Source organism: Bos grunniens, chromosome 3, assembly GCF_055505025.1.
Source record: "Bos grunniens cultivar Pamir isolate PY7600 chromosome 3, Bosgru_T2T1.0, whole genome shotgun sequence".
Taxonomy (NCBI): Eukaryota; Metazoa; Chordata; class Mammalia; order Artiodactyla; family Bovidae; genus Bos; species Bos grunniens.
The window spans coordinates 61,737,501-61,861,376 of record NC_141167.1 but is presented as its reverse complement, the minus strand read 5'-3'; the positions used below and the strand labels follow the sequence as shown (position 1 = coordinate 61,861,376).

At 40.8% G+C, this 123,876-nt stretch overlaps 2 protein-coding genes, 1 long non-coding RNA gene and 1 pseudogene across 7 annotated transcripts; 3 read left to right on the top strand and 1 right to left on the bottom strand.

Annotated features, from left to right (window-relative positions):
• The first annotated feature begins 2,897 nt into the window (after positions 1 to 2,897).
• Positions 2,898 to 101,830, top strand: LOC147375683 (uricase). Of its 2 annotated transcripts, none has more exons than XM_086390799.1 (8): positions 2,898 to 3,161; positions 78,994 to 79,212; positions 81,085 to 81,201; positions 81,302 to 81,380; positions 94,611 to 94,797; positions 96,618 to 96,741; positions 98,812 to 98,895; positions 100,849 to 101,830. In XM_086390799.1, the coding sequence occupies exons 1-8, from the start codon at positions 3,096 to 3,098 to the stop codon at positions 100,921 to 100,923; spliced, it is 951 nt and encodes a 316-aa protein (XP_086246925.1). In that variant the 5' UTR covers positions 2,898 to 3,095; the 3' UTR covers positions 100,924 to 101,830. The 2 variants fall into 2 exon arrangements, with proteins under 2 accessions (XP_086246925.1, XP_086246924.1); XM_086390798.1 differs by lacking the exon at positions 2,898 to 3,161 and adding an exon at positions 65,935 to 66,147.
• On the top strand, positions 4,276 to 7,169 carry LOC147375686 (uncharacterized). Its single transcript, XR_015160352.1, has 2 exons — positions 4,276 to 5,410; positions 6,599 to 7,169. It is a non-coding gene; the product is annotated as an uncharacterized LOC147375686 (long non-coding RNA).
• On the top strand, positions 18,542 to 19,426 carry LOC147375685 (mitochondrial transcription rescue factor 1 pseudogene; annotated as a pseudogene).
• On the bottom strand, positions 47,135 to 65,344 carry DNASE2B (deoxyribonuclease 2 beta). 4 transcript variants are annotated; one of them, XM_086390800.1, is made up of 6 exons: positions 64,980 to 65,344; positions 60,349 to 60,526; positions 55,810 to 55,891; positions 52,958 to 53,119; positions 51,445 to 51,642; positions 47,135 to 47,753 (listed from the first exon to the last, which is right to left on the bottom strand). In XM_086390800.1, the coding sequence occupies exons 1-6, from the start codon at positions 65,090 to 65,092 to the stop codon at positions 47,413 to 47,415; spliced, it is 1,074 nt and encodes a 357-aa protein (XP_086246926.1). In that variant the 5' UTR covers positions 65,093 to 65,344; the 3' UTR covers positions 47,135 to 47,412. The 4 variants fall into 4 exon arrangements, with proteins under 4 accessions (XP_086246926.1, XP_086246927.1, XP_086246928.1 ...); XM_086390801.1 differs by having other exon boundaries at positions 51,445 to 51,588; XM_086390802.1 differs by having other exon boundaries at positions 52,958 to 53,053; positions 64,980 to 65,199.
• Positions 101,831 to 123,876: the final 22,046 nt, after the last annotated feature.

Sequence of the window (123,876 nt, the reverse complement as noted above, 5' to 3'; positions counted from 1 at the left end):
ACCTGACGGACTTTATCTGAAAATTTTGTACTTAGGTTGTTGTGCTCTCCCAGCTGAGACACAGCAGGCAGCCTTTGATCTCTGGGTCTCGCTGCTGCACTAGTATTCTGGTAGGACATGAGCTACTTTGCTTTCAGAATCTGCAAGCCTCCGCCTCTCTCTCTCTTCTCCCCTCAGCCGCCAACCTAGATCAGAGGGAATCTATTTATGACAGTCTTCTTCCCTTTTTATTTTTAGCCAAGACACTTTTTCGATGTTCAGCAAGAAACATACGTCCCCTTTACAAAACCACTGTGTTCTCTTAAGATCCTGGAAGAATGATGAAAATGATTTGCTGCCATCTTCCACTTTCTGTCTTGTCCCAAAACTACTTGGAGGCAATAAATGTATCATTTCTATGTGCCTGAATTGGGAAGCAAGTTTTTTTTTGTTGTTGTAGTGATTACAATTTACTTTTATTTGTATTCCTAGTGCCTCACTCTGCAGATAATCTGCAAAGATTGAGGGGGCGAGTGGAATATTATTAGAAAAAGAATAAGAGTTGTCATTACAAGAATCAGACCAGAGATGCAAAACTGTCTTAGATGCTACAAAGATGGGAAGTCTCCCAAGTCCAGGCTCATGAGAAGCCTTGTAGTTTGACTTCTCCCCCCGAGCTCCGCTTGACCCTGAAGATCTTCCTCATGGCATTTTTCACCTCACTGTTCCTCAGCGTGTAGATCAGAGGATTCAGCAAAGGTGGTTTTACGATGTCAAAGAGGATGACGAGTTTGTCAGCAGCCAGGGTGGTGGAGGGTCGAATGTACATGAACATGGCGGGCACCAGGACCAGAAGCACAGTGATGATATGTAAGCTGCACGTGGACAGAGCCTTGCGCCGGCTCTCAGAAGACCGGCTTCTCAGTTTCAGTAGAATGACCACATAGGAAATTATAAGGATGATGAAGGACACTAAGAAAGAAAAATAAAAAGACACAGAGGAGGAAAAGAAAGGCAATTAACACTTCAAATATTCCAGTAGCTTAATAATAAAAATAATGGTGTGTATGCTGTCGCTTCAGTTGTGTCCAACTCTTTGCGACACTATGGACTGTAGCTCACCAGGCTCCTCTGTCCATGGGATTCTCCAAGCAAGAATACTGGAGTGAGTTGCCATGCCCTCCTCCAGGGGATCTTCCCCACCCAGGGATGGAACCCGTGTCTCATGTCTCCTGCATTAGCAGATGGGTTCTTTACCAGTAGCCCTACCTGGGAAGCCCCTGGTGGTTATCTTTCAAGATATCTTCATTAGCATTCTTTTTTTTTCTGTTTGTGTATTTTGTTTCATTTTATACTTTACTCATGGATGGAGGGTGTACATTTATTATAAGATGTATCAGGTTGTTTTCCTGGGTACATAGTGGCCCTTTTAAGTCCCTGTAATGCCAGCAATGATTATGCCTATTTTACAAGATGAACAATTTTCATGCATTTTGAAATGCGAAATCATCTGAAACAGCTCTGGAAAGCCACACTTCTTGGGTTTCCAAGAATGTATGGACAACAACCCATCCATCTTAAACACTGGATTTCGGTCACTGGCGAGGTGTTGTTTAGTCATCTCTTTCATTCACACCTTCTGGCATTCAATGCTTCCTATTATGCTTTTATGTAATATCAAATCCAGATGGTGGAATATATGGAGGTGCAGCAAATGACTGTGCATGTTTGAACATGTTTCATGACTGGACTTTATAATGGTGGACTTTCTTTCCTAAGTCTTCATTTCTGCCATGTTCTGTGATCATTTTTACCAGGTTATAAAGACATCCTTATAGAGCTAGGGCTTAAGAGAGGTAAATGTTTCAGTCTCTAATTCTGGTCACACTCTCATTCTCTCTTCTCATATCATCCCTTTCTAACCACAGAACCTCGGAGCTTAGCAGTATGGAGAAGATGGAGACAAAGAAAAAGGAAAAGGCCCCAAAGGGAGAAAAGCCATGAAAGAAAACTGGAGAAAAGAATGAAAACTTGAAAGAGAAGAAGAAGAGAACCGATACTCAAAATATTTTGAAAGTTTTAAAAAGCAAAAGATTAGAATTAGTTAACAACCGTGTTTACAAGTGTTGCTTATGCTTCCTCTCCTCATTTTACATCTGCTTCCTGCCCCTGCCCCCACCCCATTTATCTCCCCCTCCCCAAGTCTTTCTGATACAAGATACTTCACAAAAATAATACTAGTTTTGTACATGTTCTTTCAATATATGTATTTTATATCTATTGCTCATCATTACTTGGGTTCCTCTAATTTAATAAGAACTGCTTCTAACTACTTAATCATTACTGGTAATGAAGTTGTCCTTCTTGTGAGGGACTGCCTGAGAGGATGATCCAGGGAGCAAATCAGATTTGAACCTACCTCTTAATTCTCTCCTCAGGATGGAAGCAACTTGTACTCTAGACCTCATCAAGTTGTTTTATATTCTTGTTCATGTTTATATTTTGGGGTTTTTTTTAAAGGATTTTTTTTAAACCTGCATATCCTTGGTATTATTTGAAAACTATTGTTTGACTTCAGCTCTTTTCTTGGATATGAATATAGCCAATAGTAATATTTATGATACTTTGTACAAGAGTGAGGGCAAATAAAATCTAGTTCATTCCTTTTATTATAGGTTTGCCTTCTAAGGAGAAACTACCCTGAGATGAAGGTAGCATTATTTTTGGTAGCAAATATTATGTGCTTTGGTATTTTTTTTTTAACTTTTCCTGATGTAATAATAAACCTCTTTCATTCAGTAAGCTTAGGAGGGTAAAGGGAGAGATAGCTTCATCCAATGATGGTCTTTCTTTGGAGATTTGTTTTAATAATTACCTAGGCTTTGTTGTCTATGTTGCCCTGTTTGTTAACATTCCTTGATGGTAGAAGTGGTTTCCGTCATAAGCTTTTATCCTCATAACTTTACTTCCCAGAGGTAAAGGACCTGCTCTGTGCCTGACTACATTATGAAACACTTGAGTTTGTCTGACCCATCCCTCCTCTGGCTGCACCACCCAGGACACTATGAAAATTAAGATGCCACCGACTGGAGGTCAGCAGTAAACCACTGGTTCAGATGAACTTAATCAACATGGAACCCCAAAGTCCAGGCTGTGGAAGGTCATCTCTGAACCTCCTTGAAGTAAGTTTTCGACCAGGTTGTTACTTATCTTAGTGCTGGTCTTTGAGATTCACTGGATTTTTTAAAAAACTGATGCTTGTAGAAGGAGGTAGGACTTCACTGGATGAGGGTGATCATTACCAGGTTCTATTTTCTTTTCTGTTTATAAGGACCTCTTTTTCCTTTGTTGCTATTTTATGCTCAGTGTCTTGGGAGAAATACTTCTTAGGAATTGTTTCTATTTTATTTTATAGCAGTTTAGACAAACCTAAAGAGAGAGTTGAACGGGAATGAGATGAAATTCAAGGATCAATTTATAAAATATATATGTATATATTTTTTAATCTTAGGTTTTATATAGCTCACAGCCCATCTCTAAACTGGGCTTCCTAGGTGGCACAGTGGCAAAGAATCTGCCTGCCAATGCAGGAGATGAGGGTTTGATCCCTGGGTCTGGAAGATCCCCTGAAGGAGGAAATGGCAACCCACTCCAGTATTCTTACATGAAAAATACCATGGACAGAGGAGCCCTCCATGGGGTTTCAAAGAGTCAGACATGACTGAGCAACTGAGCACATCTTTATGCTCTAATTCACCTAATTCTCACAGGCTACCCCCAGTATTATTTATCATTCACTGATTCAACAAACATCTAGGGAGAGATTTCAAATAGAATATAAGTTCCATGACAGGAATTTAGTTTATTCACTGCTATATCCATAGCACCCGAAATAGTGCCTGGCACATCAGAGATACTCATAAATATTTATTGATGAATGAATAAATAAATGAATATTAGTGCAACTTAAAAAAAAAGTTCATTTTAGAGTAAGGGATATACTAAGTATATTGGATCTGGGGTTGTAAACGGCATAAAGCCACATCATTAAGAAAAGAACCCCTTGGAAGACTTGAGGCACGTAAGTGTCAGAGGAGATATGTTCCTTTATGTTCAGAGTGGGCAGTTATTTTGTTTTCCAGATTGCTTATACCTCAAAAGGGGGAAGCAGTTAATTTCATTTTTTCATTTTCACTCTTGTCTAGATGGTAAAAAGATTCTGATCTATGAAAACAATGAATTGGCTTTGTAAGTCTTTTCTGTGTCCATTTAGTGCCTATCTCTGTGGAATTCCAGGGTGTCCACCAGATGGTTGTATGAAGCTTTACAGCTCACCACAGAGGCTGTGAGCAGAGCCAGCCCCTGGTGCAGACAGCATGTACTTCTGCGCACAGCTTCTTCACCAGTGCCAGCTGACTCTCACCAGAGTTTCCATTTTTGAGTTTTCTATTTACAACAGTATTTCTGTATCCTTCTAAAGGTCAGCAGTAAAGAAAAAGAGAATTGAAGATGGGGACCTGGGATGTTGCTGGAGGACTTGGCTGGCACCCTCTATCACCCAATTTCTTTCCTGTATGCCTAGTTCAGAACATCGTCTTTTTTTTTTTTTCTTTTCCTTTTCTAGCAGCAAAGTCAAAGTGGGAGCCAACTGAAGATTTTGTTGTGGGCACTCTCAGGTAGAAAGGTACCATCTCTTTCCTTTTGTAGTCACGGCAGCAGGTTTTCTGAGGGTATGCTGTGTCTGCTGTGGTGAGACCAGAGATTCTGTCTGAAGACTTTGCTATTATACTGTGCTATAAACAGCACATAACACAGTTTTTTTTTATGTCTCAAGTGAAGTGTTATGAAATTTCATTTTATAAGAACCTTAAGTCCTACACATAAATCTCTCTCCAGTCAGTGAGGCCTAATATTTTTTGTTTGTTTTTTTCCCTGTGACTCACTCTGAGTTCATCCAAGGTGAGTATTTTTCTTCGGTCGTGTTACGCAGCATGTGGGATCTTCGTTCCCTGGTCAGGGATCAAACCCATGTCCCCTACTTTGAAAGCATGGTGTGTTAACCACAGGACCACCAGGGAAGTCCAAAGGTGAGTATTTCTAAACCAGCTGGTTAGAAAGGACACAGTGGTGGCATTGGGTAAAGCCCAAACTGTGAATCAGTAGCTCAGTTCTAGACTGGACTTTGTTGCTGACCAGCTGAATCAAGACCCTGTGCCTCATTTTTTTTTTTTTGGTTTATAAACTGAAGGAATTGCACAAAATAAACAGTAGCAGTACTTTCAGCTGTAATATTGTTTGGTCTCTCCTCTCCACCTTTTTGAATAATGGAATATAAAACAGTGGACACAACTGTAGCATCAGTTCAGTCCAAGCGAAGACTGAGCTAAATAAAATCTAAACAACCTACCAAGTCCTTAGAGGAGGGAACTAGGTGAGCATAGAAAAGTCAAGTTACTTGCCTAAGCCAACAACTAATTAAAAGCAGAAACCTAACATTTTTTTTCAATCATGAATTTTTTTTTCTCAGAAAAATTTCCCCTTATTTTGTGATGGTGGTGGTGGTAGTCATGGTGGTGGCTGTGGAAGAAACAGAAGTTTTCACAAAAAGTGGAACTTCTATTTCTGCTGAGATGGCACTGCCCATTTTGATATTCCCTGTATAGCTCTTGCCAAAATACTGGTGGCTCTTGTGCAGAAGGATGTGTTCATTGCTTTAACTCCTAGAGAAAAAGACTACCCATTCCTTAAGAAACTAGCACCTTTCTTTGATTTCTTTTTCTTCTGACCACTTTTAAAATCATGCTTATTGTTCAAATAGTAAAGGAGGATAGAAAAATCTGTTCAGACTGTCAAGAAGTAGGAGTTCCAGTCTAGCCTCTGCCTAGGCTTTTGGAAAATCTGATGGCTGAGTAGCATAAACTAGCGTGAAAATAGTAACACTCTGCTGTACACACTGTTTCCTGCTCTGGAAAGAGTGCTGTTTACGTATGAACTCATCACGCTGCCAGAAGCCAGCTCTTCTTGACTTCTCTCTTTGAACACCGTCCCTATTCTCCGTGTTACTCACATTTCCAACTTGAGTCATCTTTAACTCCCTCCCTTTCTCTGATACATTGGAACAGTTGCTGAACTCCATGGATTCCTTCTTTGCAGTATGTCTTACATAAGTTTTCTCATTCCTATTTTTCACGTATGTCACATGAAGTCATGTTTTGTGAGCAGTTTGGAACACAGGTTTGGAGTCAGGTAAAACTGGTTTGAGTCCTAACCCTGATACTTACTACCTATGTGTCATTGCTTAATCTCTCCAACTCTTAATTACCTTATCTGTAAAATGGGAATCATAATTTTATTGGCTTCACAGATTTGTTGTGAAAATTAAATGACCGAATATGTGTAAAATACTCAAAAGAGGGCCTGTTGAATAGGTATTCAGCACATTTGGTTGTCGGTCAGTCGCCCAGTCATGTCTGTCTCTGTGTGACTCCAATGACTTCAGCATGCCAGGCTTCCCTGTCCTTCAGTAGCTCTCAGAATTTGCTCAAACTCATGTCCATTGAGTTGGTAATGCCATCCAACCATCTCATCCTCTGTTGCCCCCTTTTCCTCTTGCCCTTAGTCTTTCCCAGCATCCGGGTCTTTTCTAATGAATTGGCTCTTCGCATCAGATGGCCAAAGTATTGGAGCTTCAGCTTCAGCATCCACCCTTCCAATGAATATTTGGGATTGATTTCCTTTAGGACTGACTGGTTTGATCTTCTTGCTGTCCAAGGGACTCTCAAGGTCTTCTCCAGCATCGCAATTGAAAAGCATCAATTCTTCAGCGTTTAGCCTTTTTTATGGTCCAGCTCTCATATCCATACATGATTATTGGAAAAACCATACTTTGACTATATGGAGCTTTGTTGGCAAAGTAATGTCTGTGCTTTTTAATGTGCTGTCTAGGTTTGTCATTGCTTTTCTTTTAAGAAGCAAGCGTCTTTTAATTTCTTGGCTGCCGTCAACATCTGCAGTGATTTTGGAGCTCAAGAAAATAAAATCTGTCACTGTTTCCATTGTTTTCCCATCTACTATTATGAAGTTTATATTATTTAATGTTAATATTTTAAATTAATGATACATAATAATTTAATATGAATTTTTGGTAAATAAAAACCTATGCTATTTTCTTATATTTACTACTTTATAAACATGCTCTGTATTCATTTCTTTGGGCTTGTGGTTCCTTCCACCTAGAATGCAGGGTGGTGTAATGGAAAGAGTACTTGTAGCCCAAAGAGAGTAATAGGTTTTATATACTTATGTGCCAGCTTAGACCTAGTAGTAGTTACGTGGAGTACTTTTTAAATACTCTGGGGCTTTGTATGGTTTCAGTGAGAAGTCATCTAATTTTTCTCCCATGGGCCTTAGAAGGAGAAGTAGAGACATATCTTCATATTTTTGCCACAGTGAAGAAGTATTCATTTATAAGAATCACAGTGCTTTCATAATAAAAATACATATTTTGGGGTGAAAGAAAGTTTCTTAATACTGAGGTTACAGAAAAGAATTTTCTGGCCATTCACTTTATTGCATTTTATAGCATTCTTCTGATTGCTTTATAAACTAGAATTCATTTATTTCTCATTTATATATAGCATGTTAATACAGTGTTTTCTGAGGTAGATAGTATTACTGTCCTCATCTCCTTTTTTGCAAAGGCATAGGGAAGTCAACTAACTTGCTTGAGGTCAGGTGGTTAATAAATAGAAAGGCTGGGATTTGAAACGTGGTCAATCTAGTTCCAAAGTCTATGCTTTTGGCCATTATACTAAATATAACTCTTGATCCTTGGGTTACTTTTTAAGTAAATCTATTTTAATTAAAAAAAAAGGATAACAATGCAATTTGAATAAATTTAATTCTATACTTTCAGACAATTCTGTGTATGTGTGCTCGGTCATGTCTGACTCTGTGACCCCATGGACTGTAGCCTGCCAGGCTGGTCTGTCCATGGAATTTTCCAGGCAAGAATACTGGAGTGGGTTGTCATTTCCTTCTCTAGGGGTTCTTTCCCACCCAGGGATCGAACCTGTGTCTCTTGTGTCTCCTGCCTTGGCAGGTGGATTCTTTACTGTTAGTGCTATCTGGGAAGTCTGACAAGTCTATGAAGGCCCAAATCACTTTTCAAATACGTATTTCTCTGAAGATTGGCTTGATCCAATAATAAAATTAAGAGTATATTGAGCAGTGGAACAAACCACTGGTTACAGAACCCTAGGGTTGCACAGAAGTTTTCCTGGGATCTGCAGGTTGCTAAGTGATGAGCATAAAAGTGGCTCTGGGCCTCCATTTTCATTTCAACCAGTGTAGCCTTGTTTTATCTGTTTAAAAATTGGGATCCTAAATAAGATTTTTTGAAGAACGAGCTTTGGGTTTTAAAAAGTGAAAAAAATCACTAATCAAGGGAAATAAATGGATAGCATATTTAGTCAAGAACACATGTTTAAACTCTCTTCACTCATATATAATAGAAAAAAAAAATCGTATCTGGCCTCAATGGATTTTATAGTATTTTGAATGTTCAACTTAAAAAAATCCTACTTCTTATCCTGAGATTGGAAGTGTTTCCTATAATTTGCTTTCCATTAAGTTCAAACACATATCAAATGTCAAACAATAATCAGTATCAAGGCTGCAAAGAACAAAGAACTTTATTTGGGATCTTAAGATTTGCAGTTCAGGAGATACAGATTTGGTAAAACAAGAGTGTTCCTGGAAAGTGAGTCAGGGGCTTATAAGGCACAAGCCATAAAATGGTTAAAATTGTCCGGCAGGAATTATGATTAACTATGACACAAGAAAGGAAGTATTTGTCCTTAATGGATGGATAAGCTGTCATGACTTATTTTAGGGTAAGGGTCAAATAAGTATTTTGAGTTTCTGGATCATTGGGAAGATGTTCTGGATGCCTATGTTGAGACAATAGTGATTGAAGCTCTGATTTCATCTGGGCTGTAAGTGCATGCGTGCTAAGTCACTTCAGTCCTGTCTGACTCTGGCCTGCCAAGCTCCTCTGTCCATGGGATTCTCCAGGCAAAAATACTGGAGTGGGTTGCTATGCCCTTCTCCAGGGGATCTTCCCGACAGCAATCGAACCTGTGTCTCCTGCAACTCCTGCATTGCAGGATGATTCTTTACTGCTGAGCCACTAGGGAAAGCCCCATCTGGGCTGAGACATATGTCAGTCACTCTTCCTTGATGGCCTCCCACCTCTATTTTAAATAGCTCTGTTGGCAATACCGATGCCATTTTGATTTTCCTGTTACACAATGTTGGCTTGGAAGGGAGGGGGAACTGAAAAAAAGATAAGCAACAGCTGGAAGAATGCTCCTTGGATCTACTTAGAATACAATGAAGGCCCTGAACATGCCCTCTTATTCTCTAGGACCCACTTGTGAAAATGCAGATTATTGGGTCACCCAGAGTTCTGGATTAGACTTTTAGAAGTATGCTTCCAAAATATCATCTGTCTTAAGGAAAAGTACAGTTCTACCAGCAACCAGTTTTTCCCTATTATAGGAAGCAGGACTCTGATACTAATGATTCAAAATTTTGAGTGAATAGTTTATTTGGCCTGGGAATGCACAGCATTCCTAACCTAATTTCCCTTCCTAATTATGATTTGCTTTAGGTGAGTGGCATTTAAAATGACTTTCCCTTGAGAGGCACTCATCGGGGGGGGACAGGCTGTCGATTTGAGAGAATGCTGATAGCATGAGAAAGTCAGCCTGGTATTAACATTCCTTGTGGAAAATCAACCAAATAGTAAGCCACGTAGGGAATAATTGAGAGTTGATTTTACAAGGAAAACTCATGACTCTAGTTGACTTTTTATTTAATTCAGCTGTAACTCTAATCTCCATGGCATACCTTGTCAATGTTCTTATCTCTAAGAGTGAATTAATAAGACACTGATAGAGCAGGAGAAGGGAAATCCTCAGTCCTCACCACTGGCACAGCCAACAAAGCCCCGGATGCCTGCAGGCCTACTTTAAATGAAGTAAGATTTCAATTTCTGCTGAAACAAGTTATAGAATTCTAAAGCTATAGAATTTAAATGGTTACCTTTTTTATTTAAAGTTACCTTTTAAAATCATTCCTGGGCTTCCCTGGTGACTCAGTGGTAAAGAATCCGCCTGCCAATGAAGGAGACACGGGTTCCATCCCTGATCCGGTGGATCCCACGTGCCACAGAGCAACTAAGCCTGTGAACCACAAGTACTGAGCCTATGCTCTAGAGCCAGAGCTGCAACTACCGTAGCCCACAAGCCCTAGAGCCCGTGCTCCACAACAAGAGAAGCCACCACAATGAGAAGCCTGTGAATCACAACTAGAGAGTAGGCCCTGCTCGCTGCAACTAGAGAAAAGGCAGCGCAGCAACAAAGACCCAGCACAGCCAAATATAAATAAATAATAAAAAATAAAATAGGTAAGCAACAAGGATTTATTGTATAACCCAGATGGTCAATACAGAAATCAGGTTGATTATATTATTTGTAGTCAAAGATGGAGAAGCTCTATGCAGTCAGCAAAAACAAGTCCAGGAGCTGACTATGGCTCAGATCATGAACTCCTTATTGTCAGATTAGACTTAAATTGAAGAAAGTATGGAAAACCACTAGACCATTCAGTTCAGTTCAGTTCAGTTGCTCAGTTGTCTCCAGCTCTTTGCAACTCCATGAACTGCAGCACTCCAGGCCTCCCTGTCCATGACCAACTCCTGGAGCCTACCCAAACTCATGTCCATTGAGTCGGTGATACCATCCAACCAGCTCATCCTCTGTCATCCCCTTCTCCTCCTGCCCTCACTCTTTCCCAGCATCAGGGACTTTTCCAATGAGTCAGCTCTTCGCGTCAGCTGGCCAAAGTATTGGAGTTTCAGCTTCAATATCAGTACTTCCAATGAACATCCGGGACTGATCTCCTTTAGGATGGACTGGTTGGATCTCCTTGCAGTCCAAGGGACTCTCAAGAGTCTTCTCCAACACTACAGTTCAAAAGCATCAATTCTTCGGTGCTCAGCTTTCTTTATAGTCCAACTTTCACATACATACATGACTACTGGATAAACCATAGCTTTGACTAGATGGACATTTGTTGGCAAAGTAATGTCTCTGCTTTTTAATATGCTGTCTAGGTTGATCATAACCTTCCTTCCAAGGAGTAGCATCTTTTAATTTCATGGCTGCAGTCACCATCTGCAGTGATTTTGGAGCCCCCCAAAATAAAGTCTGTCACTGTTTCCACTGTTTCCCTATCTATTTCTCATGAAGTGATCGGACTGGATGCCATGATCTTCGTTTTCTGAATGTTGAGCTTTAAGCCAATTTTTCACTTTCATTAAGAGGCTCTTTAGTTCTTCTTCACTTTCTGCCATAAGGGTGGTGTCATCTGCATATCTGAGGTTATTGATATTTCTCCCAGAAATCTTGATTCCAGCTTGTGCTTCTTCCAGTCCAGCATTTCTCATGATGTACTCTGCATATAAGTTAAATAAGCAGGGTGACAATATTTAGCCTTGACATACTCCTTTTCCTATTTGTAACCAGTCGGTTGTTCTATGTCCAGTTCTAACTGTTGCTTCCTGACCTGCATACAGGTTTCTGAAGAGGCAGATCAGGTGGTCTGGTATTCCTATGAACTGTATAAAAAATATCTTCACGACCCAGATAATCATGATGGTGTGATCACTCACCTAGAGCCAGATAGCCTGGAATGTGAAGTCAAGTGGGCCTTAGGAAGCATCACTATGAACAAAGCTAGTGGAGGTGATGGAATTCCAGTTGAGCTATTTCAAATCCTGAGAGATGATGCTGTGAAAGTGCTGCACTCAATATGTCAGCAAATTTGTAAAACTCAGCAGTGACCACAGGACTGGAAAAGGTCAGTTTTCATTCCAATTCCTAAGAAAGGAAATGCCAAAGAATGCTCAAACTACCTCATAATTGCACTCATCTCACACACTAGTAAAATAATGCTCAAAATTCTCCAAGCCAGGCTTCAGCAGTACGTGGGCTGTGAACTTCCAGATGTTCAAGCTGGTTTTAGAAAAGGCAGAGGAACCAGAGATCAAACTGCTAACATCTACTGGATCATCAAAAAAGCAAGAGAGTTCCAGAAAAACCTCTATTTCTGCTTTATTGACTACACCAAAGCCTTTGACTGTGTGGATCACAATAAACTGTGGAAAATTCTGAAAGAGACCATTCAGATATGACCTAAATCAAATTCCTTACGATTATACAGTGGAAGTGACAAATAGATTCAAGGGATTCGATCTGATACAGTGCCTGAAGAACTATGGATGGAGGTTCAACACATTGTAGAGGAGGCAGTGATCAAGACCATCCCCAAGAAAAAAGAAGTGCAAAAAGGCAAAACGGTTGTCTGAGGAGGGCTTACAAATCGCTGAGAAAAGAAGAGAAGCTAAAGGCAAAGGAGAGAAGGAAAGATATACCCATTTGAATGCAGAGCTCCAAAGAATAGCAAGGAGAGATAAGAAGGCCTTCCTCAGTGATCAGTGCAAAGAAACAGAGGAAAACAATAGAATGGGAAAGACTAGAGATCTCTTCAAGACAATTAGAGATACCAAGGGAACATTTCATGCAAAGATGGGCACAACAGAAGCAGAAGATATTAAGAAGAGGTGGCAAGAATACACAGAAGAACTATACAAAAAAGATCTTCACAACAGATAATCATGATGGTGTGATCACTCGTCTAGAGCCCAACATCCTGGAATGTGAATTCAAGTGGGCTTTAGGAAGCATCGCTATGAACAAAGCTAGTGGAGGTGATGGAATTCCAGTTGTTGATGCTGGAATCCTAAAAGATGATGCTGTGAAAGTGCTGCACTCAATATGTCAGCAAATTTGGAAAACTCAGCAGTGACCACAGGACTGGAAAAGGTCAGTTTTCATTCCAATTCCTAAGAAAGGCAATGCCAAAGAATGCTCAAACTGCCTCACAATTGCACTCATCTCAGAAGCTAGCCAAGTAATCCTCAAAATTCTCCAAGCCAGGCTTCAGTAGTCTGTGAACCATGAACTTCCAGATATTCAAGCTGGATTTAGAAAAGGCAGAGGAACCCGAGATCAAATTGCCAACATCTGTTGGATCATTGAAAAAGCAAGAGAGTTCCAGAAAAACATCTACTTCTGTTTCACTGACTCCACCTAAAGCCTTGGACTGTGTGGATCACAACAAAGTATGGAAAATTCTGAAAGAGATGGGAATTCCAGACCACCTTACCTGCCTCCTGAGAAGTCTGTTAGCAGGTCAAGAAGCAACATTAGGGCCTGATGTGGAACAACAAATTGGTTCCAAATTGGGAAAGGGGTACATCAAGGCTGTATATTGTCAACTTGCTTATTTAACTTATATGCAGAGTACATCATGAGAAATGCAGGGCTGGATGAAGCACAAGCTGGAATCAAGATTGCCAGCTGCTGCTGCTGCTGCTAAATCGCTTCAGTCGTGTCCGACTCTGTGCGACCCCATGGTCTGCAGCCTACCAGGCTCCTCTGTCCATGGGATTTTCCAGGCAAGAGTACTGGAGTGGGGTGCCACTGCCTTCTCCGCAAGATTGCCAGGAGAAATATCAATAACCTCAGATCTGCAGATGACACCCCTCCTTATGGCAGAAAGTGAAGAAGAACTAAAGAGCCTCTTGATAAAAGTGAAAGAGGAGAGTGAAAAAGTTGGCTTAAAACTCAACATTCAGAAAACTAAGATCATGGTATCCAGTCCCATCACTTCATGGCAAACAGGTGGGGAAACAATGGAAACAGTGAGAGACTTTTTTTTGGGGGGGGGGCCTCCAAAATCACTGGAGATGGTGATTACAGCCATGAAATTAAAAGACGCTTACTCCTTGGAAGGAAAGTTATGACCAACCGAGAGAGTATATTAAAGAGCAGAGACATTACTTTGTCGGCAAAGGTCCATCTAGTCAAAGCTATGGTTTTTCCAGTAGTCATGTATATATGTGAAAGTTGGACTATAAGGAAAGCTGAGCACCGAAGAATTGATGCTTTTGAACTGTGGTGTTGGAGAAGACTCTTGAGAGTCCCTTGGACTGCAAGGAGATCCAACCAGTCCATCCTAAAGGAAATCAGTCCTGAATATTCATTGACAGTACTGATATTGAAGCTAAAACTCCAATACTTTGGCAGCTAATGTGAAGAACTGACTCACTGGAAAAGACCCTGATGCTGGGAAAGATTGAAGGCAGGAGGAGAAGGGGTTGACAGAGGATGAGATGCTTGGATGGCATCACTGACTCAATGGACATGAGTTTGAGTAAGCCCCAGGAGTTGGTGATGGACAAGGAAGCCTGGCGTGCTGCAGTCCATGGGGTTGCAACGAGTAGGACACGATTGAGCAACTGAACTGAAGAAACATATGTATTGTATAACAAAGGGAACTATGTTGTAATATCTTGTAATAACCTATAGTGGAAAATTATCTGAAAATCTATACATATATGGCTAAATCACTTTACTGCACACCTGAAATTAACACAATACTGTAAATCAACTAAACTTCAATAAAATTTTTAAAATTAATTTATTTTTTACTGAAGGATAATTGTTTTACAGGATTTTTTTTTTAATTAAATAATTAAAAAATTTTTAAAGAGCATTCTTGAAAGAAAGTCTTCCTATGGAAGGCAAAGTCCTGGTCTGAAACAAGGTTGTATTTGAAAGAATATTCAAACAGAGCACCTTCCAGTGGAGTTTTATAAATGCATCTGTTTTGGTTTTTTTGCAACCTTAGTTCAAATGTAGTGAGTTTTGGAGAAATTGGACCAGTAGTTAAATGGAGAATTATGCTGGCTCTTTCCATAGTAGTTTTGGTATCTGATTATGATTCACAGCCCTGACTTCAGCTAATGATGTGGCATCCTTTGTCTTTCTGAGCAACACTGCCTCCTTGTGTAATGAGAATGACCTTCTAACCCATTAATCTGTATAATTTTAAATATATTTTTTCGTTTGAATTTATTTATTTTTCTTTCTTTGGCTGCACCATTTGGAACCTGTGTCCCCTGCATTGGGAGTATGCGGTCTTAACCACTGGACTGCCAGGGAAGCCCCTTGTTTGAATTTAGTCTCTTAAACAACCCCAACCAGAGAGGGTGCCTCACTGAAGAAGTATCTTTGTGCCCACATTTGATAATTTCCACTGATAAGGTCAACTGTCTTGTTTTCAGGGACTGTTTGCCCAATTTGGTATTATTTTGGTCTTTGATATTTTTTACTGTTACTTCTAATCCCTCTCATTATCACTTTAAAGTGGTAGAAAGCAATAGAAAAGTGAATGAAATACAAAACAGTATTTTTGCTACTTATTACATTGTCTTGTAAAGTTTTTGTTGGAGGAAAGATAGAAAAGGTAAAATCATCCACTAATCAGAGATTCAATTATACAGATATTCTAACTTGATCAAAAACAGTTGATCCAAAGTAGTAAAGCCTGATGCATTTAAGTTACATATTTTCTCACCATTTCCTACTTAATCTTGGTTCAGGAGATTGGTGCTATTTGGCTCCATGCAATTCATCCAACAAATACCTATGTGCATCTGTTGCTGCTGCTGCTGCTGCTGCTAAGTTGCTGCTGCTAAGTTGCGACCCTAAAGATGGCAGCCCACCAGGCTCCTCCGTCCCTGGGATTCTCCAGGGAAGAACACTGGAGTGGGTTGCCAGTTCCTTCTCCAATGCATGAAAGTGAAAAGTGAAAGTGAAGGCGCTCAGTCGTGCCCAACTCTCAGGGACCCCATGCACTGTAGCCCACCAGGCTCCTCTGTCTATGGGATTTTCCAGGCAAGAGTGCTGGAGTGGGTTGCCAGTTCCTTCTCTGGTGCATCTGTTAGGAACACTCTTTTTCAGATGCTGGAGAACAAAATAGAGAAAAACCTTGCCCTCATGGAGCTTATCTTCTAGTGAGGAAACAGATAAGAGAGATACTAATATACAGTTAACCCTTGAACAACATGGGTTTGAACTGCATGGATCCACTCTTATTTGGATTTTTTTCATTAGTAAATACTATTGTACTACAGGATTGATGGTTGGTTGAATCTGCAGATATAGAGGTTATATGTGTTACATATAGAGAAATTATGTGTTACACACTGATTTTTGACTGCACAGAGGGTTGGTGCCCCAACCCCTTTGTTTTTTGAAGGGCTCACAGTCTATTATTTTAGATGGTGGTAAGTGCTAAGGACAAAAAATAAAACAGAGAAAGGGGGTAGTGAACATCCAGAGTGAGGAGTGATATTACAGTGTTAGCTAGGGTGCCAGGGGAGGCCTTACTGAGGAAGTGATATTAGAGTGAGGTGAGGGGAAGAGCAGACCATGCCACGAGGATATTTGGGAGAGGAATGTTCCGTGCACAGCTAACAGCAAGTACAAAGGTCCTGAGAAGGGAATGTGTGCCTGGCTTATTTGAGTGACAGCAAGAAGGCCAGCATGGCTGGAGCTGAGTGAACAAGCAGCAGAGTCATAGAAGATGAGACCAGACAGAATCTTATAGCCTTTGCAAGGATTTGGGATTTTAGGCCATTGTGAAGTTTTGAGCAGAGAAGTGAGATATTTTGACTTATTTTTTAACAGAATAGAATGCAGACAGATTAGAGTGAAAGTAGAATATATGACTAGAAGACTGGATTTTGACTTTGTAATCTACCCGCCCCCATTTTGGGCACCAAAATCTGTTACCAGAAGGTGTGTGTAGGGGGAATCCAGCTGCTAGCCGCTCAGAAGCCAATAAACAGGCCAGGTTGGTGGAAAGGAAAGTTTGCTTTGTTTCAGATGCCAGCAGCTGGGAAGGGGAGGGTGGTAGACATCTGTCCAGAGGCCAACTACCCCCACTAACAAGCAGGAGGTGAGAGCTCTTAAAGACAGAGTGGGGTTGGGGGGAGGTTGCATGCAGAAACAACATAATCACCTCTAACAGTCATCGTCAACTGGTCATCCGTGGTCCGACTAGCATCATCTTGTTTGTTTTAGGTACGGTTAATCTTTAGCTCCGGGGTGCACTTGTTCCCAGTTCTTTGTGGTCAGTTCTTGGAATTGTGGCAGCTCAAGTCCAGGGTCCAGTCTGGTCATCATGTAGCTAACTTCTCCACCTGCTGTTTTGGTATCTATAAGACAGCTCACAGGATATGGCTCAGAATATTATATCCATAGCCTTTGAGAAAGAACTAAAAATCCTTGACTATGCTTAATGACTACATTATTATCATTATTTAGTCTCTTTTGACTGTTTTTCTTTGTTTCAGCATTTCCCACTTCTCTGATTAAACTTATTCTTTGACTAAAGTTTTCCACAGTCTAAGGCATCCAGAGGACATGGTGGAGGGGGCAAGGACCATATGGTATTGCTCCGTTTCAATGCCATCATTTATTCTGGAGTATGCATACATTCATGAATGAAGAATTCGTTAATAATGTACAGGGTACTGGTCATCATCAAGGGTTTGTTATTAATAATGAGTTACCATATAATAAAGTTGAATACTGAGTAGGGAATAATTTTTAGAATTCTCAACAGTAATCAACAAGGAAATTTTTGTTTAAACAGCAAATGAGTAGATTGCAAATATGATTTTAATTAGTATTTTATGTTCATAGAAACCTACCCCATTTTACAAAATTGTGACTTATATAGAAAGAAACTTAGGATACTTAGGGATAGTTCATTTTCTAAGAGCAACCCTTTCCTGAATGTGTTAATCTAGTCTAAACATTTTAGCTAGGAAGATCTTTTGACAAAAAACGGAATGCAAACTTGTTCTCTTTTCCTTTTTATATATAAGTACTCAGCCTTCACAGCAGTTCTGCTTCCCAGCAGTCTTGATTACATTGCAACTGTTTATGTTTTCCTAGAACTACCTTAAATGCACGGCATCACCATTGTATTGTATTGTAAAAAACGTGTATAAATTCACGTTTTTCAAAATTAATGTTTCGAAAACTTTAGCATTATGACCCAAATGCTAGTCCCTGAAAGCAGACTGTGGTTTCTGTATATACTCTGGTAGCTCAGACAATAAAGACTCTACCTGCAATCAGGAGACCTGGGTTTGATCCCTGGGTCAGGAAGATCCCCTGGAGAAGGAAATGGCAACCTACTCCCATATTCTTGCCTGGAAAATCACGTGATGGTGGAGCCTAGTGGGCTAAAGAGGTGCACACGACTGAGCGACTAACACACACACACACAGACACACACGGACACACACACACACACACAGTAAGAGCTTCACACATTTTTGAATTTGCAGAGTTGCCTTACATTACCCTTCTATTCAGGAATCATTAATTTGAGCATTAAAGGCTTTAATAGTGTTGATGGTGTTCAGCCACCACTAATGTGGCAGCTCTCAAGGATATACCTCTTGTCCTTGAAAAGATTCTGTCAGTGGCGTGAGGTAAGAGAAGCTGTCAATGATCCCATGACTTAATGCTCACGAAAATCTTTTATTATTTATTCACTCAACATATAATTATTGGACACCTATTATGTGCAAGCTGCTGTGAGAGGATTTAGATATTCAAGAATCAAAAGAAATAGCCTAGGCAAAGGGGGGCAGGGAGGGAGGAACATCCTTGATGTACAGGTAGTATGTACCATAGCTATAACTAGCTTCAAACTGCCCAGCAGCACTTTAAGAAAGTCAGATGCCTGGATTGGACTCTGCAGAGCACAACGAGGGACACCTTCACATAAAGGCTGTGTTTCCTGGAATCGACACTTGTATTTGTCTAGTGCCAAGTTAAAGGCATCAAATTATAAAACACTCCTCCGTAACATTTTCTCAGTGAGATTCCCAGGGCTTTTAATATCTCCAGAATATATTTTGCCATTTTTCCATAAAACTCAAAAGTAATAAAAGCTATAAAAAAATCCACTAAAAAGACTGCAAAAAGTAGAAGACAAAGGGCACTCTGATGAAGAGGAGGACAATAATGACATGAATGAGCTGGAAGAGGAGCCCAAGGACGACCCTAGTGAGGTCAAAGGCTATAAAGACCTGGACAAAGTAGTACAGTCTTTACAGTTTGATGTTATCCTGAAGACAGGCCTAGATACCGGGAAAGGTTAAAGTGGGAGATGCATTGGATCTTCTCATTGGAGAGGATATAGAAGTGGAAACAGAGAAAGTGATGTGGATTCTCCTGAAAAAAGTGCTGAGGGAGAAGATCAGCAATGAGAAGTACAGAGTGGTGGTACGACGGTGGAAAAAGTTACAACTGCCTAAAAAGAGTATGCTCAAATAAATGGATCGCTTGTCTCCAATAAAGCTGCTTTCTAGCGGTGCAGGAAGGGGCCAGGTTCAAAAGAATATATTTTTGTTAAAGTTCTCCCACCATCTGTGGAAGATGCCGAGCCGTTTGTGGAAGTCAGGATCCACATGGGGAGGGAGGAGGGAGGAGGGTTCAGGATGGGGAACACATGTATACCTGTGGTGGATTCATTTCGATATTTGGCAAAACTAATACAATATTGTAAAGTTTAAAAATAAAGTAAAAAAAAAAAAAATGAAGATGCTTCCCTTGGCCTGGATTTCCCTCCCAGGCTTGATTTGTTTGCATTTTGACCTCATGAGCGAGAGTGAGACGTGTGCTGAATAAGCTAAACTCAGAGACAATTTACATGATCAGCCCGCTGTTTCCCAGGTTCACTGCCTCGAGAGGCAGTGTAAAATAAGCTGGCATTGTTCTTAGAAAAAAAAGAAAAAGAAATAGCCTAGAAAATGTATGCATTATCTTCAACTAATACTTTTCTACTATTAACAACTTTACCTCTGTCCCTAAGGATTACTTTCATAAACTGAAAATAAATCTTAATCATAAAATGTACAGATATAGAATGTTACATATTCTATCTTGACCCCGTATTTGAGAATTAACTGTCTTTTTTCCTCAGGCTTAGAATAGAGAAGGATCTATTGTCCCTTATCCTTCCACTTCCCACCCATACCCAAAGTTGTTGTTGTTTCTATAATTGTATTTCTTTATTTTGGCTGTGCTGGTTCTTCACTGGTGCATGGGCTTTTTCTCTAGTTGTGACAGATGGGGGCTACTCTCTAGTTAGAGTGTGCGGGCTTCTCATTGCGGGGATTTCTCTTGTGGAGTGCGGTCTGTAGGGTGCGTGGGCTTCAGTAGCCGTGGCATGTGGCCTTAATGGTTGCTGCTCACAGGCTCTAGAGCACAGAATCAGTAGCTGTGGTTCACGGACTTAGTTGCTCTACAGTATGTGAGATCTTCCCGATTTAGGGATCGAACCCTTATCTCCTGCACTGGCAGGCAGATTCTTTACCATTGAGCCACCAGGGAAGCCCACGCCCAAAGTTCTTAAATATTTATTTTGTCTTCTCTGATCATAGTTGCTGATTCCCTCTGATTAGCCAAGCTTGTTTGTTTGACACAGACTCAGTATTCATGCCTTTAAGGAATTTCCCTGTCAATTCTAGGATGGATTACCACCTGTGCTCCCTCAGTTATGTTTCCCTGGATACCAGAAAAAAACGTTCAAGCTCTTTGCTGAAGCTGTATTTAGGGCCAGTCTTATTAAAGCATGGATTTTACTAGGTGCTCAAAGCCTTGTTTGAGGCCCTTCTCCACTGCAGCCCCTCAAGGCCCCGTGATGTCCCTTGGCTACTGGTGCCTCAGGGTCACTTGAGAGGTCTCCTTCCTCCCGAGAGCAATCTCAACCTCTCCTAACCTTTCCTTCTTCAGTCCTTCATCTAGAATTTTATAGGAACAATTTTTGAGCAAACAAATAAATCCTCATGGATCTCATCAAACCACAGTAAATCACAACATTCTACCTTTGGGGTAGCTGCACTGTAGATTTATAACCAGAGTATATTTTTGGAACTAGAGAGAACCTTAGGCTTTTCTGGTTTTGTTTGTTTGCTTTTTTAGTACTCATGATCTTTGCTTAAAAGAAACCTTATTTAGAAATCCAGCATATAAAACAAGTGAGAGTAGAGCTGTGCTAGATGGAGGTGTAATGGGTCCCCACATGTTCTAATTTCTCACTCTCCACAGCCGCAGAGCCCCCAGAGACACGGTAGAAACACTCTCCCACAGAGACCTCTGCAAACCGCCTGATTTGCTAGATGTAGATTGCCCAAGAGCTTCATTTTGTGTACTTCCTCCTGCCTTTTGGAGGTCTGATCTCTGCTCTCATAAACTTGAGGCTGTTATTTACCTGCCCCCAACCTGGAGAATCCCAAGGATGGCAGAGCCTGGTGGGCTGCTGTCTATGAGGTCGCACAGAGTCAGACACGACTGAAGTGACTTAGCAGCAGCAGCAGCAGCAACCTGCCTGGAGGCTAACAACACTTCACTGTGGTGAATGTCACGAGGCTTGTTTTGATGGATAAGGGTCGTGGAAACTATTCCAAGAGCCAGCATACAAGGGCTAAGTTTTCTTTTATTACAGCATTACACTCTTAAAAATATTGTAACAAAAATAAAGACTTGTGAAAATGTTCTCCTTTCCAGTGAGTGTGGTGAGAAAACACTAGCGTCTGCAAAGACACAAAACAATTCTCATTCTCCCTTCAGCTTTTGACGGGCAAAATCCAGTTGAATTGCCCTTCATATCAATAGTCTGTGTCCCCAGAGAAATCTAAGCCCATTTCCATTACTTTAATGAAAGTGGAGGGAGGCTTGGCACCAGGCTGATAGCAGTGATCATATATTGGAAAAGTCCATGTTAGAGAACACATTGTTTTCTTTACTTGGCCCACAGGACAATTTAGGACAGATAGAAGATAATCAGGAAGCTTGATGTAGGCAACTTAATTTAGTTTAGGCTTCCGATTTAAAAATAAAACCCCCATGTTTAATGGTGAGGGAAGCGGAGGGAAGTAAATAGAAGGCTCCTTTGTTTTTTATTCCCGGTAATTAAATTTTGCCATCACAATAGACCACACCCTTCTGCAGAGGCAATGGGACATAGAGGAAAGTATGGGAGCTTTCAAGTCTTTCTTTTTTTTTTTGTCATTAATCTATACTTTTTCCCCATTCCCTCCCTCCTCTCCTTCTTTTATTCCCTTCCTTCCTTCTTCTCTTGACAGTAGTTTTTGTCTCCTAAAATGTGCTCGGTGTTGCTAGCTGCTGGGGTCACAACACTAAATTACACAGTATGGTGCTTCGGGAGAATTCCTGTTCCATCTTTGCCATTTACTGACTAAATGACTTTTGCCAAATCACTTAATATCACTGAGCCTCAGTTTTCTCTTTTAGAAAATGGGAGCAATAGTAGCTCCACACAGAGTAGCAACAATGAAATAATTAAATGAGATAGCATGTGTAAGTTACCTCCACAGAGTGCCTGGCACAGAGTAGGGGCTTAAAAAATGGGAACCTCTTATAGATTCCCATCTTTATAGTCATTATAATCTGATTCAGGTTCATCTTTCCACATCTTATAAGGAATTCTCTGAGGGTTTTGGCATCTGGCTCTTCATTTCATTCTGCCTCAGTCAGCAATTCATAGGCCAGCAATGAATGGCTCCATCCCAGAGATTCTGAATTTTCAAAACCCCTTCCATACTCCAGCTTCTGTCCTTCAAACTCTCTCTCCAAGTTCAGTCTCCCACTAAATGGGATTTTCAATTCTTTTGACATCCCTGGTTTCTGGATCTCATCTCAGCTTCCCAGACTGTCAACCTTCCACCCTCCATCCCATCCCTTTTGCCCACGGCTTCATTTCCTTCCACATTCTTCCTGCACACCACAGCCAAACTCTTTGCTGCAGGCTCACCAGGATATTACTTATTGCATTGCTTGGTAATCTGTCACTTAATCAGCCCAATTACAGATTTTTTTTTTTCCTTCTTATACCTTTGGTTTACCTGTTGCTGCTGTAGAAAAGCATTCGACTGTGCCAACACTCATCTCCTTCGGTTTACATTTCCAGTCTCACTATCCTCTCAATACTGCCCAGGGATTCTTTTACAAACCTTTAGTTGGTTTGATTTCCCTTTCCTCCTACAGAACTGTTCTAGCATAAAACCTTTACTGTTCTCCTTAAGCCCTCATCTCAGTGCTGTTCTTCTGAAATCACCACCCCCACCACTATCTAGAAGTGGTGTGTACATCCTTTCTTAACCGCCCAGGTGTCCAAGAAGAACGCGTACTCTTATTCTTTTTGAAGACTCAACCTGGGCTCTTGATCCTTTCCCCTCCCAACTAGCCTGTCTGAACCAATCATTTCTCATCTGTCTCTCTCTCTTCATTGGCTCTTCATTAACCTTCAGACATGTTCAAATCAAGTCTTAGGAAGTTTCCCCTGCCCTACTCTCTCCTCAGGACACCACTGTCTTTCTCTCTCTTCTTCTTCAGTGCCAGATGTATCAGTAGTGCTGTTTATTTTCATTACTTTTACTTTTTAATCTACCATTTAAGCTGTCACTAAAATTGAGTTTGGCCTCCACCATTGTGCTCTCTTGGTGTCACCAGGGTTCTTCTAAATAGCGAAGCCAATGGTTTCTTTAAGTTCTCATCCTTCTTGACCTTTCTGGATTTTGACATTGTTGATATATTCCCTCTTGACATGTTCTCCTACTTTGGTCAATCTTATAATCATTTCTTTAGTTTTCCTCCAAAATCTATGAAGATTCTGTTTCTACTAATGGTTCCTTTTCTGCCCATTCTTTAAATGTTGGTGATGTTCTACAAGTTTTCATATTCAGCTCTTTTCTTTTTATTTATTTTCTCTGTGGATGATCTCACTGATACACGTGACTTTAACTGTGATATATAAGTTGATTTTTAAATCTATAACTCCATTTCCAAATCCTTCCCCTAAATTCTACTCTCTCTGGTAATATTAATAGCTAACTGGATAGGTTGTACACCCTTCAAATTCAGTGGAGCTTACCTGCCCCTCCATAATTTGATCACCCAATCTCTGCCACTTTTCAGCTCAATGTTAGATGCTTTCAGTAATTTCCATGCTGAAAAAAAATTAGGATCTTTATAGAATTCTCTTTCTTTCCCTCTCTTCTCCGTTACAAGTAACTAGTAATTTTCAAAAATCACTACCTAATATTACAAGCAATTTCTTACCCCTGGACATTTCAAAAGTTCAAATTGAACTAAAGAGTTTAAATTATAAAGGTGAAAAAAGTCTTAATCTCCAGGTTCAATCTGAGTTGAAGAGACCAAACAAAGAAATAGCCCGAAGATGTGAGAAGCCTGGAACCTAGTCAGAATTTGCCTTATGTTTCATCATATGGAACAAGAAAGGAAACCAGTGTCTTTTAAATAAATTTAAATATCTTTGGAATACAGTTTTGCAGGTAAAGTCTAAAGCTATTTATTAACAATGTCTAATTGCCCTATTTTTTGTTTGTTTGTTTTAAAACAAAAAACAAAACAAAACAAAAAATAACCTGGGCTTCTTGGTCAGCAGGGGGAGCACTGCTACTTTGCTCTGGGAAGCTTTTCACAAGGGTAACTGCTATCTTTTAATATAGACCACATCCTAGCAAGGAGGAGGAAAAAAAAAACAATGATACGATCGATACATTTGCTCCCTTGTGGTTGCAATTTTTAAAAATAGCTTTTTTTTTTTTTTTGCTTTTGTAATTCAATAGTGTTTGCTTAGGAAGGTGTCATCTTTTGTCTTTTCATCTTCTCTGTCCTGCTTTTCAGTCACTTTCTAATTAGAGAGGTGTTTATTAAGGGGACAGGGTCGAAAATGGGTCATGGAGGCCAGTGTAATAGCACTGAGTGAGTATTTAGGCTCTGTCTGTGTGACACAGAAACAAACACCCTGGTTTGCTCATTTTATTTAAATTGGTCAACACGGTGAAATAAATCAGTCGAACCAGTTTTCTGTCTAAAATGACCTTTTGCTTGAGTGAACTGATTCAAGGATATCAGTGGGACATAGTGTCCTTCTCAGACTGAGCTGGAGTGAAGCCTATCAAGCAAGGGTGGCAGCACTGTGAAAGGAGTCAGGAGACCAGGCTCTCATCTGGATTCTGCTCTGTGACTGTGGACAAAACATTTAACTTAACTCTTTGTACCTCGACTTCTTTTTTTGGGTATATATGTATATATGTAAGTATGAAGTCTATACACATATAGGAGATAAGGAGGTAAGGACAGTTCTTTCTGAAAATATTGTATTGTTTATAATAATTATTCCATTCACTGAGAATAATAATAGCTTACAGGCTGAATAAAAAACCTAGGTCTCTATTGATAATCATTTTCTTACTAAAATTCTTACTTGGTGATGAAAAGTTTGTATCTCTTATTTCCCATGCACATTTTATAAGGAAAAAATTACAGATGATGCTTTAACTAAAGCTTATAATATACATTTATCCATATTTAATAATATACCTGATGTGTGCTTAGTCGTTGTTGTGTCCGATTCTTGGCGATCCCATGGACTGTAGCCCACTAGGCCCCTCTGTTCGTGGGGATTCTCCAGGCAAGAATCCTGGAGTGGGTTGCCATGGCCTCAAAATAAACCTGATAAGACGTAATAAAACACTTTGCCACTTTTGTTCACTTTCTCCTTGTCTTATTTGTGCCCTGAATAGAAGCACAGAATCAAAATATTTTTGTAGGCATTTTGAGACAAATAATGATTAAAAAATATACATGATTCCTAATAAAGAGAAATCTAGCTCAGTATGATGAAAAGTGTACATTGTATCCACTTAGTTTCTAAAATGGCTGATTTTTTCAGTAAATCTTTCTTTTTTTCCAAATGACAACAAATAATTTAACAAGTGACATTAGGATTGTTACGTAGTGAATTTTAAGATAGCAAGTGGAATAACTTTCAGTTTTAGCAACATATTCCTCCATTTTAAATGAAGTTGAAACTAATTTGATCTGTGGCTAGTTAACTCAGTGATTCAACCTGAAGTGCTAATGAAGTCAAAGAATAAATTTAATTCCTATGAGGTTAGGTTTATACATTACTATTGCATAAACAGACACACACACATCCTTAATCCTACATTAAGGATTTGTCCTACAAATAATTAATACTGTCCAGAACTGAGACCAGACAATGAAATATCTACATAAGGTAAAACTATCATTATTAGTAAGAGGAAAGCAATTAAATTCCCTTACCCTACTTCTAAATGTTTTTGGTATAATCTTGGGACAGTTCATTCACAATTATATTTTGTGTTTATCTAGTCTTAGGAAGGGCTTCCCTGGTAGCTCAGCTGGTAAAGAATCCTCCTGCAACGCAGGAAACCCTGGTTCGATTCCTGGGTCAGGAAGATCTGCTGGGGAAGGGATAGGCTACCCACTCCATTATTAATTCAACTTCCCTGGTGGCTCAGACAGTAAAGAATCTGCCTGCAATGCAGGAGACCTGGGTTCAATTCCTGGGTTCTGAAGATCCCTTGGAGGAGGACACGGCAACCCACTTCAGTATTCTTGCCTGGAGAATCCCCATGGACAGAGAAGCATGGCATGCTACAGTCCATGGGGTTGCAAGAGTCGGACACAACCGAGTGATTAAGCACAGCACAGTGCTTAGGAAAGGTTATAGATTGAAGAATTTCAGGTATTTTAATTGAACCTAGTAGGAAAACTGATGTCATCTCAGATAAAAAGCTGAAATGCGTGAAAATTTTCCTGGACTGGGAACCAGACAATTCTGCTGAGCACTTAGACAAGTCGCTTAGCATTTTCTAGCCTCAATTTTCTCATGGAAGAAGGGAGAGAACTATATCCCAACTTTATTGCAGGAATTAAATAAGATAATGTATGTAAAGTACTTAGCATAACACTGGTGGGCTGCAGTCCATGGGATCGCTAAGAGTCGGACATGACTGAGCGACTTCATTTTCACTTTTCATTTTCATGCATTGGAGAAGGAAATGGCAACCCACTCCAGTGTTCTTGCCTGGAGAATCCCAGGGATGGGGGAGCCTGGTGGGCTGCCGTCTATGGGGTTGCACAGAGTTGGACACGACTGAAGCGACTTAGCAGCAGCAGCAGCAGGCACAGAATAAGTACTCAGTAAATAGTAGCCATTTTTAATCTTACCAATCATTATTATAACTCCTACTGAAGATGTATTATAAGAATTAAATGAATTATTTCCTGAAATGAAAATATTTTATATACCATTAAGCATTAAATTCATGTAAAATATTACTATCTCACTAGGAGAAAATGATGCTAAGAGAACTGAGATGATTTCTTTGTTCATGAATTAAAAATTCATGGCACATTACTGTGTATTGTGCACAAAATATTGAGATAGGGATCAAACAGTCTCATATGAGATTTTCTCTTCTGGGTGAGATATAGTTCACCATGGCAAGCCAACACTCCTCTGAGTACAACAACTAGGTTAACCTGGATAAGTGACAAAAATTGTATTTTAAACGCAACCAGTTGCTATGGAAGCAGTAAGGATTAGATAATCTAAGGATTAGATAAACAGAGAGAGAGTAGAGTGCTTTCTAAAGTGAATTGACACTGTCTGTTATTTGTTCCCAAAGACACTTGCTGATTCTGAGTGTGGTCAAAGGATTTGTTCAGGCAGAAAACCTCTGCTGGGGCAAAGAAAAACCAGTGAAGTTCTTAGCAAGTATAATTCAGTGATGGGAAAAATAGGAAAAAGAAGACTCAAACGTATGGCAGAGATCCCCCATAACAAGTTTGCTGAATTCAGGTACTGCACAGGAGGCTACACATCTAGGGGAAAAAATTTCAAAAGACAAAATGAAATCTACCTCCTTTAGTCTTTAAATGCTTAGGAAACAAAAGCCCTCTGAGGAAGACTTTGCCTCTAGTATCTCCTCAAGATATTGACTTAAAGTGCTGTGGAACAGGAGGCTGAAGAGCTGGGCTAGAATTTCTGAAGGGCAGATCTAGATCTCTTGTAGTCTTCCAGGGCTAAGTTGCTGAAGACTCTTAGGCTCACAATCACAAGCCCAGGAGAGCCATATGCTCAAAACAGGGTCAGATCCAAGGTAGACCAAGTCTATAAAACTACAATCAGGCCCAATGCACATCATATTCTCATGTAATGAAAGTGACCAACTCCTTATCCTCTTAGCCTAACAGAGGAAAGGGTGAGCTCTCTTTGGTAGAAGGGAACATTTGGAATCTTTATGACATCTTTATGCCTAATGTCTGGCATATAATATAAAAATAATGGACATTCAATAAGGCAATAAAATGTGGCTAATAATCAATAGAAAAGGTAGATCGTAGAAGTGGACCCATTGATTATCCAGATATTGAAATCAGCAGTCAGGAACTATAAAACAATTCAGAGCATAATGGGAGGCCAACAAAGGCACCATCAATGCAGAATGACAATCATGTATGACTGATCTATGGTTTATGGGGGAGTATCCTCAATCAAGAGCATTTATCCTGTTTCTCTCCACCTTATGAAGGTGGTGGTAAGATAAAAGGAAGAATGATCTTTGGACTGTGTAACCAGACAAGAACCTCATGTCCTGGATTGTGAGCGAGAAGAAACCTAGATTAGCAAATACAAAATTCCAAAGAAGAGTCAAAGATTACCAGCAGAAAGTTCAGGAAACAATAACTGAAGTATTAAGGTGAGAACTGAGGACTTACCTTGATCCAACATGCAACTAAAGCAGCACACAGGAACCAGGCAGGAGGCTGGCTTTGAGAGATACTAAAGGAGGTGAGAGATACTAAAGAAGCAGAATCAAGAGGAGATGGTGGTTGTTTGGATGAGTGAATGAAAGAAAGGGAAGAATCTATAGTGTCTCCAAATTTGGGTTATTGATGAGTGGTTCTTAGGTAGGGAAAACCTAAGGAAGAGGAGGTCTGAAGAGCAAGACTTGAATACGGGACATTTTAAGTGCCATCCAGGTGGAGGTGGTCACTCACTTTGGTTTACACAGTCACATGCAAATAATGGACACAAGTAAGAACTTTGCAGAAATATAGATGAAAGTGTCATCAAAGAAAGAGTGGGAGAGATTGCCCAGGGAGGATGTTTCCAATGAGACGATATCCAGAGATAGAACCCTAAGAAATGCTGACACTGAGGATTCAGACAGGAAAGGTAAAGTTGAAAGGGGACCTGGTAAGACAGAGGTAGGAAGAAAATATAGCAAAGAAGTATCACAGGGGTCTGGAGGAAAGCGTGGCTTAAGAACGGGGGTGCAGTCAACTGTGCAAATGCAAATATGCAGAAGATAAGATTGAAACTTAATAAAAATTAAGCATTGGAAAATGGCAAAGAATTTCTTAGAGAAGTGGCCACAAGATTCAGAGCTATTCTTGAAAGTTTGATTATGAAGGAAAGGAAAGGCATAGGTCAGTGCTGGGAGAGGGTGGGGTGCAGTAGGACCTAGGCAGACTTTCTTATTTTGTTTTGTTTAGGAGAGACTTGAACATGCTTATATGTTGGAGAGAAAGATCTAGTAGAGATCAAGGAGGTGGAAGTAATTAATGGCATCAGTTCCTGGAAGAAATGGCAAGACTTTATTTGATTTAAAAATAGGTGTCTAATGTCTGTATATATATATTTATATATCAGTAAGACTACATAGATAAAAGTCAATTCTCTGGATGGGATTTTAGCATAGTAATATTGAATATACCTAATATGTATATTTAAAGTTTTTTATTGGTATATATTTGATTTGCAGTGTTGTGTTACCTTCAAGTGTACAGCAAAGGGAATCAGTTATACATCTACAAATATCTACTCTTTTTTTTTTTTTTAAGATTCTTTTCCTCATATAGGCCATTACAGAGTATTGAGTAGAGTTCCCTATGATATACAGTAGATTTTTATTAGGTATCTATTTTATATATAGTAGTATGCATATGTCTTAATTCCCCAATTTATCCCTCTCCCCTCACCCCTTATCCCCTGGGAGTGTAAGATTGTTTTCTAATACAGCTGTGACTCTACTTTTGTTTCATAAATAAGTTCATGTTTTTAAAAATTGCCAATTAAAAAAAAATTCCACATATAAACTATGTCATGTGATATTTGTCTGTATCTGACATTTCACTCAGTATGACAATCTCTAGGTCCATGCACATTGCTGTAAATGGCATTATTTTTTTCTTTTTTTGGCTGAGTAATTTTCCATTGTATATATGAACCACATCTTTATCCATTCCTCATTGATGGACATTTAGGTTGCTTCCATGTCCTGGCTCTTATACTAGTGCTGCAATGAACATTGGGGTACTTGTGTCTTTTAAATTATGGTTTTCTCTGGGTATATTCCCAGGAGTGGAATTGCTGGGTCATATGGTAGTTTTAGTTTTTCAATGAACCTTCATACTGTCCTCCATAGTGGCTGTACCAATTTACATTTCCACCAACAGTGTAGGAGAGTTCCCTTTTCTCCAAATCCTCTCCAGCATTTATTATTTGTAGATTTTTCTATGATGGCCATTCTGACCATGTGAGGTGATACCTCATAGTAGCTTTTATTTGTATTTCTCTAATAATTAGTGATGTTGATCATCTTTTCATATGCTTTTTGGCCATCTGTATGTCTTCTTTGGAGAAAAGTCTATTTTTTAATTGGGTTATTTTTTTTTAATGTATAGATTGAGCTGCATGAGCTGTTTGTATATTGTAGAGATTAATCCCTTGTTGATTGCTTTGTTTGCAGTATTTTCTTCCATTCTGAGGGTTATCTTTTTGTTTTGTTTATGGTTTCCTTTGCTGTGTAAAAGCTTTTAAGCTTAATTAGATCCCATTTGCTTATTTTTGTTTTTATTTTCATTACTCTAGGAGGTGGATCAAAAATTTTTGCTGCAATTTATGTCAAAGAATGTTCTGCCTATGTTTTCCTCTAAGAGTTTTATAGTGTCCAGCCTTACATTTAAATCTTTAATCCATTTTGAGTTTATTTTTGTGTGTGGTATTAGGGAGTGTTCTCATTTCATTCTTTTACACGTAGCTGTCCTGTTTTCCCAGCATCACTTATTGAAGAGACTGTCTTTTCTCCATTGTATATTCTTGCCTCCTTTTTCATAGATTAGGTGACCATAGGTGCATGGGTTTATCTCTGGGCTTTCTATCCTGTTCCACTGGTCTATTTTCCATTTTTGCTCCTGTACCATACTGTTTTGATTACTGTAGCTTTGTAGTATAGTCTGAAGTCAGGGTGCCTTATTCCTCCAGCTCTGTTTTTCTTTCTTAAGATTGCTTTGGCTATTTGGGACCTTTTGTGTTTGCATACAAATTATAAATTTATTCTAATTCTTTGGTAATTTGATAGGGATTACATTTAAATTTGTAGATTGCCTCAAATCTGTAGTCATTTCCCCAATATCGATTCTTCCAATCCAAGAATATGGTATACCTCTCCATCTGTTTGTGTCATCTTTGATTTTTTTCATCAGTATCTTACAGTTTTCTGAGTACAGGTCTTTCTCCTCCTTAGGTAGGTTTATTTTTAAGTATTTTATTCTTTTTTGGGGATTATGCTTAATATTTTAAGTGGAAGTGCTATTAACAGCCAACATGATATAACCTGAATTTAAATGCCAACTTTAAAACTTTATTTTGGAAAGTGATTTTTCCCAAATGCTCTACTTTGCCTTCTTAAACAAAATGTTCTGAATATAATTTGACCTTATCTTGATGACTTGCTTTGAACATCAATCATTGTCCAATGCTACAATGCTGCCATGACCTCAGGAATATTTGAGGTCCTCAGGGCTCTTAGCCCAATGCTAAATGGCTCCAGACAGCTGTGCATTTGCAGTTCTTCTGTCCTCCACCCTGTCATTAGTCACTTCTCTGCTGTTTTCAGTGTGTCCTGACTCCCTGCTTCTCATATATTGCCCTCACTTTGTACATACTTGCTGAGTGAGGGCCCAAGAGCAGCTCCAGCCATACAACGTACAGACACAGACGTGGGGAACAGCTTGTTCAGCCACTCAGGTGCCCTTATGCAGAGCCCTGGCCCAAAGGGATACAGGCCTTCCTGTCTCCAGGTCTCTTCCCTGGGTTCAGGTGAGAGCTGAGGGTGCAGAAGTCTGACTTCTTGGATATAGAGATACAACTGGCAAGCCTTCAGCTTGGCTTGGCCTCTCCTTGGTCACTAGGCACTCTTCCATCTTGGAGGTGTGTACACCTGAGTCATCAGGAAGCCCTGATTAAACCCTCATTTGCATATGGTACTGCTCTAAATGAGTCATGAAATCTCACTAGTGTTCTGTTCTTGTTTTTCTGTCAATGAGGCCAGATTATTTTGTCTCTGGTAAGCTGGAGTTTAACAGCCTCCTTTTCTGTTCTTTAGGAACCATATATCCCAGAGACAGATTACCTCATAGTTAGAATCTTTGTTTAATACCCCTGGTAGGAGGTATAATTCTCTCTCTTGGACTGAGTAGCCCACCTACACACACAGATAACCACAGATGCAGAGGCAGAAGCCAGGCGGTAATTGCTGCTGCTTTCCCTGTAATTGTATCTGTACACTGACATCTGTGTTAACTGCTGGGATGATTTTGACTTTAATTCTTCCAGCTCTTTCTCTATTTCCAAATTCTCACATAGATAAGAGAATTGGTTCTTGGAGGTTCAGAATTATAAAGGAAACCAGAATATTACTCCAAAATATGCCACTGTTGCAGAAGGATTATTTTAAACTAAAGGCACCTGAAAAACAGCAAGTGTAATAGGAGTGCTCTGATCTCCCCTTTTCTTCCTAAAAGCAGGAGATAAAACTTCCATGTGAAAGATGTCATCTCCCTACCAAGAGGAAAGAAACATTCTGATCCCTGAAGTGAGGAGTTGAAGCTAAGAAAATTCTGTACAAACAGACCTGGTTAAAATGATTCCTTTCTTCCATTAGCCTCCCCATTTATTTTAGTTACTTTTCTACAATTGCCTCTAGTTGCTTAACCTAGTGTAAAAGCATTTAGGTTTTGCCACTTCTTTGGGTCTTCATTTCCTTGTGACGGCCCCATGAACTTAGAAATTTTATTATGTAAAACTTATATCACATAAAACTTGTATTATTTCCCCCCTGTTAACTCTCTCGTATCAGTTTCTTAGTCCTGGCTGGAAACTGTAAGAGGGCAGAGGTCAAGTTTCGCCTGCCTTATAATTAGCTCTGGAAAATGATAGCTTTGCCTTTGGAGGAAGTGGTCAGCATTTTCTGTTGTCCTCTCTTTTAAAATGTCTAGTAAATCTCTAGAAGCACAGGGTTGTACGGGTGTACACCAGGCATAAACCTACAGGTGGACTCACATTTTCACAGGCAGATGAGTGAGTCATGAGATGTGATGTAGTCAGGGTATTGGCAGGAGCTGCCAGTGGGCTTCTTAGCACTCAGTTACCATGACATTACTAATGGCAGGTGTTGCTATCCAGCCTTTATGCAGTGCCTATTAGGTGTACAGTGATTGTTGAATCATCAATAATGAGATCCTGGAGGCTGTAAAAGTCAGAATAGCTTTCCCTGTTTCTCTTTCTCCAAATCAATTTTCTCTCTTCTGTGTTATGTAATATGTTTTGTGGTTATGGTGGTAAAATCTACTTCCAAGTAAGAGAATAAAAAATTGAAACTGATAGAAAGCTGTTATATTTGATAAAAATGATACCTTTTTTGCATAAACAAATAAACATGTATATGTTTATGTATATGTATAAATATGTATCTATTATTCATAGATACATAGAAAAATCATTTGAAAAAATGTACATAAGGATATTAACAACAGTTTTGTATGGGTAATGACAGAAGTACTTTGAAAAGTATGAATTGGCTTTTTAGGTATAATTTGCATACAATAAATCACACCCAGGTTGAGTATACAGTTTGATGAATTTTGACAATATATAAGAATTCATAATCATTACCACCACAAAAAGTTTCTCTATGTCCACTTTAATCAATTTTATCTCCCCCACCCTCCAGGCCCAGGCAACCACTGATCTGCTTTTTCGCAGATGTACTTTGAATTATTTTCCTTTTGCTTGTCTGTATAATAGTCTTCAGTAAACATGTATCTTTTTTTAATAAAAAAAGCTATTTTAAAATTTAAAAATTATGTTAAAAACAGGAAAGGAATACAAAAAATTAGTCTATGAAATAGTTATTTCAAATTGATTCATATATTTCTCTCCATAAAATATGCACCAAAGAGTAGGATTTTCATTTTCCTGTTTTGCCTCTGAGTCTGAAGGACCTCCCTATCCATCTCCCAACCCACAATCCAGGCATTTAGCTGACCCAGAGTCACTCAGCCCAAACCTGCCCAAAGTTGGGAGCTCCCCACTCCTTTCAGATTCAATAGTCTCTAGGGCTTATAACAATCTTCTCACCCAAAATGGAAGAAAGAGAGCTAGCCCCCTTTTCCGATGTTTGTAGATACATGACATTGATGTAATTTATTGTACAGGACAATCATTCAAATTATTCTTCTTCCTTCAATCTCTTTGAAATACCTCCTGACCACTGAGTGATAATTAAATATAGTGGAAGCTTAACACAGTCCAAATATGTTAAAAAGATTGTCTTCCGTGGATAGCTCTTCTGCCAAGCCACTGGAAACATTCTGAGACTACAGGAAATGAAGAAATTGTGGTGAATGAAATAGATAGGATCTTGGGATTAGGTCAGGATGCTGCAGACCTAGGAAGCTGGTAGCTTCTCTACCTACAAAGGTTATGAAGCAGATCTGAGATTAGCTGTTGGGGTATGCAGAGTAATTCCATTAAAGCCAAAACAAATGATCAAATATTTGTTGAAGACCTGCCTGCCTAATATCCAGATACAAAATCCTCTTTGTACCATGTACACTTTGAGTGATGTAGCCCAGTAGCCCTGATAAAAACAATTTTATTTAGTTTACATTGCCTAGAGGAGTAAGGATTCAATAAACACTGATGCTTATCTTGTATAAGAACTTTACATATATTATTTTTCTTAATTGTCTCCATTTCACAGATGAGAAAGTCAAGGCTTTGAAGGCTTAAGCAAATTGGTTGAAGCTGCATAGAAAGCAGCAGAATTGGAATTTAAACCTTCAAAGCCCTGATCTCATGAAGGGCCTCATGCCTGTTTGCTCTGCAAATATGGCTGCAGCGCCCTTTAGTCTACTTATTAATCTTGTATTGAAAACACTTGCAAAAAATTCTCATGGAATTTGTAAGGCTCATGCCTGCACCTTTCTCTTCTCTGAGAGTATTTCTTATATTCATTTCCTCTTGACTCCTCAAGTGTGAGATAAAGTAAAAAATTACTGGCTTTTATTTATTCATCTGTTTGTTACTGAGAAAACATTATCACCATGGAGAAAGAGAACAATTCAAATAAATCGCATTTTCAGTTCCTTTACTGTATTTACACCTGTGTCTGTTAGACCAATTTCTTCATGGGATTGAGTAGTTGTTAGAGTGTGGTACAGACAGAGCAGTTGATTTTCCCTCAATCTCTGAATTATTAAGATTAATTAATGTAGTTAATCTTTATTATTGTTCTGATAGTTTTAAATGGAAGGTGGGGAAATTTTTTATGTGCTAAGAACTAAGTATTTTACAAGGTTATCTTATTCCTTTTATTAACATTCTTGTTTTTCAGTTTAAGAAAGTAGCTTAGAAAGGTTAAATAATTTGTAGAAGGTCATACAGCTGATAGTTGCTCGAGTTCAACAGAGCCATCTTTCAAACCCAGGCTGTGTGATTCCAGAGCTGTTGCCCTGTGTTGTTGTTGTTCAGTCGTAAGTCGTGTCTGACTTTGCAAGCCCATGGATGGCAGCACGCCAAGCTCCTCTGTCCTCTGCTATCTCCTGGAGTCTGTTACACTGTGCTACACCTCTTCCCAAAATCAACTGGGCTCTTTTAGGGTGGCATACTGAATTCATTCACATAACAAATACATTTGACATTTCTTTGGCAAAAAAATGTGGGGGAAAAACAGCAACAAAAATCAAGCAATATTATAAATAAATGAATCAAATGGAGAGAGAAGAAGAAAGGCCAGTTAACAAGGAAGAAGAAGTGAAAGGGTGTTGGGGTCAATTGAGATCTTGGTCTCTAACCAGCGCTGCCTGAAGCAGGGAGTTGTGTTGATGCTTTTAAGGAGATCTGGCAGAGAGTTACATGGCATGAACCAAGCCTATACAGTGATGAGTTATTTTAATTGTTTGGCTGGTGTGTGGCTTCTAAAAGACTTTTGTAAAGAGAAGTGTCAGGAAGGCTGGGAAGAATGAGATGAAAGGGATGGGCTTTTAAAGTGATTAATTGGAAAGGACTATATTTATTGCATAAGTGCTGGCAAGATGGATAAGAAAACTTTCTGATCCCTTTATGGTGCTGCCTCACAGAGGCCTGGTCACATGAGGTTGTAACAACTGTTCTGAATGGAGCATGGTTCTAATAAGGTCACAGTCATATAAGTCATAGGGACAGTTTACAATAGAGGACATCGTTTTCACCTGACCATGCTCACCCAGCCACCGGCAGGACAATGGATTCTGAGTGAGAGAATATGTGCAAATTCATTGCCATTGTTACACAAAGGATTCTAGATATCTTGCCAGTGTTCAGTAATAGAATCTTGTTATGGTACATAAGCAAATATTTATTGAGCACCTACTATATTTTGGGTTCCATTATGAAAATAACTATAGTTATTATTAATTTAGGCATGAAATCCTGATAGCTTTTTAAAAAAAGTCTCTCACATTAATCTTTTTGTTTCACTTGTTACTATCTTAGGTCAGGACCTCATATCTTACATCAGGATTATTGTTAGAGCCTCCTAAAATGGAATAGATTAGAAAATAATAAATTGTTTTATAGTTGAAGGGATATAATTTAGTTCAAATCAATTACAAGGCTCAGATTCTGCCAGAGATTAACATCTCTTAAATCATTGCCTTTATCATGGTCTTCACCTATCTTCTCAAGGATACTCAGGATTTTCCCACAGAGTTTAATTCATAGTTTGGCTTTAAGGTCCCACCTTGTATTGTGGCCCTACTCTATCTGTCTAGTCTCAAGTTCCCAAAGCACATCCTCTCCTTTAGATGACCCTAACTTCTTACAGTTGTCTCCCACTCATATGGTACTCAGCTCTGCCTCTGAGACTTTGTTCATGATATTTCTTTCTCCTAAAACATCTTTCCTCCCATTCCTACTGTCTAAATTCCACCATGGACATGAGTTTGAGCAAACTCTAGGAAGACAGGGAAGCCTGTCATGCTGCAGTCAATGGGGTCAAAGAGTCAGACACAACTTAGGAATTGAACAACAACAATTACATATTTGATGAAGCCTTCTTGGCTGTTCCAATCAATTACAATTATCATTTATCATCTCTCTCAAACCACTAGTGAAATTATAATGCATTCCATAAATTAGGGATTAATTATAGAACTTCAGGATTGAAAAGGTCTTTAAGACCACCCAGTTATACTTTTTAGTCTGTGTGCTAATCTCCCCTACTATAGCCTTCCCAATGAGCTTTTGCTCTTCACTCAAACATATATTCTGGCAGATCTCATCAACTTTACATTCATTCATACATTCAACCAATATTCACTGAGCACCCAATGTTCCAGGCATTGTACAAGGGGCTGGGAATTCAACAGTGAATAGGAAGCAAAAGTCCATGTACCACCATGAAGATAATATCATATAGGGATGAATGCTAAAATAAAATAGTGTTGCATTGCAAAGTGACTGGAGATGCTAACTTAGATAGGGTGCCAGAAAAGCCTTCTCATCAGAATTTACCTTAATGCTAAGGGCCTTAATGATAAAAGGCCAACCATGTACACATCTGGGGGAAAGCTTTTCAGACAGCAGGACTAGCAAGAACACGAGGCTGAGGTCGGGTTGGTGAGTTTGAGGAACAGGAAGGATGACAGTAGGTGACCTGTAATGAGTGGGTGGGAGAGCAGTGGGACAGTGGCTAGAGAGAAGCCTCGTACGGTAGACCCCATAGAGTTCACTGGCTATGGGTAAATGTTTGGACAACATGGTTTGTACTTCATTTGAGCTGAATGTGGTTCACTCTAGTTTTCATTGCTTTATCCTACCTCAGCCTCTAGATGTCATACAGAACAAGTGTAGACCCTCCTCCACAGAATAGTCTTTTATATATTTGAAGGTTTGTATCCTGTTCCCAGTGACCCTTTTTGGGGATAGACATTTCTGTTTCCTTCTGTCACAGAAGCCATCTTTATTCTGGCCCATTTCTTCGACACATCCTTCACTGTTTGTGTATATCTCATAAAGATGATACCTGGGCCACTGTCTATTTACTTACTCTTTCTAATATATGTTCGATGCATACTTCTCAGTATTATAGTATCTTCTTTTTTTCCTTTTCCAGCCAGTCACACTGCATAGTCATATTGTGTTTTCTGCCAAAGTCCGTGAATCATTTTCTGTCATCTGCTGTTAAATTATATGTTCCTTCAACCTGTTACCTCTATGATGTCATTGTGGGTTTTTGTCATTGTTAATTTTGGATTCAAGGGAAGAGACATATTTATCTTTATTATATTCAGTATTATTTAATTTAATCTATTACACCAGCCTTGGGAATAAATGTCATCATCTGCAGGATCTACTATTTTTTTTTACCTACTTGTCATATAAAAATGTAATTAACGTGTTTTCTGGATATTCACCAAAGTCATCTAAAAATGTTTATGGAACAGACCTGACAGACTCAGATTTAAGATCCTTAAGGGCAGAAACTGTCTGTCTTGTTCCTTGTTGTTCCTTTTGCTCATCACAGTGTTTGGTACAGACTATGTTTGATGGATTAAATTGGAAAAAGTGCTCAGGCTCTTTGGTATGACACCAAGAACCTCCTTTTAAATGGACATAAATTCACCTTGACTACACTTTGAATAATGTATAAATTCATCAGTCTGTATTCACATTCACCCAATGTTTTCATCTTGACCGCAGGGTATTGAGAGATATCTATTTTGTTGCTATTCAAGGATTTCCTACCTACTACAATTTTGCTGTTGCTGCTGTTTAGTCACTAAGTCGTGTCCTACTCTTTGTGACCCCATGGATTATAACCGGCCAGGCTCCTCTGTCCATGGGATTTCCTAGGCAAGACTACTTGAAGTAGGTTGCCATTTCCTTGTTCAGTGGTCTTCCCCATCCAGAGATCGAACTCACATCTCCTTCATTGGTAGGCAGATTCTTTACCACTGATCCACCTGTAACTCTTGTCCAAATGGAAATGAGGTAGTCAAAGATGCCTGACTCTTAGAGGGCTTGGTTCATTCTCACACCGGCAGATTGTCTAACTGATCATTTTCTAAGTGCTTACAATCTGGCCCTTTAAAGATTCACTGCAGGGTTATTCTGGTGATTAAATTTCAGACCATACCTTCCATCCCGTTTTGGAAATTAAAATGATATTTGCCTGTCCTCCATGTTTCTGCAAAGATCTCTGGTTTTTTAGTAGTTTTCAGCTGTAATTTATTGGGCCTGAAAACGTGAACTCAAGGTAGGGAAACTTTCTTAAAATGTACTTTCTTAAAATTACTTTGCAGAGGTCTTGATTTAGTCATCCCTGTCCATTTTTTTCCATACCTTCTCAGTTTAAATACCATTCACCTTTACTGAAAAGACAGAAATAAAAGAGACAAAGGGTTTTTTTTTTTTTTTGGTATTCATAAACTACTATTTGTTCCAGTGTATCCTGATAAAATATAAGCATAAAACTTTTTTTGTTAACCTTAGCATTTTTTGCAACAAGTAGCCTTTTTTCTTTCATGTAATTCTTTATATAGATTGATGCCATTCTTTTATTCTTTTTTCATTGGTCTTTTTCTCTTATGCTTTGTATGCAACTGTTATATATAACCTTGTGGGAAAACTGTATAATTACATTGCTTTTCCATTTCTTTCTCATAGAGAAACCACATAGTCAGAATTTCATTTTTGATAACTTCTTAACCCCTTAAACTATATCCCCTTAAAGAATCTTCTGCCGTGAATCATATTTTCTTCTGTACCTCAATCTCAGGCTTTCTAATTTTAGGCTATATTCAACTTCTGTTTTCCTGATGATCGTCCAGAGAAGTTTTCTCCTGGGACACCATTACTTTCCTTTCACCAACAAACTCCTCCTTTCTGGCTAGTTTTGGCTCAGAGTTGAAATTCCTCTAGGCATTTCATCTGCTCTTTGGGAGATGAAATTGTCTGTGTATTAAACTAAAAGTTAACCAAGAATTAACTTTAGCTGGATGAGACCCTCAGTAAATGTCTGAATATTTGAAACTACGTCATAAGTCTTTCTTATTCTATCCCATCAAGTGCTTCCTGTGAAAGTATATTTACCATGCCATGCTACAATATCAAATGTATCTCCTTTATAACCCATATTCTATGTTAGTATGTAAAACACCTGGTGTATGAGACTGTGAGACTTGTTTAGGACACAATTCTCTATTATTTTTATTGAAATGATTTGTAACACACTCATAGTCATGCTTTTTTCTGCATAATTTAGATAAGAATTGTTTGCTTGTAAGAATTAGGTACCTACTCAAATTAAACTAAATATGGGGGCTTTAATGACAGAATTGGAGAAGGCAATGGCACCCCACTCCAGTACTCTTGCTTGGAAAATCCCATGGACGGAGTAGCCTGCTAAGCTGCAGTCCATGGGGTCACTAAGAGTTGGACACGACTGAGTGACTTCACTTTCACTTTTCACTTTCCTGCATTGGAGAAGGAAATGGCAGCCCACTCCAGTGTTCTTGCCTGGAGAATCCCAGGGACGGGGGAGCCTGGTGGGCTGCTGTCTATGGGGTCACACAGAGTCGGACACGACTGAAGTGACTTAGCATAGCATAGCATAATGACAGAATATAGGAGTATGTTATAGAATATGTGACCATGGAGGATAGCTGAGCTCCACAAGTAACTCAACTAACATCTGACACTTAGGAATTGCTATCTTTCCATGCTTCTTTGATTTTGAGGTTCGTCTGTACCATTCTCCAGCTTCTGCACCCTAGCATTTGTTGGTTATATGTGCACAAGGTAAAAAATGGTGATGTTATCTGCAATGGACATGACCTTCCAGATCAAGTGTCCAATCCCCAAACTCAGTCTTGGTACCCCTGCTGTATCTCCCATATCTAATTGCCTTATAATGGCCTATAACTTATGTTCTTTGGTGTTACAAGCTCACTTGCTCCAGCCATTTGGATCTAGAGAAGAAAGATCTTTTCTTGACACCAACAAACTGGGGAAAATAGCTTTCCTAAGAAGAGGGCACAGCAGAAAAATGTCTTGGAGTTTCCATGTTAGAACTACCATCTTTTACTCTAATTGTTATTGCTATAGGTTTATTTCTAACTTTTCTTCATAATTACATTAAGTAGTTTATAGACAAACAGTCTTACACTTCTTGGAAAGATACAATCCCATCTTAGACATGGCTCTTTAATTTCATTGTTTTAAGTCATGGTTTAGAAATTTTCATTCACTAATATCTCCCATATTTTCCTCTTTCTCCCAAAGGGAATCAATTTAAAATACCTCATGTTCTCAAATATTTGTTTCCTTCCAATAATGTTATTACCCTAAAGATATGTCCCAATTGTCTCTATGGGAATCAGCTTGACTAGGTAACAATCCTGGGCACATGCTTGAGAAAAATAGCAATACTAGCTCTCCTTTGGTTTATTATAGCTGCCTCTAAGTTCCACCAAGCTACCAACACCAACATATATTCTTTCATCCCAGGGTTAGTATTTGATAGCCTTGAACTACCAGGCCTATTTAGTTCTGGCATTTTTTTTCCTTCCTCAATGAAGGTCCAGTCACATCCCATCTCTACTTCAATGAGAAACACATCCTTTCTCTGCATTTCCAGTGAACCAGCATCTTCTATTTCTTCTCTCTGTCACATTCCTATACTTTTCATTCTATGAATTCTGATTTTGATTCTCTTCTCCAATAGATTGTTCTGTTGAAATTGGTATGAAACCACTTTTCTAGAAGGTCTGGATTTACTTTTGAGAGTAAATATACTTATTGTGCATGTTTAGTTCATTTGAATTTCTTCACCTTTGCTGTCTCTTTTTCCTTTTATTCATTATTCTTTATTCACTACTCATTTTATTCATTCATACTGTTGGATCAAGTTTTTCTTACCAAGTCCAAGCTCTCTCTGCTCACCGCATGACAGGCCAATAAATCGGGAGACAAGTTGTTGGGGCAAAGAATAGTGACTTTAATCGGAAAGCTGGCAGACTGAGATGATGGCAGATTAGCATCTCAAATAAATAAATAAAAGAGCCCCATCTTTTCTCAGCCAAATTCCAGGATCCCTTTATACAGGATAGGGGGAGGGGCCCACTGTGGTGCTGACCAATGGCCAAGAGGGGCTGCTAGAGGTAGTGCCTACCCCACCCCTATTATAATTCCCCACCGTCAATGTTCATTCCACAGTCTTGTAGGAAAATGGGTGATGATCTTTCTGGTTACTTCCCACTGAACAGAGGTGATGAGGGTGTGATCATGAAATGGAAGTGATTGGCTTGTGGTCTGGAATATTCCTAAAATTTTTAGTAAGCAGTACACTTCTCTGTCTTTATTTACAACTATTTGAACCTAATGAAATTCCTTCTGTGATGAAATCTGAATCTCATCACATCTCCTCTGTGTTGAAATTTTACTCTTTTTGAAGAGAAATCTTAACCCTTCTAAGAATTCACAAATCTATTGCTCTCTAGGCCTCTCAGGAGTTGGGTCATTTTCTGATGTCAGTGGGGCTACTTTAACCCAAGTGTGATGAATCCATGGCTTTACTCTAGCTAGCTTGATGGGTGAATGTGTGATGAGTAATACCACGTGTGGTCCTACCCACCTTGCAGTCAGCTGGTGTTCAGGCCCTTGTTTTCAACAGGTTTTAAGGAGGATTCAGTCTCCAGACCAGAAAGAATATAAGACTAACTCAGTTGGATAAGCAGACCTACTGGAAACAAACTCACAAACAGAGGTTAGTATAGTGTCCAGAGTTTAACATAATTGGCAACTGTTAGATTGTTCAGAGCATTTATATATTCTCCCCCCAAGGCAGACACCTGGAATGGCCTACCATACAATATTTCAAAGGAGCTTAATTTAAGCCTGCTTCTGGGAGCCACACTGATCCATAGCAAGGCAACTGGCAAGGCCTTATCCCAAGTTAAATTCCTCTCTTGACATATTTTAGCAATGCTCCTTTTTAATGTATAATTCATTTTCTCAGTTTTTCCTGTTAATTGTGGTCTCCAGGATGAATGTAGCTTTCTATTAATTTGCAGTACTTTAGACACTTGTTGGGTTATTCTAGAAACAAACACAGGCCCATCACCTCTTTGATGGGAGTTAGGCAGTCCAAATTGGGGGATAATTTCCTTAAGGAGGACTTTAACACCTTCGGAAGCTTTTCCTGACCTGGTGGGATGCGCTTCTACCTATCCTGAAAACGTGTCCACAAATGCTAGCGGGTATCTGAAGTTTCCTGTGGCTCGAGGCATTTCAGTGAAGTCTGTATGCCAGTCCTTGGTGCACAGGCTCCTCTGTGTTGGGTCCCCATCTGGGGAGGTCTGACAGCAGTCTTTGGGTTATTTTTAGCACAAATTCTATAATTTTGAGTGACGTGTTGGATGGTCCTTTGTAGGTTAGGCCCCAGTACATACTTTTGTGTCCACATCTCTCTTAGATGTCATCTAAGGTGACATCTCTCCTAGAAAGGGTACCATTAGGAATGTGCTGCAGCACAGTGTCCAAGAGGGCCTGGGGAAGCAAAACATTCCTGTGTGCATGACAGTCCCAACCAGGAGAGATGTGAAGAAGAGTGAATCTCCACTCTTTGACCCTCTCCTTCCCTTTTCTGGATACACAGGCTGCTATTTTGACAGGTCAGTCTGTGGGAGAAGTCATGGCTTGACCGTCCCCACCTTGGCTACTTTCTTTATAGCTTGGTCAGATAACAAGTTGCCTTTTATTAAATGAGCCTTGCCCTTTTGGTGGCCCGGGAAGTGCATTATGGCCACTTGTGGGGGTTTATGGACTGCATCAAAGAGTGACAGGATTTCAGAAGCATGTTTTAAGTCTTCATTGTTTGAAATGAGGATTTCTTTCCAGATTGCTCTGTGAGCATGCACCACAGAGAAGGCACAGAGGGAGTCTGTGTATGTATTTACTTGCTTGCCTTCAGTGAGTAGTAGGGCTCTTGTCAGAGGAATGACTTCTGCCTTCTGAGCTGAGCTCCCCGGCACAGGGCTTTTGCCCCAACAGTCTTTTTAAAGATTACCACCACATACCCGGTGCACTGCCTACCTTGATCCATTAAGCTGTTTCCATTGGTGAAAAGGTCTGATAAGTGTGGTCTTTTGGAATATACTAGCTGAATGACACGTAGGCAGTCATGCTCTGGGGATTGTGCAGCATTAACTGAGACAGTGGGGCTGGATTTATGACTGAAGTGACCTGAAGCCCTACATTGGGATTGTCCAAAAGAATTTCTTGGTGCTTTCCCATTTTCCCAGAAGTCAGCCAATAGCTCCCTTTTTGTTCCAGTAAAGAAAGGACATGGTGAGAGACATACACAGTGGTGGGTTGCCCCAGGATAAACTCCTCAGCTTCCTGAAGTAACTGCTTCAGCTCAAAGGAAAGGTGGCTCCCAAATTGTGTTTCTTGCTCCAACTGCCACGTTTTGGGTTAGCTGGTGCCACTTCAGGGAATTTTGAAGAGAAGGTCCTCAGGATAAGTGGTCCTGGAAGCTGCTAGGGCCTTACATGAAAATTCTCTAACTGGGGTCAGCTGGCTTCAAACAGCAATGATCCTGGCTGACTTTACCAAAATTTATTACCAAGCTGGGGCTCAGTAACATTTTCACCCTCTTCTTTTTTAAGTTAAGATTTTGTACTTTAAAATTCCTCTTCTAATCTGATTTTGTTGGAATTATTTATGTTCAGATGCTCTCTGCAAAGCCAAAATATATATTTCAAGTCTTATATTTTTAAGTATGTAAGTTAGCTAGCAAGTATTCAAAATTCCCATAACTTATGCTTACTTCTAACAGGAAGACAAACTTCATTTTTCCCTCTGCATTCCACTGAACTAGTACCATTATGTCCCATAAATGTTGGTTAATTAAGACATCAAGATATGTATTATCCTATATCACATCATTGTTTAAAACTCATCTCTTGAAATAGAAGTTAACACCATAATAGTCTTAAAGGTCAGCTGGACCTCTGTGATACTGGAAAAGTTACTAAAACTCTGTAGGACTCACTTTCCTTGTCATTAAAATAAGGATTATAATAGTTCCTAAAGCATAGCATAGTTACAAAGATCAAGTAAGAAAAAGTGGGTTTGCTGTTTACTGCATAGTAGATGCAGTCCCTGCAACAGTAAGGAGATCCAACCAGTCAATCCTAAAGGAAATCAACCCTGAATATTCATTGGAAGGACTAATGCTGAAGCTAAACCTCCAGTACTTTGGCCACTTGATGTGAAGATCTGACTCATTGGAAAAGACCCTGATGCTGGGAAAGACAGAGGGAAGGAGAAGAAGGGGATGACAGAGGACAAGATGGCTGGATGGCATCAACGACTCAATGAATATGGGTTTGAGCAAACTCTGGGAGATAGTGAAGGACAGGGAAGCCTAGCATGCTGCAGTCCATGGGGTTGCAAAGAGTCAGACATGACTGAGTGGCTGAATAACAACAACAAAATGCTCAATAAGTGCTGCTGCTGCTGCTAAGTCGCTTCAGTCATGTCTGACTCTGTGTGACCCCATAGACAGTAGCCCACCAGGCTCCCCTGTCCCCGGGATTCTCCAGGCAAGAACACTGGAGTGGGTTGCCGTTTCCTTCTCCAATGCAGGAAAGTGAAAAGTGAAAGTGAAGTCGCTCAGTCGTGTCCGACTGCCAGCGACCCCATGGACTGCAGCCCACCAGGCTTCTCCGTCCATGGGATTTTCCAGGCAAGAGTACTGGAGTGGGATGCCATCGCCCTCTCTGAAATAAATGCTAGCTTTAGTTATTCTTATGATTACTTTTGTTAGATTGTAAGCTTCTTGAAATTAGGAACCATGTTCCAAATATTAAACAGTGAATACCTAATACAAATATATTATCTATTATTCATTTATATAACAGTTATATTTAGTAATAAGAATTCCAGAAAATGAAACACACTGGAATTAAGATTACTAGATTTAATTCTAGTTTATGTTCCACTTCTTTATTTCCCCCAAGTTGGTGGGTTGTTTTATTTCTTCCTCTTAATCTGACAATTTTTTCTTTTTGAAAAATAGTAATCATTTCTTTTCTTTTTTTTTTTTAGTAATCATTTCTAAACTTCCTTTTGTCTTTTCTCACTGCAGAGTGATTCACATTCAAATTCTACCTGTATTTTTAAGTGTTAGCTGCTCCAGGCTCTGTGCTAGGTACTTGAGCATACCTAAATATTATCTCCATTTCATAAAGAAGAAAACCAAGGCTTAGAGAGTTCAATGGAATGGCCCAAGATCATACAATTAATGGGCTTCCCTGGTGGCTCAGATGGTATAGAATCTGCCTGTAATGCAGGAGACCTGGGTTCAATCCCTGGGTTGGGAAGATCCCCTAGAGAAGAGAATGACAACCTACTCTGGTATTCTTGCCTGGAGAATTCCATGGACTGAGGAGACTGGAAGGCTACAGTCCATGGGGTCACAAAGAGTTGACATGACTGAGCAACTCACACATACTAGTTCAAGAATGACCAATTAGACTTAACCATAAACCACTGAAAAGAACTTTAGGAGGAAAATGACTAAGTAGTTTGATGTACAGAGAGATAGAAATGTCTCTTCTTCAAAAAGGGGTGAGGAGGAGAGTCAGGGAATTCTTTGTAAAGATGAAATTACTCTCGGAGATGGCCAGTCACTCCATGGACAATTGAGAGCTGACTAATCTGGAACAAAACTTTTTCCTTTCACTCCTTTCATTTTAAATATATATTTAAATATATATAAAATAAATACATATTTTATTAATTATATATATATGCATGTTTATGGCATATAAATGAAAGTAGATAAATTGACACTATTTGGAAGATAACATGGTAGGCATGGGAGAAAAACATTTTATTTGATGATATGTGGACCATAAGTACCGGGGAAGAAAATGGCAACCCATTCCAGTATTCTTGCCTGAAAAATCCCATGGACAGATGAGCCTGGTGGGCTACAGTCCATGGGGTCTCAAAGAGCTGGACATGACTGAGTGACTAAGATGATGGTGGACAATAAGTAAATTCACAGGCTTTTGATATATAAAGAATGAATCTAGTAGAAGACCCCTTATCAGTGGTGAAAATGATAACACATACGTCCTTTCACCAAGTTTAGTTACAGTTCTCATAATATAAAACTAGTCCTTGAAATGCCCGGTAAATGTGCTGATTCTGGGTACAGATGAATCCACCACTTCTGGAAGCTTGGTATGGACTCCGATTTAGGTCTCCAATACATGTCCAGCGATTTTTGGTGCCCTTGCGGGAAATACACCATTTGGCATGATCCTGATAAGAGCTGAAATAAGAGTGTCTAGATATCTTAATTGCTTTGATATTGTAGACATGGTGAGGAAGGGAGCAGTTTGAAGGAAGCTCTTGTCTCTTCCGCTGCCAGGTTTCTGTTAGCAAGTGTGTCTTCAACTGTTGAGCCATCCAGGCTGCAAAGATGTCTAGAGTTTATAAAGAGAAAAATAGTGAGGTTAATATTTATTCTTAGATAAATCCTAAAAATATCCTCAGGAAGAGAATCATCACTCATGCCTGATATGTGGATGTCACAAGCGTAATAAAAACAGCATGACTGAAAGAGTGGATGGGAGAACATTTTGTAAATGCTAAAGTGAAGTGAAAATAAAAGTAATTATCTTTATTACTAGGATGATATTGGAGCTGAAAATGTCTTCTGTTCTGCACAAACAAGGGAGCAGTATATGTTTTTGTCCTGAAAAGACCTTTGGAAAGACTAAGGCTAGAGAAGTAATCAGAGGCCAGCATCTAGAAATCTTTATAAACCATGCCAGAGTATATGAATTTTCCTGAAATCAATGTGAAACTTTTTAATACTGTATTTTATTTATTCATTGTAAATTAGTTAATTTTATTTTTGTTGCTCTGGATCTTCATTGCTGCGTGCGGGCTTTCTCTAACTGTGGAGAACAGGGGTTGCTCTCTAGCTGCAGTGCACCGGGCTTCTCACTGCAGTGCCTTTTGTTGTGGAGCACAGGCTCTAGGCTCATGGGCTTCGGTAGTTGCAGCACATGGCTCAGTAGTCGCTGCTTGCTGGCTCGTGGGCATGCAGGCTTCAGTAGTTGTGGCTCATGGCCTGTGGAGTGAGGGCTCAGTAGTTGTGGTGCAGGGGCTTAGTTGCTCTGGGGCAGGTAGAATCTTCCTAGGCCCGGGACTGACTGAACCCGTGTCCCTTGCATTGGCAGGCAGATTCTTATCCACTGTACCACCAGGGAAGTCCTCAACAGAGAATTTTTTAAAGAGTGTTAGTGGGGGGTCACAATAAACTGTGGAAAATTCTGAAAGAGATGGGAATACCAGATCACCTGACCTGCCTCTTGAGAAACCTGTATACAGGTTAGGAAGCAACAGTTAGAACTGGACATGGAACAACAGACTGGTTCCAAATAGGAAAAGAAGTACGTCAAGGCTGTATATTGTCACCCTGCTTATTTAACTTATATGCAGAGTACATCATGAGAAACGCTGGGCTGGAAGAAGCACAAGCTGGAATCAAGATTGCCAGGAGAAATATCAATAACCTCAAATATGCAGATGACACCACCTTTATGACAGAAAGTGAAGAAGAACTAAAGAGCCTCTTGATGAAAGAGAAAGAAGAAAGTGAAAAAGTTGGTTTAAAGCTCAACATTCAGAAAACGAAGATCATGGCATCCGGTCCCATCACTTCATGGCAAATAGATGGGAAAACAGTGGAAACAGTAGCTGACTTTATTTTTATGGGCTCCAAAATCACTGGAGATGGTGATTGCAGCCATGAAATTAAAAGACGCTTGCTCCTCGGAAGGAAAGTTATGACCAACCTAGACAGCATATTAAAAAGCAGAGACATTACTTTGTCAACAAAGTTCTGTCTAGTCAAGGCTATGATTTTTCCAGTAGTCATGTATGGATGTGAGAGTTGGACTGTGAAGAAAGCTGAGCACAGAAGAATTGATGCTTTTGAACTGTGGTGTTGGAGAAGACTCTTGAGAGTCCCTTGGACTGCAAGGAGATCCAACCAGTCCATCCTAAAGGAGATCAGTCCTGCATGTTCATTGGAGGGACTGATGTTGAAGCTGAAGCTCCAATACTTTGGCCACCTGATGCAAAGAACTGACTCATTGGAGAAGTCCCTGATGCTGGGAAAGATTGAGGGCAGGAGGAGAAGGGGACAACAGAGGATGAGATGGTTGGATGGCATCACCGACACAATGGACATGGGTGTGGGCGAACTCCGGGAGTTGATGATGGACAGGGAGGCCTGGTGTGCTGCAGTTCATGGAGTCCCAAATAGTTGGACACGACTGAGCAACTGAACTGAACTGATTGGGGGAATTGATAGAAACTGATTTATGATCATAAATAAACAATGTGCAGGATGAATTGAGAAGACTACATTAGATTGGAGAGAGGAAAAACATGAGGTTTTCATAATAACTGTGATAACAAGCACAAGTGTAGACTATGGCCATGACAAAGAAATAAATTGAGAGTTATTAAGGACCTGGACGGAGAAGGCAATGGCAAGCCACTCCAGTACTCTTGCCTAGAAAATCCCATGGATGGAGGAGCCTGGTAGGCTGCAGTCCATGGGGTCGCTATGAGTCGGCCGCGACTGAGCGACTTCACTTTCACTTTTCACTTTCACGCAATGTAGAAGGAGATGTCAGCCCACTCCAATGTTCTTGCCTGGAGAATCCCAGGGATGACAGAGCCTGGTGGGCTGCTGTCTATGGGGTCGCACAGAGTCAGACACGACTGAAGCAACTTAGCAGTAGCAGCAGCAGCAAGGACCTGGAACTGATTGTATTTGATGATTTGATATGGGGGGGGGCAGTGAGAAAACAGAAGGATTGAGAGTTTCCAGGTGAGTATGCAGAATATGAGAAAAGGGGTAAGATATGTGAGGGATAATGATGAGATGAGTTTGACATATTGAATTTTATGTGGCTCTGCCACTCACTGTTGAATACATCTGTCAGAACACAGGCCTTGGATGAAGATCTAGATTTGGGAGTCTCTCAAGGGCTAGCTGGAATTGCCTCAAATGCATTGTAGATGAGATAAGGATGAGTAGAAGACCATAGGGCAACCTAGTCACATAAGGAGTATGCAGAGGAAGAGGACATGGCAGAAGAGACTTAAAAGCAGGAGGAAGACCAAAAGACTGTACACTGCCAGGACTCAGGGAGGGGAAAGTTTCAGAAAGGAAACTGTTCCAACTGTGCCAAATTCTGCAGAAGCTATTTCTGTCCTATTACTTTGGGGATCTCTCATGCCTACCACAGGGCTTGACAAGTAGTAGGCATTCAATAAAATTTATTCACTATTAAAGGAAGGAAGCAAGGAAGGAAGACTGAGGTCAATTAGGGCTGTCATGGGTGACTGGGGATAGAATACAGAGAAGCAAGACTGTAGTCAAGGAGCAGTGAGCAAGTAAAGACCCTGAAGAATTTTCTCAAAATAAATTTAGAAGAAAAGAAAAAAACAGAGATATAGGGAATCTAGAATTGAGGGAGGATTTTTTTTTTTAGGAATGTTTGGGGCTCGTAGAGTAGATAGGCTAAAGTACAAGAGGGAGAAGAGATTGAGTGTAAGAATCCATGTATTCTGAGCCAGGATAGTTTCTAGGGCACAGGGGGGCACTGCTTCTGTTGGGAAGGGAGGAATCTGGTGAAAAGGAATGAAAGCAGAAATGATTGTTGAGGGTGGAGTGTGCACTTGAAGTGGTTTCTCCCTCTATTCGCTCTGTGAAGGAAAAACTGAAGACGAGTGAAGAGACAGGGAAAAGTAAAGGACTTGAGGGTAAGGAAGACTTAAAATAATTGCTTAGGGAGTGAAAGAAAAGGAAGAAAGCTTGATTCTGTGCCCAACTGAGGCTGGAGACTGAGTTTTTACTGGCCTCTAGCTAGATGGTTGTGAGTTACTTTTTTTTGGATGGATCAGCAGTCCTTCTATTCAAGTGGCTATTGTTTGAATTGATCGTTGATGTCCCCTTTCCCTTTCCTTTTTTTGTCTTTCCTCCTTTTCTATTTCTACACCCCTAAATAATCAGTATATTTGCTCTTTGCAATCCAAAGTGAGTCCAACAGCACTGTTACAACATATCGTTTTGATGATGGTCTTTCTTACCGTCAAGAAAAGAATCAGACTTGGCAAAATGGAGAAATTTTTGACCCTGGGCTGACTGAAGTGTGGCCAGGTGCCGGCCTGGGATCTCTGAGGAGCTGGATCCAGCACACAGCTGGGGAATGTGGATGAGCTCCATGCGAAAGGCTGCAGGGATGGAGCAGCTGTAAATGTTCGGGTTGTAGACCAAGAGCTGAGAGTCTGAACCAAACAGTAAAGAAAAGTTGAGATTTAAGACACAAATGGAAATGCTTGTTGGTATTTTAGATCTTGTTGTGAATTAAAAAACTGAACAGAACAAAAAAACAAAAATGAAAGTATTTCCTTCTTTAAGCCTTCAAACTTTTAATTAAAATAGTTGACACCTATTGAGCACTCCCTACTTTTTATTACATGGGTTTACTAATTTAATCATAAGAATATTACCTTATTATTGGGTAAGTTATTTTATCACAGTCCTCATTTTATAGATAAATTAATGGAGAATTTATGCCCAAAGGTATAAAACTTATAACTGAAGGAGTTGATAGTCAAGCCCAGGCAGGCTGGCCTTGGAGACCATGTGTTTTTTATCCTATGTGTAACCATACAAAAGTAGAAGACGCCCATATACTGATCATCCAGCTTCAAGAATGACCAATTCATCACCATGAACACCCAGTCTCTATGCCATTAAGCTCTATAATCTTTGCAGGAGCTCAGCTAGCTAGACTAGGGCTTAATTTGGGTAAGAGGCTCAGTGATCCTTTCCATCAGATGGAAATTTGATTAAAAAAATCATATTTGAAACCTCCTGTATTAGAACAAATCACTCTTTACTATTTAGCAGCTCCCTCAGTAAAAAATGATTGATAAAATACCATCACTACTTCTCCTCCTCATTTGTACTTTGCATTTTTCAAGTCCAAGTATTTTTGGCCACTTGAGCTTCAGATCTTAAGGGAAAGTCATCTGGTTTAGGCTCAGAAGTATCATGTTGTTGGCCTGTAAGCAACATGAGGTCTGCACAATTTAAAAAATAAGGTGGAGATCATATTAGAAAATCAGAAGATCTCTTTCTCTCTCAATTTCTCTTTCTCTCTCTCTTTTCTACTTTATATCTTCCCCTAGATTTCTGCTTCCTCTGAAAAATATGGAGATGTAGGTCTTCTTTCTCATGGAGCTGCAACATAATGGAGTGGCAGCTTTTGAGGAAAGCTAGTGGAGAGTCAACACCCCACTTTGTCAAATTCCCCACTGCCCATGCGATGTTCACTGGTGTCACCCAGTTTTGTCACCTGCCTGGCCCCTTTAGACATTTGAAACTACCACTTCTGATCAAGTTCAAAGACTTCCTTGGACCAGGAAACAAAGGTTCAGTAAGTGAGCCTGCCCAAGATCTCATCATGGCAAAACCAATATTGGAATCTAGGTATCAGGGTTTATGAATAGAGAAGCAAATGAAGTGATACATTTATTCATAATTTCCAAATCCCTTCTTAAATATTATGTCTTTTTAAAAACACTCTAATGTTACCTATTGCTTCATACTGGTTGTACTTGAAAGTTATGCACATGCCAGCTTGTCCATTTCGTCTCCCTGTGGGTGGATAATCATAGCCTTCTTCAGGAACTGGAGGAAAATGGGGAATGGAATGAATCAACCAGAACCCCTGGACTCTGTTCCACAGAAGTACACCTACCAAAGATACAGTTAATACAGATAAATTAGAAAAACAAGCCTCCTTTAAAAACAGAGTTCAAAGCTACAACATTTAAGCCTTTTAAACTTCAGGCTAATGTTTCCTTAGGCTAATAATGACAAAGATCATGTTCTTTTTCAAAGATTTAAAAACCAGTTCAGGTACACATTACATTGCCCCATTACTGATGGTAACCCAACACAAGAGGGAGCTAGCGCAGACACCCTGTGAAGAGTTAAGAGGCATTTCATGTTGAAACTACAAGGAAAATTTGTTTTGGCAGAATGCAAATTTGCTAAATTGGAGTTTGACCTCGATAGACTATATAGTCACCTGGCAAGCTTCAGATAATGTTTTTACTGCTAAGCAGCTAAGCTATTTTCAAAACCCAGCTGAAAAACATAGTTGAAAGAGAAAATATCAAATGAAAAAGTGTATTTGCAGTAATTTGTTGTGAGAAACTGATGCTCATTTATGTGCAGAAGTCACCCAATTTCACAAGTTTGAAAAAAAGGAAGCAGAAAAGGGGTGGGGGTGGGGATGAAGGAAGCCATGTCCTAAAGCATCCTGCTGCTGCTAAATAGCTTCAGTAGTGTCCAACTCTGTGTGACCCCATAGACAGCAGCCCACCAGGCTCCCCCGTCCCTTGGATTCTCCAGGCAAGAACCCTGGAGTGGGTTGCCATTTCCTTCTCCAATGCATGAAAGTGAAAAGTGAAAGTGAAGTCGCTCAGTCCTGTTCCACTCTTCATGACCCCATGGACTGCAGCCTACCAGGCTCCTCTGTAAAATCTCTGGAGCAGACAGTATGAAAGCCAGAAAGGAAGAAAACTGAAAGATTTTCAACATCTTGTGACATGGCACAAAGAACCCCGTCCAACAGGCACCTATGACTATTTCTGTGTTTGTAAATATATCAGGATAATTTGGGTATGCTAACTTGGCTTTCTGGTTTGCACATGACCATGCAGACATAAAAGTCATGCTTGCCTTAGTGTTAGAGTAGCAACCAAATGCCTGCCAGTTATTTCTTTTTCAAAGAACATACTTTAAGAAAGCACACTGTTGCTGTCTCAGTGACTGTGGAATCAATACCTGCGTCGAGATGGAAAATGTTCAAAGTTCAGCTGCCTCACAGAGCTGGATGACCTCAGGGTCTCTCTTCTGCCCAGATGAGTATGCTGTTTGTCTGAAATCCTAACTTCCTGGAACAAGTGCCACAGGATGTTGGAGCACCTGTTGGCTGGGAACTCTCCCATATGACATCAGGTTCCACTCCATTTCCAATCTTCTTTCTGAGCCCTTGTATCAACTAACAGAGTGGAGTGACAATGGTGGTGGGAGCTTGGTAAAGAAGAGTTTGCAGAATGTGGCAAATAGGACCATCAGGAGGGCAACTTAGCTAAATCAAAAGCTAAGTTGCTCGTGGCATTTGACAGCCATTACAAATTAAATTCTTAATTAGAGGTTGCAAACTGGCAGCCCACAGGCCAAGTCTAACCTACAGATACATGTTATTATGCTTGCAGATTATTTTTAAAACTTCGAATTCATTGCCAGCACTTAAAAACTGGGATTTTCCACAAACTCCTCATTTTCTCTGGAAAAAATTACATTCCCATAAGGCAAGCTGAGTGGTAATTGCTTCTTTAGACCATGAGTATACTCTCCAGTTCTCTAGTTACCTGCTGATTCAGCCCCGTTAGCTTGCTGACATCATTTTCCTGACCCTGAAGGTATTTGCTTTGGGAACCTTCTGAAAAACACTTATTGCCACGGGAAGTTATTCATGGTATATTAAGTTGAAAAAAGTTTGAAGTAATCACTAAAAAAGTTTTATAAAAATGTTTCAAAATACATATTATAGAAAAAGTAAAAAAATATTAGATGCAACTGGGGCTTCCCAGGTGGCTCAGAGGTAAAGAATCTGCCTGCAATGCAGGAGAAGCAGGTTTGATCGTTGGGTCAGGAAGATCACCTGGAGGAGAAAATGGCAACCCACTCCAGTATTCTTGCCTGGAAAATCCCATTTTCCAGGAGCCTGGTAGGATACAGTCCATAGAGTCACAAAAGAGTTAAACATGACTTAGTGACTAAACAACAAGATCAGGTGTAATTAGCTAATGAATATTAGGATTACAGATTTTTTGTTTACTATCATTTTGACTTCTTCAACAACACACATACTTATATACATAGTTTACAAATAGAAAAATATAAAAAATCCCTATAATAAAAATCATTATAATATATAATTATTAACAAACTTACTATAATATGAAAATTATTTTTAAATACTTTTTCAAAAATGTTTACTGTCTTTTAAATGGGACTAAGAAGGGTGAATTTTACTCTATGTAAATTATACTTCTATAAGTTTGACTAAAATGTGTGTACACACACACACACACAGTCTGGCTAGTATTTCCAGTAGTCAAATGCTTGTATTTCTGCTTTAAAGTATATTTTAAAAATGTTGAGAAATAAAATGGTATTTGTGTGAAGGATATTTCAAAGTCAAATTACATCATTATAAACTGTGATACAGGAATCACTCATCTTGATAACTCAGACCATTAAAAAGAAAAGCTATCTTTTTAGTGTGGAATATAAACCTACCAAAGATAGGTTGTTTTAAGAAAATGCTGACTTCCAGTAGGAAAGAGAAATAAGAGCCTTTGTCATACCTTTGGTGTGTCCATACTTTCTGCTGTAATTCACGGATTTAGGGACTCCATCATTGTATATTAGATAGGCTGTGCTGTTACTCTGCAGGAATATTTTAAGGTTATAATGGCATAAGTCCTTTACTCATAAACATTTTTTGCTCACAACATTTCTACCAGCTATCCAGCCTACGATACAGAACTTTCATTAATACACATAAGAAATCATCCATTCCCCTAATGGGCAGATTTCCCATCAGTTTGAATTCTGTGACATGCGAGGCAGGAGACAAGAAGTCCATCCTCAACTTCACAACATGTGTGACAGCCCTGTGCTCTGTATGTGTGTGTGAGGGCAATATTCCTGTTTCTCCCAGTTGTTTTGGACTCATGTTTCTGATGAAGCAACTAGTGTATAATAGAGGAGTCCTTAAATATTTGTTCAGGAAATGAAGTAGGAACAATCAGCCAAGGAGTACATCTGGGCTTTTTCCATTGATATTATAGGCACAGCGCAGAAATGGCTGTCAGGGTTTGATTTCCTCTGCCTATTTTGTGCTTTACCACTTGGTCATAGCTTCCTGTTTAATCAGAATTCCTCATTCTCTGCTTCTACTACCTCTTTGTTAGTGGAGGATTTTTTCTTCAATCTATTTCCCTGTGTCACTTCACCTTTCCAACTTGACATTTCCCTGCTTAAAAAAAAGTGGTGTAATTGAATGTGTGATATTGGATTTCCTCTGGTAAGGCAAAATGCTAGTAAATTCTCCAAACAGTTTGCCAAATCTCTGAGTCAAAATGAAGCTATTACTTTGATAGTGTCTTTTTGTCATGTTTTGGAAACTTGCTTGTATTTGTTCAGTGTCATTCCATTTCAACTGTATCATGATGCAGTGACTCTTAATGAAGCCAATACTGTCAATAGTACAAAGTCTCAGTAATATATTAATAATTAAAAGCAGGAAAGGACAGCCCATCTCTGTAAAAAAGGTCTTTGTTTTTCTCTGAGAAAAAAATAAGAGTCTCCTACAGTTGCTTCATTATTTGATTTCATCTAAAACCTTTTTTTTTTTTAAAGGCATAAGGTAGTCTGTATAGCATTTTTGGCTACTATGTTTAGGAATATTCGGGGAAATCAATTGTTTTCTTACCTGCATTTTCCGTAATTGACCACAGCTACGGTTGGTATTCGCGTTCTCCACTGGAGAGCTCTCACAATTGTTCTATGAGCCTGTGTCGAATGTGCTAACAAGGCCATTGTGCGCCTTTAGGGTACAATGTGGAGGGCCTCTGGGAAGATTTGGTGAGGAACACAATTCTCCTAATAGATGAAGTTTATCATTCTAACTAGGAGTGTAACAATCAGCTAAGATTAAATGGGATGTAACTCTAGTGAAGAGAGGCCCTTTTACAAAGGGGAAAAATCATGAACTAACAATAGGGCCTGGAGATTATCATACTAAGTGAAGTAAATCAGACAGAAAGACAAATATCATATGATATCATTTATATGCAGAATCTTAAAAAAAATGATGCAAATGAGGTTTTTTACAAAACAGACTCACAGACTTCGAGAATAAATTTATGGTACCATGGTGGGGGGGAAAGGTGGGGAGGAGGGATAGATTAGGAGTTTGGGATTGACATGTACACACTGCTATATTTAAAATAGATAACCAACAAAGACCTGCTGTTTAGCACAGGGAATTCTGCTCAGTATTCTGTAATAAACTAAATGGGAAAATAGTGTGGAAAAGAATAGATACATGTGTATATATAACTGAGTCACTTTACCGTGCACCTAAAACCAAAGCAACATTGCTAATCAACTGTGCTCCAATATAAAACAAAAATAACAAAAAAGGAATAGGCAGAAAGAGGCCTGTGCCTTTGGACATCTTTATTTCTTTAACTCCTAGTTGGATTTGACTTATTGGACTACTGGATGTTGAACAAGAAGGTTACGGTCCCCAGTCTAGCTGGGAATGTAGTCAGGCAAATATAGGCAACTGTGATATGGTCTAAGTGTTATTGTCAAGGTATATGGAAGGTTCTCATTTATTGACACAACAGTAGAAGAAGGAAAGTATTTCCCAACATAACCCCAGATATTATCTTAACTTGACATTTGAGATTTAAAACCAGTTAGTCTGATCTTGCTTTCTGCTTTCTGTTAGAAGTTCAATTCTGGGTCAGAAGACGGGAAAATTGTATCTTCATGGTCACTTCTGGCACGTATGTTCAACTTCCAAAGAACATTCAGTTTTACCTGAATATCACCCCCTATTGTTGTTATTCTTTTTTTGGCTCTAGCCAATCAAACATGGCAATCAGCCCCTCTACTGTCATTTTCTTCCAGAATCCACCACTCATGGCATTGTGTGTGAGCAGGGTTTACTGAAGCTATGAAACACTGAATGGTTTTTACATTACCAAGCTGACCTGCCTCAGTCTCCCTCCATGTTTTATCTACTTTTAAATTCCTAGCTTCCATCTACATTTTTTTTCTTCTTTTTTTTTTTTTTTGCAGAGCAGTTTAGCTCTCCTGCCCTCCTAGGCTCTGGGACTACTTTTGCACTTCCAAAGATCATTATTATAGTTTGTCAAACTAAGACCCACCCTCCCCAACCAAGATAAATGACAGAGGCTTTGCAGTGTTACTCTTTCCTTTCTCTTCTTGGGCAGTGTGAAGTGGGGAGGGGAAGAATGTGTTTATTTTTTCATTGATGGGTTATACTCCAGGTTTTCCCATTGCCAACCTTGGAAAGCAGAAGCAGCTACAGGTAGTTTTGATTTTACGTAATAATTTATTAATTCAAAACAGGCTTGTTGCTGAGACTGAAGAATTTCTAAAAGCCTCTAGGACAGTGTTTGGAACATCACATGTATTCAAATAGTTTACAAATAAGTTTTGACTTGGTAACTTGGCTCTGAAGGCTGGTGTTAATGACAGGTGAATACAGTGAAATATTTGCACACACAGAGACAGCTCTCCACACATTTCAAGTAAATGTTCAAATAGACCTGTGCACTACGGTGTCTCAGATGGTAAAGAATCTGCCTGCAGTGCAGGAGACTCAGGTTTGATCCCTGGGTCGGGAAGATCCCCTTGTGAAGGGAATGGCAACCCACTCTTGTATGCTTGCCTGGATAATCCCATGGACAGAAGAGCCTGGTGGGCTACAGTCCATGGGTTCGCAAAGAGCTGGACATGACTATGTGACTAACACTTTCAGTAGTGCTACGGTCTAACTCAGAATTCTTGTGGGAATTAAATTAGTTGACATATGTAAAGGCCCAGCACATTGTTAAGTGTTGAGTTATTTTACATTTTTACTTCTCAACAAATTGTTAGGAAATGCATAGATGAAAATGAAGTGAAGTGAAGTGAAAGTTGCTCAGCCATGTCTGACTCTTTTTGACCCCATGAGCTATAAAGTCCATGAAATTCTCTAGGCCAGAATACTGGAGTGGGTAGCCTTTCCCTTTTCCAGGGGATTTTCCCAAACCAGGGATCGAACCCAGGTCTCCTGGATTGCCGGTGGATTCTTAATCAGCTGAGCCCCAGGGAAAGCCCATAGATGAGTGTAACTGGATATTAATTATTGTTTGATTTACTTGTCATCTCTGGTTGAAAAACAGTATCTTGTCACTGAATAGCAGATGTTGCCTGGATGTTGGGAGACTGCGCACACTGAGGCACTAGGCCTATTTACCCGTGTCTCTTTGGCTGGTTAGTTCATTGCCTGATGAAGTCCAGTGTATGTGCTCAGTCGCTCAGTCATGTCTTACTCTTTGTGACACTTTGGACTGTAACCTGCCAGACTCCTCTGTCCATGGAATTTTTCAGGCAAGCATACTGGAGTGGGTTGCCATTTCCTCCTCCAGGGGATCTTCCCAATCCAGGGTTCAAACCCACATCTCCTGCATCTCCTGCATTCGCAGGCTGATTCTTTACCACTGAGCCATCGGGAAAGCCCGATGAAGTCCAGATAGCAGATTTAATCTCCATACAGGCAAGTTAGTTCCAGGGCCTTGAACTAGTTCTTAACCTAGTAACCTAGGTACAGATACTCTAACCCAGTCCTAGCTCTTAACCTACTATTTTGAAGATGATTAATTAAAAGGAAGACCAAGTGGAACCCCTTACTTTTCCCATCAAACTCATCACGCTATGGCATGAACAACCCATAACTCATGGCATATTGACCATAGATCTATATTGCATTGTAATAGGAAAGTGCTCTTCTCTCTAGTTCCCTTTAAAGGGCTAAGATAGCCAGTACTGAGAAAATTGGCAGAGTTTGGCAGCCAGAAGATTTCAATATGTAATTAGTTCAGTGATGCCATTGGACATAATGCTAAATGTATCAACAATTTGGCATTGCTGTAGAGTCTGTTGACATATCCCCTAAGGTCTTGGTTGGGTTGATTCAGATTCTGAGCTAACTTACTTCCAGCTGCTAGGATTGGGGGGTGAGCAGTTATAACTTTTTGGAAGCTTTGGAGTCTGTATAATGCATTTTATGTGATTCAAATGAATGATTAACTATAACATACCTCAGAGGCAGATGCTTCATACAGTTGTTGTAATGTCCTTCCCAAAACACTCTTGGTGGCATTCATCAGTTGCTTACTCCTACTCCAGCTTCTGGTTGTAGAGTCTAGGTACAGGTACTCTAACCCAGTCTCTCTGCTTTCCTCGTTTTGTTTTTTGGGCAACTTATAAAAGGTAAACCTAACAAAGGAAATAATTATGAATTACTAACATTTACTGAGTGTTACATTTTTTTTTTAAATTATTTATTTATTTGGAGGAAAATTGCTTTACAATGTTGCATTGATTTCTGCCATACAACAATGTGAATCAGGCATGAGTGTGTGTGTACACACACATACATTCATCACACCTTCCTCTTGAGCTCCCCTCCCCTTCTGCTATCTCATCCCTCTAGGTCATTACAGAGTGCCAGGCTGGGCTCCCTGTGTTATATAGCTGTTTCCCAGTAGCTATCTATTTTACACTGGTAGTGTATATATGTCAGTGCTACTTTCTCAATCCATCCCACCCTCTCCTTCCCCTGGTGTGTGCACAAGTCTGTTCTCTCTGTCTGTGTCTCCATTCCTTCCCTGCAAATAGGTTCCTCAGTACCATTTTCCTAGATTCCACATATGTGCCTTGATACATTTTTCTTTTTTTGACTTACTTCACTCTGCATAACAGGCTGTAGGTTCATCCACCTCACTACAAATGACTCAAGTTTGTTCCTTTTTATGATTGAGAAATATTCCATCGCATATACGTACCACATCTTCTTTATCCATTTATCTGTCAATGGACATCTATTGCTTCCATGTCCTGGCTGTTGTAAATAGTGCTGCAATGAACATTGGGGTAAATGTGTCTTTTTGAATTGTGGTTTTCTCAGGGTATATGCCCAGTAGTGGGACTGTGGGATCATATGGTAGATTTATTCCTAGATTTATTCCTAGCTTTTTAAGGACTCTCCATACTGTTCTCCATAATGGCTGTATCAGTTTACATTCCCACCAATAGTGCAGGAGGGTTCCCTTTTTTCCATAGCCTTTTCAGCATTTGTTGTTTGTAGATTTTTTGATGGCCATTCTGATTAGGGTAAGGTGATATCTCATAGTAGTTTTGATTTTCGCTTTTCTAATAATGAGTGATGTTGAGCATCTTTTTCATATGTTCATGTCTTATTTGGAGAAATGTCCAAGTATTTTGCCCATTTTTTTGATTGGGTTATTTGTTTTTCTGATATTGAGGTGTATGAGCTGCTTATGTATTTTGGAGATTAATTTCCTTGTCAGTTGCTTTGTTTGCAGTTATTTTCTCCCATTCTGAGGGCTGGACTATTTTCTTGATGGTAGCCACTGTCAAGCACTTAACTATATCATTTCACCTATATCTCACAGAAGGTCTTGAAGTTTAAGGAGAGGGATTTGCTCAAGCTTTCTGCCTCTTATATTCCACCCTTACTGTTGCTCCTTCCCAGAGAAGGAAATACAAATCTGACTGTGCATGTTCTAAAAACATTTACTGGCCTGGTGTGTGAGATCCCTGTGGTGAAAGCCCATATACATTGAACATGGCTCTGCTATTCTTTCCACGGTTGGTAAGAATGCCAAGGCCCGGGCCTGAACTAGAGAAGTCTTAGATGTGTCTCTGCTGCCTGAAGGGCTTGGCATGCACATCTCTTTGCAGCTGGCTGGCTGAATCTGAGATTTGGGTTTGGGCATCAGAGTCAGTGGAGGCTGTTTTGAGCCTCTGGCCTGAGCTATGTTCTTCAGCTCAGTTTATCGGCATACTCTGCATTGAGGATTGAGGGCTAAGACCAACCAATTAAGTAAGTGCCTTGCTTTCTTTACTATTGTCTCCTGTTTGTATGTTTCCTTTGGTTGTCTCACATGATGGAGAGGTGGTTGGACCTGCATGGTATTCAGACATTCTTGAATCATCTGGCCCAGGGTTTCTCAGTGTGCTCTATTCACATTTTGGGGCTCATTGTTCTTTGTTCTGGGGGGCTGTCCTATGAATTATAATATCCCTGGCTTCTACCTGTCAGTAGTACATATTCCCTGAGTCGTGCCAATCAAAAATGTCTACAGACATTGTCGAAAGTACCTGAAAGGTGAAATTGACTTTGTCTAGTCAAATACCCTTTAATAGCACGAACACACATTTAACCCTCAAATACTCACACTGAACCAAACATTGTAATGCATTCACTATTACCACATAGCTGCATCTCACTTTACCCAGAAAATCTTCACTTTTCACTGGGTTCTCATCAGTCTTATGCTTCTATTTATGCTCTTTCCTGCCCTGTCCAGGCTTTCTGCCTCTCAGGGCCAGGTCCTCACATGTGGCAGGAAACATGAAATTATTCTTTGATGCTGACCTCATGTTCCTCTGGCCTTTAACTCTCGCAGTAAGTTGTAGACTCAAGACTGTGCCTCCCTGTGTGCTCAGTTCAGCATTCTCTCTGACAGATACTGCTAAATAATATGTCCATTCAGTTGTGGCAAAAATAAAATTTTTGTGTTGATCACAATTTGATGGCCCACCCATGAAAGGTTTGTGAACTATCATGGCACACCAGTTAAAGACTAGTGCTTTTATAAACAATATTCCTGGGTGACCATCTCCAGTTATAATCTGAAGATTCTTGAATCTATTTCTAGCCCAAATCTCTGTGCTGAGGTCTCAATTCAGTTCAGTCACTCAGTCGTGTCCGACTCTTTGTGACTCCATGAATTGCAGCACGCCAGGCCTCCCTGTCCATCACCAACTCCCGGAGTTCACTCAAACTCATGTCCATCAAGTCGGTGATGCCATACAGCCATCTCATCCTCTGTTGTCCCCTTCTCCTCCTGCCCCCAATCCCTCCCAGCATCAGAGTCTTTTCCAATGAGTCAACTCTTCACATGAGGTGGCCAAAGTACTGGAGTTTCAGCTTTAGCATCATTCCTTCCAAAAAACACCCAGGACTGATCTCCTTTAGAATGGACTGGTTGGATCTCCAGATCTCTTGCAGTCCAAGGGACTCTCAAGAGTCTTCTCCAACACCACAGTTCAAAAGCGTCAGTTCTTCAGCGCTCAGCTTTCTTCACAGTCCAACTCTCACATCCATACATGACTACTGGAAAAACCGTAGCCTTGCTGAGGTGTAGATAAACCCAAATGCAAAGATGGTTCAGAGACCAACTCCATGTTTTTGAAACCAAGTTCATGATATTGTGCAACAAATCTATTCATTCCCTACTCTTAGGGGATACATTCACACAGTCACAGAAGCTAGCAACCTGCAAGTCTTTCTTAACATCTTTCTCTCTCCTTCTACCCTCTGCCCATCCATTACCAAGTCTTCTCAGCTGCTCTTCTGCTTTACTTCTACTTCTTTGAGTATCCAGACATTGTCTGGATACTTTTCTCACCTATTATGCTGCAGAAGTCTCGCTGGTCTCCATGACTCTGCACTGGTTCCTGGCCAATTGGCCTTCACAGTACTGCCAGTGGGCTTTCTAAAATGCAAATTTGACTTTTTCAAGTCCCTACTTGATGTCCCTCAGTAGTTCCCTTTCAAGGTCAAGTTCAGATTCAGCAGTTTAACCCATAAAGCCCTTCATGACCTGGCCCTCACTTATCTCTCTAAGCTCCCCTCTTGCCATTTCCCCATGTTCTCCTGAAGCACAAACATTACTCAACTGCTTCCAGACTCTCCCCATTGTTTATTGCCTCTGGACCTCCTCAATGCTTCTCCATTGGCCTGAGATGCCTTGACATCTCCCTTGTCTTTCTAACCAACTCAAAGTTATTCTCCAAATGTCTCCTAGAGAAGTCTTTTGGGCTCCATCCTCTCTAATGCCCCATCTATACCCTTACCACACAACTATGAGCTCCTTAAGGGTAAGAACTATACTTTATTCATATTTATATTTTCAAAACTTAGCACAGGACTGGTGTGTGCTCAGTAACTGTTTGGTGAGAGAGTGATTGAGTGCATCTGTGTCCTTCAGCCTCAACTTTACACAAAGTTTGATGCCAACCATAAAGGCAAACCTAAATACCCTAATTAAAGAGTGAGGAAGTGATCAGAGCTTTTGGAGAATCCACGACTGTAATGCAAAGCTGTGTTTCACCCCTTTGACACTTCAGGAGACCAGTGGCCTCCCACCCACCCTTAACAACTGCCTGTCCTGCCCAACAAACAAGGTTAACCAAACAGTGCTGTGTACCATCAAGCCCTCTTTCTCCTTCACATAAGTATATGCTCCACTATCAGGAAAAAGTCATCTATCTTCTCTCCTTTGTCAACTTAAAAGGATGCTGGGAGTGTTCTGTTAGGAAAACCACAAAGCAATTGAAGGAACTTGCCAAATGAGAGAAGCTGTCAGCTCTCCCACACCTCTGTGGCCACCAGCTTTGCCCTGCTAAGAGCATGAATCAGGCCCACAAGGCACTGCTCAGCTCCTTCTCAAGGGAAAACTCCCTCATTCAGAGCCTATCCCTACCTGGATACGTGGCCCATTTACACACTTTCACTTCCTTTCCTTTTATGGGGAGAGGTGGAGCAGAGATCTCCTTCAGAACACACAGTGACCCAGGTAACCACCAGTAGTTTGGCTTTCCACTGGCAGGCACCAAGCCTTACATTTCATTTACTTACCAATCCACAGCTTCACCTTCTTCATTTCTGCATGATATTTTTGTTGCCTCCAGGATTCCAAAGAGACCAAGGAAGAGCACAGTCAGCAGTGTTCCTAGAAGTCTTGCTGTCATCTTCTGTCACGTTTAGTCCATGGCACAGCAGGAAACCTTCCCCCTGGACGGTGGAGTCTGAGTTTCAAGTCTCCCTCAAACTGTTCTGGCTCTGACGTTTGGTTCCATTTACCTCTGTCATTTGCTGTCTGGGCATTTTCAGATTGGGACGCATCCTATGTAATTGTGTGATTCAGTCACAACATGCCAGCGTGATTCCTCATGCCTTTGTGCTGAATTGTTGACTGGTTTGCAAAGTCATCAAAAAGTCCTGGAGAGAAAAAAGGGATGTACAGGTAACTCTTTGGAGTGAACATCATGTGATAGGAAGTTCAGCGGACAGGAGAACTCTGTATTGATAAACAGATGTTGAATTAAATCTATTTCATGTGTTTTCCCCTTATGATTGTTTCTCTATGAAAAGAAAAGAAAGTAAAGTAAAGTCACTCAATCATGTCCGACTCTTTGCAATACCATGGGCTGTAGCCTACCAGGCTCCTCTGCCCATGGGATTTTCCAGGCAAGAATACTGGAGTGGGTTGCCATTTCCTTCTCCAGGAGATCTTCCCAACCCAGGGATTGAACCCAGGTCTCCCACATTGTAGGCAGATGCTTTACCATCTGAGCCACCAGGGAAGTCCTCTGTGAGTTTCTCTATGAGTGAGAGTAAATGTTTGTGGTTCACCCATTAAACAGAAATGACAAAATCTTATGTCTTAATAATACTTAGGATCTATCACTTGTGATACTCTCTATCTTAAGGAAATATTTCCTAAAGAGTACTTCAAAGGCTTGCTTCAGAGAAAGGGCAAATTCAGAATCGCTTTTAGCAAAGATGTTTACATATCCTCTCCACCTCCTAGTTTCAGCCACTCAGCATGGTGCTTTACTTCAAAGAGGCTTTGCTGTCCAATAGGTTACAATGCAATCAGATAAACAAATTGACAACTCTTGCTTCAGATCAAATGAAAAATGTTGCAAGCATTGGTTTTGCCCAAATTATTCTTTCTCTTGAAACTGAATCTGAAGTTGAAAACGAAGGGAAAATGGCTCATTACCATAATGACTATCAAAAGGTGAGCCCATTCTCTTTTTAGAGGAGGGAAGAAGTAGATGGGCATGTGAAAAAAATTCTTTAAGTGCCTGCTGATTTTTAATCAATTATTAAAGATGCTGTCATAATAAATAGAAGTTTACTTTATACCTGAAAATAATTATGGCTCTGATCTGTCTCTTTGATTATAGATCCAGATCAGAGTTATTTAAGGATTCAGACTAAACTGGACCCTTGCAAACTGGATCACTTTTGTGGTTGAACTGGAGTTATTCAGGATTCTCAGGAGTTCATAGGAAAGAGAGGGGTGGTTCTCCTATAACAGAATTTTGTGTGAAATGTTCTGGACCACCCGCCCATATTTTCCTGAGGTGCCTGCAAGAAGAACAGAACTGTGGGCCTTGATCCAAACCTGATAAATAAAAATCCTTCCAGTTGGGTCAGGAATCTACCTTAATTACCATGTTTTTGGTGATCTGCTGTACTTTAAACTTTGAGAATCGCTGGCCTGAGATCAAGGCTGTGCTGTATCTGGTTACCAAATTGGTAAACTGAGAAGCCTTTTTCTGACTATTTCTCCATGGGTATCATATTATTTAATGTATGTTTTTACTGCACTCAGATTAAAATGATCTCAGCAAACCCAAGCTTTTCATCAATTTTTAAAAAATTTCATAGCATGAAGTTTACTTTTCTAAGTTAAAGTGAAATAAATTTAATTTTACTCATATTTATCTTGTGATACCTTTTCGTATTATGATAATAGATGAATACACTAGGCTTAAGATTCATTAATTCATAGAAAATATAAAGAACTTGTTTTCAGTTACGTAAGCTAAAGAACTTTCGTTGAATAAGATATAAAATAATTCATTTTTTCTCCTCATTACACACTTAGCCCATGCATGCATACTTAGTCACTCAGTCGTGTCTGATTCTTTGCAATATGGTGAACTGTATGTAGCCCGCCAGGCTCCTCTGTCCTTGGCATTTTTCAAGCAAGAATCCTGGAGTGGGTTGCCATTTCCTCCTCCAGGGGATCTTCCTGACCCAGGAATCAAACCTGCATCTCTTGCATTATCCTGCATTAGCAGGCGGATTCTTTACCAACTGTTCCACCTGGGCATCCCACACACTTAGCACAGTGCATGGCAAATAGTAAGTGATCTGTAAATGATAGCTAAGAATGGCTATCATTAAAAATAAATAGTTATCATTAAAAATAAATTTTAAAAAATTTATTTTTACTTCAACCTGAGCCTTTCCTGTGACTGGGCTTTAGGATACCTGTATTAGGATGGTTTTGCTAAAGCTAATTTTATTTCAAGGTCTAGAAAAACAGGTAGGTTCTTTTCTTGGAGATGTCATTTTTAATAGGCTTTCTTATCTCTTGTTTCTGACCTGATCATGCTGGTTGTCCGTCAAGAGCCTTCATTATGCAATCACTAAGTGTCAAACAGTGCACCCCAGACACTGAGGGGATCCGGGGATTTCAACATTACCCTAAAGCCTAAATTCCAGTGTGTCCTGGGTTTTTACTAAAAACAGCAAAGTAATGTCATGGGAGGAAGCACAATGAATTTAATGGATAGACAAAACAAACTGGGCAGAATGTTTTTCACATTACCCACTTTTGAAACCCAAGAAATACAATATTATGAAAATACCACGTCTCCGTCATAATGATTAAATCTTTATCGAAGGAATAGTAGAAAACCCCTTCATTGTAACTTGGCCAAGTATAGTGAACACAGATGAGTTCTTCACTTGGCATTGGGCTTCTTATTTTACGGTTGAAAGTTTGCATTAATTCATCCAGTGATTCTAGAAAATCTGTCTTTCTTTAATTGGAGTGTAGTTGATTTACAATGGTAATTATTGCCATACAGTAAAATGATTGTTGTATATACATATTCTTTTTTAAATACTCTTTTCCATTATAATTTATCATAGGATATTGAATATAATTCTCTGTGCTATACAGTAGAGTCTAGTTGTTTATCTGTTCTATGTATAAAAGCTTACATTTGCTAACCCCACCTCCTATTCCATCCCTCCGCTCACCTCCTCCCCATGTCTGTTCTCCATGTCTTTGATTCTGTTTCATAGACAGGTTCGTTTGTGTCATATTTTAGATTCCACATATAAGTGATATCATACGATATTTGCCTTTCTCTTTCTAACTTACTTAGTAAGATAATCTCTAGTTGCAAAAAGCTCAGTCTTAATCTCTCCAAATTTTGCCCCTTTCACATTATCTCTATCATATCTTTCTAGTACATTTTTATACTATTCTTTTTCTAAAAAAAAATTTTTTTTCATCGAAGTATAGTTGATTTACAATGTTTTGTTAGTTTCAGTTGTACAACAAAGTGACTAAGATACAAAATATTGAGTATAGAGTCTCTGTGCTATACAGTAGGTCCTTGTTAGTTATCTATTTTATATATAGTAGAGTGTATATGTTACTCATAAATTCCTAATTTATCTCTTCCTCCAACCTTTCCCCTTTGGTAACAATAAGGGGATAAACAAATAACAATAAACTCTTATGTTTGTGAGTCTGTTTCTGTTTTGTAAATACATTTTATGTTTCTTTCATATGTTCGATCTCCTGTGTATCTGCTTCAATCTTTGATTCTTTATTTGGGTCAGTCTCCCAGATCAATCTCTTTGGCAAGATTAAATCATTACTTAATCTATCTCTTACAAATAACTAATTCTTTCTGTTTCAGTCTGTTTCTTAATCCACTTATTAGTGCATTTCTAGAAGCTCTGTTGGATTCTTTTTCAAATTTTCTTGGTCTTTTTTTATGGTTTTTTAATTTCTTTTTCAAGACAAGCTATCTTAATTTTCTCTTTTATTTCTGTAAAAATATTAAATACATGATTTTACATTTTGTGTCTGATAATTCCAGTATCTGAACTCTTTGCAGCTCAGACTTTGCTACCTGTTATTTCTGTGACTCTCTCTCAAGATACCTTGTTACTATGTATGCTTTTGATTTTTCATTATGAGTTCATGTTCCTTAAAGCTTTATATGTGAGAATGTGAGGATGAGATACAGTTGGGTTTGTCCATGAAGCCAACATGGTCTATGTTGGCTTCAGCACAGTGCATTCATCTTGCAAAGACTCCTGGGTATTAGACTGCTGGCTTTGTTTCTTTAGCCTCAATAACTCTTTGAGGCATGGCTTCCCTGGTGGCTCAGACGGTAAAGAATCTGCCCACAATGTGGGAGAGGTGGGTTCGATCCCTGAGTGGATAAGATCCCCTGGAAAAGGGCATGGCAACCCACTCCAGTACACTTGACTGGAGAATTCCGTGGACAAAGGAGTGTGACAGGCTACAGTCCATAGGGTCGCAAACAGTTGGACACAACTGTGCTACTTTCACCTATATACTACAACATTTTAAGTCCAACTTTAATTTTGTTCAAACTGTTAAAAAAACTATTAATATACAGAGTAAAATCTAGAATGTGACAAACTGAAAGAAAAAGTTGATATGCTTGTTGCATTGTTATTTTGATGAAATGGGCTGAGACAAGCAAAATGGCCCAGGTATTTGTAACATAAAGAATTGTTGATGAAAATGTGATTTAAAAAAAAGATAAGGAGAATAATCAGAAGAGGACCAGACAATCTGCCTGTCAGCTATGTGACTTCGGGAAACTTGCTTAACATCACTGATGTGGCTTATTTTAAAATAAATGTTCTTCCCACCAAATCACAGGGTTTTTGTGAGGAATAGATTAGATAGTGTAGGTCTTTAATGGATGGAAAATTTTTAAATATATAGAAGTGCAAGTTTCTACAATAGCATGTCCACTTCCCTCCCTCTGTTGGGATCAGAGTACTTCCTTTCTCTCCCTAATGAGTGTAGGGACTTTGATGTAGTAAGATAGAACATATTATTTTAGGGCAAATGGGCTGGGTTTTCCTCCTGCCTCTGTCACCCAATAACTGTGTGACCTTGACAAGTACTTAACCTTAAAGTCTTCCTTTGTGAAACTTGATTAAGGATATATGCTTCACAGTGTTCTGGTAAAGGGTTAGAGGAAATCATGCATGCAAATTTCCCAACATGTATCAAACCCTCACTAAATGGTTGCTACTCTTATTTTTACTTGTAAGTCTTACACATTAGGAAAGAGAAATCTTTCAGTGTATGCATTTCAGTAGAATTTCCTTCCAACTGCATGTTTGGAAATCTCCATCAATTCTTTTTATTTTATTTTTTTACAAAGTTTAAAAAATATATATTTATTTATTTATACGACTGTGTTGAGTCATAGCTGTGGCAAGAGGGATTTTTAGTTGCAGCATGTAGGATCTAGTTCCCTGACGAGGGAATGAACCTGGGCCCCCTGCACTGGGAGAGCAGAGTCTTAACCACTGGACCACCAGGGAAGTCCCTCCATCAATTCTTTGTTGTGAGATTTCTTGCCCCTAATTCTAGAGGCTCCAGAGGTCTGTTCCAGCTAAGGCTGTTGCTACCTTGGAGAGGCTGGCAAGAAGAAAATTAGCATTTCCCTTTGCATTTAGTAATGAGTCTCTCTTCCTTTGTAACAGGCAGAAGTATGAAAATAACAGAGCACTTATAAATGGAGTCTTCATTAGGTGACAGGTCGCCTTTTCTACAATAATTATGCTTATGAATTTTTACATTGTTCTTGAAACCTCTGCTCGACAAATCCCTTAGTGTTAGTCAAAACACTTTGAACATAACTCGAGGCATATCCCCCCTTGATAGTAAAAATGAGCCACTATACAACCTAAAGCAACATGACATTTTCTATGAGATATCAATATTTTTCCATCTGACATTTAGTAGATCCTAAGCAGCCAAAAAAAAAAAAAAGTTGCCTCTAGGGTTATTATTTATCATTATTGTTTTTATCATTATATATTATTAAGATCCACCAAAATGATATTAAGATGGTTCATATGAATGCTCTTTTTTTTCTCATATTAGTTCAGCATTTTTCTTGGAAGTCTTCTTGTTCACAAATGCCCAAGAAAATACCCAGGCAAAGGAAGAACCCAGGCAGAGAATTGGAAGGACTTCTCTAACACATTCCAAAGACAAGGAGGGAGGCATGTTTCCTGGCCGAGTTCTTCCATCTATCACTGCACGCTGCAACTGAATTGGTATTTATACATGAGTGATGAGTCCAAAATAGCTCGCACTTCTGTATTTCCCTCTATTATGGTGGGTAGAGATATGCTTACAAGAGCTCCTCTAATACTTGAGAGAAAATTCTAGTCATTCTAAAATTTAAATTTATAAAAATTTCCCTTGTCTTTCCTAATATTTTCGACCTCAGATCCATCCACGGGACCTTATAGACCTTAACAGACCCCAGGCTAGCAAATCCTAGACCCGTAGTGACGATCTACATCACTTTCAGTGTGACCTGGGAAAAACAGAACACTCAGTATCTCACTGCAGAAGTGAAAATGCACGAGTCATTTAAAATCTCTGAGAGTTCTCTCCAACATTACTTAGAGGCAATCAATGATTCTCTATTCCTTTATATTTCAAGACTTGTCTAAGAAAAGGGAACTTTTCTCATGCAGTGCCAAGTATAGATTTACTCCTACTGATACTTTGTCGAGAGTTCTGCTCTAGGAAATTAAGTTTTTTATAACTGTGTTCCCCCAAGCCACATAAGCCTGAGGAAGGACAATCAAAGTATGAAGGCAGAAGCAGGCTGGATCATAGCAGCAGTCTTTGAGTTTAGCCACCCTAGTTCTGGATTGACGTGCAGCCTGAGTAGTTCTCTCTAATGGTAACTGGAAGAACCCTTTGATGCAAAATACGACATACAATCATTGTTCATTAATGGTAATCATAGCTAATGTTTGTTGAACATTTATTATTTGCCAGGTACTTTTCCAAGTGTTTTATGTTGGTTTTTTTTTGGTCATATAATCCTCACAGCAATCCTGATAGATTGGTTCTAGTATTATTGATTTTACAAATGAAGAAATTTACTTCCATTCAGAGAGTTAATAGGTGGCAGAACAGGAACTCACACTTGGCCCATCGGATTCCATCCTCTCAGCTCCCCACCCACCCTGCAGATGAGAGCAGCCTTGGTATTTTCCTATCTGGTTATCTTGGATGTGGATCTCTGCCCCACACTGTGCAGTGTACACAATAGGATTCTGGCACCTACTTCTGGTTCTCAGACTACAGAACTGGGGAGGCTTCACTGAGAACAGCCTCAGTCTGGCCTGGGCTGTTATCTGTTCTGTCAGGTCCTGCTGAGGGACTCTTGAGTGTCCCACACTGTTCCTGTTCCTTCTTGCTCCAGCCTCAGATGGTTATGTCCTCTTTATTCTGACTCATTTGCTCAGTAAACATAATTACTCAGCTTTTGCTGGAGCGCCAAGGCGTAGGCAGGGGCTTTCTAAGGTTGCTGACCTCTCCTGCATGTGTCACCCACGAACCCCGGGTGGCTGTGTGGTGCTGGAGCGCTCTGTCTTGTCAGCATTGTGAACGCTTTGTGCTGTGTCACTGACTCTGTCTACCCTCAACTCTGCCCTTCCTGACCTTATTCTCCAGCCAGCTGTTCCTGTGATCTCCGTGCTATGGTGATCAGAGAGCAGAAGTTGCCTTCCCCTCTTTTCTAGGAAAAGGAACTTCCTGATGGGGGTTCTGAGCTGAAGCAGCTCTTCCTGTATTGAAATCTTAGGGGCATTTTCATGAACGAGTGAGTCCGTGTCATTACACAAGAGGTGCAGGTGATGGGGCAGCAGTCAGTCATTCCTGATACATTTATTAGGCACCTATTTATGTTCCCAAAACTCTGCTGAGCATGGGGGTTGCTATGGCGACCAAGATGGAAATTGTTTCTGCTTTCAAGGCTTACTGTTTTTGAACAAATCACACACATGAAGAGGCAGTTATAGTTCTACTTGATAAAGTCTTTGATAAGGCAATAACAGAGCATTTTTAGATCACACAGAACGGGCACCTACTTCAGACTTAAAAGGCTGGGGTAGATTACCCGGTGGAAGTGACATCTGAGATTTAAAGAAGCTGAGTCAGAAGTTAGTCAGGTGAAGAGATTGGTAGTCAGATAGCAAGGAAGAGAAGAATGTTCAAGAAATAAGTAATAGTAAATTCAAAGGCCTATGGCAGAGCAAAAAGCAAGCAGAGCCAGGGTGACCACAATTAGCTCAGGATAGCCAAAGTGCAGTTTGAAGTAGAATGTGGTAGAATATAAAGCTGGATTGGTGAGCAGGAGTGGGGATATGAAGGGTAGCTTCCATTCCATCTTTCTTGGTATCTCATGGTAACTACTTGCTTTCTGGGCAAAGGCTAATAGAGTTTTGCCAAGAGAATGCACTGGTCATAGCAAACACCCTATTCTGACAACACAAGAGAAGACTCTACACATAGACATCACCAGATGGTCAACACCGAAATCAGATTGATCATATTCTTTGCAGGCAAGGATGGAGAAGCTCTATACAGTCAGCAAAAACAAGACCGGGAGCTGACTGTGGCTCAGATCATGAACTCCTTATTGTCAAATTCAGACTTAAATTGAAGAAAGTAGGGAAAACCACTGGACCATTCGGGTATGACCTAAATCAAATCCTTTATGATTATACAGTGGAAATGAGAAATAGATTTAAGGGACTAGATCTGATAGACAGAGTGCCTGATGAACTATGGACGGAGGTTCCTGACATTGTACAGGAGACAGGGATCAAGACCACCCCCAAGAAAAAGAAATGCAAAAAAGCAAAATGGCTGTCTGAGGAGGCCTTACAAATAGCTGTGAAAAGAAGAGAAGTGAAAAGCAAAGGAGAAAAGGAAAGATATTGCCATCTGAATGCAGAGTTCTAAAGAATAGCAAGGAGAGATTAAAAAAAGCCTTTCTCAGCGATCAGTGCAAAGAAATACAGAAAAACAACAGAATGCGAAAGAGTAGAGATCTTTTCAAGAAAATTAGAGATACCAAGGGAACATATCATGCAAAGATGGGCTCAATAATCTCTGGCTCAATTATCTTCATGACCCAGAATCACCATGGTGTGATCACTCATCTAGAGCCAGACATCCTGGAATGTGAAGTCAAGTGGGCCTTAGACAGCATCACTATGAACAAAACTAGTGGAGGTGATGGAATTCCAGTTGAGCTATTTCAAATCCTGAGAGATGATGATGTGAAAGTGCTGCACTCAATATGCCAGCATATTTGGAAAACTCAGCAGTGGCCACAGGACTGGAAAAGGTCAGTTTTCATTTCAATCCCAGAGAAAGGCAATGCCAAAGAATGCTCCAACTTCTGCACAATTGCCTCATCCCACACACTAGTAAGTCGGACATGACTGAAGTGACTTAGCAGCAGCAGCAGCAGCAGCACATGCTAGTAAAGTAAAGCTCAAAATTCTCCAAGCCAGGCTTCAGCAATACATGAACTGTGAACTTCCAGATGTTCAAGCTGATTTTAAAAAGGGCAGAGGAACCAGAGATCAAATTGCCAACATCTGCTGGATCATCAAAGAAGCAAGAGAGTTCCAGAAAAAACATCTATTTCTGCTTTGTTGACTATGCCAAAGCCTTTGACTGTGTGGATCACAATAAACTGTGAAAATTCTGAAAGAGATGGGAATACCAGACCATCTGACCTGCCTCTTGAGAAACCTATATGCAGGTCAGGAAGCAACTGTTAGAACTGGACATGGAACAACAAACTGGTTCCAAATAGGATAAGGAGTACATCAAGGCTGTATATTGTCACCCTGCTTGTTTAACTTATATGCAGAGTACATCATGAGAAATGCTGGGCTGGAAGAAGCACAAGCTGGAATCAAGATTGCCGGGAGAAATATCAATAACCTCAGATATGCAGATGACACCACCCTTATGGCTGAAAGTGAAGAGGAACTAAAAAGCCTCTTGATGAAAGAGAAAGAGGAGAGTGAAAAAGTTGGTTTAAAGCTCAACATTCAGAAAACGAAGATCATGGCATCTGGTCCCATCACTTCATGGCAAATAGATGGGGAAACAGTGGAAACTGTGTCAGACTTTATTTTTCTGGGCTCCAAAATCACTGCAGATGGTGACTGCAGCCATGAAATTAAAAGACGCTTCCTCCTTGGAAGGAAAGTTATGACAAACCTAGATAGCATATTCAAAAGCAGAGACATTACTTTGCCGACAAAGGTCCGTCTAGTCAAGGCTATGGTTTTCCCAGTGGTCGTGTATGGATGTGAGAGTTGGACTGTGAAGAAAGCTGAGTGCCAAATAATTGATGATTTTAAACTGTGGTGTTGGAGAAGACTCTTGAGAGTCCCTTGGACTGCAAGGAGATCCAACCAGTCCATCCTAAAGGAGATCAGTCCTGGGTGTTCATTGGAAGGACTGATGCTGCAGCTGAAACTCCAAAACTTTGGCCAGCTGATGCGAAGAGTTGACTCATTGGAAAAGACCCTAATGCTGGGAGGGATTGGGGGTAGGAGGAGAAGGGGACGACAGAGGATGAGATGGCTGGATGGCATCACCGACTCGATGGACATTGGTTTGGGTAGACTCCGGGAGTTGGTGATGGACAGGGACGCCTGGCATACTGCGATTCATGGGGTTGCAAAGAGGTGGACACGACTGAGCGACTGAACTGAACTGAACTTGCTTTCAACAGACTAACCAGCATGGGTACTTAGTGGCAGGGAATGGGACTGAGGAGTAATATTTATGGAGTCTTGCTGTGTGCCGGGGTTGCTGGAAGGTCTCAGAGACCTCTGGTCCTGGACCCCAGGCCATATCACCCAGGGACCCCAAGCCAGCCAAGCGCCTCCCTCTTCTGGGTAGAATTCATAGTGGTTCTAGAAAACACCAGAGTCTTCCTTCTGCTGCTACCAGCAGGGCTTCCCACTCCAGAAACTAGTGCCCTTGCTCAGGGTTCCTTCTGCTGTCTCTGCTGCTGCTGTTGCATCCACAGCCAGACCTGACATGGCCTCTCTTGCTACAGGGGACCTCACTGCATCAGTGGGTACCAGGGATGGAGCCCAGCCCTTCACATTCACCAGCATTTGTTGAGGTAGTTATCTCCATTTTTACAAACAAGGGGGAAACTTGGGCTTACAGACATCAAATTATTTGTCACAAGCCACAGAGCTATAAATGGCAGGGCAGAATTTGGACCTGGTCTGATTTCAAAGCCACTTAAAGCTCAACATTCAGAAAACGAAGATCATGGCATCCGGTCCCATCACTTCGTGGCAAATAGATGGGGGAAACAGTGGAAACAGTGTCAGACTTTATTTTTTGGGGCTCCAAAATCACTGCAGATGGTGACTGCAGCCATGAAATTAAAAGACGCTTCCTCCTTGGAAGGAAAGTTATGACCAACCCAGATAGCATATTCAAAAGCAGAGACATTACTTTGCCAACAAAGGTTCGTCTAGTCAAGGCTATGGTTTTTCCTGTGGTCATGTATGGATGTGAGAGTTGGACTGTGAAGAAGGCTGAGCGACGAAGAATTGATGCCTTTGAACTGTGGTGTTGGAGAAGACTCTTGAGAGTCCCTTGGACTGCAAGGAGATCCAACCAGTCCATTCTGAAGGAGATCAGCCCTGGGATTTCTTTGGAGGGAATGATGCTGAAGCTGAAACTCCAGTACTTTGGCCACCTCATGTGAAGAGTTGACTCATTGGAAAAAACTCTGATACTGGGAGGGATTGGAGGCAGGAGGAGAAGGGGACAACAGAGGATGAGATGGCTGAATGGCATCACTGACTTGATGGATGTGAGTCTGGGTGAACTCTGGGAGTTGGTGATGGACAGGGAGGCCTGGCATGCTGCGATTCATGGGGTCGCAAAGAGTCAGACATGACTGAGCGACTGAACTGAACTGAACTGAACAATCACACAACTATGCCTCTTTCCCAGTCAGCATTAGAGTTCTTATAGAAAGTGAAGTCGTTCAGTCGTGTCCGACTGTTTGAGACCCCATAGACTGTAGCCTACCAGGCTCCTCCTCCCATGGGATTTTCCAGGCAAGAGTACTGGAGTGGGTTGCCATTTCCTTCTCCAGAGAGAGTTCTTATTAGGATCCTTTAAGTCTTGTCTTCAGATTTTCTTATTGATGTTTTTCTTGAAGATGAGTCCCCCAAAGATTGGGTCAGAGGCTTCTGAGGAGACTCTCTCAGAGTGTCCCTTCCGCATGTCACTCCTACAGGGGAAGCACTGAATGCAAACACCTCTGACCCTCAGGATATGTGCAGTAACAATAGCAGCAAGCCCTACTAGACTGTATCCCCGAGATTTAAGACAGCCTCCCCTACCTCAATTTGATAAAGGATATGACAATAATTTCTAATTTTAGTATTTTAAAATTCCTCCTAGGGGGTGTGTTGATTTTTTTAAATGTAGGTAGGTATTCAGGCAGTTCCTGACCTGTCTGAGCATATCACATATTTGTGATTAGCAGGTGAGGTTTCTTCTTTGTGACCTCCCCAGATTCTCACTGCATGTTGTTTTTGATTTACTTTTATTTTTGTCACCTGTTCTTATTACCATTTCTATGACAATATTCATGCTAAATAAAATAAGTTTTCCTGTTCCTCTGCCCCCTCCTGCCTCTTTTCTCAAATACCAAGAAAGCCTAGGCACAAGTCTTAAAGGGCCTAGCAGTGGAGACAGGCGTAATCGCCAGTGAGGGCTCCAGCTTCAGACAGGGATACTAAGGAATCAATCACTGGCTTTTATTAAGTGTCTCTTCTCTAAAAGCATAGCTCTCCCTACAGCCAGATGGCCCTGGCTCTGTGCTGCTGAAGGTCATCAAGACCCTGTCACTAATTGCTCTTCTTCCTGGTAGCAAGTAGAAGAAGCAATTTTCCAGTTGTTTTTTTGATCATAGGGCTGTTTCTCTAGAATACTACTCTCTATAAAAAGAAGGGTATGATTATTTCCAGATAACATTGTCAAAACACTTTTATAGAGGAAGGCAGTTTATACAGGGGTTAGAAGTACACAATTTGGAGTCAACAGCCCTGAGGGTGAATTCTTGGCTCTATCCTTTACTAAATAGGGCAAGTCACTTAAATTCTTTGAACCTCAGTTTTTCTCTCTGGAAAATGGAAATAATATTACTTCATGGAGCTGATACAAGGATTAAGTTGCTGCTGCTGCTGCTGCTGCTAAGTTGCTTCAGTCGTGTCCGACTCTGTGCGACCCCATAGACGGCAGCCCACCAGGCTCCCCCGTCCCTGGGATTCTCCAGGCAAGAATACTGGAGTGGGTTGCCATTTCCTCCTCCAATGCATGAAAGTGAAAAGTGAAAGTGAAGTCGCTCAGTCGTGTCCAACTCTTAGCAACCCCATGGACTGCAGCCTACCAGGCTCCTCCGTCCGTGGGATCCTCCAGGCAAGAGCACTGGAGTCGGGTGCCATTGCCTTCTCCAAGGATTAAGTTAGTAGAGATTAATTAAGACAGAGTAAATAGTTAGCCTTATAAGGTACTGTTTTTATTATCATTGGTTAGTATTATCAAGAAAGTCATCTACCTGTCTCTCTTAAGGCCAACCTGATATATTTTAGTCTATTTCTTGCAATTCTCTTTTCTCCATACAAGTTCTCATTCTTCAAAGGTAAGGCATGATCTTGGTTTCATGACTAATTTGACTCTCACCATTTGCAATTATATGATAAAATTAAGGCTAAAAGAAATTGCATTCAAGAGAGAGGGGACATATTTTTACCTATAGCTGATTCATGTTGATGTATGGCAGAGACCAACACAATATTGTAAAGCAATTATCCTCCAATTAAAAATAAAAGAAATTGCGGTTGACTTCTGGTTTTCATCTAGCCTTCTTCAATAAGATGACTATTTTCATTGCAGAATGATGAAGTGGAGTTTGTCCGAACTGGTTATGGTAAGGATATGGTAAAAGTTCTTCATATTCAGCGGGATGGAAAATATCACAGCATTAAGGAAGTGGCAACTTCAGTGCAACTTACTCTGAACTCCAGAAGAGAGTACCTGCATGGAGACAATTCAGACATCATCCCGACAGACACCATCAAGAACACAGTTCACGTCCTGGCCAAGTTCAAAGGCGTATGTGTTATTCTTCTTCTTAGATGCTACCTATCTGGATGGCGAATTCACTGCACAATACTGTGAGGATAGTACTTGCTTATTTCAAGTTCCCTGTACGTTTTAACTTTATTTGTACATTTAAGCCATTGGAAAAAAGATCCCTTTTCTATTCTAAAATTCTTTTTTTTTTTTTAATTTTATTTTTAAACTTTACAAATTGTATTAGTTTTGCCAAATACCAAAATGAATCTGCCACAGGTATATATGTGTTCCCCAATTTCCCTTTTTAAAAAAACTTACCACTTTATTTGCTTTTCTTTTTCTGTTCCCTCTTTGTTCTGTTTCCTTGGTTTTCAACTCAGTACAACATCTTTTAGAAGGCAGAGAATCCTATTTGACAAATTTACATGTTATCACTTATTTAGGATCATTGGCAAATCAAGGCTCTGAGACAATTTCAGATTAGAATTTTACCCATTGTTGCCATGCATTTATTTGAGTCCTATTGTTTTGTTTCTTTCTTTAAGAATGGTGTGTATTCATAGAAGAAAGTACCATTTCTCTTCTTGGTATTACTAAAGAAGAAAATTCAGTATAAGATACAGTTTGAAATCTATTTGTCCAACTTTTAATGCCTTCCTAATTTTCTCAACTCTATGACCACTTAGTGTCCATATTTGATGGTAACTGTACTTTTAAAAAGGGTCTTGGAACTAAGAGAATCTGATTTTTTTTTTAGCACTTTACCTCAGATTTCTCTAAAAAGTGTGAGTGAAATTGTGCTGGGTGACCACCAGATTTCTGGGCAATTCAGGATGATTTTTTATTTACCAAGAAGTTTAAAAAGACAAGAAATGTAGACTAGAAAGTTTCTTTTTCCATGATTTTGCATGAAATCCACACCTATAATGCATGAAATGAACAAACTAATTGAAAGATTATTTCTGCAAGGCCTGTCTCCATCGTGAACCTTTCTCTTGCTAATCATAATGGCCCAGCAAGCATAGACAGTGCTCTGGAAAAAGGCATTGCTTTCTTTAAAAATAAATTGAAAATAAGCTTCTAGTACTGTGTTTAAGAAGATGGTTGGGTACCAAAAATTCTTATATTTCCTGTACTATGTGAGAGATACAGAAAAGTGAAGGAATGGACCTGGATGTTTAAAAAAAAATTCATTCATTGTATGTAGCGACCATAATTTCTTATCCAAACCAAGATACTTTTGAGAGTTCAATAGAATGCTTATAAACCTCAGATACGAAACAAAACTATCCTGGAAACCTGTATAGTCTACCTTAATTATACTCAAAACCATAAATAATCTGTAGACTGAGCTAGTACCATAAAATAGAGATTAATATGAAGAATTTGGGTGGAAGTAGGGAGCTGCTTTATGGGGGTGGAGAGTTGGAGATGGTCTATAGAAGGCATGTTTGCAAGGAAAGAAAGCTGAAGTGACCCTTCCTTAACATTTTTCCTGGGGAAACTGGGAGGTCTGTTTGCCAGCCTCATAAAGAGAGCAGAGTGTTTTGGAGTATCCTGCAATACTTTTGCTGGCATGGGTGATGACTGAGCTCATCTCGAGGAGAATCTAAATATTCAGTTCCTTTTTGCTCATCCACTGATGGACAGACACATCCTCTCCAGCACACAGTTTTCTTTTAAAAACAGGATGGTCTCACCTGGTGATGGTGATCCATTAACTACACTTAGGGGCCCATGTGAAAAATTGGGATAAAAAGATAAAATCATCTCTAAGATTCTTTCTAAGTCTTCATTTCTCTGATTCCAAAAAACACTTGATCAGGAAAGAGAGTCCCGTGGATATTTAAAAATGACTTTCAATTGGGGCAAGTATTGCTGCTCATTCACATTTGTTTCTCTTTATAGATCAAAAGCATAGAAACTTTTGCTATGAATATCTGTGAGCATTTCCTTTCTTCTTTTAACCACGTCATTCGAGTTCAAGTCTACGTGGAAGAAGTCCCTTGGAAGCGTTTTGAAAAGGTTGCCTCACTTATTTGTGTTCTCAGTTTAATTAAAGACATTGGCTTTATGACATATGCTGAAATTTTACTGGAAACAATTTTTTTTTTCTAATTTTCAGAATGGAGTTAAGCACGTCCATGCATTTATTCATACTCCCACTGGAACGCATTTCTGTGAGGTTGAACAGTTGAGGAGTGGTGAGAAAATGTCTTTCATGTTTGATTCTGTAATAGCAATTTTAGTTTTTTTTTTTTTTTCTTCTAAACAACTCTGTTTATCAGCACCAAGGAGAACTGTAGAGAATTTTGAACTCTTTTAAATCTGAGATGGGAATGAAAGTTGTGACCTTGGATTACATTAAAGAACTATCTGCTTTTTATCTTAAAAGTATAAAGATGAAATAATACTCTTTGCAACAAATCTGGGGGTTGAGTGGGGTCAATCATTTTTATTGCATGATCTTGAGGTGAGAGGAAAAAAAGACTCAGGCTGACAAAAGTCTCAAATCTCTGAAATTTCTGACCAGTGCTTTTTGTACTATACCAAACTATGATTATAATAACTTTATAGGAAATACCTAGAAAATAACAATCATGTTTCCTTATTTTGTCCTAATAATAAAACCATTGATATTATTATAATTATAATAAAATAAGCTTCATTTAAAATAGCAGTGACAATTATATAGTTCTTTCTGTTTAATAAGAAATCTAAACATTAACTGTGGAACATAATTATAATTTAGACCTTCTTGGTACTGATGACTAAACTTAGCAAAGTATATCTTCCATTGATTTGTTGAGGTTGTCAGAATAGAGCTCAATAATTGGTTAAGAGTTGGACTAGATGAACTTTAAGAACTGTGAAGCCACCATGGTAGAAATGTCCCTATCCTAATGAAAAATAAACTTTAGTGATCATTATAAACTGAAAGTGAGGACTCTGAATTTTTTCTTTTTTCATCTCTCTTTTCTTTTGTCTCCTCTCCTTCTCTTTCCCACGTGTTTCTTTCATTTCATTTCTTTTACTTTATCTTTCTTTCATTTCTAGCTCTCTTCACTAAGAATTTAAGGTGGTATCTGGTAAACATCATAAATATCTTTTAAAAGATTAGTAAAATACAAATGCTTCTTATTCTGAGTTCTACTGGGTGCTGCCTTCCCTTAGAACGTCCTAGTCATTTAACATTTTAATCATTTAATGTTTTCCCTATCTGTATTAAATTCTAGGCACAGCCAGAGCCTTCTCAGTGTTTGATTAACAGTTATGAAATTATTATTATATAAAGAAGACTGAATAACTAGTTGATAAGTTGAGAAGATAGTGAGTTTTTAAATCCTCCAAATGTGAAGAGGTTGGTTTGGACCTTAATCTACTGTACTAGCAAGACTGGTGTAACTAGGGAATTCCTGGTGGTCAAGTGGTTAGGACACCACACTTTCACCATTGAGGGCCTTGGTTGTATCTCTGGTTCAGGAGCTAAGATCCTACAAGCTGAGCAGCATGGCCAAAAACAAAAGAAAACAAAACAAAACCCTGGTGCAATGAGGAAGTTTTTGCATGGTAGCTAAGTCTACAGTTCTTGCAGACTAAGATATTTTGCTTCCTTTATTGCTTTCCTATTTTAATTTTTTAAATGTAAACCATTTTTTACATTATAGTTTAACTTACAGTGTTGTGTTAGTTTCAGATGTACAGCAAAATGATTCAGTTATACACACACATATACATTTATGTGTATATATATATTCTTTTTCAGCTTCTTTTCCATTAGAGATTATTTAAATGCAAGATATTGAATACAGTTCCTTGTGCTATATATTAGGTCCTTGTTTATCTATTTTATATGTAGTAATGTGTATATATTAATCCCAAATTCCCAGTTTATCTTCTTCCCATAGCTGCTATCCCTTTTGGTAACCATAAGGTCAGGTTCTATGTCTGTGAGTCTATTTCTGCTTTGTAAATAAATTCATTTGTATCTTTTTTTTAGATTCCACTTGTAAGTGATATCATATATTTGTCTTTGTCTGATTTACTTCACTCAATATGATAATCTCTAGATTCATCCATGTTGCTGCAAATGGCATTATTTCATTCTTTATTATAACTGAGTAATAAATATTCTTTATCCATTCATCTGCCTATGGGTATTTAGGTTGCTTCTATGTCTTGTTGCTATTTTTGTTGTTGTTGTTGTTTGGTCGCTAAGTCGTGTCCAACTCATTTGTGACCCCATGGACTACAGCCCACTAGGCTCCTCTGTACACGGGATTCGCAGGTCTCCTTTTTCCTTCTCAGGGGATCTTCCTGACCCAGAGAGTGAATCTGAATCTTCTGCACTGGCAGGATTTTTTTTTAACCACTGAGCCACCAGGGAAACCGTTCCATGTCTTGACTATTGTAAACAGTGCTGCTATAAATGTTGGAATGCCTGTATCTTTTCAAATTAGAATTTCCTTTGGATATATGCCCAGGAGTGGGATAGCAGGATCATATGATTAATTCCTTTCTCTCCACAGTCTCTCTGGCATTTATTATCAGTAGACTTTTTAAATAATGGCCATTCTGATCTGAGAGTGATACTTCATTGTAGTTTTGTATTTTTCTAAAATTAGCAATGTGTGTATATGTGCATGAACAGTCATGTCCAAGTCTGTGCAACCCCATGAATTGTAGCCTGCCAGGCTCCTCTGTCTATGGAATTCTCCAGGCAAAAAAACTGGAATGGGTTGCCATTCCCTTCTCCAGGGGATCTTCACAACCCAGGGATTGAAACCGGGTCTCCTGCTTTGCAGGCAGATTCTTTACTGTCTGAGCCACCAGGGAAGCCCCAAATTAGCAATATTGTGCATTTTTCATGTGCCTATTGGCAGTCTGTATGTCTTTTTCTGAGAAATTTCTCTTTAGGTCTTCTGACCATTTCCTGATTGCATTGTTTGCTTTTTTATATTAAGCTGTATGAGTTATTTATATATTTTGGAAATTAATCCCTTGACGTCTCCCAGTCCATAGGTTGTCTATTCACTTTTTTTATGGGTTTATTTGCTGTGCAAAAGTTTTTAAGTTTAATTTGGCCCTATTTGTTTATTTTTCTATTTGTATTACTCTAGGAGATGTACTCTTGCCTGGAAAATCCCATGGATGGAGGAGCCTAGTGGGCTCCTGGGGTGTCCATGGGGTCGCTGAGGGTTGGACACGACTGAGCAACTTCACTTTGACTTTTCATTTTCATGCATTGGAGAAGGAAATGGCAACCCACTCCAGTGTTCTTGCCTGGAGAATCCCAGGGATGGGGGAGCCTGGTGGGCTGCCGTCTCTGGGGTTGCACAGAGTCGGACACAACTGAAGTGACTTAGCAGCAGCAGCAGGGGATAAATATAAAAAAAAATTTCCTGCAGTTTATTTCAGTGTTCTGCCAATGTTTTCCTCTAGGAGTTTTATAGTATCTGGTCTTACATTTAGGTCTTTAATCCATTTTGAGACTATTTTTTTGTATATGATATTAGAGAATGTTCTATCTTCAATCATTTACATATAGCTGTCCTGTTTTCCCAGCACCACTTATTGAAGAGACTATCTTTTCTCCATTGTAAATTCTTATCTTTTCTCACAGCCTTTATTTTAAAGTCTATTTTGTCTGATATAAGTATGGCTACTCCAGCTTTCTCTTTTAAAAATTGTATTTATTTATTGGCTGTGCTGGGTCTTCATCACTATACACAGGATTTCTCTAGTTGTGGTGAGTGGGGGCCACTCTTGTAGTGTGTGAGTTCATTTAGTGCGTGCAGTGAGTGAGTTCTCATTGTGATAGTTTCTCTTGTTTAAGAGCACGGGCTCTGGGTACACGTGCTTCAGTAGTTGTGGCACACTGGCTCTGGAGCACTGGCTTGGCAGTTGTGCATGGGCTTAGTTTTCCCACTAAGGCATGTGGCATCTTTCCAGACCAGGGATTGAACCCATATCCCCTGTGCTGTCAGGAGGATTCTTAACCACTGGACCACCAAGGAATTCCCTCTAGCTTTCTTTTGATTTCCATTTTCATGAAATACATTTTACTAATCCCCTCGCTTTCAGTCTGTGTATATCTCTAGATATGAAGTGAGTCTTTTGTAGGCAGCACATATGGAAGCTGTTTCTTTACCCATTCAGCCAGTCTATATCCTTTGGTTGGATCATTTAGTCCATTTATGTTTAAGCAATTATTGGTATATATGTTCCCATTGGTTTCCCAGGTGGCTCAGTGGTAAAGAATTTATCTGCCAAGCAGGAGATGTGGGTTTGATCTCTGGGTCAGGAAGATCTCCTGGGGAAGGAAATGACAACCCACTCCAGTATTCTTGCCTGGAATATCCCATAGACAGCGGAGCCTAGTGGGCTACCGTCCATGGGGTCACAAAGAGTCAGACACGACTGAGCGACTAAACAATAGCAGCAGTAGCTTGTTCCTATTGTCATTTTATCAATTGTTTTGGGTTTGTTTTGTAGGTGTTTTTCCCCTTTACTTCTTTTGTTCTCTTCTTTTGTGATTTGATGACTATCTTTAGTATTAAGTTTGGATTTCTTTTTCTTTTTCTGTGTGAATATCTATTATAGATTTTTGTTTTGTGGTTACCATGAGGTTTTTGCATAGCAATCTATCTATCTATATAGATAGATAGATACTTTGCATTTGTATTCTCCTCCCCTCATGATTACTGTTTTTGATATTATTTTCTAATCTAAATATTTTGTGTATCCCTTAACTTCTTATTGTGGATATGAATTAATTCATTACTTTTGTCTTTTAATCTCCCTACTAGCATTTATTACTTTTGTATTTTTTTCTCCCTACTAGATTTCCTACTTTTATTCTATGAAAACTGAAGTGTTTTTGAACTTGAGCTCCACTACTTAATGGGCTTCCCTGGTGGTTCAGATGATAAATCTGCCTGCAATGCAGGAGACCTGGTTTCAGTCCCTGGGTTGCCAAGATCCCCTGGAGAAGGGAATTGGCAACCCACTCCAGTATTCTTGCTTGGGAAATCCCATGGACAAAGGAACCTAGCAGGCAGTCACAAAAGTCAGACACGACTTAGTGACTAAACCACCACCACTTAATAACTTCGTGACTGTTAGCACATTAAATACACTACTTCAGTGTTTTTTAATTTGTAAGATGAGGATAAATGTCTACCTTAGCAATTATCCAGATAATTAAAGGAAATAAATGTTAATTGAAAGCATTTAGCATAGTCCCTAACATATAAGAAGCACTCCTTGAAAGAAAGCTGTTATTATTATTATTTTGAATGATTATAGAGATCCAGGGAAGGTCTTTTTGTATGTATGTGTACATTTGGGTAATTCTGACCAAGATTATGGTGAACTGGCTAGAGAAATAGGCCACAGGGAAACATTTGGAGACTTGCTGCAGAGATGAAGTAATGATGTAGGCTGACCTCGGGCAGTAGAGGCAGAGACGGAGGGACTGCATAAGCTGGGGAGGGACATTATGTGAGGCATTTTTGAAGTGTGCTTAATAGGTCTGTGTAATTGCATAGGGATGCAAGGGTAGAGAAAAGGAGGGGTTAAAGTTACCCTAAAGTCAGGAGCCCGGGAGTGTTGACTAAGAATAATACATATAATGAGGAAGTTTCCAGAGGAAGCTGGTGCGTTTGGAAATAAGGAAAAGATGTGGAGACTGATAGTTGGTGAAGCCATGGGAAGAAGGACTAATCCAGAAAAACATATAAAGTGAGAAGAGGAAAGATGAACAGGCCATGGGAAATTCCCCAGTTCAAGAGTTAAAAGCTTAAAGACTGAGACAGAAGAATGGTCAGAGAGACAGGAGGAAACTTGGAGACAACGGTATTATGGAAGCAAAAGGAAAAGGACATTTCAAGAAATGAGGGATAGTTATTGGGGTAGCAGAATGCATAACAAGTAAGCTTATATGCAGGGGCTTCCTACACAAAGTTTACTGCTATGTGTAAAAGTCAAGTTCACTGTGTATGTGAGTGTGTTGGGAGGATGCTCTGCTCCAGGAATTTATTCAGGAACCCAGGTTGATGCAACCAGACATTTTAATCCTTTCCTTTCTGGGTCACCTTGAGGGTGGATCCCATACCAGACAAGTGGAAGCAAAGAGCTTGGAGAAGGAAACGGAGGGACAAAACCACTCAAGCATAGCACCAAGCCTGAAAGTCGCACAGAGCACATCACACGAAGAGAACCCAATTACACAACCACACCTGAAGGCTGGGGAATGTAGTCTAGCCAAGGACCCAGGAAGGAGAGAAGCTGCCCATGATCTCTGCTGCAGGAAGGTTAAAAAATTTGGCTTGAAAGGAGGCTGAAGAGATTGTGCAGTTTGGCACTTAGACATTGGTGACCTCCCTCTGCAAGAATATTTAGCAGAGCCCTGGAGGTGGAAGTGGAGTGGCCAAATATAGGGCTCAGCTGATCAAAGAAAGAAGACAGGTTTCACACCCTGTTCTTTCCAGGAATTACCAGGAGCTATCATCAGCTTGCATGCTAGTCACCTGGCTGCTGCAGGGTGGGAAAACTTATCAACAGAATCAGGCCCAATGCTTTTTCTTTCTGCAGAAAACTTCAGGGTGTTGCGATCACTGTGGCGATGTTCCCAGAGCTCCAGCTTGACTGTCTAGAGCCCAGTAAACCCTGCGCCCCCGCCCATAGCATGTGGGGCTGGCAGGGATCTGAAGGGAGGAGGCATCTGCTGCCTGAGTGTGTGCAGTATGTGTGTGCACAAGTCCCTGAATGTGCGTATCTTCCTGCATTGTCTATTTGAAGATGATATTTGTACTCTGTCCCTCTTTGGATTTTTGGTAGCAAAGTTTAATTCTTAATTTGCTTATTTTCCAAGAGCTAGACCCACAGATATCATGAGGTGATTCAGTGTACAATCATTGTCATAAGACATGCCCTTACATAGGCTTAACTGAAGAAAATAATTATTATCTGACACACACACACATTCCAGTTCACATGCTAAAGGCCACTCCAGGAATTTATTTATTTACTGTTTTTTGTTATTTAGTTGCTAAGTCATGTCTGAATCTTTTGTGACCCTATAGACTATAGCCTGCCAGGCTTCTCTGTCCGTGGGATTTTCCAGGCAAGAATACTGGAATGGGTTGCCATTTCCTTCTCCAGGGATCTTCCCAACCCAGGGATCAAACTCACATTTTCTGTAATACAGAATGACAGGCACTGTCAATGACAGGCAGATTCTTTGTCACTGCACCAGCAGGGAAACCCAAAGGCTATTGTTGCTGCTGCTGCTGCTAAGTCGCTTCAGTCGTGTCCAACTCTGTGCGACCCCATGGACTGCAGCCCACCAGGCTTCCCCATCCCTGGGATTCTCCAGGCAAGAACACTGGAGTGGATTGCCATTTCCTTCTCCAATACATGAAAGTTACAACCCTCTAAATAAGACTTTCAGTGGGGGGCTGGCTAGAGTCATGAGAATTCTGCCCTCTCGAACACATATACTTAATCACACATTCAACCTACAACTTTCCCCAGCAGGATATGTAACTGGGTTTCTCCTAGTGGAGTGGATTCATTTTTATTGATTGAACAAACATTTAGAGAAAGCACACTGAATCTGAGGAACCCATTTTAGGCCCTGAGAATTGCTGTAAAACTCCGACCACTCTATCGTTTCCTACCGTACCTTTTAAAGTTACATCATGAAGTGTACTTCTAGCTGTTTCAGAGTCTGCTAGTTCCATGGGGGACTCTGGAAGAGAGAGAAATTTTTTCACCAAAGGGATGAGGGTGGGTGCTATGTTTATGACTTCCTCAGCTCTGAGAGGAGAGCGAGGCTCTACATGTGTGGCGCAGGCTGTGGTGTAGGTTTTATATGGAGCCTCAATCTTCCGAACTCTTTCTCTAATGAGTCTCTGTGAACTGCAAGCTTAGACAAGCCTTGAAGTCACTAGGATGGTTAAGTCACTAATTTAAGCTAGTTGAAATAAGCAGAACACCCTGCCAACATACACACACACACACACGCTATTCGAATTGTAATACATAATTCTTTAAGCATCAAATTTCTCCCAATCTGACACTAATTATAAAAATGCAGCTAAAGCGTAACCAAATCAAGGAATGAAATATAAAGAAGATATTTCAAATAAGAGATACTATCTTCTAGTGGTGAAAAAAATCTATTGACATGGGGACTAGCGGGGGTAGGAAGGTGGTTTTAAGGAAGTGGGGAGATGAAACTGAAGTCCAGAAGAAGAGATTTAAGAGGTGTCAAGCAGGACAGATGGACGAGAAGAGAGGAAAATAGGAGACTCAAGACAGAGAGGGCCACTGCCAAGAAGTTTGCTTGTGTCATTCTGATGTCAAGACTAAGGCACTCATCAGTTATTTCAAATGAAAATTTCTTGGCAAGCACAGTATCTTTTACAAATCGTCTTGAGGATCACTTTGCTGTACGAAAGCCCAGTTAATGTCCTTCCATGGGGTGACGTCATCTCTCCTCATCCAGAATTGCACACAGAGAGCTTTCACCTTCCTTCCATGAGCTAAATGGACTCTCAGAGGCAAATGATATTTAATTGATCTTCACTTGTTCTAGCACTTTACAGGTTTGAGGTTTTCTACTAGAATTATTTAATATAGTTTTAAAATAGCCCCCGTTTAGCTATTTGTGTCCTTTTTGGAGGTGTTAAACGTGGAAGCAATTATCCTTTTCATGACAGGATTTTTTTTTTTTTTTTCTTGGCTCAGTAAAGCTTTGTGCTTTGTGACACCTGATGCGTAGGTAAGGAATCGGGCTTATTTTCTATTAATTTGCAGTGAGTTTCTTTCCTTTAGAGACCTGAAGGGGTAAGATGTATGCTTCTCTGACAGATAAACCACAATCTGTTAAGTGTGTAGGAGGACACTAAAAGCTGGAAAAGATTATGTTCTAGCAAAGGAAAATGTGGAAATCTTCCTTCTGTGTTACTCCATAAACATGGCAGAAAGGCAAAAAAGAGCTGATTAAGTGGTTTCATGGGAAGTAACCTAGAAAAGGACAGTCTTTGGGGTTGAATTATTTCTTGTCTTCTAAATTGGAATCTTTTTTAGAGTGTGTGAAGTATCATATTTTTAGTTGATGGGCCCATGAATTTGAAAGGCTCAGGTTCCTACTAGCATTCAGTAAGCTGAGGCACTGCCAGCAGAAAAGATAAAATAAGCTCCCAGATTTCATCGAGGGTGTCTGATGTGTGCCAAGAGAATTTATTTTTCACATTCAAAGAGAATAAGTTTTTGTTGTTGTTGTTCAGAGAATGATGAGCATACCAGCGTAGACGGTTTGCGTTCTGCTTAAACCATGGCGGTAGTGAACTGTCTAGGAGACTGTAAGATGTTTTATACTGCATGAAGCTGAAGCCAGAATACATTAGACAATACAACTGCTTTCTCCATTTTCAGATTCTAGCGAGAAAGTAGATCATTTCAAAGTTTCCTAGCAAACTGACATCCCCAAAGATGAACAAATATCACCCCAGGGCCAGAGGTGGATAGGAAAGGCATGTCAGGAGTTTTCAGAACCCAGTGATCCTTTGTGAAACATGGGCAGTATTTGCAGGGGTTTGAAGTCAGTTAGGGCAAAATCATCTTAGTAACTTCTGTAGAGCATTTCCAATGGGGCAGCCATTTTACTGAGTCCTTTATGTGTACCATATTAGACATTGATCACCTCTAGGAAATAGTTATGATTATCATCTTCTGCAAATGAGAAAATCAAGATAGAGAGAGGTTAAGTAATTCTGTCAGGGAAATACTGCTCATAAACAGGGGAGAAGAAGCATGAAGAGCACTGGAATTGAATTCAAAGGATCAGAGTCCCAAGACTGTGGACTCAGCTGTATGGAACACAGAATCTGGAAATCCTCTTACGATTGGGACAGCAGAGGGGTCCAAGTCTGGTTGGCTCACAGAGATACTGGTGGTCAAGGCCATCTATATAGGAAAAGTGGAAATGGATAGAGTTTGCCTTTGGTTTCTCTTGCCTTCTCTTTATCCACCTTCCAGGGTTCCCACCACTTGTTCTAACCCCACTCCTGATTGCAAATTAAAGTCTCATTTCTAGAGGATTTTTTTTCCTAGGAGGGATTACTATTAGAAGTAAATTATGATACCAGTTTATAAAATATTAAGGAGTCACTCCTTTAAGGGGTCTTGGTATTTCAATAGGAAATTTTTGAATGATAAAATATTTTCAAAACACATAGGGATCATTTCTAAAAGTGATGCTTCATTTCAAACCAATGGGGATGGTATTTTTCAACTGAAGCCCTCAAAGCACATTGTGGAATGGTGGTGGCAACTTTCTTGTCTCTTGCAAAGTCCTCTTTTATTACAGAAATGGAAAGAGAGAACTGAAAGAAGGAGGAAACATTTTGAGGATGGGAAGTGATACAAAAGGGGGGAAGAAAAGCACAAAATCTCATAATGGGGTGGTGAGTTCAAATTCCACCTCTGCTAGTGTCTAGCCATGTGACTAGGATGCATGTTGGCAGTCAGGACCTTCTCAGTCAGTGCTGATGCCCTCCCCTTCTACCCCTGCCGTACTGTCTGAGAGCTGAGAAGAGGGACCAGATCAGGAAGGGAAATGCTAGAGACTGATAGAAGAGGACTGTCTAGAAGAAAAAGACACTAAGTTATGAGGCTGAGTTGTTAAGGTGAATCAATGGCATTGCATTCATTCATTCATTCATTCATTTAATGGATATTTATTGATTGCTTCTGCAATTCTCTTGGGTCTGAGACTAGACTCACTTGGATTAGCTCTACACTGCATTTTGAAATGCTGATTTTGCAGAATTGTGTCTTTATACACTTCAGTTCAGTTCAGTCACTCAGTCATGTCCGACTCTTTATGACCCCATGAATCGCAGCACGCCAGGCCTCCTTGTCCATCACCAACTCCCGGAGTTCACTCAGACTCACGTCCATCGAGTCAGTGATGTCATCCAGCCATCTCATCCTCTGTCATCCCCTTCTCCTCCTGCCCCCAAATCCCTCCCAGAATCAGAGTCTTTTCCAATGAGTCAACTCTTCACATGAGGTGGCCAGAGTACTGGAGTTTCAGCTTTAGCATCATTCCTTCCAAAGAAATCCCAGGGCTGATCTCCTTCACAATGGACTGGTTGGATCTCCTTGCAGTCCAAGGGACTCTCAAGAGTCTTCTCCAACACCACAGTTCAAAAGCATCAATTCTTCGGCGCTCAGCCTTCTTCACAGTCCAGCTCTCACATCCATACATGACCACTGGAAAAAACAGAGCCTTGACTAGATGGACCTTTGTTGACAAATTAATGTCTCTGCTTTTGAATATGCTATCTAGGTTGGTCATAACTTTTCTTCCAAGGAGTAAGTGTCTTTTAATTTTGTGGCTGCAGTCACCATCTGCAGTGATTTTGGAGCCCAGAAAAATAAAGTCTGACACTGTTTCCACTGTTTCCCCATCTATTTCCCGTGAGATGATGGGACCAGATGCCATGATCTTCGTTTTCTGAATGTTGAGCTTTAATCCAACTTTTTCACTCTCCTCTTTCACTTTCATCAAGAGAATCTGATAAAGTCAACCAACTTAAGGTATTAAGTCCAGGTATTCTCTTGATCCTTCTTCAAATAAAGCTTCCAGTGGGAACTTGGGAATGTTAAACAAATACCATTTTCTATCTTACCACATTATCCTAGACTACTCTGGCCAGAATGCTTATTTAAGCAGCACATATTTAATCAGCAGATCTACCACTAACCATGGCCCCTGCTCTCTCTGGTAGGTACACACATGTGGTTGGGAAAATATCAAAAATATATCATTGTTTACCTACTTGTGAAACTCCACAGTTCCCAAGTTAACCACAGCAATTGAAATCACATAGGATGATGTAAACCACTGGATTATTAAGAGCTGTTTAGGATTTTAACTGACCATCATGGATTACATTCCTGTTCTTCAGCCAGGGCCATGTGCAACATAGTGATGCATGATAATATACCTCCAGCTTTTGACTTAAGATTATAGGTCAAAAGGGATAGATATTAGTCAGGACTAATTCCAAGATCTAAAAGAGGTTGACCTTAGTCATCCTGCTTTGACTATGCTATTGGGAGTTTGCATCTAATTGCTCCCTGAGTATACTGGCCTCACCAGCCTGCACATACAAAATAAGGCCATGATGATGTTAATTCCTGCATTTCCCTGGTCTTGTAGTTCTCTTATTATCAAACTGTTGCTCCTCTCCAGCCCAACTCTCCCACCTTCTCCCAGCTGGGAGGGCTATCTCACAGGGGCTCAGAGGGAAGTCTGCACCCACTGAGGACAGCTGCTGCCTCACAGCTCTGTCCAGTGTCTGCTGTGCCAGTTACCACTGCTCCTTGGGAAGAAAGCTGCTCTCCACAGACACTGTGTCCTGGGCTTCCCAGTGTGTTAGCTGGTGCCATGTGCTCTTCAGGCTACACCAAATTGCTGGAGCTTCAGTGCATTCCACAGGGAAAAAGAAAGACTCTTCCCCTCACCAACTCAGTACCCTGCCTGTCACCTGGGCCCTGAGCTAGAACTACCCGGCACAAGCAAACGAGGTTTTCAGATTTTTGCCTCTCTCCCTACCACCTTTCCAATGCACCTCATGAGGTGATGTCAGGGACTTCCAGAGAGACATATCATCTCCTCCAATATTTTCAACTCTGCCCTCTCTCCCCCAGGTCCCCACAAACCAACTTTGCCCCTTCTCAGTTCAGCCAAAAGCTAAAAACCTTTATGGGTGTCCATGTATGCAATCTATAACTTATGGATCACTGGTCTCATCTTCCCAGTCTCCATTTAGGCTCATTCGGGCCCATGCTGCTACCCATTCATAAAATTTTCTGGGTTTGCTGAGTTCATAACCACAGGGAACTGAGGGGTCTGGTGGGGTCTGAGGGGTCTGGAGCCATTTGGCAGTACAGAGAACCCATATGAGAACCACCCCCAATTGAAGGCATCACGGTGCTGGACAGAAGAGCTGCTTTTGAGGAGTTTATGAACTCTTTCCAGCATGACTGCCTGCTGAGGGAGATGGAGCTCAAAATGTGGAAGGTAATTTGGCCTAGAAGACACACCTGCAAGTACCTAAGAAAAAGGTTCCTGTGGGCTGCAACACAGCATGGAGGTTCAGTCTCTGCCCTTCAGTTCTCTTAGGGCATGGGAAGGCAGGGAGTTGTGGAATTCAGATGGGGCAAAGGCACACCATCTTCATCACATGGACTTCAGAGGGGACCAAGAGACAGAACACTCGGGGAGTGGTGTTGCTCTCTGTACAGACACGGGGTGCCATGTTTTACTGACCCCAGAATCCTCAGGGCTAGGCAGCAAGAAGGCACTGTTTCCTTTATGACTTCATCCCCTCTTACCTTTTGACTTAAAACAGGACCTCCAGTCATTCATTCTGGAATCAAAGACCTCAAGGTCCTGAAAACAACGCAGTCTGGATTTGAAGGATTCCTCAAGGATCAGTTCACCACCCTCCCTGAGGTGAAGGACCGGTGCTTTGCTACCCAAGTGTACTGCAAATGGCGCTACCACCAGGGCAGAGATGTGGACTTTGAGGCCACCTGGTACGAAGAAGGGCTAGGGTTTGGCACTGGCACAGGTAGTGTCCACCCTCTTTTCCAGGGGCCTAGGAGTCTTCAATCTGAAAGAGAAACTTGGAGGCCATTTAGTTCAGCCTCCCCAGTGTAAGAAATCCCTTCTGATGGATAACAGAAAGAACACTGGTCTTACTCTGAGTTAGTAAACCTGCACTTGAATCTTAGGTGCTCTTAGCTATAACAGCCTTAAGTGGACTGCCTGATTTCTCTGATGCTCTCTTTCCTAACTGACTACATCAGTAGTACACAAACATGATTGGGTATGAGAACCACTTGGAGGGTTTGTTACACTGTAGCTCACTGAGCCCATCCCCAGAGGTTCTGATTCTGTGGCCTGGAATGGGGCCCGAGAACTTGCATTTGCTAACAAACTCCCAGGTGTTGCCCATGCTGCTGGAGCAGAGGCCACACTTCCAGAATCGCTGGATCAAATGAGGATAGTGGCCTTGTCACTTCATAGCAGGTGCAGGGAGAGCTAAACCAGGCTGACCAAACTCGTCCCAGTCTATCAAGGGCTTTCCTGATTTTAACACTGAAGGTCCCATGTCCTAGGAAACCTCTTGGTCCCAGTCAAATTGGCCACCATAGGCCAAACTCAAAACGAGATGACAGTTACAGAAGCATTTTCTAAATGATAAGTTCTTTAACATTGTAAAGGTATGGCTTTTATTTTAACATCCTAGACAAGGAGTGATTAGGCCTCTGAATTCCCAGTTTGCTTTTGACCAGGTATCTCATTCCTTTGTCAAAGTTCTAATTGTTAGAAACTTGTACCCTGTTATGAGCTAGAATCTGCCTCCGGTAGCTTCCTCCCACGGGCAGAGTGTTGCTCTGCTCCTTTTATTATATGCTAGGTTGGAAATGCTTGAAGAGAACCTCACCTCAGTCTTTTTTTTTTTTCCTTGTTTTTTCAAGTGTTACCCATGGGCAGCAGTCTGATGTATTTATGTTGAAATGAGTATGAAATTGAGATAGTCAGGGTACCAGTTGGGCCTCCCACTGAGGAGAAGGACTGAGAGTAGATCATTTAATTTTTAAGCTCATATTCCTTCCAAATTGGGGACAATAATAATAGGAACTGCCTCAGGTACATTGAGAAAATTTAATGAAGTAATCACATGAAACACTTAGCCTACAGCCTGGCATGGTAAAACCCCTGAGAAATGCAGCAATTCAAGCAACCAGCCAAGCCAAGCAGTACAAAGGTTAGAATATGAGGAAGTCTTCTTCATGAATTCTTCAAGCACGGAGGGAAACTTAGCCTGGAATGCCCACTGAGCCCTGGTGCCAGATTATGAAGATAGCCTAGTTATGCTCAATATGTCTGTTGACTGGTGTGTGTGTGTGTGTGTGTGTGTGTGTGTGTGTAAAGAAATTAGAAGTTAGGGTTTTTTTTTTCTTTTTTTTCTTTTTGGCATTATAATATATTCCTGTGCTGTGCTAAGTCACTCTGTAGTGTTTGACTTTTTGCGCTCCAGTGGACTGTAGTCCACCTGGCTCCTCTCTCCATGGGATTTTCTAAGTGAGAATACTGGAGTGGGTTGCCATGCCTTCCTCCAGAGGATCTTCCCAACCCAGGGATTGAACCCGCATTTCTTAGGTCTCTTGCATTGGCAGGAGCATTCTTTACCACTAGCCCCACCTGGGAAGTCCCTATAATCCTCTCTGAAGCCAGCAATAAAATTGTTTTGGGAGGAGGGGACAGAGAGGTCTCCACATCTTAGTTTCGCAGTGAATTCCCAAAGACCACCCTGTGGGAGCTCGCAGTTCTCCTTTCTGTGTTCTAGGGAGGCTGTCAGGGGCATTGTCCTGAAGAAGTTCGCTGGACCCTATGACAAAGGCGAGTACTCGCCCTCAGTCCAGAAGACCCTCTATGACATCCAGGTGCTCTCCCTGAGCCAGCTTCCTGAGGTACGTTTTGTCACTTGCCATTCTGAAGACTGAGAGAACTTTCTGTGTCTCCTGTTAGCTCTGAGAAAGAGCTGAGAGTTAAAATAAGAAAGTGGAAGACACATGAAAAATGACATCTGTTGTTGCTCAAAAGCTTGTTATAGCAAGTGAGAAAAGAGAAAAAAAGTGGAAAAATCTGTGCAACCTGAAAACACAGGCCACTGCTGTAGTTCTTTAGTTTTCTTGAAGATTCTGAGTCTCTTCAATCTGCTACAATTTGAGTCTCATATTTAGGACACTCAAATGGCCTGAAGGAGGGGTAATTATCCCAAGGGTCTATGTTTCAGGAGAGCCAGAGAATGAAGGATAGAAGCAGAGAGATTGCATCCATCTGTCCATTTGATATTATTGAATGTTACTATGTCTCTATCAGCACATGAGAAAATCAGGGATAAATTAGACATGGAGTCCCATAGACTCTACCCTCAATGAGTTCATCATTCAGTGAAAGAAGAAAATAAGTAAGCTAACAATTAAATAAACAATAGAATGTTATGGAAATTCAGAAGATGGCACATAACTCAAGTATATGGGAAGTGCCTGTCAGGCTCTCTGGAAGGAGAGGTATTTGAGTTGAGCTTTAAGGGACAAGTAGGGGTTTTCTGGGTTCATACTCAGGGGTGAGGGAGGGGTAGGTATGGACAACGGGAGGCAGCATGGAACAGGCATTTATTGTTGAAGGTCTGCCACACGTGGAGCTCCAGGAGTGAAAGCCCTTCCATGTGCCTAGAGATGAGGTGGGAAGCAGGTCTGGAGGGCTTTGTGGTCTTTGTAGAGTCTATATTTCATCCTGAAAAAATCTTAGGAGCCACCAAGGGGTCTAAGCAAGGTGCCATGCTACCAGCTTTGCACTCTAGAAAGACCACTCTGAAAGATGTGTGATAGATTAAAAGGATGATGGGCCATAGACAAGGAGACCTATTGGGAGGTTGTTGCAGAAAGCTGGAAAGGAGGTCAAGAACCATGGCCATGATGGGATGGAGAGGATAGTGCTGTCCTTAGATCTGGGCAAGAGGGACGCCCACCATGGCCCTGAGGCCCCCTCAGGCCATCTTCTAGCTATGCTTCTCTCTACTAGAAGAGGCACTTCAAGGGAGTGAACACTTCAGGAGCCCATGCTTCCCCTTCTAGACTATTCTCTGGGATGTTTGCCATCAGGCAACTTCACATGCAAGCTGGAATATCCACCCACATGAGTCCAAGAGAGAGGATAGGGTGGGCCAGGTGTTAGGGGCTGGCTCTTCTCATGCTACCAGGTCCTGGCCCAATGCTGCAAGGAGTCAGAAGATTTAAAATTTGGTCCTGGCCTTCCAGATAGTTGTGAAGGATGATCTGTTAAGTTACAGAGATAGAACATACTTCTATCTCTGTATATTAGCTTGATTCATAACTTTAAATCTTTAAACATGTGGTATGAGTGTGTGCTAAGTCACTTCAGTTGTGTCCAACTCTTTACAACCTTACGGACCATAGCCCACCAGGATCCTCTATCCATGGGATTCTCCAGGCAAGAATACTGGAGTGTGTTGTCATTTCCTCCTCCAAGGGATCTTCCCAACAGGGATTGAACCCATGTCCCCTGCATCTCCTGCATTGGCTTGTGGGTTCTTTACCACTAGCGCCACCTAGGAAGTGCAAAATATCTGGTGTGGGGACCTCCAGATGCTCCCTCCAGGGCCTGCAAATGTTGAGGACAGGCCTGGAGAGGAGGGTGTTGACTGAGCGGGAACTGAGGAGGTTGACGGGCTGACACCTGGAGGCCAGCTGGATGCTGAATATCTCCCAGGTGTCTGACCCCAGGAGATTTTACTTTTCTGAGAAATGGATTTCATACACAGAGGGAGGAACGAGTCCATCATTTAATAATAGCACTAGCGAGAGAGAACAGCATCGAGCAGTAGAGGAACACCAGAGGGTGCCCCGGAGACAGAGGTGGAATCTGAGTAATGAGCTAGTTGGAGGTTGGGGGTGAGTAGTGATAGAGACAGATTCCCAGTTTTCCAACGTGATACGTATTATTGTGGATTCCAGATAGAAGATATGGAAATCAGTCTGCCGAACATTCACTACTTTAACATAGACATGTCCAAAATGGGACTGATCAACAAGGAAGAGGTAAGAGAACTTTTAAAATATTTATAGCACATTTCCCCTGCCTTGCCCACTTTTTAACCCTCTTTGTAAACTTGGGGTGGTACAACTGCCACAACTTTTAATAGCTGTTGCTGTTGGGATATTTATAGTTGCAACTGTTTAGAGCCCACTTAGACGCTGGCCTTTCAATATCTGAGGCTGGAATGCCCTAGAAGTGGATGAAAGCTTATAGAGGAGGCTTGAAAGTTGCATAGAGTAAAAGACAAAGAAAGAACAGAGTATGCCCAAAGAAACAGCCCTGAAATCCACTTCTCCAAAAGGTGCCACAGAAGGTCACAGCTTCATTATTTTTCCATCACAAGGCGATAAGAAGAAAGGAAGAAGATTATATTTTTATTTTCTTCTATCATCCCTAACTTTTAGATAGTCAGTTTGAATAGCATGCAATAAACACACACAAAATGAAAGATATTTGTGTTTCTAACTGCAATTACAGCAGGCAAGACGAGGAAGTTCAGTTTTTAAAAGGAAACCCGGCCTTAGAAAAAACACTTAACCATGACTTGCTTTTAGCCATGGTAGAAGGTTCAGCCAAGTTAGTGTGTCTCATTAACCAGCCTGAAGTCCCAACAGATAAGCTTGCTGTGCTCAGTCCTGGGAAATCAGAACTGTCCCTCCCCACTTGGATCACTCTCATACTGGCAGGACTTCTCTGATCCATCTTCCCATGGGCTTCCAGTGTGCTAAAAAAAACACCATTCTGTTGGCTGCTTCTAGTGTTGTTGGGGAAGTGAGATAGGAAGGGACCCTCTATTACCATGGCTGCGCAGCCAGAGAATCATCTTTTGATGGAAAAAGGTCAGTGAAGGGTGTCCAGAAGGTCCTACCTTCTGGGTCTGCTGCCCCAGGAGCCTTATCAGTCACAGCCGTCTGGCCAGGTACCCTGTTTCTGTTCTGTACGTTATGCTCCATCACGCTCTGTACTACGACAGCTGTGAGGGAGGCTGGGGAGCAGCGCTGGGTAAGTAAGGTCATGCTGAGGTGCCTGGTGTGGCTGAAATAGGGCCCCGAGTTGCAGAGGACAGTCACTGTTCATTCAGCTGGAAGGAGAGGCAGCATTGTTTACTTCAGAGGATGGAGAGGATGTAGAATCCCAGAATGCCACTGTTAATTTGGATGTAAAGACTTTTTTGACAGCTTACTTTCTAAAGGGAAGAAAAGGGACATGTTCAGCAAAAATGAAACCAATGGGCCCCAAACAGAGAAAGGCTCAGGCTCATGGCTAGAGCAGTGCTTAGCTCAGGAACCCCAACAAAAGGAAGAGGGTCTCCCAAGGCTCCTGATACCCCAGGCCTGCAGTGATCCTAGCTCGATGGTGTTCTGGTAGACCGAGGCCACTGTGTCTTTTGCTCTAAGAAGTAGACTCAAAACTTCCCCTGGAGACCTGCAGGCAGGAAGGCCTGAGATCCTTTGGGTCAGGCTCTGTGTAAAGGCACCCAAAGGGGTGAACAAACTGTCCCTATGTCTGTGTTTGCACCTTGAGGATGGCTGGTCACTCTTGGGCCCTTACTCAGCAAGTGCCTACAAAGTGAGGGCAACATATGAGAAGCAGGGAGTGGGGACACAAAGAAGACAGCAGAGAAGTGACTAATGATAGAGTGGAGGACAGAAGAACTGCAAATGCAGAGCTGTCTGGAGCCAGTTAGTATCAGGCTAAGAGTCCTGAGGACCTCAAATGTTCCTGAGGGCATGACAGTATTATAGCATTGGACAATGATTGATGTTCAAAGAGAGTCATCAAGCAAAGGCCAAATTGTGTTCACTACACTCTGTTTAAAAAGCAGGGATATGTAATGCATCTGAGAAACATTTATATCCTGATGATTAAACATTTTTGAAAAACTCTTTAATTTTCTGGAAAATTACCTCATCTGTCTTCAGTGTCTCTGAAGTTGCCCTGTGGTTTTTCTACAGGTCTTGTTACCATTAGACAATCCATATGGCAGAATTACTGGTACAGTCAAGAGGAAGCTGACTTCAAGGCTGTGACATTGTGGCCACCAGTGGGAGTCCATGCTCCATTGAGGCATTCCTTAAGCCACTTGTGATGCTGGAAATCGTAGTGCATAGCCATGCAAATTTTCAACCTAGTATGTTGATTTATAGTGTTCATTTTCCTCCTATATGAAAGAATTCTTCTATACCTAGCTCAGCAAAGTGTTTTTGGATTAGTAATTAAAAACATGCTTTGTGGATACAGTTTACTTCACAAATGCTGAGTAGTATTAGAATAGTCATAAATCAGTATTTCATTTTAGTGGTCTTGGGCCTTCCTATCTTAGAGGAGCTTTAGAATACATTCAATAGGAAGATAATCATGAATCAATGGAGGTGTGATAACAGTTAATCTTGTGAACAAATTTAAGAAGCCAGCATTGCTTTCATCCTACTGATGCTAAAACTTGCTCCTTGGCAATGCAGAAAATATAATGATTAAGTAATATTTTGAAAAATATCACCATTGTGACTTCAATTAGACTGAATACTTGAGTTCTTAAATATGCTTTAGCATATGTATTATTGGGAGTTTACTTCTACTCTAAAAGTACTTTTGAAATTTTAATGTATTTGTTTTATGACTTTTACAGTCCTTAAAGAATGTTTAGTACACATTGAGGCATTGAAAAAAAGTGTAAATTGTTTTTCTTTGAATAATGCATCACTTTGGCACAAAGAGTCACATTAATAAATGGTAAGTCATTACCCAGGTGGTTGAATACACATATAGAAAGAAGACTAAAGACTATATGTATGAATAAATCAGCAGTGATGATTCTGGATGGTGGGATTATGAATGATTTTCGTATTTTGTCTTATGATTTTCTGAATCTTCCAGATATGAACATTTATTACTTTTATAATCAGAGAAATAAATATAATTGATGATTTAAAGATATATGCATATTTGAATGGTGGTAATCTTTACATCAGTAAACTAACACTACTGTTGTACATATACCATAAAACTCCATAAACTGGAATTTTAGAAACCCATGACTAAAAGTTGTTTACATGAGCATCCTAGATAACCTTCCTCCATTACAAAATTGTCATCCTGCTTATTTAACTTACAGGCAGAGTATATCATATGAAATGCAGGTATATTATCACCCTGCTTATTTAACTTACATGCATCATACAAAATACCAGGCTGGATGAAGCACAAGCTGGAATAAAGATTGCCAGGAGAAATATCAATAAACTCAGATATGCAGATGACACCACCCTAATGGCAAAAAGTGAAAAGGAATTGAAGAGCCTTTTGATGAAGGTGAAAGAGTAGAGTGAAAAAGCTGACTTAAAACTCAACATTTAGAAAACTAAGATCATGGCATCTACTCCCATCACTTCATGGCAAACAGATGGGGAAACAATGGAAACAGTGACAGCCTTTATTTTCTTGGGCTCTAAAATCACTGTGGATGGTGACTGCAGCCATGAAATTAAAAGATGCTTGCTCCTTAGAAGAAAAGCTATGACAAAACTGCTGCTGCTGCTAAGTCGCTTCAGTCGTGTCCGACTCTGCACGACCCCATAGACGGCAGCCCACCAGGCTCCCCCGTCCCTGGGATTCTCCAGGCAAGAACACTGGAGTGGGTTGCCATTTCCTTCTCCAATGCATGAAAGTGAAAACTCAAAGTGAAGTCGCTCAGTCGTGTCCGACATGGACTGCAGCCTACCAAGCTCCTCTGCCCATGGGATCTTACAGGCAAGAGTACTGGAGTGGGTTGCCATTTCCTTCTCCAATGCATGAAAGTGAAAAGTGAAAATGAAGTCGCTCAGTCATGCCTGACTCTTAGCAACCCCATGGACTGGAGCCTACCAGGCTCCTCCGCCCATGGGATTTTCCAGGCAAGTGTACTGGAATGGGGTGCCATTGCCTTCTCCTATGACAAAACTAGACAGCATATTAAAAAGCAGAGACATTACTTTGCCAACAAAGGTCCGTCTAGTCAAAGCTATGGTTTTTCCAGTAGTCATGTATGGATGTGAGAGCTGGACCATAAAGAAAGCTGTGACGAAGAATTGATGCTGTCAGACTGTGGTGCTAGAGAAGACTCTTGAGAGTCCTTTGGACAGCAAGGAGTTCAAACAAGTCAATCCTTAAAGAAATCAACCCTGAATATTCATTGGAAAAACTGATGCTGAAGCTGAAGCTACAATACTTTAATCACCTGATGAGAAGAGCTGACTCATTGGAAAAGACCTGGATGCTGGGAAAGATTGAAGGCAGGAGGAGAAGGGGATGATAGAGAATGAGATGGTTGGATGGCATCACCGACTCAATGGACACGAGTTTGAGCAATCTCCAGGAAATGGTGAAGGACAGGGAAGCCTAGTGTGCTGCAGTCCATGGGGTCGAAAAGAGGTGGACATGACTGAGCAACTGAACAACAATGATTAAAGATCTCCATTTATTTAAATTGTTTGTCTCCCTTTTTATAAATACATACCCATGTGTACTTAGTATTATTTGACAATTCTGCATTCACTTTTATAATACTATTACTTAAGGTGCCATATTTGATTGCAGAATCTCGTTTAAATCCTGACTCTGTCTCTTACTAGCTCTGTGACAAGTTTCATCATCTGTAAAATGGAGGTGAACATATAGAACCTACCTCATAGGTTTTTTTGAGGATTAAATGAATTAATGTCTGTAAAGAACTATGGTAGTAAGGGGGCTTCTGAGGTAGTGGTAAAGAGTCCACCTGCCAAAGCAGGAGATGCAAGAGACAAGAGTTTGATTCCTGAGTTGGGAAGATCCGCTGGAGGAGGAAATGGCAACCCACTCCAGTATTCTTGCCTGGAAAATTTCATGGAGAAAGGAACCTGTCGAGCTACAGTCTATGAGACCACAGTCGGACATGTCTGAGTGACTGAACATGTGGTAGTTTTCACACCTGACACATAAATTCCTGTATGTGTTTGTTAAATGAAAAATTCTGTCTTCTTTTCATTTGTTTTTAGACCTACATGGAAAGTTATCATTGAACTTTGTGGGTGAGATGAGAGATGGGAGGTCTGAGAGCAGCAAACTCTAGAAGGTACTGCAGGTCATTCTCAAGCTGCTGCTGCTTAATGAAGAACATGAGATAAGAAGGATGAAGTACTGTGATATAGAAAGTTTTGTGATGTATTGATTACTCTTGTTACAAAATGTGCTTTTACATCATGTAACTTGCATGGACAAATGGCTAGTACATTTTATTCCTCTGCTGATTTGATAATTCTGTGCAAAGAGGAATTTAGATTCTAACATGATTTTTCCTAAAAAGAAAGAAAAGAAAAGAAAAAAAGCTTAATTAGTCCCATTTTACTCAATGGTCATATAAATCTTAGAAACACTATATTTGTTTCAGAGAAGAGCAGAATTCTTAGAAATCGTAGTTTACTTTATACATATATGCATTTATTGTAATGAATTGCAAAAGAACTATTGGAGGTTATATCCCAGGTGTGTGGCAGGAAAAGTCTGTAGTCTGTGAAAATTTCAAGGAACAATTTCCTGTTTTGTGTGGTCAAGCCATTCAAGATGGCTGTTCTCTTGTTCTCTGTGCAGCTTCTGCTCAACCATGTGACTGCTTAACTCACATGACTATCCAGTCCTCTGAATCAGAGGGCTTAATCAGTAATTGCCTATGTGCTTGTCCCCTGCCCCAGCTGCTGATTTCCCTGGTAACTGATAAGCCAACTTGATGTCAATCCCCCCTGTAAAGTGTAGCCTCCTTCCCTAAATAGTGAAGACTGCAGCCATGTCCTGCCTGTTATTTGCCAGACTTGGTGGAATGTTGCTCCAGGATCCTTTGTTTTGTATGTATAAGACATCAAACCATTGATGTCTCTGACACTCTCTGGGCTCTATCTTCGGTCTTGAGCCTGGGCAACTACAAGGCTTGCAGGCCTGTGGGTGCAGCCCAACAATTGGCAAGCCAGCCAAGAGGCCAAGGAAACTCCCAGGAGTGCTGTGATACCAGGAAATAAGGCCAGGGAGTGAAAAATTGTGCAGGTAACCCTGCGGTGACTAGCATGTGGGCCTGTGGCACTCGACCACCATGAGACCTGTCTTCCTCTTCCATTATACTGATGATACTCCGTAAACGTCAGTCTCTTTCCAGTTAAAAAATAGCCCTGTGCTCATGGCTTATCTGACTGCATGGGGTGGCGGTGAATACAGATGCCAGGACTTGGATTATCTATCAAACACTTGGGTGTTACCTGATCAGGTAAAATAAGCATACTCCCAACCTACCATCCTTAAAAAATAAGCCATTGACACAGGTTTTAGGGATATTAACTCAGGGACAGGTTTGAGAATTGGATGTGGCCAGTTACCTTGAAGGGTTTGTTTGGGGCCTGTGGCAATGACAAAATAATAGAGCGCCCTTGGACTCCTGGCCCCAGCTCTGAAGGATGCAGTGTGATAGAACAGCAATGATATGTGGCCTACAGTGCCTTACAACAGGTGGAAGACATTACAGCAGGCATACCTGAGTCATCAGGCCACAAGAAGAATGACTTTTGAGGGTCGAGACTGCTGTGCACAGGGCACCCCTTGGTACTGATGGTGAGCAAGGATCCCACTTTGCCAGCCATGAAGTTCATTCATGGGCTGGGCTGATGAGAAGTCATATACTGGTGTTTCCACCTGCCTCACCACCCCACTGCTGCCAAACCAATGGGAAGAATACAGGGGCTACTTCAACAATAGTTGAGGTTCCCAACACATGGACACACCCAGGAACAATTGTCTCAGTGCCTGCGCCATGTTAACCCAGAGGCAACCAGCCCACACCATTTGAGTTCAACTGCTGACCACCATAGGACCACTGCCAACTATGGGTCAGGACAACAGCTCACTTTTACCCTGGCCACAGGGTCTATGCTGAGGGGAACATACTGTAGAAAGGCTGTGGGACTGGCAGGTGAGTCCCCAGTGCTTTGGTTTTCTGCATCATGGGGAACAGGATTAAAAAAGGACATACAGGTTTCATTTGTCTTCTACCTGGCCCCACTTAAGACTCCTAAGGACTAATCTGGGCCTCTACTGGAGGCAAGCACCATTGTATTGGGTTGGCCAAAGAGTTCATTTGGGTTTTTCTGTAAGATGTTATGGAAAAACCTGAAATATCTTAGGCCAACCCAATACTAACCCTGTGGTCTGTTGTTTCGCCACCTCTCCTGGATTTGCCACTGGCTGTGGGCACTGAGGGTGGACAGGCGGGATGGTGCTGCTGGTCAGGACAAAGCCCATAGGCAGGGGTGGTATGACCTAGAAAGCTGTTACTGCTTGTAGTCTGCTTAATGGTCATGATCTTCCCTTTATTGTGTTTGTTAAACATCTCACACTTCATCCCTAGTCTGACCAGAGGGAATCTGTGCACAGTGATGGCCACACTGTAAAATGAGTCTGATTGCTGGGTCGACAGTGAGATGCTCCTGTTGCCCTCTGGACTTGCGTGGAAAACCGACATCAATGCCTGGCTTACTCTTGATACTCTTCAGCTGCTGGTGTCTGTACTGCATTTGTGGTATCTGGGTTGCAGTGTACTCTACACACCTCACTTCAGGGATATCTCAGAAGAGGGGTGAACCAACACAGCAAGGGACATGCAGGGTATAGAGGAGTGGAGTGCATGGTTAGGCCATTCAAGATGGCTGTTTTCTTGTTCTCTGTTCATCCCCTGCTTGACCAGTCCCCACTTCACTCACGTCATTGTCCAATCCTCTGAATCATAGGGCTTAATCAGTAACTGCCTACATGCTTGCCCCTGCCCCAGCTGTTGATTTCCCTGGTAACTGATGAGATAGCCTGACATCAATACTCCCTATAGATGATAGCCTCTTTCTCCCCCAAGTAACAAAGGTTGCCATGTCCTTCCTACCTGCCATCTGTCAGACATAGAGGGGTGTGGCTCCAGGACCTTTGTTTTGGATGTGCTTATCCCCAATAAGTGAAGTTGCTCAGTTGTGTCTGACTCTTTGCAACCCCATGGACTGTAGCCCACCGGGCTCCTCCATCCATGGGATTTTCCAGGCAAGAGTACTGGAGTGGGTTGCCATTTCCTTCTCTAGGGGACCTTCCCGACTCAGGGATTGAACCCGGATCTCCTGCGTTGTAGGCAGACGCCTTACCATCTGAGCCACCAGGCTGTGCGGTGCAGGAGCGGCTGAGAGGAGATACCTCGCATACAAGGTAAGGAGCAGCCATGAAGAGATACCCCACGTCCAAGGTAAGAGAAACCCAAGTAAGACGGTAGGCGCTGAGAAAGGGCATCAGAGGGCGGACAGACTGAAACCACAATCATAGACAACTAGCCAATCTTATCACATGGACCACAGCTTTGTCTAACTGAGTGAAACTAAGCCATGCCATGTGGGGCCACCCACGACAGACAGGTCATGGTGGAGAGGTCTGACAGAATGTGGTCCACTGGAGAGGGAATGGAAAACCACTTCAGTATTCTTGCTTTGAGAACCCTTAGAACAGTGTGAAAAGGCAAAAAGATAAAACACTGAAAGATGAACTCCCCAGGTCAGTAGGTGCCCAATATGCTACTGAAGATAGTGGAGAAATAACTTCAGAAACAATGAAGCTATGGAGTCACAGCAAAAACAATACCCAGTTGTGGATGGGTGATAGAAGCAAGGTCCAATGCTCTAAAGAGCAATATTGCACAGGAACCTGGAATGTTAGGTCCATGAATCAAGGCAAATTGGAAGTGGTCAAACAGGAGATGGCAAGAGTGAACATCAACATTCTAGGAATCAGTGAACTAAGATGGACTGGAATGGGTGAATTTAATTCAGATGACCATTATATCTACTACTGTGGGCAGGAATCCCTTAGAAGAAATGGAGTAGCCATCATAGTCAACAAAGGATTCCAAAATTCAGTACTTAGATGTAATCTCAAAAATGACAGAATGATCTCTGTTCGTTTCCAAGGCAAACCATTCAATATCACAGTAATCCAAGTCTATGCCCCGACAAGTAATGCTGAAGAAGCTGAAGCTGAACGGTTCTATGAAGACCTACAAGACCTTTTAGAACTAACACCCTAAAAAGATGTCCTTTTCATTATAGGGGTCTGGAATGCAAAAGTAGGAAGTCAAGAAACACCTGGAGTAACAGGCAAATTTGGCCTTGGAGTACAGAATGAAGCAGGGCAAAGGCTAATAGAGTTTTGCCAAGAGAACACACTAGTCATAGCAAACACCTTATTCCAACAACACAAGAGAAGACTCTATACATGGACAGCACCAGATGGCCAACACCGAAATCACACTGATTATATTCTTTGCAGCCAAAGATGGAGAAGCTCTATACAGTCAGCAAAAACAAGACCAGGAGCTAACTGTGGCACATATCATGAACTCCTTATTGCCAAACTCAGACTGAAATTGAAGAAAGTGGGGAAAACCACTAGACCATTCAGGTATGATCTAAATCAAATCCCTTATGATTATACAGTGGAAGTGAGAAATAGATTTAAGGGACTAGATCTGATAGACAGAGTGCCTGATGAACTATGGACAGAGGTGCATGACACTGTAGAGGAGACAGGGCTCAAGACCATCCCCAAGAAAAACAGATGCAAAAAGACAAATGGTTGTCTGAGGAGACCTTATAGATAGCTGTGAAAAGAAAAGTGAAAAGCAAAGGAGAAAAGGAAAGATATAAGCATCTGAATGCAGAGTTCCAAAGAATAGCAAGGAGAGATAAGAAAGGCTTCCTCAGCGATCAATGCAAAGAAATAGAGGAAAACAACAGAATGGGGAAGACTAGAGATCTCTTCAAGAAAATTAGAAATACCAAGGGAACATTTCAGGCAAAGATGGGCTCGATAAAGGACAGAAATGGTATGGACCTAACAGAAGCAGAAGATGTTAAGAAGAGGTGGCAAGAATACACAGAAGAACTGAACAAAAAAGATCTTCATGACCCAGATAATCACGATGGTGTGATCACTCATCTAGAGCCAGACATCCTGGAATGTGAAGTCAAGTGAGCCTGATGAAGCATCACTAGGAACAAAGCTAGTGGAGGTGATGGAATTCCAGTTGAGCTATTTCAAATTCGGAAAGATGATGCTGTGAAAGTGCTGCACTCAATGTGTCAGCAAATTTGGAAAACTCAACAGTGGCCACAACTGGAAAAGGTCAGTTTTCATTCCAATCCCAAAGAAAGGCAATGTGAAAAAATGCTGAAACTACCGCACAATTGCACTTATCTCTCACGCTAGTAAAGTAATGCTCAAAATTCTTCAAGCCAGGCTTCAGCAATATGTCAACTGTGAACTTGCAGATGTTCAAGCTGCATTTAGAAAAGGCGGAAGAACCCAAGATCAAATTGCCAACATCTGCTGGATCATCGAAAAAGCAAGAGAGTTCCAGAAAAACATCTATTTCTGCTTTATTGACTATGCCAAAGCCTTTGACTGTGTGGATCACAATAAACTGTGGAAAATTCTGAAAGAGATGGGATTACAAGACCACCTGACCTGCCTCTTGAGAAACCTGTATGCAGGTCAGGAAGCAACAGTTAGAACTGGACATGGAACAACAGACTGGTTCCAAATAGGTAAAAGAGTACGTCAAGGCTGTATATTGTCACCCTGCTTTTTAAACTTATATGCACAGTACATCATGAGAAACGTTGGGACTGGAAGAAGCACAAATTGGAAGGAAGATTGACGGGAGAAAATATCAGTAACCTAAGATATGCAGATAACACCACCCTTATGGCAGAAAGTGAAGAACTAAAGAGCCTCTTGATGAAAATGAAAGAGGAGAGTGAAAAATTTGGCTTAAAGCTCAACATTCAGAAAACTAAGATCATGGCATCTGGTCCCATCACTTCATGGCAAATAGTTGGGGAAACAGTGGAAACAGTGGTAGACTTTATTTTTCTGGGCTCCAAAATCACTGCATATGGTGATTGCAGCCATGAAATTAAAAGACGCTTACTCCTTGGAAGGAAAGTTATGACCAACCTAGGTAGCATATTCAAAAGCAGAGACATTACTTTGCCAACAAAGGTCCGTCTAGTCAAGGCTATGGTTTTTCCAGTGGTCATGTATGGATGTGAGAGTTGGACTGTGAAGAAAGCTGAGCGCTGAACAATTGATGCTTTTGAACTGTGGTGTTGGAGAAGACTCTTGAGAGTCCCTTGGACTGCAAGGAGATCCAATCAGTCCATTCTAAAGGAGATCAGTCCTGGGTGTTCTTTGGAAGGAATGATGCTAAAGCTGAAACTCCAGTAATTTGGCCACCTCATGCAAAGAGTTGACTCACTGGAAGACTCTGATGCTGGGAGGGTTTGGGGGCAGGAGGAAGAGGGGACAGAGGATGAGATGGCTGGATGTCATCACCGACTCAATGGATGTGAGTTTGAGTAAACTCCGGGAGTTGGTGATGGACAGGGAGGCCTGGCGTGCTGCGATTCATGGGGTCGCAAAGAGTCGGACACGACTGAGCGACTGAACTGAACTGAACTGAACTGAGTCAAAGCCATGGTTTTTCCAGTAGTCATGTATGGATGTGAGAGTTGGACCGTAAAGAAAGCTGAGAACCGAAGTATTGATACTTTTGAACTGTCATGTTGGAGAAGACTCTTGGTCCCTTGGACTGCAAAGAGATCCAACCAGTCCATTCTAAAGGAGATCAGTCCTGGGTGTTCATTGGAAGGACTGATGCTGAAGCTGAAACTCCAATACTTTGGCCACCTGATGGGAAGAGCTGATTCATTTGAAAAGACTCTGATGCTGGGAAAGATTGAGGGCAGGAGGGGAAGGGGACGACAGAGGATGAGATGGTTGGATGGCATCACCGACTCAATGGACATAGGTTTGGGTGAACTCCAGAAGTTGGTGATGGACAGGGAGGCCTGGTGTGCTGCGGTTCATGGGGTCGCAAAGAGTCAGACACTACTGAGCGACTGAACTGGACTGAACTGAATTCCCAATAAGCTGTTATTGTCTCTGTTGCTGTCTCTGGGCTCTTTCAGTCTCCAGGTTGCACAACTCCAAGGGTTGTGGGTCACAGGGTGCAGCCCAAGAGGTGTTTCCTTGTGGTTGGAATTGCGAACCGTATGCTGAAAACCAGGCTTCCTATTTCACCTGCTCCTCTTGGCACTGGCAGAGGAATAGGCCAGCCTGGACTGTAAACACCTGGGAGGTAATTTGTATCAAAACACTTTGTGCTTTTGTTATAGAAGGTCACATAGACTCTTCCAATCTTCTGGGAAGCAGACTTCTCTCACAGCACTTTTCCCTCTTATCTCCCTGTTTTTAGCCCAACCCGTCAGGTACTATACAGGAATAAAACAGGTGATTCTAGCCCGTTTGCTACCTGGGAGGCAGTCTGCATGGTCTTCAGTGGAGTAGCTGTCACGTGGGGCTTGAGGTTTTGGCAACCAAGATTCTGGCTATGACTTATTCCAAATCCTCTAAATCTCATCTGCTAGGTTTTCAGAGACAGGCTCAGAAAATATTCCATTCCCTCCCTTTATACAGTCAGACTTAAGTTCATACCATTCTTTACTCTTAGTAAACTGATTTTCTCACAGTTTTCCTCCCCACAATATAATAGAAATAATTTTTGAGATAACAGTTTGTCATTGAAACAGAATATACCTTTTTCAGTCACCTACAAGATTCAACTATAGAAATATGAATTTCCCTCTACCCTCCTAACCCTCTGTTCAGAAAGGACTTGGGGCTGTCTGACTTTGTGTTTTGTATCCTCCTTTATAATACTTCTGTAACTCTGGCTTCCTCATCCTCACGCATGAGGAAACCAAATCTTATTCCTAAAGACATAGATGTCCAGTCTTCTAACCAGAAACACTTTTCAAACACTGGAAACTTCATCTCTTTATTATAGTCTTTGTTGTTGCTTCTCCTAGAGGTTGGGTGCCTCTTATTCTTTCATTTGCCCAACTCTTTCTCAGAAATCCTTAGAGTTCTTTGGATCCTATGGAGACTGTACTGTAAATACAATGGCTATGGACCTTCTTCTAGGGAAATCATTCATTCACATCTCTACAGATGTTCAACTTCTGCTAAGGAAATTGTTTATACTCTATCTTCAAAGTGTAAAGGATTCCATTGGAAATTTCCTACATTAAGGAATATACTCAACCAAACATAAGAGAAAAGCACACTGATTACCTTTATGTGAGAAAGGAAAAGTGTCTTTAGAATGAAAGAAAGATCACAGATGTATTAGTTTACTGAGACTGCCATAACAAAGTAACACAAACTTGGTGGTGTGTATAACAATAGAAATGTATTCCCCTATTGTTCTGCAGGCCAGAAGTCCAAAATCCAGGTATTGGCAGGATTGTGCTAGAGTGGATTGTCCTTGCTCTTGCAGAGACTCTTGGCTGTGGCTGCGTTCCCTCCAAGCCCAGTCTCCACTGTGTGTCCCTTATGAGGACTCTTGTCTTTGGATTTAGGGCCCACAGAGACAGCCCAAGGGACTCTCATTATCTCAAAACCTGGAGTTAATGCCCACTACAAAAGACCTTTTTTCTACATAAGGTCACACCTACAGGTTCTGGCAACTAGATGTGGACATAGGATTTGGGAGCCACCACTCAGGAAGCAGGGAGCTTCTTAAGAGCAGTTCTTCTGGTACATATTGAATCTTTAGCTACACAGGCTCCTATTCTTTTCAGATCTGGGGATGCCACATGCCTCTTCCCAGTTTGATCACATAGATGTTTCCCAAATGGAAAAGAGGATGGAGTTTGGATTTAGATGGTGTGACATTTTACACTAAGTTTCATTGATTTCTAAACTGTGTGACCTTGGGGAAGTTACCCTAAACTTTAATTGTATAATGTTGAAATGGGATTGATATCAACTTCAGAATAACTGGGGGTTAGCTGAAATAACACAATGCATGCATGTGTTAGAATACTTTTGGTTGCAAGAAAATTAATACAGTGTTTCACCAAAAACTTTCACAACATTGTTTATTAATCCTCTATATAATCCTCTATATATCTATGTGATCAAACTGGAAAGGGGCATATGGCATCCCCAGATCTGAAAAGATTAGGAGCCTGTGTAGCTAAAGATTAATCCTCTATAAATTAAAAGTTAACAACTAAAAAATTACAGTGTCTTAAATGAAAGTGTTAGTTGCTCAGTCGTGACCAACTCTTTGCGACCCCATGAACTGTAGCCCAGGAGGCTCCTCTGTCCATGGATTTCTCGAGGTAAGAATACCGGAGACGGGTTGCTATTTCCTTCTCCAGGGGATCTTCCTGACAGGGATCAAACCTGTGTCTCTATGTCTCCTGCATTGGTAGGCAGATTCTTTACCACTAGTGCCACCTGGGAAGCCCCTTCAATGGAAAGGTTATCTTATTAAGTTTAGAAAGAAGTTATCCAAGGATTGATTTGGCAACTCAGGTTCAAGCCATCTTTTGCTCTACTGTCTTTAGTGTGTGGTAATGTTTTCTCCATGGACACCAAGTGGGTGATATTTAATAAAACCCCTATTAAGGATGCTGTGATGTATTACCCAACTAGATCTCCCTTGGGACCAAGGCACTCAGATGCCAGAAGTGTTGGCCTCTGATGGCTTATAACTGGCTCCTGCTGCCAGAATGCCCTTGGCTGAAGGCTGGTTCACCCAAGTTTACACCCACTCCCGGGGAGCAGCTCATATCCAGTGTTGGTCAATCTGAGAGATACAAAATCCTGATCCTCTTGTTGAATAGGGACAGACCATCAGGGGCATTCCAGCTCCATAGCTCCTAATGGGCAGAGGCCTTTGCAACTGCATCATAGTTCAAATTCTCCCTCTGCCCAACCCTGCTTTCCTCACTGGTCACAGGCATTATTCCAGAGAGTACCCCTCACTCAACCTCCTTCATGAAAATCTCAGAGTCTCACTATGTGCTTCATGGGCACGTCTGTCTGTGATACCAGGAGTATAGGAAGGGGGCTTTGAAATGAAGGTTTAGGAACTGGGCCACCTGTTGGCCAGCTGGCAATGAGCCCCTGGAGTGTTATAGTCACACAACTGTTAAAACTTCTACCAGAGTTGAATTAGGTTGAGATACTAGAGGAAGGGAATTTACTAGTAGGGGCAATATCTCAGGTGCCTGAGAGATTTGGGGAAAATAATTATAAGGAAAATGGAATCTGGATGGGTGTTGCTGGAGACTGTTAGCATATTAAGAAAGACAATAAGGCAAAGTGTGAAAGCAAGAGGGACTCCTTGGCACCATATAGAGACACAGCCAGATGGCAGAAAAAATTAGGATTGGGCCCAGGACTTAGAAAAGCAGAGCTCTAAGAAAGAAAGAAAGTTTTCAACACTGATAGAGCTGCCACACCAGCATTAGGGTCCTGATACATCTGAAATCTTGAACCCTTAGATCTGCAATTCTCTGGGCCTGCAACACTGATATATTCTTCCCCATTAAAAGCTGGGACTGTGTCCTTTGCTTGAAGACAGCATAGAGATTTCTGCTTGGTGAGGAAACACATGCCTGCTTGAGTTCTATCCCACCTCCCTTCCTGGCTACCAGGCCTATAAATAGGATCAAGTCACAGCATAAACCAGCCAGAGACATGCTGGGCCTGCTATGAGAGGAAAGAGACTATAGGCCAAAAGTGTGGCAAAGACTAAATATATGTAGGAGCCAGAGGATTATACATGGGGCTTGATACTGAAGGTGCTTATGGGATAAAGGAGGAAAAGAAGTGGTTTCCATTCATATGAGATAGATCATTGTGTACACTTATGACTTTGCCCTAGGATTAAATTAACTCTCTTGCTATTTGTATTGGGACTTGGACCATCCGTACATTCCTCAAAACATCACACTAGTTCATTGTATCCATGATACCATGTTAGTTGGACTGGAAGAATAAAAAGTGACATTTGTTCTCTGGAGAATGGTAGACAGACCCATCACAGGTCTACTATATTGGTGATGTTTTTAGGAAGCCAGTGGTCTAGGGCAAAATCTGTCCCACCACCTATTTTTGTAAATTTTAATTAGGATGCAGTCAGGTCCATTTGCTTATATAGGTCGTGGTTGCTTTCATGTTACAATGGCAGAGTTGGGTAGTTATCACAGGTTATCTGGCCCACAAAGTCTTAAAATATTTGCTCCGGCCCAGCAAATGTTTCCGATCTTTAGTCTTGGGCATTCCAGGACATCCCTTCAAAAATAAAGAACATATTACTGCACTTTAAATTTTCTACCACTAAGAAGAAAACAGTGCCTTGTAATTTTAGAGGCATTATATTCCACTGAAAGTGGAAGTGTTAGTCGATCAGTTGTGTCTGACTCTTTGAGATCCCATAGAGTGTAGCCCACCAGGCTCCTTTGTCCATGGGATTCTCCAGGCAAGAATACTGCAGTGGATAGCCATTCCCTTCTTCAGGGAATCTTCCCAACCCAAAGGTGTAAGATGGGTCTCCTACATTGCAGGCGGATGCTTTACCACTGAGCCAACAGGAAAGCCCTGTGTTATACTGGGATATCCCATTGGGAATATTCATCCAACCCATTTACTGAGTGATAAGGAAGGCTTCCTGTTTTGCATGAGGCCCAGAGAAGTAAAAGGCTATGTAGCAGGTTCAGGCTGTACAAATATTCCTGCTACTTGGGCCATGTGAGTCAGCAGACTCTGTGATATAAGAGGAGTCGTTAATTGTACAAGATATGGGACTTGTGGTAAGTCCCAGTAGGAAAATGACAAGATAGACTCATAGAATTCTAGAGAAAGTCTATACTATCTGTAGCAGAGAATTACTCACCATTTGAAAAATAGCTCCCGGTGTGTTACTGAGTCTTGTTGAAGATGAATGTCTGACTGAGAGACAACAAGGGACTTTGGCAAAGCTAGTTGCTCATTATGAGCTGGTTTATATCAAACCTGTCAAGTATTGGGGTCTGGCAGCCTAGCAGCAATTTGTTGTAAGATGGAGATTATGGACCCAGGATTAGGCACAAGTTGGCCTAAAGAGCACAATATATGTTGATGCATATAGCATCAACATCCATGTCATACACCACTGCTTCTTCAGTACCTCTCATGGCCATAAGAGCCACCCTCTTATGACAGTGGTGAAGGGAAACTCTTGTAATGAATAAAGCTTTAAGAAATGCACCAAAGTTTCATCTACTTTGGGGAAGAGGGGGCGGGAAAAGTGGCATTCAGTTCAGTTCGGTTCAGTTCAGTTCAGTCGCTCAGTTGTGTCCGACTCTTTGTGAACCCATGAACTGCAGCACGCCAGGCCTCCCTGTCCATCACCAACTCTCAGAGTTCACCCAAACCTATGTCCATTGAGGCGATGATGCCATCCAACCATCTCACCTTCTATCGTCCCCTTCCCCTCCTGCCGTCAATCTTTCCCAGCATCGGGGTCTTTTCAAATGAGTCACCTCTTTGCATGAGGTGGCCAAAGTATTGGAGTTTCAGATTCAACATCAGTCCTTGCAATGAGCACCCAGGACTGAACTCCTTTAGGATGGACATGTTGGATCTCCTTACAATTGAAAGGACTCTCACGAGTCTTCTCCAACATCACAGTTCAAAAGCATCAATTATTTGGCACTAGGCTTTCTTCACAGTCAAACTCTCACATCCATACATGACTACTGGAAAAACCATAGCCTTGACTAGACAAACCTTTGTTGGCAAAGTAATGTCTCTGCTTTTGAATATGCTATCTAGATTGGTCATAACTTTCCTTCCAAGGAGTAAGCGTCTTTTAATTTCATGGCTGCAATCACCATCTGCAGTGATTTTGGAGCCCCCCAAATTAAAGTCAACCACTGTTTCCACTGTTTCCCCAACTATTTGCCATAAAGTGATGGGACTGGATGCCATGATCTTAGTTTTCTGAATGTTGAGCTTTAAGCCAACTTTTACACTCTCCCCTTTCACTTTCATCGGAGGCTCTTTAGTTCTTTACTTTCTGCCATAAGGGTGGTGTCATCTGCATATCTGAGGTTATTGATATTTCTCCAGGCAATCTTGATTCCAGCTTGTGCTTCTTCAAGTCCAGCATTTCGCATGATGTACTCTGCATAAAGTTAAGTAAGCAGGGTGACAATATACAGCCTTGACGTACTCCTTTTCCTTCTTGGAACCAGTCTGTTGTTCCATGTTCAGTTCTAACTGTTCCATCCTGACCTGAATACAGGTTTCTCAAGAGGCAGGTCAGGTGGTCTTGTATTCCCATCTCTTTCAGAATTTTCCACAGTTTATTGTGATCCACACAGTCAAAGGCTTTGGCATAGTTAATAAAGCAGAAATAGATGTTTTTCTGGAACTCTCTTGCTTTTTCCATGATCCAGCGCATGTTGGAAATTTAATTTCTGGTTCCTCTGCCTTTTCTAAAACCAGCTTGAACGTCTGGGAGTTCACAGTTCATGTACTGTTGAAGTCTGGCTTGGAGAATTTTGAGCATTACTTTACTAGTGTGTGAGATGAGTGCAATTATGTGGTAGTTTGAGCATTCTTAGGCATTGCCTTTCTTTGGGATTGGAATGAAAACTGACATTTTCCAGTCCTGTGGCCATTGCTGAGTTTTCCAAATTTGCTGACACATTGAGTGCAGCACTTTCACAGCATCATCTTTCCGAATTTGAAATAGCTCAACTGGAATTCCATCACCCCCACTAGCTTTGTTCATAGTGATGCTTCCTAAGGCCCACTTGACATCACATTCCAGGATGTCTGGCTCTAGGTGAGTGATCACACCATCGTGATTATCTGGGTCATGAAGATCTTTTTTGTACAGTTCTTCTGTGTATTCTTGCCACCTCTTCTTAATATCTTCTGCTTCTGTTAGGTCCATACCATTTCTGTCCTTTATCGAGCCCATCTTTGCATGAAATGTTCCCTTGGTATCTCTAATTTTCTTGAAGAGATCTCCAGTCTTTCCCATTCTATTGTTTTCCTCTATTTCTTTGCATTGATTGCTGAGGAAGCTTTCTTATCTCTCCTTGCTATTCTTTGGAACTCTGCATTCATATGCTTATTATCTTTCCTTTTCTCCTTTGCTTTTCTCTTCTCTTCTTTTCACAACTCTTTGTAAGGCTCCTCAGACAGCCATTTTGCTTTTTTGCATTTCTTTTTCTTGGGGATGGTCTTGATCCCTGTCTCCTGTACCATGTCACAAACCTCCATCCATAGTTCATCAGGCACTCTGTCTATCAGATCTGCTGCTGCTGCTTCTGCTAAGTCACTTCAGTCGTGTCCGACTCTGTGCGACCCCAGAGATGGCAGCCCACTAGGCTCCCCCGTCCCTGGGATTCTCCAGGCAAGAACACTGGAGTAGGTTGCCATTTCCTTCTCCAATGCATGAAAGTGAAAAGTGAAAGTGAAGTCGCTCAGTCGTGTCCAACTATCAGATCTAGTCCCTTAAATCTATTTCTCACTTCCACTGCATAATCATAAGGGATCTGATTTAGGTCATACCTGAATGGTTTAGTGGTTTTCCCCACTTTCTTAAATTTAAGTCTGAATTTGGCAATAAGGAGTTCATGATCAGAGCCACAGTCAGCTCCCCGTCTTGTTTTTGCTGACTGTATAGAGTTTCTCCATCTTTGGCTGCAAAGAATATAATCAGTCTGATGTTGGTGTTGACCATCTGGTGATGTCTATGTGTAGAGTCTTCTCCTGTGTTGTTGGAAGAGGGTGTTTGCTATGACCAGTGCGTTCACTTGACAGAACTCTATTAGCCTTTGCCCTGCTTCATTCTGTACTCCAAGGCCAAATTTGCCTGTTACTCCAGGTTTTTCTTGACTTCCTACTTTTGCATTCCAGTCCCCTATAATGAAAAGAACATATTTTTTGGATGTTAGTTCTAAAAGGCATTGTAGGTCTTCATAGAACTGTTCAACTTCAGCTTCTTCAGCATACTGGTTGGGGCATAGACTTGGATTACCGTGATTTTGAATGGCTTGCCTTAGTATCGAACAGAGATCATTCTGTCATTTTTGAAATTACATCCAAGTACTGCATTTTGGAATCCTTTGTTGACTATGATGGCTACTCCATTTCTTCTAAGGGATTCCTGCCCCAGTAGTAGATATAATGGTCATCTGAGTTAAATTCACCCATTCCAGTCCATCTTAGTTCACTGATTTCTAGAATGTCGATGTTCACTTTGCCGTCTCCTCCTTGACCACTTCCAATTTGCCTTGATTCATGGACCTAACATTCCAGGTTCCTATGTAATATTGATCTTTACAGCATTGGACCTTGCTTCTATCACCAGTCCCATCCACAACTGGGTGCTGTTTTTGCTTTGGCTCCATCTCTTCATTCTTTCTGGTGTTATTTTTCCACCAATCTCCAGTAGCATATTGGGTACCTACTGACCTGGGGAGTTCATCTTTCAGTGTCCTATCTTTTTCCTTTTCATAGTGTTCACTCCCAAAGAAAACAATGCCAAAGAATGCTCAAACTATTGCACAATTGCACTCATCTCACACACTAGTAAAACAATGCTCAAAATTCTCCAAGCCAGGCTTCAGCAATACATGAACTGAGAACTTCCAGATGTTCAAGCTGGTTTTAGAAAAGGCAGAGGAACGAGAGATTAAATTGCCAACATCTGCTGGATCATCGAAAAAGCAAGAAATTTCCAGAAAAACATTTATTTATGCTTTATTGACTATGGCAAAGCCTTTGACTGTGTGGATCACAATAATCTGTGGAAAATTCTGAAAGAGATGGGATTACAAGACCACCTGATCTGCCTCTTGAGAAACCTATATGCAGGTCAGGAAGCAACAGTTAGAACTGGACATGGAACAACAGACTGGTTCCAAATAGAAAAAGGAGTACATCAAGGCTGTATATTGTTACCCTTCTTATTTAACTTATATTTAGAGTACATCATGAGAAACGCTGGGCTGGAAGAAGCGCAAGCTGGAATCAAGATTGCCAGGAGAAATATCAATAACCTCAGATATGCAGATGACACCACCCATATGTCAGAAAGTGAAGAGGAACTAAAAAACCTCTTGATGAAAGTGAAAGAGGAGAGTGAAAAAGTTGGCTTAAAGCTCAACATTCAGAAAACGAAGATCATGGCATCTTGTCCCATCACTTCACGACAAATAGATGGGGAAACAGTGGAAACAGTGGTTGACTTTATTTTGGGGGGCTCCAAAATCACTGCAGATGGTGATTGCAGCCACGAAATTAAAAGAATCTTGCTCCTTGGAAGAAAAGCTATGACCAACCTAGACAATGTATTAAAAAGCAGAGACATTACTTTGTCAACAAAGGTCCATCTAGTCAAGGCTATGGTTTTTCCAGTAGTCATGTATGGATGTGAGAGTTTGACTGTGAAGAAAGCTGAGCGTCAAATAATTGATGCTTTTGAACTGTGGTGTTGGAGAAGACTCTTGAGAGTCCCTTGGACTGCAAGGAGATCCAACCAGTCCATTCTGAAGGAGATCAGTCCTGAGTGTTCTTTGGAAGGACTGATGCTGAGGCTGAAACTCCAGTACTTTGGCCACCTCATGCGAAGAGTTGACTCATTGGAAGAGACTCTGATGCTGGGAGGGATTGGGGGCAGGAGGAGAAGGGGATGACAGAGGATGAGATGGCTGGATGGCATCACTGACTCGATGGACGTGAGTTGAGTGGACTCTGGGAGTTGGTGATGGACAGGGAGGCCTGGCGTGCTGCAATTCATGGGGTTGCAAAGAGTCAGACATGACTGAGCAACTGAACTGAATTGAACTGAACTATTCACTCCAGTGGTCTGCTGGAGAAGGGAATGGCAAACCACTTCAGTATTCTTGCCTTGAGAACCCCATGAACAGTATGAAAAGGCAAAAAGATAGGACATGAAAGTGGCTTTAGGTAATATAAACTCCTGTGCTGTGTGCTCATTTGTGTCTGACTCTTTGGGACTTCATGGACTATAGCCCACTAGGTTCCTCTATCCATAGAATTTTCCAGGCCAGAATGCTTGAGATGGTTGCCATTTCCTCCTCTAAGGGATCTTCCCAAACCAGGGATTGAACCCAAGTCTCCTGTGTCTCCTTGAAAGCCCCTCAGTGGCAAATGGCTGGATTGGTTGGTAAGGATTCTGGAAAGAGGAAGGTCGGAAGGCTGGGGAGAAAAAAGAGGTTTATGAATGGATCTGTGTATATTAATCATGTTTTAAATTTTCTGTATTTTACGTTTTGACATCTGGGGGCCTTAAAGACCCAGAGAAATATTTCTTCTCCTACAGAAAGCTAGTACCTGAAGATAGAAAAAGGGCCAACTTCTTTTGACTTTCCCTACTGATAGAATAAAAATAATGCATTCAGTATGGGAAAAAAGAAAAAACCAACTTACTTGACAGCATGCCTCATATGCAAGTCAATCACCTCCTTATTGAACCCTGAAACACCCAGCCCATATTTCCCCTGCTATATATATCATTTCAAGGCCAGGAACCAGAGATCTAGAGACAGCCCCAAAGTCTGCTGGGATTATTCAAACCAGCCAACCCTAACTACTTACTCTGCCCTGCCTTTCCAGTGTTTCAGTTCAATTCAGTTGCTCAGTTGTGTCCAACTATTTGTGCCCCATGGACTGCAGCATGCCAGGCTTCCCTGTCCATCACCAACTCCTGAAGCTTGCTCAAACTCGTGTCCATAGAGTTGGTGATGCCATCCAACCACCTCATTCTCTATTGTCCCCTTCTCCTCCCGCCTTCAGTCTTTCCCAGCATCAGGGTCTTTTCAAATGAGTCAGCTCTTCAAATCAGGTGGCCAAAGTATTGGAGTTTCAGCTTCAACATCAGTCCTTCCAATGAACATGCAGGACTGATCTCCTTTAAGATAGACTGGTTGGATCTCCTTGCAGTCCAAGGGACTCTCAAGAGTCTTCTCCAACACCACAGTTCAAAAGCATCAATTGTTCAGTGCTCAGCTTTCTTCACAGTCCAACTCTCACATCCATACATGACCACTGGAAAGACCATGGCTTTGACTTGACCTTTGTTGACAAAGTAATGTCTCTGCTTTTTAATATGCTGTCTATGTTGGTCATAGCTTTTCTTCCAAGGAGCAAGCGTCTTTTAATTTCATGGCTATAATCACCATCTGCAGTGATTTTGGATCCCAAGAAAATAAAATCTTCACTGTTTCCATTGTTTCCCCATTTATTTGCCATGAAGTGATGGGACCGGATGCCATGATCTTAGTTTTCTGAATGTTGAGCTTTAAGCCACCTTTTTCACTCTCCTCTTTCACTTTCATGAAGAGGCTCTTTGGTTCCTCTTTGCTTTTTGCCATAAGGTTGGTGTCATCTGCATATCGAGATTATTGATATTTCTCCCAGCAATCTTGATTCCAGCTTGTGCTTCATCCAGCCTGGCATTCCTCATGGTGTACTCTGCATAGAAGTTAAATAAGCAGGGTGACCATATATTGCTTTGACATGCTCCTTTTCCCATCTGGAACCAATCCATTGTTCTGTTGGAGAAGGAAAGGGCAACCCACTCCACTATTCTTACCTGGAGAATCCCGTGGACAGAGGAGCCTGGTGGGCTGCCGTCTATGGGGTCTCACAGTCAGACACGACTTAGCAGCAGCAGCAGCAGCCATTGTTCCATTTTAAGTTCTAACTGTTGCTTCTTGATCTGCATACAGATTTCTCAGGAGGCAGGTAAGGTGGTCTGATATTCCCATCTCTTTCATAACTTTCCACAGTTTATTGTGATCCACACAGTCAAAGGCTTTGGCATAGTCAATAAAGCAGAAGTAGATGTTTCTCTGGAACTCTCTTGCTTTTTCAATGATCCAACAGATGTTGGCAATTTGATCTCTGTTCCTCTGCCTTTTCTAAATGCAACTTGCACATCTGGAAGTTCTCAGTTCATGTACTATTGAAGCCTAGCTTGGAGAATTTTGAGCATTACTTTACTAGCGTGTGAGATGAGTGCAATCATGCGGTAGTTTGAGCATTCTTTGGCACTGGCTTTCTTTGGGATTGGAATGAAAACTGACCTTTTCCAGTCCTGTCACTCCTGCTGAGTTTTCCAGATTTGCTGGCATATAGAGTGCAGCACTTTCACAGCATCCTCTTTTAGCATTTGAAACAGCTTAGCTGGAATTCCATCACTTCCAGTTCTTACCACAACAAAACCTAGGTTTTTCTCAACGTTCTGCTTTGGCCTCCTGATTTAAACTTATCATGTTTCCACTGTGGCCCTGCATGGCATGCCCCCTTTTATCAGGAAATGTGGGTACTAAAATTCTTCTTTCAATGGCATTGACGTCTTCATGTTGTCACTCAGTCATCTTTATAATTTAAAACCTAGACACAAGTCTCTGTGGGAATGGTCATTAAATATGAATATTTTTGTGTTGCATATAATATCTACCAAAGGGTATCAACCATTGAAGAGTCACTGGCCAATCAAGTAGACAGAATGACTTGGCCAGTTGATATCAGCCAGCCTCTGTCATTGGCAATCCCAGTGCTGACACAATGAGCTCATGAATAGCGTAGTCATGGCGGCAGGGTTGGAGGCTATGCATGAGTCCCAAAGCATCGGATCCTGCTCTCCATTACTGATCATAACTGTTGCTAACAAATATCCAACTTTCTAGTAGTAGAGACCAATATCAAGTGAGACATTTATGGCTCAAATGCTTAAGAAGACTCATCAGCTGCTTGGCAGCAAACTGAATACATGGACCCCTTTTACTCTGAAAGGAGCAATGACTCATCCTAATTAGAATTGATATGAGTTTCCTTTCTGTGCCAATGGGGACTCAGCCAGCAGCACTGTCCAAGAGCTTATACAATCTCGAATAACATTACTCAGACCTCGGGACCAAAACACCTACTTTAAAGGAGATGTGGCAGTTTGTAAGTGCCCACATGATCCGCTTGTCCTGGCACATAGTGTATCATCCAGAAGCTGCTGGCCTAAC

Excerpts from the sequence above, each read along its gene's own strand:
- DNASE2B (XM_086390800.1), bottom strand. The coding sequence starts at position 65,092 with ATGACAGCAAGACTTCTAGGAACACTGCTGACTGTGCTCTTCCTTGGT. Across the intron at positions 51,643-52,957 it reads CAACCAGTATGAAGCAATAG|ACTCTCAGCTCTTGGTCTAC; the intron begins GTAACATTAGAG and ends TGTTTGGTTCAG. Across the intron at positions 47,754-51,444 it reads GTCTGATTCTTTTCTTGACG|ACATCTTTGCAGCCTGGATG; the intron begins GTAAGAAAGACC and ends TATAAACTCTAG.
- LOC147375683 (XM_086390798.1), top strand. The coding sequence starts at position 65,950 with ATGGTGCTTTACTTCAAAGAGGCTTTGCTGTCCAATAGGTTACAATGC. Across the intron at positions 81,202-81,301 it reads CTTGGAAGCGTTTTGAAAAG|AATGGAGTTAAGCACGTCCA; the intron begins GTTGCCTCACTT and ends TCTAATTTTCAG. Across the intron at positions 94,798-96,617 it reads GTGGACTTTGAGGCCACCTG|GGAGGCTGTCAGGGGCATTG; the intron begins GTACGAAGAAGG and ends TCTGTGTTCTAG.